General features: G+C 31.4%; 15 protein-coding genes, 2 long non-coding RNA genes and 2 pseudogenes across 31 annotated transcripts; 10 read left to right on the forward strand and 9 right to left on the reverse strand.

Annotated features, from left to right (window-relative positions):
• The first annotated feature begins 1,536 nt into the window (after positions 1-1,536).
• LOC110647665 (uncharacterized) lies at positions 1,537-2,284 on the forward strand. Its single transcript, XM_058152013.1, has 2 exons — positions 1,537-1,958; positions 2,074-2,284. The coding sequence occupies exons 1-2, from the start codon at positions 1,613-1,615 to the stop codon at positions 2,076-2,078; spliced, it is 351 nt and encodes a 116-aa protein (XP_058007996.1). The 5' UTR covers positions 1,537-1,612; the 3' UTR covers positions 2,079-2,284.
• An 8,647-nt stretch (positions 2,285-10,931) lies between these two features.
• LOC110634300 (terpene synthase 10-like) lies at positions 10,932-16,122 on the reverse strand (annotated as a pseudogene).
• A 7,696-nt stretch (positions 16,123-23,818) lies between these two features.
• LOC110634255 (protein DUF642 L-GALACTONO-1,4-LACTONE-RESPONSIVE GENE 2) lies at positions 23,819-25,492 on the forward strand. Its single transcript, XM_021783197.2, has 3 exons — positions 23,819-24,130; positions 24,321-24,818; positions 24,921-25,492. Exons 1-3 carry the CDS (start codon positions 24,052-24,054, stop codon positions 25,439-25,441), a joined length of 1,098 nt encoding a protein of 365 aa, XP_021638889.2. The 5' UTR covers positions 23,819-24,051; the 3' UTR covers positions 25,442-25,492.
• A 132-nt stretch (positions 25,493-25,624) lies between these two features.
• Positions 25,625-28,758, reverse strand: LOC110634257 (cytochrome b5 domain-containing protein RLF). Of its 3 annotated transcripts, none has more exons than XM_021783200.2 (6): positions 28,531-28,757; positions 27,956-28,072; positions 27,399-27,789; positions 26,653-26,787; positions 26,305-26,355; positions 25,625-25,953 (listed from the first exon to the last, which is right to left on the reverse strand). In XM_021783200.2, the coding sequence occupies exons 2-6, from the start codon at positions 27,986-27,988 to the stop codon at positions 25,877-25,879; spliced, it is 687 nt and encodes a 228-aa protein (XP_021638892.2). In that variant the 5' UTR covers positions 27,989-28,072; positions 28,531-28,757; the 3' UTR covers positions 25,625-25,876. The 3 variants fall into 3 exon arrangements, with proteins under 3 accessions (XP_021638892.2, XP_021638891.2, XP_021638893.2); XM_021783199.2 differs by having other exon boundaries at positions 28,507-28,757; XM_021783201.2 differs by lacking the exon at positions 25,625-25,953 and having other exon boundaries at positions 26,305-26,391; positions 28,507-28,758.
• Positions 28,759-31,513: 2,755 nt separating this feature from the next.
• On the forward strand, positions 31,514-37,231 carry LOC110634256 (cycloartenol-C-24-methyltransferase). Its single transcript, XM_058150939.1, has 14 exons — positions 31,514-31,589; positions 31,736-31,849; positions 33,685-33,751; positions 34,171-34,244; positions 34,344-34,428; positions 34,531-34,586; positions 34,989-35,043; positions 35,147-35,194; positions 35,393-35,476; positions 35,600-35,716; positions 35,794-35,877; positions 36,089-36,214; positions 36,371-36,468; positions 36,926-37,231. Exons 2-14 carry the CDS (start codon positions 31,767-31,769, stop codon positions 36,978-36,980), a joined length of 1,032 nt encoding a protein of 343 aa, XP_058006922.1. The 5' UTR covers positions 31,514-31,589; positions 31,736-31,766; the 3' UTR covers positions 36,981-37,231.
• Positions 37,232-38,879: 1,648 nt separating this feature from the next.
• LOC110634301 (uncharacterized) lies at positions 38,880-39,131 on the reverse strand. The gene has a single exon (XM_021783242.2). It carries the CDS (start codon positions 39,129-39,131, stop codon positions 38,880-38,882), a length of 252 nt encoding a protein of 83 aa, XP_021638934.2.
• A 3,653-nt stretch (positions 39,132-42,784) lies between these two features.
• LOC110634277 (pentatricopeptide repeat-containing protein At3g53170) lies at positions 42,785-47,070 on the forward strand. Of its 7 annotated transcripts, none has more exons than XR_002490953.2 (4): positions 42,785-43,338; positions 43,990-45,154; positions 45,492-45,561; positions 45,915-47,070. XR_002490953.2 is itself a non-coding variant. In XM_021783218.2 (4 exons), the coding sequence occupies exons 1-3, from the start codon at positions 43,000-43,002 to the stop codon at positions 45,554-45,556; spliced, it is 1,500 nt and encodes a 499-aa protein (XP_021638910.2). In that variant the 5' UTR covers positions 42,786-42,999; the 3' UTR covers positions 45,557-45,561; positions 45,915-47,070. The 7 variants fall into 7 exon arrangements, 3 of the variants coding, with proteins under 3 accessions (XP_021638910.2, XP_021638911.2, XP_021638909.2); XR_009150461.1 differs by having other exon boundaries at positions 46,512-47,070; XR_009150460.1 differs by having other exon boundaries at positions 42,786-43,338; positions 43,990-45,085; positions 45,492-45,620; positions 46,512-47,070.
• A 13,447-nt stretch (positions 47,071-60,517) lies between these two features.
• On the forward strand, positions 60,518-68,350 carry LOC110634286 (polyamine oxidase 1). 3 transcript variants are annotated; one of them, XM_058150940.1, is made up of 10 exons: positions 60,519-60,674; positions 60,806-61,055; positions 61,541-61,666; positions 61,820-61,881; positions 61,968-62,122; positions 63,577-63,720; positions 65,804-65,953; positions 66,807-67,061; positions 67,575-67,656; positions 67,756-68,350. In XM_058150940.1, exons 1-10 carry the CDS (start codon positions 60,623-60,625, stop codon positions 67,965-67,967), a joined length of 1,488 nt encoding a protein of 495 aa, XP_058006923.1. In that variant the 5' UTR covers positions 60,519-60,622; the 3' UTR covers positions 67,968-68,350. The 3 variants fall into 3 exon arrangements, with proteins under 3 accessions (XP_058006926.1, XP_058006927.1, XP_058006923.1); XM_058150943.1 differs by lacking the exon at positions 65,804-65,953 and having other exon boundaries at positions 60,518-60,674; XM_058150944.1 differs by lacking the exons at positions 63,577-63,720; positions 65,804-65,953 and having other exon boundaries at positions 60,518-60,674.
• Positions 68,351-73,718: 5,368 nt separating this feature from the next.
• Positions 73,719-80,932, forward strand: LOC110634305 (notchless protein homolog). Its single transcript, XM_021783243.2, has 13 exons — positions 73,719-74,033; positions 74,330-74,411; positions 74,536-74,625; positions 75,447-75,572; positions 76,048-76,175; positions 77,105-77,304; positions 77,761-77,824; positions 78,380-78,490; positions 78,973-79,110; positions 79,826-79,968; positions 80,050-80,104; positions 80,338-80,394; positions 80,481-80,932. The coding sequence occupies exons 1-13, from the start codon at positions 73,896-73,898 to the stop codon at positions 80,562-80,564; spliced, it is 1,416 nt and encodes a 471-aa protein (XP_021638935.1). The 5' UTR covers positions 73,719-73,895; the 3' UTR covers positions 80,565-80,932.
• Positions 80,933-81,799: 867 nt separating this feature from the next.
• LOC110634303 (phenylacetaldehyde reductase-like) lies at positions 81,800-82,740 on the reverse strand. The gene is made up of 3 exons (XM_058151976.1): positions 82,662-82,740; positions 82,188-82,311; positions 81,800-81,995 (listed from the first exon to the last, which is right to left on the reverse strand). The coding sequence occupies exons 1-3, from the start codon at positions 82,738-82,740 to the stop codon at positions 81,800-81,802; spliced, it is 399 nt and encodes a 132-aa protein (XP_058007959.1).
• Positions 82,741-82,856: 116 nt separating this feature from the next.
• On the reverse strand, positions 82,857-84,442 carry LOC110634304 (phenylacetaldehyde reductase-like). The gene is made up of 2 exons (XM_058150956.1): positions 84,234-84,442; positions 82,857-83,191 (listed from the first exon to the last, which is right to left on the reverse strand). Exons 1-2 carry the CDS (start codon positions 84,289-84,291, stop codon positions 83,022-83,024), a joined length of 228 nt encoding a protein of 75 aa, XP_058006939.1. The 5' UTR covers positions 84,292-84,442; the 3' UTR covers positions 82,857-83,021.
• Positions 84,443-86,417: 1,975 nt separating this feature from the next.
• LOC110634273 (notchless protein homolog) lies at positions 86,418-114,871 on the forward strand. Of its 4 annotated transcripts, XM_058150952.1 has the most exons (6): positions 86,439-86,872; positions 87,173-87,254; positions 113,216-113,400; positions 113,522-113,589; positions 113,678-113,805; positions 114,728-114,871. In XM_058150952.1, the coding sequence occupies exons 1-4, from the start codon at positions 86,735-86,737 to the stop codon at positions 113,561-113,563; spliced, it is 447 nt and encodes a 148-aa protein (XP_058006935.1). In that variant the 5' UTR covers positions 86,439-86,734; the 3' UTR covers positions 113,564-113,589; positions 113,678-113,805; positions 114,728-114,871. The 4 variants fall into 4 exon arrangements, with proteins under 4 accessions (XP_058006936.1, XP_058006934.1, XP_058006932.1 ...); XM_058150951.1 differs by having other exon boundaries at positions 86,427-86,872; positions 113,216-113,589; XM_058150949.1 differs by lacking the exon at positions 113,522-113,589 and having other exon boundaries at positions 86,437-86,872.
• On the forward strand, positions 88,958-90,462 carry LOC131168938 (uncharacterized). The gene is made up of 3 exons (XR_009150465.1): positions 88,958-90,031; positions 90,148-90,250; positions 90,427-90,462. It is a non-coding gene; the product is annotated as an uncharacterized LOC131168938 (long non-coding RNA).
• On the forward strand, positions 90,565-91,854 carry LOC110634266 (uncharacterized). Its single transcript, XM_058150955.1, has 3 exons — positions 90,565-90,705; positions 90,800-90,973; positions 91,199-91,854. Exons 1-3 carry the CDS (start codon positions 90,673-90,675, stop codon positions 91,319-91,321), a joined length of 330 nt encoding a protein of 109 aa, XP_058006938.1. The 5' UTR covers positions 90,565-90,672; the 3' UTR covers positions 91,322-91,854.
• On the reverse strand, positions 92,068-94,920 carry LOC110634272 (phenylacetaldehyde reductase-like). 2 transcript variants are annotated; one of them, XR_009150462.1, is made up of 4 exons: positions 94,663-94,824; positions 93,414-93,605; positions 92,615-92,803; positions 92,068-92,405 (listed from the first exon to the last, which is right to left on the reverse strand). XR_009150462.1 is itself a non-coding variant. In XM_058150954.1 (2 exons), the coding sequence occupies exons 1-2, from the start codon at positions 94,778-94,780 to the stop codon at positions 93,818-93,820; spliced, it is 351 nt and encodes a 116-aa protein (XP_058006937.1). In that variant the 5' UTR covers positions 94,781-94,920; the 3' UTR covers positions 93,685-93,817. The 2 variants fall into 2 exon arrangements, 1 of the variants encoding a protein (XP_058006937.1); XM_058150954.1 differs by lacking the exons at positions 92,068-92,405; positions 92,615-92,803; positions 93,414-93,605 and adding an exon at positions 93,685-94,050 and having other exon boundaries at positions 94,663-94,920.
• Positions 102,972-105,541, reverse strand: LOC110634269 (phenylacetaldehyde reductase-like; annotated as a pseudogene).
• LOC110634268 (phenylacetaldehyde reductase) lies at positions 106,042-108,103 on the reverse strand. Its single transcript, XM_058150947.1, has 6 exons — positions 107,910-108,103; positions 107,464-107,633; positions 107,040-107,231; positions 106,799-106,961; positions 106,500-106,686; positions 106,042-106,360 (listed from the first exon to the last, which is right to left on the reverse strand). The coding sequence occupies exons 1-6, from the start codon at positions 108,025-108,027 to the stop codon at positions 106,216-106,218; spliced, it is 975 nt and encodes a 324-aa protein (XP_058006930.1). The 5' UTR covers positions 108,028-108,103; the 3' UTR covers positions 106,042-106,215.
• On the reverse strand, positions 108,954-111,081 carry LOC110634267 (phenylacetaldehyde reductase). Its single transcript, XM_058150948.1, has 6 exons — positions 110,887-111,081; positions 110,431-110,600; positions 109,995-110,186; positions 109,751-109,913; positions 109,332-109,518; positions 108,954-109,189 (listed from the first exon to the last, which is right to left on the reverse strand). The coding sequence occupies exons 1-6, from the start codon at positions 111,002-111,004 to the stop codon at positions 109,045-109,047; spliced, it is 975 nt and encodes a 324-aa protein (XP_058006931.1). The 5' UTR covers positions 111,005-111,081; the 3' UTR covers positions 108,954-109,044.
• Positions 114,872-116,726: 1,855 nt separating the features above from the next.
• On the forward strand, positions 116,727-120,973 carry LOC110668569 (uncharacterized). The gene is made up of 4 exons (XR_009150463.1): positions 116,727-119,911; positions 120,292-120,429; positions 120,511-120,572; positions 120,835-120,973. It is a non-coding gene; the product is annotated as an uncharacterized LOC110668569 (long non-coding RNA).
• The last annotated feature ends 923 nt before the right edge of the window (positions 120,974-121,896 follow it).

The following is a 121,896-nucleotide window of genomic DNA, read 5'->3' on the forward strand; positions in this document are numbered from 1 at the left end:
ATATTATATTTATTATTTTTAAAATTATATTAATTTAAGTTATTTAACATATCATGTGGCAATTTTTTAAAGAAGTCAAGTGACTTACTTTTGTAAGTCATTATATATATATATATATATATATATATATATATATATATATTCTACCAATATCCCCATTCCAATGAATCATGATTAATTCTGCTCACATGGGGCTGGTCCACTAAGGGGTAAAACACTCTCAATGGGCATCGTCTTAATTTATGAGGTTCGATCACCCGACCTCGATAAAGGGATAAGAGTATCCAAACACTCACTGATTATAGATATATATATTTTAGATCCACAAAGGATGATAAAAATTTTGTGATAACTTGAATAATTGCATTACATTGAATGTTAATATGCTTGTGATGGGAAAATAATATCATAATATTTGTTTGATACAACTGTAATTTTAATTAGAATTTAAATTTGAGAGTTTACGATTCCAAAGATTCAAATACTATTAAACTAAATTCATTTAGTATGGTAGTAATGTAATAGTATTGAATTAGCATAAAACTTATGAAGTCTTGGCCTACTTAAAAATAATAATAATAATAATTTTGGCTCATGTTCATGTACAATCTAAATATGAATGTCTAGCAGAAGCACATGACTTGGATTGCTTGTTGGTAATAATATCATAGTATTTAGTTAGCATAAAACTTATGAAGTCTTGGTCTACTTAAAAACAATAATTAATTTTAATTTGGTTCATGATATGTTCAATCTAAACTGGAATGTGGGCATGACGTGAATGGTTAGTTCATGGAGGCTTCCTTGGCTCCGTCTATATAAGGAGGCAACTATTCTCTCATTTGCATCCCAAGTAAGAATCCCAAAAAATTAGGCAGAAAAACAAAAATCTTAGTTCAGAACTTGAAAATGTCTCCAGAAAAAGAGTCCACAAAAGTGACAAACGGAAATGGGTCTTCCTCTTGGTGGCCATGGTTAAAGTTCATCGTACCCTCTGTGCTATTCTTATTACTTGTTATGACAATAACAAGAGAGTGTGACACAGTGGAGTCGATGAATGAGAATAGTGAAGGAGAGAACATACAATGGCTCGTCGATTGGATGAAATCGCAAGAACCCCAGAAGAAGTTCAATCTTCGGTGCGAGAAAGAGTATGACGAGGCAAGTTCCCAGGGTTGGAAACTACGATGCACGACAGAGTCAGAAGCTGAGAATTCCAAACAATCTCAGTGGTTCTCCCTTCGATTGGATGATCCAAAAGGAGACCAAAACCAATCGGGCAATTCTCTTTGCTGTCGTCCTTGTGGACATTCCACAACACCCAAATGTCGCATTGTTATTAGCCTTAAGAGATACCTTAAAATTTACCGATGGGTATTCCCTAAAGATTCTACAGACACGGTAAACGCACTCTTCATCTTCGCTCTGAAAAATGGAATACACACACACACACACACACACACACACATATATATATACACACATATACATATATGTATGATTGTTATTTTCTTGTGATGCATTTTTGTTGTTTGATTAGGATGGAATTCCTGAGAAACATGAGAATGGAACTGTTCCTTCTGGCCTGGACTGTAAATATGAATCGGTAACTATGAGTCGTCAGTTCGAGTACGAGTTGAAACGGATGTTGCAACAAGAGCTTCGGCGACTACAAGAAAATGCTTCGTTCCAGAAATTGTCTGGACCTTGTCAAACTAAATTCAAAAGTGAATTACATGAAGACTTTAAGACTAATTTCCAGAACATATTCAGTGAAGCATTTCAGGAAGCATCAGCTCTGATAAAATCGACAGAGTCTGCAGAAGTTAAATTAGCTCATGAATCGCCTGAAGGAGAAACAACTTCCCAGGTGAAACTTACTGCTGAAGTTGAGCAAAGAGAAGAACAGGTATCATATTCAGCAACTTCTCATATGTCTTCAACTACTGTATCCAAAGGTAATTTATCATGTTTTGATGTGCAATTTGAAGATTCTTAATTATTTTAATTTATTTTGTTAACTTTCTTTATTAATTTCTTTTTTTTTTTCAATATTCATTGTAGGGGTTTCAGAATGATAATCTTTCGAGTTCTTCATGATCAATTGGCGGGCTAGACATATGGATTTGATTGTTATGAATTTTAAACAAAGAATGAGAATGATTTTGTGCTTCCATAAGGCATATTATTATGCCAAACTATCAATTTATGTAACTTTAGGAGGATTTTAATTGTAATAATTTTGGAATTTATTAGTTTCAATGTCATCTATCAATGTTTCATACGTTTCTTTCTCAATAATTACTTTAAAATTTTTATCTAGACTATGTCTACTGAAATAAGAATATTTTATCGAAAAAATCACTATTTTAAATCAGTTAAAGACAATTAAAAATTAATTTTAAATAAATTTAATATATGTTTTGATCATAATATGCCACTTTAAAACAGATAAATTTGATATGTTATGTATATGACTTATTTTGTAGATATTTTTTTATGAATAATTACAAAATTATATCAATCTAATTTAATTTTGTCAATTGAATGAATAAATTTAATTTAACATAATATATAATAATTACTTGTAACTTGGATATATTTTAATAAAGAGCTTATATTTGATTAATCCTCAACTACCATTGAAGTAGAGAGGCAAATTCAATTATTGATGGAAGAAAAGGGTGCATGAAACAACATGAAATTTATCAAGATCAAAAGCCAGATAATAATAAAGAGGGAAAACAACATGGAGATTAGGTTTATAATCTCCTTATTGATCATCGTCAAGCATATCGCTTTGTGACTAATTATAATTCTTCAACAGACTAATTAACTTGCTGAGCCATCAACACAAAGCCATTGACCAACAAAGAGCTTGTCGCAGTTGAGATTGGGATTAATGGAATCAAAGAAGGCAGTAGTCAAGTTGAACATCTGTGTAACAGAAAAACAAGTGTCTCCACTGATCACTCCATACACTGAGTCACACTCTGGTGTTGCTGTCTTTCCTGTCAATCCTACTGCTCATACGATCAACAAATACAATTACGGTAGCGAGTCATATTGCAATAATTACAGTAAATGAATGGATAAAATATACTGTTATAATAGGCACATGAAATTAAGAAACACATAATTACAGAAACACGTCATAAAAAGAAGAAAATGAAGATACAAAATTTTTTGTGATTTGATTATAAAGTCATATGCGGATAAAACACGAAAGAAAATTTTACTACTATGAAAAAGAACAAGTTACATTCATTCAAAACTCTCCGAAACTTGGCAAATTTTAAGATGCACTTAGTGCATTAAAAAATAGTGAATAAATTTGTTGCTCACATAAATTCAGTTTTTCTATGAATTATGGATGGTGAGACCTACATAAGTATGAGTAATGATGCACATGCACTTAGAGTACATAATAATTTCTTACAAACTCTAATTCCAATAGGTTTACCCCACAAATAGAATATACAATATTGCTTATAAAAAATGTAAACAATATTTATATTGATCCATATTGACTCATGCCCTCAAACATCACAAATATTTTATTTGAATCACTGCAGGCTTTTCTAGTCAGATCATAATTTAAACCCATGAAAGTGTATTGAAAATTTCATATCACATTATAACATATAGAAATTAAGTTTAATTAACAATAACCAAATAAATTAAATATAGAAAGTAAAACAAACTCAAGAAAAATTCTATGAACTCACTGCAACATGTAGTGATTCATTAAACTTAGGAGGTCATGCATACATAAATAATGCAGTTACTCAAGCAGGGAAAGATATCGAAGGGAATCTTACTGCCAAGCAATGATCGGCTTTCAGCAATGGAGGCAATGAGGAGAAAAGAGAGGATGACAACCAAGTTGATAAACATTGCTGTTTTGGTGCTTGCCTTAGCCATATCTTCCTTGATTTCTATTTATCTTTTCTCTTGCTTCTATGACTTTTATGATATATATCGAGAGCAACTCTCTTTCTGAAGAGAAATGTCCCTTAGACACTCTATTTATAGTAGAAACTCAAACAAGAAGAGACAACAACAATGATGAGCCAAGAAACTATAATATATATTAATCTCAGTTAAACAAGAGGCCGGCTAAACTGTTTGCAGCCCTATATGATTGATATATAATCAACTTTGGTTTATTTTCATACGAAATTTTCAATAAAGATTTCAGGCGGATTTCACGAGAACAAATTATTGGATCCTCATATCTAAAATCCCTATGTTAATATCTCAAATTGATTTGCGACCTGAGTAATTACTTTTTATAAAACCTTAAGCACTACTCCCCCTTAAGCTAGTTTTTGAGAGGTTAGTTAAGCTCGATCATTTTTATTAAGATGGTATCAAAATCTTCCCAACCAAACTAATGTTGAGCCCCTCATATAGTGTTTCATGCTCCAATTTTTTTGGACGGGGTATGTTAATATTCTATATTGATTTCAGATATAGATAATGTGTCCCTTATAAAACCTTGGACACTCTTCTTTCCTTCGACTAACTTTTAGAATGAGTTAGACTCAATTTGTTATAATAAGCATGCAAATCTAAGGCATACACGTAAATCTAAGGCATAAACACAAATCGCACAATCACATAGTATTGAAAAGAGAAGAAGAATAACATAGGATTTAACGTGGTTAAACTTCCACAAGCAAGACAAGAGAAAAAGTTCCACTATGATGAAAATAGCAAGATACAATCAATCAGAGCTCTTAAACCCTAACCCCAGTATATTTTCCGAATATCTCACAACTCTATAGTAAATGGTAGAATATTACAATATTTATAATTGATCTGCACTCCTAAGGAGATCAATAGTGAGCTTCGGGCCCGGGCCTATCAGCCCGTGTCCTCTGCTACCATCACAGATCTTACTTTTTATCCCAAATCGAGTCGCAATGCTAAACTTTCGGGTCGGGTCACAATTCGGATGCATAAAAAAAACATATTCAAATTTCAAGTCACAAAAATAACACAAATCCATTTTCTGAATACCTTTTTATCCCTGCAGCACTGGTTTAAGAAGTATTGAGCTTGGCCTGCAATGACCAGCCTTCAAATACAAGGCTCTTGCACAAATATACATGTCTATCTATCTATATATTTGTTCGAGTTTGTTAATTTAATTATATAATTTTTAAATTATGGATTATTTTAAAATAAAATACTAATTTTACTAATTTAATTTTAGACAAAATTCATTTTAATAGAGCAAGTCAAACGAATTAACTTTGAATCGACTCATTTAGTCATGGAATTGACACCTCAATTTTATTTATCGTCATGATTCAGATTATTTTGAAATCTATACAAAGTAAAACAACTTATGGTTATTTTAAATTAAATGAATTCAAATAAAGTTGATAGACTATTGTATAAAAATTACAACTTCCAATATGAAATTGCATCCCTTTAGAAGATTAGAAATCCAAATTAATCTCATTTGGTAATTAATGTGGAAAGGTATTTGTGATTGTAAAGCATCTTGACATTGGTGTTTGAGCTCTTATTGGAAAAAATATATTTTTTTAATTATATTAATTAAAGAGTATTGAACAATAATTTAAAATTAAATTTTATAAGTTTTAATTATAAAAATATTAAAATAATAAAATTATGTTTTATCAGTATTTAAAATAATTAAAAAATAATAATTTTATCCTCAAACTTCAATGCGAAATAGGCACTAAAATAAAAGTTTAATCTAGTAAATGATAGTTAGATTCATAAATAAATAAATAAAATATGGTTGAAAATTTATGTGAAATTGATATTAAATAATATTTTTTTATAAGAAATTCGAAAACAACTCTAAAATAAGAATTTTTTTTCCCTTTCAACCAAACATAATACTTATAATTTTAATTAATTAAAAAACTTAATAATTATTAAATTCAAATATCATATTTCGTCAATGAAAAAGTCTCACTAAGCAATAAACCAACCTGAGATATGTATTTTAATTGAAAAACAATTAACCAAACCCAATTGCGAGTGATATTTCCTTATAACTAACCTTAACTTCAATTAGCCTAAGAAAACATGCCATATTAAACTGTGGAAAATAAATTTTTGGAAAAGAAAGAAATTGTTATAATTTAAACACCTCTCTCTAAAATTCTTTTTTTATAGAAACTCTCTTAACTTCAAGCCAAGTATGAGTTGGTTATTTCTTATTGGCGACAACTTCTCCCTCCCTCCTTTAGATTTTTTTCTTCTTCTTTACTTTTCTTGTATTTGCGTTTTTATTTTTCCGTGTTTTTTTCAATAACTCTAAGATTTATTCCCTTTTGGAACGGATATTGAAAATTTGTTCTCAGATCTATTCTGGTAGCGTGGTCTGTTCCTCCATTGTATTAATGTATATTGGCTAGAACATATCTGTGTATATTATATGCATCAAGTTCCTGAAAAATAGTCTAGATATGAAAGATTCAAAGAGTTTATTTTTTCATCCAAATCAAACAATGGACCAATAACTACTTAGAAGATTTATATATTTTGTGATATCATCTTCAAGCAGAAAGATCCAATATTATTATATTAAAATATCAACAAATTTTATTATTTATGATAGTAAGTAATATGTCTGGATCATGGTGTTCTAGTGCAATATGTTTCTTGGCTCATGATTCTAGTTCCTATAGCTAGTTTTCTAACTATAGTTATATTTTAATAAATTATTCATCTTATTCAAAAAAAAAAAGTTTTTTTTGTCTAATATACACAAGTGTAGTCTTGCCTCTCGCTTAAAATTTTAATATTATTAATGACTTTGAAAAAATTTAAATACAATTTATAAACCAACAGATATATATACCTCTTAGCTATTATTCACATTCCATGTAAATTCATCAAGAAAATAATAACATGTAAATTCCATGACATTTTTTTCAAAATCATTTTATTAATATTGCATTTCCATTTTTAACAACTTTTAAAACTTGATTCACCATATATTAGTTAGTTCAAGATACAAATAACTGAGACCCATGTATTTAATAAGTGGATCTAAAAATCAATTTACGCAGACTCAGTTCCACAACATATTCAGTGATGCATTTCAGGAAGCATCATCTCTGGAAAAATCAACAGATTCTACAGAAGATAAATTAACTCATGATTTGCCTGAAAGAGAGAATTTCCCAGTTGCAGAAATGTACTACTGAAGTTCAGCAAAGAGAACAACAGGTATCATATTCAGCAACTTCTCATATGTCTTCGACTACTATATCCAAAGGTAATTTATTATGCTTTGTCGTGCAATTTGAAAATTCTTAATTGTCATCCCTTTTAATTTATTACGTAGACATGTTTTCCCGAGCCTCTCTCTAAGATAGTGCCCAAATCGTTACGCCTTTTGTGCTGGTTGGAATTTACCTGACAAGGAATTTCACTACTTTAGAACCGCTATAATTACGGTCGCCATTCACCGAGGCTTTGGCCACTGGCTTCCCTTGTCATTAGGTCACCAACTTCCTTAACCTTCCGGCAGTGGGCAGTCATCAGCCCCCTTATATGGTCTTACGACTTTGTGAAGACCAGTGTTTTTGATATACGGTCACTAGGACTCTTGTAAGTTAACTTTTTCTATTAAATTCTTTTTTTTTTTAATTTTCTTATATAGAATGATAATCTTTCGAGTTCTTCATGATCATTTGGAATTCATTTCACAAATCATTTGTTTGTAAATGTTATCCATCTTTCCATTTGTATAGTAATGTATCAGCCAATGGAATTTATGAAGATAATGCCTATAATGAGAAATATCTGCGAGGTTTTCCTTGTTCATATGCTTGATCAAATCCTCAACTACCATTGAAGTAGAGAAGCAAATTCAACTATTGATTGAGGAAAGGGTACTTCGTACAACTTGAAATTTATCAAGATCAAAAGCCAGAAAATAACAAAGAGGGAAAACAACATGGAGATTAGGTTTATAATCTCCTTATTGATCATCAACAAGCATATCCTTTTGTGACTAATTATAATGCTTCAGCAGACTAATTAACTTGCTGAGCCATCAACACAAAGCCATTGACCAACAAAGAGCTTGTCACAGTTGAGATTGGGATTAATGGAATCAAAGAAGGCAGTAGTCAAGTTGAACATCTGTGTCACAGAAAAACAAGTGTCTCCATTGATCACTCCATACACCGAGTCACATTCTGGGGCTGCTGTCTGCCCTGTCAATCCTACTGCTCATATGATCAAAATAAACACTTAGCAAGTCAATATTGCAATAATTACAGTATATGAATGAATAAAATATAGAGTTATAATTTGCACCTGAATTTAAGACACACAGTACAATAGCATACAGTAAAAAGAAATGAAGAAAATGAAAAACACATTCTATATTCACGGATAAAATATAGAAGAAAATTATACTGTAATAAAAAAGAATAAGATAATAACTCTCAAAACTCTCTCTAATTTTAGTAGGTTGATCCAAACTCTCTCAATTTGCAGAAATAAGCAAAATATACAATATAATTTGGACCCACAAAAATAAATTCAAAGTTTAAAACCACATCATAACATATGGAAAGTTTAAATTAAAATGAGTAAATTAAATTAAACACAGAAAGTGAAACAAACTCATGAAAAATTGTATAAATTCACCACATGATGTAGTGATTCAGGTCATACATATATAAATAATGCAGTTGCTAGAGCAAGAAAAGATATCAAATGGAATCTTACTGCCAAGCAACGAACGGCTTTCAGCAATGGAGGCAATAAGAAGAAAAGAGAGCATGACAACCAAGTAGAAAAACATGGTTGTTTTGGTGCTAGCCTTAGCCATATCTTCCTCGATTTCTTTTTATCTTTTCTCTTGCTTCTATGGCTTTTATGATATATATCGAGAGCAACTCTCTTTCTGAAGAGAAATTTCCCTCAGTCACTCTATTTATAGTAGGAGCTCAAACAAGAAGAGACAACACCAATGATGAGCCAAGAAACCGTAATATATATTAATCTGAGTTAAACAAGAGGCCGGCAACACTGTTTGCAGCCCTATGTGATTGATATATAATCAACTTTGGTTTATTTTCATACCGAAATTTTCAATAAAGATATAAATTTAGGCGGATTTCACTAGAATTTGGATTGGGTTCAAAATCGAATTGGTCTAATTCATGATCGGAATCGAATTAAAGCTCTATTGACTTGATTGAGATTGGTTTTCTCTTATCTTCTGAACCAATAAAAGCTCTATTGACTCGATTGAGATTGGTTTTCTCTTATCTTCTGAACCAATTAAAGCTCTATTGACTCGATTGAGATTGGTTTTCTCTATCTTTTGAACCGAATATTAACTAAATCGGTCTGATTAGATTCAAGTTATCTCGAGCTGCAAGTTACATTATTTTGAGTGGTAAAATAATTCGAGTTTCCATTATGTCCTATATAAAAATTATTTCATGTCATTTACAAATTACACAGCATCTCAAATTAAAACATTAATTTGTCAGGAATGTTAATTATTTTTTTTTTTAATTCTCAGGTTGAAATTCTAATTGGTGGGATCACTCAAAATGATTGATTTTGAATTAAGTCGTAAGGTTTGATCTTTGATTTTGTGAATAATTTAAATTCACATTATTTTAAAGTTTAAGATTACTCCATTAATTGCCATTCCATTTTTAAGAAAAGTAGATTATATATTTTTATATTATTAAAGTCGCCTCTAAAATTGAAATAAAGAATAAGAATGATTTTGTAATTCCATAAGGCACAATATTATGCTAAACTAACAATTCATGTAACTTTAGGATTATTTTGATTGCAATAATTGTGGAATGTATTAGTTTCATTGTCATCCATCAATGTTTCTTATGAAGTTTTGAGCATTGGTTTATGAAGGGAATAGCATGGCTTGCAGTGACCAGGCCTTTCAAGTACAGGGCCTGGCCTAGATATATATGCCAACCTATCCATACATTTTTTTGAATTGTGGGAGGGAGATTAAGTGCTTGTCTGGTATTGTGGTTAAAGAGCTAAAATATATATATATATATATATTGTAGATGTTATTAAAAAAATAATTTTAAAAAAATTATTATTTTAGTGTTATTATGATTAAATTTATCTAACTTAATTTTAAATATTTTTCAATCCTCTTTAAGTAATATATTTAAGCTTCATTTATTTAGCAGAAAATAACATATAAATGAAAATTTTTTTATAAAAAATATTTTCTAAAAATATATTTTTTTTATGAAAATATTTTTTATTATTTATTTGTAATATTAAATTAATGGTATATACTTATATCATACATGCATAAATATTTTCATATTTTAATAAGATTATCAAAGTTTAGAAAATATAAAATGATTTTTCCTTTTACAAGAAGAAAGTCATTTTTCTTTAAAAATAACTTAATTATTCTTGGTCATAAAAATATTTTTTATTGTTAAGTGTTGAGAAACAAATAGCAATTTTAACAATAATATCAAACAGACCCTAAGATTTTAAGCTCTAAAAAATAAACCTTTTTGCAACCACATTTTCTAATATATGCATTTTGAGTGATACACAGCTTTTTGGTCCTCTACTATCTCACCTATGTTGCTTTTTTTTTTTATTGATCCTTTAATAAACAAAGGAATAATTAGTGAATTATATAATAAAAATTGATTTCATAAAAATAATAAATTTCAAAGTGGATAAATAATGAGATTTGAAATTATGTTCTCCTTACTCATTGAATTTTCTTTATATATATAATTGAGTATGATTGAAACTCAAATTTAAGACATTACTTTATCAGAATGAATTTTTAAAAGTGAAGAAAATTTAATTAAATTGTTCTTATCACCCATGTTGCTGTTTTTAGAGGCCAAACTAGAATCTCCATCTATTATATATCTAGATTTGGATCACTTAAATGGTTACAGATAGGGAGAAGAAATCTGCATAAAGGGAATTGGTTGAACAAGCAAAGACAGAACTCTGTCCTTAGTCTCGCGGTTCTCAATCCCAAGCCCATCTCCATACTGATACATCCATTGTGCCATTCTAGCCAGGCTAATTGCTACTCCAATAAAAGTTTCTGAGAATGGAGAATCTGCAACCCTTTCTTTATTCATTTTCTTCCATGTTTCGCCAATTAAAAATCGAATGTGATCACGAGCTTTTGCTTCTGAAGCTCCAGTTTCATGCATGTAACATTGAATTGATTTTGGAACATCTCCTCTCTTTAATTCATCCTGAATGAATAATAATCAACAAGAAAAGATAATTTTAACACTAATCAACAGTGAGACATATTTCAAAAGAAAGAGGACAAAGAGGAAGGAGTGCATACTGATGATGTTCCAAGATCATCTGCAAGTCTAAGAATCATGGATGAGCTTTGAATTATATTGCAATACTCTTCCAAGCATGTCAAGGCATCATTTGTGATTGGAGATTTTACAAGAAAATAAGCATGGACTAGAATCACAGGAGCTGATATAGATATCCATGCGTTGTCGATATATTCTTGTAAACTTGGCGTATATCTACTGTGGTGCCACTTGGCCTCCACCTGGCCTACTGAAAATTTTAAAATGGGATAACAATGCAATTAGATGAACTACTATTAATACAATTTCTTTTATACTTTCAAAATTTTCAAGAATGAGAAAACTATCAGGATTTGAATTTCTTGCAATGCAAAGTAATATTTGATCACAATATTTAAAGGTTGCAAATTTTGACTACTTATCAAATTTAAAATAATCAGTAATTTGTTTCAATCTGAACTCGAATGATCAACTAAATAATTTGATTTAAAATAACTCGTTTGAATTGACTCAATCAATTCAAATTTTCATCTCAAAATTAAATGAATAATTTAAAGAAATTAATGTTTTATCTGAAATGACTTGTAAACTACAAATTAACCTAAATTTAACTCGAAATCTCTTTTTTATAGTAATTAGATGGATAAACTAAATTAATTCACAACTCAAAATGATTTAATATTGGAATTTATCTAAAACACTCACAATCTGAAATAATCCTAACTACCCAATTCAACTCATTTACACCTGATCGAATTGGGAAATTCTTAACCAGACCTGATTTATCATGGACCTAATAGATAGCCCCATCATGCATCTTTTATCTTAAGTTTATGGTAAATTAGGTTTAGGCAAGAAAAATCCATTATGTTGAGAATTGCTATTAATAAATAATCACGAAATTAGTGATCAGAGACAAATTGATGGCATGAATATTTCAGAATACTTACTGCTTTCTTCAAGTAGGGGATGATGTGAAATCCTTGTTCCTTAAGGATATCAAAAGCTATTTTATTTATTGAGTAATGGCGACAAAGGAAACATATCTTCATGTAGTCTGGAAGCTGCTCTATTGCATTAACATCCCATCTGAAATCACAATATAAAAATTATGCATGTTAATTATTGCTAATTACGATATATTCATTTTTCTATTCAAAAAATTAAATTAAATCAAAACAATATAGTTTGATTTGGTTTGAATACTTACAAGGTTGTTGTGAATAATTGTTTTATTATTAAAATAAATAGAATCAAACCATACAATAAATTATACATTTTGTATATATTTTAAATTAAATTGTTTATTTATCCTACTTATTTAATTTTATTGTAATAAAAATAAATGAAAATTCTAAATGTTTTCGATAAATATATATTAAATTATGAATTAATTAAGAAATCATATGATTATGATATTGAGAGAGAATGTGGGCGTTTCCAATCATTTAACTATAATAATAAATATATATTTAAGAGACTCGCGAATCTCATTTCTTATTATATAAATTAATTAATTAAATAAAGGCTTATTACATAAATTTCTCTGATTAATAAGAAAAGTTATAATTACATTCATGATATTTTATTTTAATATGCCCCTAATCTTTTTTTTTTCTATTGCACTCTTAATTTTTTTTTATATATATCAATAACTGCAATAAACAGTTTGAAATTTTCATCAACCGTTAAACTTTATCAATTACTATCAGCTTTTGTAACCTTAATCTCATAGAAAGATTTGATGTGAAATCAGTTATTACTTGTTTTAATTTGTTCGAAATGATTTGATGTAGTCTTATCACCATATTTAATATTTTTGTAACCTAAATCTCATAGAAAGATTTGACGTGAAATCAATTTTCTTCTCTTTGTTCAAAACGATTTGATGTAGTCTTACCACCCTATTTAATATTTTTGATACCCATTGGAGTGAATTTCAGGGTAAATTTTATTGTCCGTAATTGAATTTTATTTCATATTTTATTTTTATTGTTTAATTTTAATTTACTATTAAAAAATCTTTAAACTTTTTTTAACTCAAGTAATAGCAAGTTTTTACATTAAAAGTTTACTCTAAACTACAATATAACATTTATAAATACAATTTCAATACTTTTTAATTAAGGATAAATCTTCCACCTGTTTAGGAAGCAGATCATTGTGATGACATTAATATTTTTATATTAAGTTTAAATGATGGTTGAAACGGCTTATATGTTTTTTTAGTGTTAGAGGAAAAGAAGTAAAAGATAATTCTTTTTTTTTTAACTTAGAAATATGCTATAATAGGTTAGAAGTATTCTTGTAAAACAAAAATAAAGTTCAAAGATTTTTAAATAATAAATTAAAGTTAAGAGATGAAAGTGAAATTAGGGTAAAGTTTAAAGACAGACTATAAAAATTACCCATGAATTTCACTTATTATTATTATTATTATTATTTACAACTTCACTTATTATGTCTTTTGTTCAAGGTTAAATAAATTTAATTTAAAATTTTAGAATGTAAAAAGAGTATTTGCTTGTAAAATATATAATCTCATAAGATGTATATGAATATCTATATGTAGTTTATATATATATATATATATATATATATATATATATATATACAAGTTTAGCTTGGCTTTATTTAGTGGCTGAAAGTATGTCACTTCTTTAGCAATCTGACGTTACAGTCCTTACCCTCTCAATCCCTTATTTAAAAAAATTATATAAATTTATCCCTAAGCTAATTAGATAATGAAAAGTCTATTGCATTTTTTATATTTTATTATTTTCATATTTTTTATTTTTTTTTATTTTTAATCTATTACACTCTTAAATTTTTATTTTTGTAATTAATAGATATAATTTGTTGGCTTCCTTATTAATGAATAATTGAATAAATAATCAAACTTAATTTATTCATAAAATATATATATAGAACCCACTTACCTTTGAACAACATCAGTGAATAAATTAAGCTCATCCAAAGTGCCATACATCACAGATATCATCGATTGTTGTTATTAGTGCATTGGTCTTTGTGCTTATTCTCCTACAATAGCTGAATTGTGGCTCGAACATCACCCCAATGGTCCATAACAAGTTCTCCATTATCCTATCTCTGGCAAAGTCCAACTTTTCTCCTAAACCTGTATTCTTCCGCCACCTTTTTTTTGCAACAAGACAAACCAATATCATGAGCAGCCTCATACATTTCGGATAATTAAAGAAAACTTAGTCTATCACAACATTTCTAGACTATACATACCTTGACATGTATTTTAGATCGTCTTGATATGTTGCTTGCACATTATTGAAATCCAATCAAGCAAGTTCTTGCAAAAGAGGATTCATTCCTTGTTTTCTCTCGTATACATCTATAAACCATCTGGCCTCCAACCTTAGCATCCTCCAATGCATGACTTATTATCATGGATAAATTTTGGTCTTCGCTCTGTTCAACATACTTGTTTAGAGAAGTGGTTGTAAAATCTCTTGCAAATTTTAAGATACTTTCACCTTCTTCTGAAAGGAATGGTGCCTCATACAAAGATAGCATTCCCTCCCAATCCTCACATAGGCACATTTTGAAGTTTCCCATCTCATCTCGGAAACTATTAAAGATCTCTGCAATTCACTTTCTCAAGTTAAAATATTATTACTGATTTTGATTACGAATGTTGTGTTTGGGAAAGGATGAAAAGTGTCACAATTACTATTCTCTCTCCCTCTCCCAAATATAAGAAAAATTCTTGTTTAGATTAATTCATAAATATACAAAATGTACAAGGTAATCTATATGTTTATATTTTTTTATCTATAATAAATTAATTTTAGGGAAGAAAAATTCACAGATCAAAAGGAATATTACAAAATATGGAGCCCTTTCCCTTGTTTTTCATTTCATTCAATAAAGTTTGTTTGCTTATTATAAAAAATTAAAAAAAAAAACGCATTATTAAACTGTATTAGGTACTTGGAAAGTTATATAGTTTCTCGTCAATAAAATCAATTAACCCATCTTGGTCTATTCTAAATCACATTAAATAATGAATGATAATTAGTTATTAAAAGACTAACCCATTTTAAATACTTGGAAAGTTGGTTTATTGTCAGTACAATCAATTAGCCTATCTTGGTCTATTCTCACACTGTATTAGATTTAGATTTATTATATCGAATACAATTAATTAAAATAAAATTAAGAGGATAGTGAGAAGTTATTTACCTTGGGGTATTTTATATCCTAGTTATCTTAGGAGTCTAAATTCAAGAGCTGTAGCATACAAATTCTTCCTCATCTGTGTATTATTATAGCTATTATGGGTGTAAATGCTCATCAAGATTCTCTTTATTTCATCTTCAAAGTGGTAAGCTAATCCAAGCCTTTGCAAGGAATCAATTAGTTGGAGCTGATCCAAAGGATTCACAGCTTGCTTAAGCATCACCCTCACCTCTTCCTTCAGCTTATTGATTCGTTTTGTGTATACCTCTCCCTGAATAACAGTAATCTCGCATGTAAACGAAAAGAAAAGAAGAAGAAGAAGAAGAAGGAATGGCTATAGATATATATATACCCCAAATTCACTCTTCACTGACTGCACAAAATCATAATCCCAAATGGAAGGTTGGTAATTTGCAGATCCTCTCACAATAGTTTTCTTGTCAAGTTTTGGACAAACCATGCATCCACGAGGGCTAGAAATTTTGCCAGTTTTGGGTAATCTGAACTGAATGTGAGTTGTTGGTGGTAGTTCAGTGAAAGAGCAATTATTAGAAAATGAAGCAAATAATTGAAGGGCCATTGTGCTATCTTGATAATGTGCTTACTTTTCCAAGAGCTTCATGTCCTTATATTTGTGCAAACTCGAAAGATCTAGCGTGATGGTGAACATGCTGCAGCGCCATATGTATTACGTATCAATATATAATAGGTTAAATTGGTGAGATAAACACAGTTGGTCTCCTAGATAACATACAACACTGACTAGACAATGTACAACTACTACAAGTGTTACAAACTGTTGCGCTAAGGATTTACAATCCTTATGACGCCCCCCACAATTCTACCTGGTGAAGGATGAATTGTCAGCTTCTCACGCAAATGATGGTGTCTCATTTGTACGATGGTTTTGTTTTGTGAGGATATCAATTATCTGGTCATGCGAGGAGAGGTACTGCACTTTCAACTCTGGCTTTGCAACCTTGTCTCGCACAAAATGATATTCAACTTCTATATGCTTCATGCATGAGTGGAAGATGGGATTGGCTGATAGATAAGTCATCGCTCCTACGTTATCACACCACACTGCAGGCATTTCTTGGGGTTAATTACCAAAAAAGGTAATCAAAAACAAAATTTTATCAAAAACAGGTGAGTTTGAAATTAATTATCAAAAAGGGGTGAGTTGTGCTGAGTTGGATGGGCTGAGTGCAAGACGCTAACTATAGCGTCCGAATGAAAAGTTTGAAAGGAAAGCGTCCAGCTTTCAGCTTTCCTTTAAATAATAAAAAATTAATTAAAAAAAATTTAAATTAAATTAAATTTAAATTAAATTATAAATTTTTTATTATTATACTATTATTTATTAAAATAATATTTATATTTTTATTTAAAATATAAAAATAAAATAATTAAAAAATTAAATAAGAAGCTGAACGTTACTTATAGTAGCGTTCAGGTTTTCATTTAATTTTTTTAATTTTTTTATTATAATAATATTTTATATTTTAATTTTTTATTTAATTAAAATTTAATTTTAAATAAAAAAAATAATTTTTTATAATAAAAATATTATAATATATAATATTAATTATTATAATATTATTTATTAAAATAATATTTATATTTTATTTAAAATATTAAAAAAATTTAAACAAAAGTTGGACGCTACTTATAGTAGCGTCCAGCTTTTTTTTTTTTAAAAAAAATTTGAATAGCTTCCGTTTTTTACGATTTTTTTGAACGCTATTGTTAATAGCGTTTTGAACATTAAAACGCTACTAATACTAGCGTTTTTACGCTCTTAACTTTTCTCACCCTGATCAGGTAAATTTTTTTCATCACACCCAATTTTAGTAATTTTTGTTTCTTCCTCACCCTTGTACGGTGAATTTCCCCATTTCTTGAGACTGAATGGAAATATCGTGAAGCAGAAACTGTACCCAATTAAGTCACTTCAGTTAACACTAAATAAAATTTGCAAATTTGCTAGCTAGCAGCTCCAATACTAATTTAGCGAAAAAATGGCTCCGGGTGGGAATGTCAAAGAGGAGATGCCAAGGACAACACAGTCCGTATTGGTAATGTTACCGGAGGGAGTGCCGCAGGTGGCAGTGCGAAAGTTGGCAACGTTACCAGAGGAAATCAGTTTTTAGCACTTATTCAAGGGCTTGTTTGATTTAACTGTTAAACAGCGCAGATAGCTGTTATTATTAGTTGATAGTTGATGATAGCTGGTAGCTGATGATAGTTAATTTATGTTAAGTGTTTGATAAAACTATATTTAGCTGTTATTGTTGATGTGTGAAATGACAAGGATATTTATTATATAATTTATTTTATTATTTAAATAAATATAAAATTATAAATTTATTATATTATATTATTTATTTTATTATTAAATTAAAAATACAATTATCAAATTAATATATTATATCATTTATTATATTATTAAAATAAAAATATAATTATTAATCTATTATATTATATTATTTATTTTATTATTGAAAGAAGAAAATAATTAAATTTTTTAAAAAATAATTAAATAATTTAAAAAATATAAATAAAATAATAAAGTAATTATTATTATTGATAAAGAAAAAACTTATAATTAATTTTAAGTTTTTAGATATAAATAAATATTTTACATTTTATGTTATTAATAAAAAATATTTTAATAAAGTTGAAATGTGTTAATTAAAATGTTAAAATTATAAATGAAAAATATAAAAATATTAATAATATTAATTTTCGAGTTAAATAAAAAAAGATAATATGATCAAAATAAAAAATAAAATCAAATCAGCTATCAGCTGATAAGAAACAGCTCTAAAAATAGAGCTGATATAAACTGCAGCCGATGAATACCATATCAGCTATCCATCAACTATCAGCTTTATTTTTTAAAACTTATCAAACACTCTAGTTCACCTGTTTGGGTGTCTATCAGCTATCAGCTTCACCCAACAAATGAACCAAACACCCCTTAAATCAGTTTTGTTCGGTTAATTTGATTTGTTTCTAAATCAACCGTTGCAAGCTGAAAAAATCAATTGTATAAAAAAAATATCAAATTTAATTAATTCAGTTCAGTTAATCAGTTAGAATCAATTATTTCTCACTCACGTGGGTATGAGAAATCTCTATGAGAATCTACTGTACATCTGTCTTCCCTTTAGTTTTTCTAACTCTTCTTCTATTTTCTCTCTCCATTTTCCCAAAATAGTGTTAATATTAAGAATCTTAGAGAAGAAATTATAAATATAGATTTCATTAATAAGCTTTATCCCAAGGAGACAATTCAAAGATAAGTAATATATATAATATTAATCTATCACTATCTCCTTTTTTTAAAATTAAAATTTTATAAATTCCTTTTCATCAATTTTTATGTTTAAAACAAAAGAATTTAAACATTTTCAACTTAAAAAAAATTATTAAAAAAAAATAAAAATCAAGTATGATTATTTGAAAATTTAATTGAATTCATTTTTTACAAATAATTTTTTTTTCAAAATAAGATTATACGATTAATTCTGCATTTAATTCTAGGTTTTATTATCAATAATGCAGATTCTAGTATGACTCGCTAATTAGAAAATGTAAAATAACTAGTAAAGAATCCAAAAACATTTATCAGTATGGGTAAAATGTGCTTTATATTAAAAAAAAAATTACCAATAATATATTTTTTATACAAAAATTTATTTATTAACGAACTTTTAACTCATTCATAATATAATTATTTTTAGGACCCTGAGATATCGAGTTCAAATCTAAATTAGAATCAACTGAATTTAAAAATCATTTTGCAATTTCAAATCATAAGATACAATTTTTTATTTATAATGAGTGATATGAATTACTTGATGAAAAATAAAAATAAATCAAATTATTATGATGATGTATGTATTAAATTAAAAATTGAAAATAAATACAACAAAGTTTTTGTTGGGAAATTTTATTTTATTTTCCAATTCAAATTAAAAATGAAAGAGGGATATTCATGAAATTACAGCAGTCACTTAAGCCTCCAAATTGCTCAATTAGGGATAATCTTTAGTCTGAGAATTGAGATCTTTGGAAAGAGTATATCCAGATACCAGAATTTATGCTTGTGGAAGTTATATATCATCTGTGGGGAAATAGAATTCATGTTTCCTGTTGATGGTTGTACTTTATTCTTGTTGATGTGGAGGTTCCAACTTCCAAGCAAGCCATGATCTACAGCTTAAGAGATGTAGCAAGAGAAATGAAGGAGGTTACAAGCATGAAAACAACAAAGGACAGTTCCTGTGAATGTGGCTGGAATTACATTAGCAAGCAAGGTTGAATCAGGTTTTCTTGTTCAAGAAATTTCATTCTGCAGCAGAACCTGTCTGTGTTGTACCACCATCCATGTAAGAAATGAGCTTGTACTTTTTGTACTTTGTGGTGTAAGATAATTGGATTTACAGTGTACTTAGTTTTGAGATTATTTCGTTATCTTCCTACGCTTAATTTCATTCATTATCTTTTAATTTTGAGATTATTTTCGTTATCATCTTTTAATTTTAATTTGTATCACAAAAATATTTAAATTTTAATATGATACCACCTAAACTTCCAAAAGCTAATCGAAACATTATACATAATAAAAAAAATATATTTCTCTTTCTGTCGCTTGAAAAATGCATGTGATCAGAAAAAAAAAATTAAAAAATAAGTGATTTCATTTACGAGAGATAAAAGATAGACTGTTCTTTTCGGTTGGTAATATTTTTTATTGTGTTTAAGGCATGTTCAAATCAACTTCTAATTGATATACCTAATAAAATCTAATCAAAAGAGTTTTGAGTGGTATTAAATTGAAATTTGACTATTTTATTATATAAATTGAAGTTGAAGGACAATAATAAAATAAACCTCAAAGTTGAAGGATAACAAGTGAAATTAAGCCTTTTCATACAGGACGTGCAATCTTCTCATCAAGGTACCTCTGCTTTCAGTAATAAATGTAGTTGGAAAGAGAAATGAGAGTGCATCAGTTGTTACTTGCTGGTATAGGTAATCCAAGACCTTTAAATTGATTAAAATCAGCCTTGAAAAGGCTAATTTGATTCAATTTAATTTTGCGACAAAATTAGAATTAAAAAATATAAATTAATCATTAAATTTAATTAAAATTTAAATTAAATTAAAATCGAATCAAAATTAACTAAAATTTAAATTTAAACCCTATGATCCAGTTTCAATTTTCTTGAATCTTAAGGATAAATTTCAACAATTATCTTTAAACTTATATAGTTGTAATGCTACAGTCCTTTAACTTTAAAATGTAACATAAAATCTTCTAAACTTTTAAATTTTACACAGTAAAATTTCTCTGACTTTCAATTACTGATTTTTCAGTTATAAACTGATGTGAATAGTTTCCCATAGCGCTTGTCAATATTTCTCTCTCCTCTCTTATGCAAAGTGTAAAATTATTTTATTTACACATGAAAAATTATTTTATCTATAGAGAGAAAAATGATTCAATTTACACATAATTTGAGAGAAAAAAGAAAAACTAGTAATTGGAGATTAGTGGGATTTTACTGTACAAAATTTGAAAATTAATAAGATTTTATATTACATTTTTAAGCTGATAGGGTTTTATGTTACAACTAGATAAGTTTATGGATAATCGTCAAAATTTATCCTGAATCTTAAACCAAAACCACCAATTCCTACCCTAAATAATATGGTGGCCACCCTATGGCCAGGTCTAATTGAAGGCAGAGTTCATGCTTAACCTCAACAAAAAATTTTATAATTTAAAGGATAAAAGAAGATGATGAAGGAGAGAGAGAGAGATGGACAGCTGGGAACATTGTACTTGGACATGAAGTCAAAATTGTCCCATTGTTTATGGGTCCATTCTTTTCACCCATTCATCAGGCAAATCCCAACCACCGACAAAAGTTCTCAACCTGTAGGCCCATTGTCACATGAATATATTTTCTTTTTAATAAGAGATTGAAAGAGTGAAACTCAACCTGAAATCTATATATATAAGTGATGTTGTATTATATTAGTTTTCATAAAAAAAATAAAAATATTAAGGAGTTAATTAATATTAAAAATGAAATTATTATTCACAATATATAATTAAAAGTATTAAAAATTAATATAATATTAAAAATTCAAATTCATACTCACTCTAACTTCTGCTAAAAGAAAAGAATTGTGGGGTGGGGGTGGAGTGTGTGGGATCCTTTCTTAGCAGCAAGTGCATGTGGGTTACATAATATTACCTGGCCCTTAGCTCCACTAATGTGCACATGCATGTAGGGCATAATATCATTTTCTTAAGGTGAAATCATATAAGAAATAGGTCACAAGATGTCTGCTTTTCCACAACCAAGTGGTCCCCAAGTTTTGGAAGTCACTATTGGTCCAAAAATTAACAATTTTTGTCATAAAAATGTTTAAAAATATGAAAAATTATCTCAAAAATTATAAAATTTAAATTGAAATTTTAACTAAATGAATAACATATAAGTAAACCCATAAGATTTTATATTAAAAATTAACATTTTATTATAAATTTTTATTAGGGTTAAAAATAAAGTTTTACAATCTTACAAATGACTCCATTATTATTAAATTAAAATTTATTAATTTAAATTCTAATATATGAAATTTTTATTTCAAATTTTAATTTAAATTAAATGAAAAAATAAATTTATGCTACAAGAATAAGATATAAATATCTTCCCTTGTTAATAAAGCAAAAGTGTGACAGCAAAATTCCTTAATTATAATGAGCCCACAAGGATTAATGGTGGGGTTAACATAATTTATATCAAAAGACAAGATCTGACATATCTAGGATAAATTAATTAATTTAATCACCTACTCAAAAAATAATAATAATTTAATGAAAATCATTTCAACAAAAATTTTAAATTTTAATTTTATTTTACAAAAAATTTACCTAATCTACGATAACAAATTTTCATATTAAAAAAAAATCTCTTTTAAGTACCTTTTTATAAAAGATAAATTTTTATTCTTTTTAAAAAATATATCGTTATAATAGACTTAATATTTTTATAATAATTAAATAATAATTAAAACGATCTCTATTTTTTAAGTGTAAGAGGAAAGAAAGTAAAAAAAATATTTTTTTTATTAATTTTGAAACCTGTTATAGTAAGTTAGAAAGATTTTTATAAAATAAAATTAAAATTTAATAATTATTTTATTAAAAATTAAAATTAAGAGGCGAAAATAAAATACAAAATAAAGTTTGTGGACGAATTATAAAAATTATTTCAGATAATATAACGATATATTTTTTTCTTTTTATAAAAAGGGAGAGTGACCTTTTTAAAGTTTCTAATTTTTTATATTTGCTAAAAGTGAAATTGCGTTCAACTTTTATGCACCATATTAGTTTATTTTTTCCCATTATTCATTTATATAAAGATTTAAAAATTCATAAATAAAAAATATATTCTAATTTTAAAATATTTATTAATTTACTCAAATCGAAAATTATGGTCAAGAATCAACATTGCTTATGGCATTTGAGAGTTTTTTTTTCTTTTTTAATAATTATTTTCTTCTAAAATTATTTTATAATTATTAAGTAAGTTTTTATTGTTTGAAAATCAAATTAATTAATTAATTCACAATATTTAATTTAATGAATGACTTAATTCATTTATCTACTTTTTTATTAGTCAATTATTAAGATAGTTGTTAAAGATTTAAAATGATTTAAAACTCAGTTACACCCTTATATTTATTAAGGAAGTTTAATTTAGATTATTTTTAATTTTTTATCTAATTTAATTTAAAATTTTTAATTTAAGTTCAAGTTAAGAAAATTAAGAAATTGAACATTTTAATTTTTAGATTTAAATTAAGAAATTGAGAAATTTAGTCTCAAAATTAAGAAATTAAATTTATTAATTTTTTATTTAAATCAAGAAATAAAAAATTTAATTCATAAATTTTAATTTTGGACTGAATTGAACATAGTTCAAAATTTTGAGTTAAACTAGATAAAAAGTTAAAAATTGACTAAATTAAAATTTTTCAATAAATATAAGGACTAAATTGAACATTTTACCATTTAAAATGTATGTGAAATAAGAAATATTCTCAACCAAAATTTTTTTTTTCTAATTTCTTTTTTAAATTTGTTTTTAAATTTAAAAAAAATAAAGAAAAATATTTTACATGCATTTTCAACTTTTGAGTTGAGTAATGAAATTACACAAGTGCCACTGCCATGAATTGTGGAGATTGAAAAAAAAAAAAAGTTGTGGATTTGAGAAAACAGGGACAAGGAAGAGACAAATGGATCAGAAGAGCAATTGCTGTTGAACGTGATTTCTGCTAAGCTTTATCTGTTTTGCTCACTGATCTTCAAAACAGCCCATCTTCATTTATTCACACTCTTCGCACTTTTCTCACCATAAATTTAAAGCATTTCTTGCTCTCTCTCCATCTACCTTGTGCTCATTTCTTTTTGAGAATGGCAATGGGGATTTCCCTTTTGCTTGCTTTCTTCTTGCTCTTCAATGGGTCTGCTTTGGCTGCTAAGTATATGGAAGGTAACGCTCACATCTTTCAAGTTAAATTAAGCCTCATTTGCCTCTAGATAGTTGTGTTTAGCTTAAAAATTGTCCTTTTGTGTTGGGTTTTTGTTATTTTGTTTTCTTCTGCCTCTGTTAAGGCAAAAGCTGATCCTTTTTGCTTAACTAATCTCTTTGACCACAATTTCTGATCTTCACTTTCCTTCAGGATTCCTTAAAAATGGCAACTTTGAGCAGAAACCAAAGCCTAGTGACCTTAACAAGACAGTACTTAAAGGAAAATATGCACTACCTGGCTGGGTAACCAATGGCTTAGTGGAATACATCTCTGCTGGTCCACAACCTGGTGGGATGTACTTTGCTGTAGCTCATGGTGTTCATGCTGTGAGGCTAGGCAATGAGGCCTCAATCTCTCAAACAACACCAGTAAAACCAGGCTCTCTATATGCACTCACATTTGGTGCATCAAGAACTTGTGCCCAAGATGAGTTTTTGAGAGTCTCTGTGCCTCCTCTGTTTGGGGACCTGCCTTTGCAGACACTTTATAGCAGTAATGGTGGTGACACTTATGCTTGGGGATTTAGAGCTAAATCAAATGTTGCCAAGGTAATATTTCATAATCCTGGTGTCCAAGAAGACCCTGCTTGTGGACCACTTATTGATGCTGTTGCCATTAAGGAGCTCTTTCCTCCAAGACCCACGAGAGGTAATTGATAAAAAATCATTCCTATGTTCTGTTTTTGGTCAAGAAGATACTGATTTCAATGGTATCATCTTCAATTCTAATCTTGTTGATGATATCTTGTAGATAACTTGGTAAAGAATTCTGGCTTTGAAGAGGGTCCTCATCGATTTCTCAACTCTTCCAATGGTGTCCTCCTTCCTCCAAAACAAGAAGACCTCACATCTCCACTTCCCGGTTGGATCATTGAATCACTTAAAGCTGTGAAGTTCATTGATTCAAAGCACTTCAATGTTCCTTTTGGACTTGCTGCAGTTGAGCTTGTTGCAGGGAGGGAAAGTGCCGTTGCGCAGATCCTCAGAACAATCCCCAACAAAGTCTATAATCTCACATTCACTGTAGGAGATGCAAAAAATGGCTGCCATGGATCAATGATGGTCGAGGCATTTGCTGCTAAGAATACCTTTAAGGTTCCATTTGAGTCCCAAGGAAAAGGTAGGTTCAAGACTCTGAGCTTCAAGTTCAAAGCCATTTCAGCCAGGACAAGAATTACATTCTATAGCTCATTCTACCATACTAGGATTGATGACTTTGGATCCCTTTGTGGCCCTGTACTTGATCAAGTTAGGGTTTTCCCTGTTGCTTAGATATTGGAATATCAAATATAATGGAATTCTAGAACGGTCGTTTTATCTAAACATTTTGTAAATTTGACCGTTAAGGCATTTGCTTTGCTATCGCATCCATCTAGACCATGTCTTTTCCTTGACGTAAGATTTTCCCTTCGTGGTAGAACTAGAACCAGAGTTCTTGGACAGAGTAAAGAGATGTATTGGCAATTTCTCATGTCATACATCAGTTTATTTTGAAATACTGAACTGTGTCCATAATATCTTGGACAAAGTAAATACATAAAGAAATGACAATTGCCAGATCTAATGATGTTATTGGCCCCCAACTCAAAACAAGGGGAAAAGAAAAAGAATAATATATCACCGAGAAAACCTTATACAAGATAAAAAGGTGAATGATGGAGGCCAGTCTGCTTGGTATGAAAAATGTGAACAATGAATTTATTGGCTTCACTGGCTCTCATCCAAAGTACCCACCAGACACTTCTCCATTAAAAATTCCGCGTTCACCCAAGCATGATATTTGTCTGACATGAAGCTAAGGATTGCAACATATGCTGAGAATTTCAATAATTATAGATGACGAGAAAAAAGAAAATCTACAATTTTTTCCTTCTTTTGTTCTCTTTTGAATGAAAATAAAGAGGCAAAATCTCAAGAGTGTGGACGCTCAGACACAATACACAAGCAGGTGGTAATTCATTGATGCTCGACTCATCAAGCATTATGGTTTTCACCATGGCTAAGTTGATGATAGAACAAAAGATAACTCACCAGTCACCACCTAAATAAGCATACATTGGATCTTATAAACAGCCTCAACTATAAAGTCCATACTCCAAACAACAACCATCAAAGGTAAATCCAGAAAAGGATACTGAATAAAGAAGTACAATCTTTGCCCACAGCCTTCATTAGCATATCAACACCTGAAAACAGGAATTTCTCATATCAAACCACTAAACCTGCACACATTTTATGTCATGAGACAACTGTAACAATACTGGCAGTAGAAATTAGAATAAACAATGCCTCCATGATTAAACTATGTTTTCCTAGTTCAGTGGCGGCAGGAAACACATCTTTACTTGCCCATGCACCATTAAGCAACCCATCAAGGACCAGATACAAAAGCATACGCATGCATATGCATGACAGAAATGACCATTAACCCCCTACACATAAGATATCTGGAAAAAAGTATCAGCATAAAACTGTATTCATACCTCCAGGATGAAACTTCATGTATGGAGACAAATTATAGACATGGCCTTTTAGAACAGTCCACATGGAACCTTCACTTTGATGTTGTTTAACTTCATTCATAGAAATAAGCCTCTTATTAGACTGTCCCTTCAGTCCTGGAACACACAATTTAGAGTCATGGAGCAAATATTGAATAGTACCACTTGCCACACGGATGAAATTAATATCAATAATCTACTGGTTTACAGTGTCAAGCACTGAAACATAATTCATACACAAGGGTCAAGTAGGAAAAGATTACATGTACTCGTAAAAATTAGAAAGCACAACAAAACTTTTGAAACAAAACAAACAGGAAAGAAAACTTCAGGTGCATACTTTATTTGTAATTCTATAATTATACCCACTGACACTATTAGATGCTGTTGTAAGCATACACAAGTGACCTTTCAAACTACATACTTGGCAAATCTCTAGTTAGTTTACTAGAGTAAAAGCACAAAAGTCAGGATTGTGATCTATTAATTTTTTTCCCCTTAATAGTTGCAATAAAATGGGACGTTTACCATCATGTGCACACATGCCCATGCACAGAAACAAATAGATAGAAGCAATCACAAATGTTAACAGTATAGTGGTAAAATAAATATACATGAATCGGAAGCAAAAATAAGTTAAAACGTTCAAAATCCAGAAAAACAAAGCAAGCAGGCAGAAAACCTAAAAGCAATAATGAAAGATCATCAAGAAAACTGTAACTAAGTACCAGCAAGATCAGGATGAGTTCGAGTGAGCTTAAGCCAATCCATTTGGCTATACCCCTTTTCAAAGGGAACCTTGGCTCGAGCGGCAGGCTTCCTGGCAGAAGGTTTTTGTCCTTTTGAATTTGTAACTGAAGTTCCAACATCTAAAGATGCTACTTGTCTGGACACATCACTAGATTTTTTTAAAGATGCCCCATCAATAACATTGAAAGACAAAGAACCAACAGTTTCCTCCTTCTTGGAAGAAGCATCAATTGGCAAGCTATCTTTCCAAGTGATACCAGTACTTTGTCTTCCATTGGTGCCAGTTGAGGACTCATCTTTTATAACCACACCATCAATATCCGAAGCAAGCTTCTTCGCCTCAACACCATCTTGGGCAGTAACACCAACCTAATAAAGACAAATCCTGAATTTCAGCAGATATGATAATATGCACAAAGCATCCACTATTGACACTATCTCATGAAAACAAAGTTCACAATTGATAAAACGAATTGAACACAAGAAGATTAGGGGACTCTGGCTTCATTCTAGGTAATGTAAACATTCAACTTGCCTGGCAAAAGGTGAAATCATCGTCATTGTCCATTCCACAGTAAATATAATTCAAATTAGCTCAAGCAAACTTCCCTCTCTATTTAAACAACAATCACCTACTCTTCTGTTCCACCAGCTGTAATCAATGAACAAAATATAAATTCAATAAGCATAAGCAGACCACTTACCAAAAAAGAAAACAATCCACTATAAGAATTAGAACATGCCAAGAAAGCATAAATACCACTCAATAAAATGCAATTTCTGAAACAAGCTATAGACCAATTCTATTCCTATATATACCCATTGCTAGTCTTGCAAATTCATGGCTTTTGTCACATCATTTATCACTGCTAGAAAAGCAATTAAAAACATAAATGCAAACTTTAATCTTCTTTTCATTTTCCCTCAAATTTTATCAGCAACCAAACAAATTGCCAATACAATCACCAACCTAATTCTGCAATACTATTATCTACAGAATTCAATTAGGAGCTAATTCAAAGCCGCAGAGCAGAATCATCGAAAAGAGGGGAAAATTAAAGAAAAGAAAAGAAAATGAATTATTACATGTTGATTGGGGCTTAGCTGTACTTGCAGGTTTTGTGCGTTGCAGGCGAGATGAGAGAATCATAAGCTTGAATCGAAGAGCTCGGTAATGACGGATTGAAACTGAAAATAGGTCGATTTGTGAAGAGGATTGGGCCTTCGCCGTCGCTTTGGACCGCTTTTATGTTTTTGCGTAAGAGGCATGCGCCGCTCTTACGCGCAGCGGTGGCGCATGGGTAGTTGAAAAAATAAAATAATTATTAATTAAGGGAACCAGATACCCTCTCAATCAAAACAAAAGTTAATTTCCTTTTTTTATCCATTCCAAATTATTCGTCACTTTCATTTTTTTTAATAATTTTATTTTTATAAAAATATATTAATAATTAATTAAATTATTTTATATTATAACATTTAATAAAAATAAAGAGTAAATTTAAAAAAATAAGTTAATATTTCTTAATTTTTTAAATGTGTTAGATAATTTAAAATATATATATAAATAAAAGGGTATAGTGGAAATATTTATTAACTCCCTAACATGTTTTGTTTAATATGATATCAAAAAAATTATTAATTTTAATAATAATCTAATAACATATTTTATTTAATTTTTAATAAAATAATATAAACGAATAATATATTAGAAATGCAATAAATAAAATTTATTAGTTTAATTATATTTTCTTAATTCATACAAAAATACAATTAAATCTATTTTTGTGAGATAGAAAGAATAATAATTTTTTATTTATAAATTTTTTTTAATAAATTAAAAAAAAAAACTCATGAAACTGTTTGAATTTATTTATTTATTTTCGTTAAATGAATCTCAACCTTTAAAAACTTGTATGCCATAATTTTGTTCAGACATATATAGATTCAATTTTGAGTACCAATCCCTATTCTCTACTCATTAAATCATGCTACTGGTTCAATAGAAGAATAATCAAAATTTTATATAAATTAAAAATTCAACATAAAATTTTTTAAAAAAATAAATAAAATTTAACTCACTCTCAAAAATTAATGTGGGATCTTAACATATCTCCTAACTCTCAAAAGATATTTCTTCTTCATTAAAATTTAGATTGAGGTATTCTAATATTTTTATATATTTAAAATAATATTTCAATATATATATATATATAATCTCTCTCTTTCCCTTCATCTCCTATTTTTTTGTCTCCGTCTTTTCTTTCTCCTCACACACATATTCTGTTTCTCTCTCCATCTCCCTTGCCCTCAATCTCTCTTAATCCCTCATTGAATTCTCTTGTTTGTACACTAACAATTCCTTTAAAATAAATTATTTACAAGCAAAAAATTTAAAAGAATTCTCACACAGTTATATATGAATTATATTTCTTTTAAAATAATTTTTTTTTTAAATTATTTACTCCAAAACATGAGAATTGATAAAAAAATAAATCAATTGAATCGAATTATTATAAAATTATAATTTCTAAATAGATGAGTAAAATTTTAAAAGAATTCAACTCAACGACTTTTTTTTTGGTCACTTCTCGTATTTGAAAATTTAATAAGTAAAAAAAATATTTTTAAAAAATAAAAATTATATAAAAAAATATGATAATGTAAGAATTGAATTGAATTTTTTTTTGTAAATGATTTTTTTTCCTAAATGAAAACAATATAAATTATAATTCTTCAATCATTCCTTAATATCAACACAAAATTAAAATAAAATAAAATAAAAAATCATACCTTTTCTCTCATATGGTTAAGCACTAGGTAGCAAGAATCCGGTAGAGAAGCTATTTAAAATGCCATAACTTTAACTTCATCTTGATATTTTGGTTAGGAATCTAAAGTAGCCATGGTGTAATATTATTGTTAATTAGGCAATATAGAGACATCTCAAATATCCTAGTGATTGATAAAAGTAAATCTCATATTTGAATGCTTCTATATTTGAAGTACAAAGGGACACTAATCTGAATTCAAAGCTCGGAAGTTAAGTAGTAAATTGCCTGATAAACCACCGAGTTATGACCAGCGTTGGATGAATCGGAAAACGGCACAATATTGGTGCGCACGCCGAAAAAGAAATTCGGATCCGACCCGGATAAAATGAAACTTACTATTACTCTATCCAAATCTGAAAAATCCGAATAATGGTCCAAATCTGAACTAACAGGCAGTGAGTGAGAGGCCCACGCGAATCAACCCATGAACTTTCATGTGAAGCACAAAGAAGCATTTTTGTCGTCAAAGAAAAGAACGCACTGCTGCACTGTCTTTCCTCTTGTTAATTCTTTCTGCCGCTCCTTCCATTACATTTTGTCTCATTAATAAAATCGTATTAATTATCTAAAATATATTATATTTAATTAAATTTGTATAAATTATAATTAAACACATAAATTATTTTTTATTTTTATATTATATTATAATCAACACTATATTTTAAAAAACAAATAATAATATTTATAAATTTTAGTCGTTCTATATACTTTTATTAATTCGTCAATTTTTATAAATTTAATTGTTAATCAATGAATTAAAAAACTATTAATGAGAGAAAAAAAAGTTCATAATAACCATATTTAGCATGAAATAATAATTTATCTTGAGGTCTATTAAAGTCTTTTCATACATTATTAATGATAGAAACAAAAAAAATGAAAAAATGAAATTATTTGAGAAAATTAAAATTTAAGAATGTTTTATTTATTTTTTAAAATAAAGAAAATTATGGCGTGGAGAAGTAATTTATCCTAATTAATAATTGGGGGTAATGCTTCACTTGTGTCATTAACTTTAATTTTTTATTAAAAATTTTTAAATTGTAATTTTATTTAAAAACAATCCCTTTTAACTTATTGTGGTAATTTTTAAGTTAAAAAAAATAATAATATTACTTTTTATTTCACTGGCCATTTCAATTATAAATGTATCTATTATAAAAATATAAATATTATTATAATAATTTAATTTAAAAAAATAATAATTTATTTAAAAGTGTTAAAATTACATTTATAAAGGTAATAATATAATTTATATAATTTAGAGACAAGTCACACTTGAATACCTCTCTATCTCTCTCTTCCCTCTCTGTATCCACAGAGCATACAAAAGAGGTGACCCTTCCATTCCCTCTTAGCTCTCTTAAGCATTCTTCCTTTGTTCAATGTAATTTTTCTACTCATTATGAGGCTGAATTTTGTAGTTCTTCGATTCTGATTGTTCTTTTCTTTTTTTTTTCTTTTTTTTTTTTTGCTTTTAGATCTCGGTGAATCTGTTTCTTCAATCTCCAGATGTCGAAAGCCAGCGCATTGGATCTCGCTTCCGGTCTCGGCGGAAAGATCGATAAAAGTGATGTTCTCTCCGCCGTCGAAACGTAGATATACTCTCTCTCTCTCTCTCTCTCTCTCTCTCTCTCTCTTCATCTCTGCAATGACGCATTAATGTTTCTCAAGATTTTTTTTTGGAATGCCTCTGAATGTTGATTTTCTTTTCTTTTTTTTTTTTTTTGTAAACGCTTTAGATTGATACTAGAATTTGTTTCTCTCTCTAGAATGATGCTGAATTCTTTCATTTTCTCTCTCTGAGATTGTTGCATGTGAATCTATCTGTTTCTTTACTAGAATTCCTAGTTTGATTTTGAAGCTTAGAAAGTGTTGCATGATTCTCTCTTTAGAATTCTGCTTAATCTATCAATGCTCCTGCTTAGTTGTACTTTGATCTCTTTGTGCTCTCTCTCTCTCTCTCTCTCTCTCTCTCTCTCTCTCTCTCTCTCTCTCTCTTCCCCCTCTCTAAAATGCTTCAACTTTGCTATTTTACTATGCTTTCAATTGCTAGATTTAGTTGATTTTCTTATCTATAGACTATCAGCTTTTTCATTGTTTCTCTTCATTAAGCTGCCAGCATTCTTGTGATTAATTTTGGTTTTCTATATGAAGCTTAATTCTCTCTGAAAAGTAAAATCCTTTTAATGTATATAGTTTCACTTTTTAGCCATAATTGCGAAGAATTTCCCTTTTTCTTCATAATTTATCATTTCCAGGTGAGTTCTAATGAAACTGAATCAGTAGATGGTTACAAGACAGATTGATGAGAGAGATAATGTGGTCCCTAGCCTGTAGCGTTGACGTGTAGCTGCTTGCTTTTATAGTGACTTGGTGATGTAGTTTCATTCATGGCGCATCTACCTAGTCCAATAATATCAATGAGGTGTAAATGTAAGCGTGTAAGAAAACACTTAATTAGGTTTGACGTTTCACTCATGTCTTTTATAGTGCCAAAGAATCGGAGGTTGTTAGCCATAATTTTCACCAAAAAATAAGAAAATGTTTCAATATGGAAACTGGAAAGATGGAGAAAAATAAAACACATATGTGAGGGGTGAATGTTGGTTCCATTGAGTGTGTTATTTCTTTTTGTTGCCTGGAGAAAAGATGGTAGACTCTGTTTCAGTGGAATAAGAAATCATGAAAATATTGTGTCACGTAGATGAAGGCCATTTAATGGTATCTTTTTTTTTGTCTATTCAGAATAATCTTAGCATGCCTCTGATTTCTTGACAAACTGAGGTGAAAATTACTGTTTGTTGTTTGTAAAAAAAAAAAAATACATGTGTTGTAAGAGCAAATGAGATCATGAAAAAAAAAAGGTGTTCCTCGAATAGTTATGCTATTTATAAAGAATCCCGAAGTTAAAAATAAATTATTAATTGAAACCTTTTCAGGGATTAATTGAACCCTTGAAATATTAATCTTTAGAAAGATTTAGAAGCCTACGCAATTTTTGGTTACCTGTATTTGTATATAAACATCATTTAAAAGTGCACTTTATTGAGCTGTTGTATTTTTTCTTTACATTGACAAAGTCTTTGATTTGTCGATGCCTTGATGGAAAATGAAGAGCAAAAGACAAGAAAATACATTTTTGTTTTTGTTAAAGCCTTGGTGTAATTTGAGTTTAATGCTGATGGATTATAATGTTGGAATGCTATCATACAATATTTTGGGTGAAATCAAGTTTTTACATATTATGAATTGGTGAGAAATTGCGTGGCACAAATGATGTTGTTATCTGCCTGAATGATCATGGTCTGAATTTTACAGTACAACTTCCTAATATCTTGTGCATCCTGTGTGATGGTTTGAGTTTCCATCCTTGAATTTCCTTAAAATTTATTGAATTTGTGATAAAAATCTTTGCTTAATGATTCAGATATGAGAAGTATCATGTCTTTTATGGAGGTGCTGAGGAAGAGAGAAAAGCCAACTACACTGACATGGTAGGGGAAGATCTATGTTTATGCTATGCCTTGTACTTGTTACTGCTCAAACAAACATTTTTTTTTTTTTAGTTTGGATCGAGAGAGGACTTAATCCATGAAAATTTTTTGGGAAATTATTTCACAATCATCATTATTTTCTTTACACGATTGAATGTCCAAGTTCAAATCTTTTCAAAATACAACATCAATTAGGCAAAAATAAATAAAATAGAAGAATAACTAGGTGTCCACCTGTTTGTTTAGATGAACAGCTTTTTGTATCATTTCTATTAGGTGTGAAGAATTGAACTCCTTTTCCCTGATTAGTCAGTTCTCTATCACTGGAAATGGAAATAACCTGTTGGTTTTCTTTTGGGTGCTATCTGGATTGGCTGTCCAAAAAATAATATTTAACCGTTGCCTCATATGGATTTCAGGTTAATAAATACTATAATCTTGTTACTAGCTTTTATGAGTTTGGCTGGGGAGAGTCTTTCCATTTTGCACACAGGTATCCTTCAATCATCTTCTCCATTTCATGCTTAAGTGATGGAGTATAGTTATTTAGCAAATGCTGCTTATAAAGCTAAGCTTATATTTATTCTTCCAGATTTAAAGGGGAGTCCCTTCGGGAAAGCATTAAGCGACATGAGCACTTTCTTGCTTTACAGCTTGGCCTGAAACCTGGAAACAAGGTTTGTGTAATCTTATAGAGCATGGAGGCACTGACAACAAAGAGATCCTTCTCTTTGTAATTGGTTTGATTTGTTTACTTAATCTTATCTTTTTTATAATAGGTATTGGATGTAGGATGTGGAATTGGTGGACCACTGAGAGAAATTGCTCGATTCAGGTCAGTGGACAAACATTTTCCTTTGTCTAGTAGTGACAACTAATGCTAGGGCCTAGGATGCAAACAACATCAATCCAACTTAGAAAGCAACTTTATTTGCAGCAGGCTGAGCATTATATTAGATTTTACTTTGTGATTCCTGTTGAATACTCGACTTATAAAAGAATAATGTACTTTTGGTTACCCATTTTAAAGGAAAAGTAGTGGCTGCTGGTGTCATATTTTTTTCTAAATGGATTATACAAGTGAACAGCATTGCCTTAGAGCTGCAAGCTATTACTTGTTGTATCAGCACCCTACTGTGATTCATGCTTATTGCAATTAATATCTCTGGAGTTTCAAGATACATGCATTCAATAGAGGGCTCTTAGCATCATTAATTTCCATGGTCATTTGTTGCAGCTTGACATCTGTTACAGGGCTGAACAACAACGAATATCAGATAGCAAGAGGAAAGGTGGTTGCATATCCTTTGCATCTTCTTGATTAATCGAAGAATATTGGAATTTTTGTTACTTTTTTGAGGTGGCTTTGAATCTTTTTGGTTATGTTGTTCACAGGAACTGAATCGCATTGCAGGAATGGACAAGACCTGTGATTTTGTGAAGGTTGGTTATATTCTTGGCCAAGTTCTTTTCAATCACTCATATTTGAAAATTTTACTTTTCCCATTTCCTCTCGTTTGTGTGTTATTAATGTCTTATACATTCATTAAAATTTTAACAGGCAGATGGAATGAAATAATTTGAGACATATGATATCATTTAACAGTGAATTGTTATTGATAATCTTTCTTGATGATGCAGGCCGACTTCATGAAAATGCCATTTCCTGACAGTAGTTTTGATGCAATATATGCAATTGAAGCTACTTGCCATGCGCCAGATGCAGTATGACTATAGAAAACAAGTCTTCTAATAATTATTTATACGTATACATTTACCTGCATATGTTATATATACTATCTCCCATTTTGGGTTCTCTTTGTAATTTTTTTTTTATGTTCCAAACAGTATGGATGCTACAGTGAGATTTACAGAGTATTGAAGCCCGGACAATTTTTTGCTGCTTATGAATGGTGCATGACTGATTCTTTTGATCCCAATAACCAAGAACATCAGAAAATTAAGGTTAGATATCTTACAAGTATTAAAGATGCCTCCTGTTTCTGCTGTCCTTTTGAATTTGAAAGATTTTGAATGTGCAGGCAGAAATTGAGATCGGAGATGGTCTTCCAGACATTAGAATAACTGGGCAATGCATTGAAGCTCTCAAAAAAGCCGGTTTTGAGGTGAGACACAAGTGTCTATTCTCTCCCGTATTGTCAAAATTTAAAATACTTGTGATATCAAATAGCTGATGTAGCCTCCTTAATATCTGTTGTATACGATCAACCCTTGCTGGAGCCTGTAGTTTAGAAAGACTCATGCATTAAGACACCCTTTATATAAGATGCTAAATATATATTCAGAGCTAATAATGTATTTTATTTTTCTGTGAAGGTCATGTGGTCAAAAGATCTTGCAGAAAGCTCACCTGTCCCATGGTTCTTGCCCTTGGATAAAAATCACTTCTCTCTGAGTAGCTTCCGATTAACAGTCCCTGGAAGATTTTTCACAAGAAACATGGTAGGACATAAAATTTGCCTAGTTCTTGTAACACTTTCAACCATAGCTTTTGAAATTGACAAATCTACTGGCTACTGTATATTTCTCAAATCTCAGTAATTGTCATCTTGCAAGTAGTTAACTGTTTTTTTTTTTTTTTTTTTTTTCACTTTGCAGGTCAAGTTCCTAGAATTTGTGGGACTTGCTCCAAAGGGAAGTCAAAGGGTTCAAGATTTTCTGGAGAAGGCTGCAGAGGGATTAGTTGAAGGTGGAAGGTGAGTTTTCATTTCATCATTTTTTTTTTCTTCAATCCTTCAGTCCACCGGCTACTCCGTGCATATGCATGTCGGTGGGTGGGGGTTTACAACTCATTCTCCTCCTATTCAGTCGTAGGATATTTTTTGATTCTTCCACAAAAAGCATTCCTCTTATCTTCTCACTTAGTGTTTAGGTGGCAGCATACCGCCAGATGCACATGGTGCAGGCACCAATACAACTGACGATTTTCTGGTCTTGGCCAACATTTTAAACAAATTCCTCCAAGTTTTATGCTCAAAGGCTGTATGTTGGGTCACTCATAGGTAGCACATGAACAAAAGACTCAACAAATTAGGCTTCTCCTGCAAAAAATTGGAATCCTCTTCAATAAATTATTCATCTCCTTTTTCTTTCACCAAGTTGCTAAACTTCTTGCCAGTACCAATAACAGAATTATGCTACTATTTGTTACAGGAGGGAGATTTTCACCCCAATGTTTTTCTTTTTGGCTCAAAAACCACATTCATAGAGTCAGTGAGCTCTAATGCAAACCAATTTGCCCGCTGATTTAACGCTTAAATCTTCCTGGGCATCCTCAGTTTGTATCAGTATCCAATTTCAGTGAACTGATAGGCAGCTTCTATGTTATGTACAACGCATGTGTTCAATTTCCAGAGTTGTTTTGTACCTAGTGCTATTTGCTTGATGAAATTTCATCATATTTGTGTTCCAGTGTAGTTTCTTAACTAATCTAACATATTAGAATTTTGCCTTGCCTAATTGGCATTTTTGTCTGCATGTTCTTCCCAATCTTGTGATATTATTATTTTACATTTGTGTCCCATGTGGTGCTTGGAATTTTTTTTAACATGTTGGTGAGCTTTGATTCCCATCTGTCATTTGAAGAATGGGAATGTTGTTTTTGTAACTTTGTGCGTGGTAGTCTGTACGAAATGTTTTGGAATATTCTGTAAAAATGGAAGAGGGAAGTCTTCTTTATTTCATTCCAGAGGCCGAGGCGTGTACAGATCCTGGACTACAGTAACCCTTTGAAGATTGTTTTCTGATTAAAAATTTTACAAAAAAAAAAAAAAGAAAGAAGCTAACAAGCCGACCATAAATTTTACTGCATCATTACTGTCGTGGTAAATAATATTTTTATTAATCTAGTAATAGTGGGTAATTTTCATAATTGTATTAAAAAAAGGAAAATCTTGAAAAATGATTAAAAAATATGAAATTTAATTTTTAATATCTTAAAATAATTTATTTAGGAAATATTTTTTCATGTAGCCGCCCTCTAGAAGCCAATCCTTGAAAATTCGAAATTTGAACAAGCAGAAGAATTTGATTGAAAAATCATAAAAAAGGGGAAAAAAAATTACTGTAAGGCTAATAGTAATATCACGCACGTGAATTAGATTTTTCACAACATAATGAGGAATAAAATGAGACAAAGCTAAGGAATAAAATTAGATTTGCCAAATGTTGGGTTGGTGGAGAAAAGTCCAAATTAACTTTTTTTCTTGTTCAATTTCTAAAATAATACTTTGATAGGGAAATACTGTCTAATTTTTCTCATAACAAAAATTCTTATTGAAAAAGATATCTACATTTATTAAAAGTAAATTAAAAAAAAAAATAGTTTACCGCTGCAACTCTAAAATAAAAAATAAATTTTTGGGTTACAAAATGTAGAGAGACAGAGAGAGAGAGAATGGCAGACGTAATTTTGTTCAACAATTCAAAGCCTTAGAAGGAGTCAAAATCCTTTACGAAAAGATCCGCAGCCGAATACCTCTATTTGTGGGAGTGGGGAGTTCAACACTTTTGAGAGGTCCATGATTAACGGAATAAAATACCTAATATCTTCTTGATGATTCTTTCTCTTTTTTCAATTAATCTAACTCCAGAATTAGCTTCAGATGAACAAACCAATCATTCTTAGTTTGTGTGAGAAGAAAAGAATCAAACCTTCTTGTATAACTAATTAGCCAAGATCATAATTTCTTTTTCTAAAATATTACAAAATCATTGGTTTAATTCATATATATGTGAAGTTATAAATATGACCAAAAATCTCTACTTTCACCTAAAACAACCAAATCAAAATTAACCATGATTGACTTAATTTTAATATTGTTAAATTAAAATTTATAAATTAATCAACATGTATTAGCTTAACTTGTTTTTTGTGGTTAAAATTATATTACTCACGAGCTTTATTTGAGCCTCTACTCTCTCGCAATCTCTCTATTAAATAATAATAATGAAACAATAATTCATATTTGAGAACAATAAGAAGTTCTTTAATATAATGAAAAATAATCTCAACAAATACACTTGGAAAAAGAACCCTTTTTATTTTATTTTATTTTTTTTATTTTTTTTATTTTTTTTGTTATGTGAAAAATCCCCCCATCTTCTATTAAACTGAAAAAAGAATGAAATCTTTTGCATCCACCCCCAAGGCTGCCTTTGGGGCCAAAAAACCTACCCTGTCATCACTACAAACGTTGCCGGTACCGCTGCCATGATGGTGGTGGTCCTGGTGATGGTTGTGGTGGTCCTCGGTGTTAGCTGGAGGGTGGTAGTACATGCGAGCAGTCTGCGGGCAATGAGAGTGAAATCTTGCAGCGATTCTCACACCAACATCCAACATCTCCATATACTTCGCCATCTCTGTTTCTTTATATCTCCCCTTCTCTCCAGGATACAAACTTTCTTGGAAACTGTTTGTTTTCCAAGAAACAGAAAGAAAACGAGAAAGGAAAAGGAAAATGAAGAGTGAGAGAGAGAGAGGAAAGAATTGCTAGAAGGCGTCCCAGACGTGAGAGGCCATGAAAATGGGGGGTGAAGAGGTTTTTTAATGTTTGCTTGAGTAGAACAAAAGCTATTTATGTGGAATATATATACACGGGTGCTTTGCTCTCGCAGCTTGTCTTTCCTTTCACATATTCAATAATTTTCCTTTTTATTTGTTAGGTAAACCTATTTGCATTTTTGCCTCGATATTTTACATATTTCTTAATTCTGCCCCTATATTTTTTTGCTTTTATCTTTTCAATCCTGTTTCAAGATAAGTAATTAAGGATTTCTTTTGGTGTTTTCTATTATTACTTTATTTTTTCTTTATTTTTTTACTATTAAACTATGACTTATTAATTTATTTAATGGTAATTATTTACATAATAAGTTTTACATTGTTAAAAACAAAGTATCATGGAAGCACCCCAGCTTAATATATTTATTTTTTAAAAAATGTATCATACTTAATAAAATAATTAAATGAACAATTGAAGATCTTTTAATTTATTATTTATTATCATCTTCGAATCACAATGATTTTCGAACCCAATTTGATTCATCTCGCATTCGATCAATTTTTTAGATATTGATATTGTGAAGGGTAAGAATCCTCGTAACTTATATTGATAATAATATATTATTATTTTTTATTAAATATAATATAGTTTTATGTATTTATTTATTTTTATTATTTTTTCAATTTATAATTTATTTTTTAATAAATAAATTTATATTATATAATGGTAAATCAAAATAAAATATAAAAAAAAAAATCTAACATAGAAATCTGTCTTATCTTATACTCTAGTAGAAAAGTTTTTATCCCGACATAAATCTCTTATGAGTTAGAGATTATAAGAGTAATTTATGTCATCAATCTATTTAATACTATTTCTATTTTTAATTAATATGAAATAAATTTTTTTCTTTGATAATAATAATGTCATAGAAACTTGAAGATTATAAGAAATGGCATAGATAACATAATTCTATTTAATCAAAATTTTCATAGGAGTAAAATTCTTTTTATTTAAAAAAAAAGCTAATTTTGTGAAAGGAACTTCGATAAATATCGTATAATGGAGGTCCTAAATTGCAAAATAAATAATCTTACAATGGCAGGTGGAAAACCGCGTGATTTCTTGAAAAATGCGTGTAACGTCCAAACGTTAGGGTTGTGGTGACCGGCGACTCCGGTTGTTGGCCTATGGGGCTACTTTTATTTTCCCATTATGCCCTTAGTTTTTGTGAAAAATCACATAGTTTGGTTCCTGTGCCAGACAGCTTCAAGTATGCGGCGTTCAACTAGAAGCCTAGAAGTTTGGCATTTTGGAGATTTTAATATAAAATAAATTTAATAATTTTAAAATTAATATTTAAATAATATTTTTAAAAAAATTTTCTAATTTATTTTTCTTGCTAAAAATAAAAGTAAATTTTTGATCCAGTATTTGATATGAATTATTTCACATTCTTATTTTTTAAGTGAAATTAAATATTTAATTTTTATAAATAAAAAATATATTTATTTTAAAAGTGTTTTATTCTTTAGTAGATTGACTCAACGTAAATAGATGAATTATAATTTTTTATAGTAAAATTATATGTGAAATATAAAAAAATTAAATTAAATTAATTATATGTAAAATATAAAAAAAATTAAATTAAAATTTTAATATAAAATTATTATTATTATTATTATAAAAAAAAATAGTATTAATGGGTTGGCACCGTCCTTATATAAACCAAAAGATATAGGGATACCTTCACCACAAAATTAATTAATCAGCATATTTTGTCTTTAAGCGCAAGTTGTGATAGTCTCCGAGTTGAATGGAATGATTCCATTTTTATGGGACATTTTTTATTTATTAACACAAATTGTCAACACAAGCAATTAATGTCATACTCTCACATCATTTGACCACCAACTTTCCATTTCTTTGATTTTTTTTTTTCTCTTAAAACTCTTCAATTTAATTTATTTTTAATAAAATATTTAAGATATTTAATTTAATTATTTTTAATTTTTTATTTAATTTAATCTAAAATTTTTAATTTAAATTCAATTTAACTCAAAAATTAAAATTTTATAGACTAAATTTCTTTATTTTTTCAATGTAAATAAAAAAAATTAAGAAGCTTAATCTATTAATTTTAAGATTAAATCTATTATTTTTTTTTATTTAAGTCCAAAAATTAAGCAATTTTTTTTAATTTTTTTAATTTTTAGGTAAAATTGAGTTTAAATTAAAAATTTTAGACTAAATTAAATAAAAAAATTAAAAATAAATTAAATTAAACTTTTCAATAAATATAAGGGCTAAATTGAACTTTAAGTCATTTATTTTTTATGTTTTATCAAATCAGTCCAAAAATTTAAATTTAAATTCAATTTAACATAAAAATAAAAAAATAAATTTCTTAATTTTTAAACTTAAATTAAAAATTAAAAAAAATAAGAATTTTAATTTCTTATTTTTTTTATTTCAATAAAGAAATTTAGAATATAAATTTTAATTTTTAAATTAAATTAAATTTAAATCAAAACTTTTAAACTTTAATACTACCAAGATCACAATCGACTGGTTTCATTATATTTGAAATAAATTAAAAATTTTCGTTTAAAAAAATATTAAATTTAATTTAATATGAAATTACCCCAAAATTAAAATTAATTAAAACTCTACAGTCTAATTTTAATTACTTTAAACCTTAAATTAAAAATGTTAATTTCAATTAGGAACCGGCCACCTCTAGGCATGAGGGATATCCCTTAATAAAGAGTGTTTATTATTATTATTATTATTATTATTATTATTATCATTATTATCATTATCATCATCAAATATGAATATAAAAAAAAATCCTATTATTGACCATTTTCTCAAATAAATATATTATATTTACTAAATTTTAATTTTATATTATAAAAAAATACTGACGGTTTCAACTGTTGTTTTTATTGAAAAAATAAATAAAAAAAGAAAATATAATTTTTCAATTTTTTATTTAGATAATAAATAAAGAAAAAAATAAAAAAAAATAAAAGAAAATTATACTGCTTAATTTTTTTCATTAATTTAAAATATTTTCCCTAATTGAAAGTGAAATATATATATATATATATATATTAATTTTAATATATGAAAAGTAAATAATACCTTAAAATTTTTATTAACTATTTTATTTTTTATTTTTTTATTAAATAAATATTATTTCATATTTTTTTGTTAATTTTTTATTTTTAACATTTTAATAAAAATTTCATAATAAAAATATAATAATATAATAAAAACATTATTTAAAAATATATAATCATTTAAAATTAACTTAATTATGTAATAGTTTTTATTATTTTAACTATTAAATTTTTTTATATATTTAGAAGAAGAATATAATAGAATTTCTTGAAATATCTTACATAGATTCAAATAATTAAAAAAAATTAATTTCTCATCTGTGCCCTTCATTTATTCGCTTTAATTTATCATTTCTTCTGCGCAATCAACATCCAAACAAAGCGTTACAGGAAGGATAAGTTTACTTATTTTTTCCACCTCCCTCTGTTTTTTCCTCTATCCTAATTTCCTTCCTCCCAATTTGCTGTCGTTCTAATTTATTTCCATCCTTTGAGGGATAACGGCTAACGGTGATCTGCCACCACGATCTCAATGTATCTCCCGCCCCCTTTCTCCGGACTAAATTGAAAACAGCTTTCAAACACTCCACACAGCGCAATGCAGTCAGACTCCCTTTCTTGCAAAAACCTTTGCTGGTCATACTCCGTCTCCACTCCACCCACTACCCATTTGACAAAAATCCTCAAAGAACTTTGCTTTCACTCAGACTCACAACTTCTCACTATCCAGTCATCGAAATTGAGTTCCGACTTGGTGCCAGTGGGCATCCAGAGGCAACCAAAGAAGGACTTGTCCCGGATTCTGAGAACGGATGCTGCTATAAAGGCTATAGAACAAAAAGCCAATTCCAAGAAGTATAATAGGCTTTGGCCTAAGGCTGTTTTGGAGTCTCTTGATGACGCGATAAGGGATAACCGTTGGGAATCTGCTCTTAAGGTTTGCTGGGTGTTTAGTTGCTTGGCTTTACGTGTGTTTATTTTTTTATTTTTTTTTCTCTTTTGGGGAAGTAATTTATTGTTTTTCGCTGTTTGTGTTTGTGTCGAAGATTCTAAAGTAGTTTTGTTTCTGCCTTTTTGGGTTCTGTGCCATAATGATTTGATGGTCGTTCTGTTTTTTGGCTTCTGGGTCTTTCACGCTATGTTCCATTTCAGATAATTTGGTCGTCATCATATGGATTTCAAGATTTGCAGGGACTTTCTCTTAATTAATTTTGATGTGTTTCTGCTTCAGGCCAGTGATATAATGCTTCTTATGAAAGTCTTGATGCTTCTGTGTCTCTTTTCATTGCTGAGTTTTTGCTATAAAGATTAGACTGCCAAACTAGAGTCTGAACTAAGCTTAAAATAATGACATTGCTTTTATGATGCATAATCCAAACCAGAAAGGGGTTTAGTTTTCCATAATTATTATGTCGTTGTTAATTCAACTGCTGCATTTGTCAATTTCTTGCAAATTCTAAGAAGTTGACAGCTGCCATTTAATTTATGAGTTACGACATTTTATCTTAGATTTGGAATGTGTACATTTATTCTTGAACTTCTCAAGTCTCTAATTACTTTTGAAATGAATATGCACATCTTATTTTAGATTTTCGAGCTTCTCCGTAACCAACACTGGTATGAGCCACGATGCCGAACATACACAAAGTTATTGATGATGCTTGGAAAGTGCAGGCAACCTGAGGAGGCTTGTTTTCTTTTTGAGATCATGCAGTCTGAAGGCCTCCAACCCACTGTTGATGTTTACACTGCTCTTGTAAGTGCTTATGGAGAAAGTGGCCAACTTGACAAGGCATTTTCTATTGTTGATGATATGAAATCAGTCTCTGACTGCAAACCAGATGTGTATACATATTCTGTCCTTGTAAATTTTTGCACTAAACTCCTTCGTTTTGATCTGATTGGAAGAATTCTTGCTGAGATGTCATATCTGGGAGTTGAATGCAGCAGTGTAACATTTAACACTATTATCAACGGATATGGTAAGGCTAAAATGTTTGAAGAAATGGAGAACTCATTGACAGATATGATTGAAAGCGGCAGCTCCAGTCCAGATATTTTCACATTTAATTCTGTCATTGGAGCCTACGGGAACAATGGACAAATTGAGAAGATGGAGAAATGGTATAATGAATTTCAGCTAATGGGATTGAGCCCAGACATAAAGACATTTAATATCTTGATAAGATCATATGGGAAAGCAGGCTTGTATGAGAAGATAAAGGCTGTTATGAAATTTATGCAGAGAAGGTTCTTCTCTCCAACCGTTGTTACTTATAACATTATTATTGAGACTTTTGGAAAGGCTGGTGATATTGAGAAGATGGATGAGTACTTCAAAAGAATGAAGCATCAAGGAATGAAGCCTAATGCTGTTACATACTGTTCTCTTGTTAATGCTTACAGCAGAGCTGGGCTTATAATGAAAGTTGATTCAATTTTGAGGCAAGTCGAGAACTCTGATGTAGTAATAGATACCCCATTCTTTAATTGCATCATCAATGCCTATGGTCAGGCTGGTGATATCGAAAAGATGGCTCAGTTATTTCTGGCTATGGAGGAAAGAAAATGCAAGCCTGATAGTATCACCTTCGCAACCATGATCCAAGCCTATACTAGCCAAGGAATGACTGAAGCTGCTCAAGATTTGGAAAAGAATATGATTACAGTGAAGGAAAATTCAGGTATCTTGTGATTCGTTGTACATGCTAATAGTACTATCTGTTGGTTTCTGAGAATCTCTCCTTCAACTGGTAAGTTGTTTAAACCCTTGCTTATTATTATTATTATTTTGTCTGTTCATACTATCAACCTTGTTTTCCTAGTAGCTCAATTGTAAGTTTTGAGCAATAGAAGTATGCTATATTGCCTGCTTAGGTCTGTGAGTGTGGTTGGTAGGAGAATATCCTTACCTCTCATGCCAGTTCCTATCCTAGCTTAATTTAGTTTTCAAATACTCAGGACTGCCAAGTATTTAACCTGAAAACACTTTTTGTTTATGAATATTAATATTATTTACATAATGAATGAATTCTCATACTTCAGGCAATACTCATGGATACTCCTCGCCTGTTTATTGTGTTTACTCAGGCACACTAGCACTTGGGTTATTATGGAATAATGAAGCAACCTTTGAAAATGGACAATGCAAATGAAAGAGGTGAGAACATTGAAATAAATTTTCCTTTCTTGTGGCTACTTCTGTTGCAGCTAGCTGTTGTAAGTTGCCCACTTCTCACAAATTACTTTCATTAATGGTGTGCTGGATATTACAATAATAACCTGTCGAAAGAGTAAACAAATGGAAATAAAGGGAGGAAAGTAAAAGAAGTTAAAAACATATCCCACAATGAAAACCTTTTGATTTGTAGATAATGTAACATCTAAGTATATGCATGTGTGAACGTTGTTTGTATTAGGTGTTCATTTTATGTTGTGCTCATGTGAAAGTGGGATTTAAGAATATGAAAAAATTATTGAAAATTTTATCTACGAATTTACTATATTTTGCAGGGAAGTTCAATAAACATAATACCTCCGGCTCAAGGAAATGCTACTTTTGTGCACAGGGCGCCTATTTAATAGGAATGCCTTTGATGAATGGTGGCAAGATCCCAAAGGGCAGTAAAAAAGAAAAAATGAATAAATAAGTGATGAGGAAAGGCTTAATTACTATTGGATCTCTAGGCTAGAGATGCAGGGACAATGGAAGGACAAAATGTGATTCATGATTGGTTGAGTTAGTTTGAAGACATATTGGCCCATACATAGTGGCTTTCAACAAATCCTGGATTCTTACAATCCGACTGTTGGTTTTAATTCTTACACTTTAATCTTGGATGGGCCAGCAACAAAAAATGAGACATTTATTTGGTTTTAGTGACTGTTGGATGGGCTACGGCCTTGTCAAAGCTAAAGCCTTCCAGAAACCTGCAATCTTTCAGCTTCTTAAAATTTTGCATTTGGTTTTATGACATGCAAGTTGCATTTACTTCTTCTTCTTCTTCTTCTTCTTCTTCTTCTTCTTTCCCTCTTTTTCTTCTTCTTGCCACACATATTCATTAGAATCAGATTGTATTACGTGATTTTGCATGCACGTATTTGTAACAGGGTGAGTATTGCTTCCTTAATCAGCCTATGGTTAACTTGACAAACATGATTCATTTCTCTGAGGAGCCAACATACTGTTTGATTCCATGATACTTCCAACATGGACAGATCCAATCAGCATCTTTTGGTTCTGAGAAGCTGTATCAAGTTTTTGTCTTTCATATCCAGAGAGGGTTTTCAGAATTCAGGAGATAGGACTGGTGTCGTATATGAGGGAACTTTTGGTACGCTAGTAACAATACTATGCGCTGCTATGTATAAGCAAGGAATGAACAACTCTTTTGGTGTTATCCAACTGGTACCTGTGTGAAATGCATGGAGTTTGATGTCTCCGGTAACCATGTCTCAACGTTTCCAACATGAGATCACCTAGCATCCATGGACAAGAGGTACTTCCAAGGGACATCCTTGGTTGAAAATGTAACTAGTTTGGTGAGCTTTTTGACCTCTATTCATTTTGTACAAAGAAATGGAAAAATATGAGAGAAGCATCGGAAAAAGATGGGATTTCAGTGCAGAATGCAATAACTATATTGAATAATATTTCCCTTTTGGCAAATGTGTGCATATCATATACCCTTGAAGATTTTTGACGCAGAATAAATTGTCTGGCTAAATTGTGTTGCTTTGTGGATGGATAATTGATTAGATCAATTTCATGTTGCATATAGCTTAATAATATTAGTTCTGTTCATTTCTTTCGTCAATTGCAGTGGACTATAAAAAGTTGCTGCTTTCTGGGACGATAAAGATGGTGTAAGCAAAAACCTATTTCTGATTTCATTTTAATTTGGGAGTCGATTAATCAGGTTCTAAACAGGACTCTATACGAGAAAACTTCAGAAAGGAATTCTTTGCTATTTCCTCCTGGGATTCAAGGCGTTGATTATTTAACAAAGGTTGTTTTGTGGGCTTTGCAATTGAGAGCCTTCATTGAAGGAAAAAGAACTTAGAAATGGAGGTAAGCCCATCAGTGCCTTGAACTTACTGGGTTTCAGTGTGGAGTTTTGGATTTGATGAAATGATTTTGGATTTAAAATATTTGCTCAAATTGTTTGAATGTGGTTTGAGAATTCGAGAGTTTGGAAATTAAAATTTTATAAAAATTTAATTTGATTAATTATTTTTAATCAATTCTCATATTGAATTTTGTTTTTTTTTTTAATTAAAAAAAAATTATTTAAGAAAAACATAAATCAAGCCTTTGTGATTTGGATTAAGTTCCAATTCCAATCTACCATTCAAAAAATTTATTTGAAGTAAAAGATCTATTTTCACTGCCTCTCTCTTTTGCTCTCATTTCTATACAATTTTTGTGTTTTATGTGTTATGCGAATTTAATTTTATAATATATATATATTAAATTTATGTAATTTTTATTTTTTTATATAATAAATTTATTATTAAATTAATATTTATAAAAAATTCATGGAACTAATTTAGTTAAACTTTTCATTAATTAGTTTATTAAAATAATATTTAATTAATTTGAAATCAATTGAAGTAAAATAATCAAATTGTTATTGAAGCTACTACTATTTTTTTTTTATAATATTTTTTAACATTTGGCACACTAGAGGAAAATATATTAATAGAATATATTTTTCTAAAACTAAGTTATTTTTAAGGAAAATGATTTCTTCTCTTTCATAGATAAACTTAGATTTAATAATCTTATTAAAATGTTAAAACACTTATACATACGTGAAATAAACACATACTATTAATTTAACATTACAACTAAATAATGAAAATATTTTTATAAAAATTATTTTTGTAGGAAACATTTTTCATGAAAAACACTTTCTATATATAAGTTATTTTTTACAAAATAAATAGAGTCTCGAGTTGTGAAATCTTGAGTTTAAGTACAATCAGAGTCAAATAAAAAAATGAGTACTTTTTAAAATGTGCTAGAGAATATTAAAATAATTTAACATATTTTAATATATATTAAATAATTTATTTTAAATTATTTTTTAACATCTAAAATATTTTTTTAAAAAAATTGGCTTCTCAATCTCAACACAAAAAGATTTAAATTTCATTATATATATATATATATATATATATATATATATATATATATATATATATATATATATATATATATATATATATATATATATATATATATTGTGAAGGGAATGACTATGAGATAATACAATGGGCGGCAAAAATGCAAAAAATAAAAAAATATGAGTCAACAAAGGACAAGAGTATAAAAAGACTTTCAAGATTTGAGATCTCCAAATTTCTGTGAGATGTGGGCAAATTAAGAGATGGAATTGACATGAATACTAAAGCAGAGCAGAGACTATCTCCAATTCTCCATTAACTTGCTATTCTATTCAAATCATTCAACCTAATTAATTTTCAAAGACAACCCATCAAATAAAATCATTACATGTATGAAAAATTGTAAGCTCCCCCCACCCACTTGACCAATGCCTCCTCCAACCCCAATTGCTTAGGAAAAAGGGCTCATATCTATCCTATCCAAGGCCTTGTTTGGTAAAGCTGCATAATTTTAAATCATTAGCTTGAGTTGTGCTTGTGCCATACAATATTGGACTAGACCTTGTTCCCATTCTCACTTCATGTGGCTAATAGTTGAGCCAACTTTGGAAGCCATTCACAACCATCATTGGTGATCATTGAGAAATGAGAAGCATATCTCTATATAAGACATGAAGATATTTTCATGTGATTTAGACAAATATGTAAAGTCATTTCTTTGTGAGATTTATGTAATTATGTTTTGTGGTTCTTGTGAAAATGCCAAATTCAAATGATTTAGACAAGAATCTAACATTAGAAATTTTAATTCTCCAAAAACCACATTGCAGCTTCCATTTTTCTTTTTTGCTGTTTCCATTTTTGTGCAAAAAAATAATTAATTGATGTATTTTTTATTATTTATCAAAGAAAATAGATATTACAAATTAAAATTTTAAATATTTAATAGCGTTAGCCAAGTTGATAAGGAAAATAATATCAGGATATGATTTTATTCGAAAACACTTTAAAATTATTTATTATAGATACATTAGATTGACATAAAGGGGTGTGCTCTTAAAATCGCTTGAGGAAGAGACTTAATTTCACTATACGAAAATTGATTCAAAAAACCCCTATTTATGAATATCATTTAAAAAAAATTGTCTAACTGAACAAATATGAGCAATCTAATTTCAATTTCTCAAAACCTTTTATAATTCCTAAAATTGGATGTAAAATATCAAAAACCCAAATGCATGGAAGTAATTGTTGGGATTACATATCGGACATTGAGAAAATAGAAAAATTAAAGAGTGAATATAAGTGAATGACTTGCAATATTGATTTGATTAGTCATTTTAATTTGTCCATTTTCTTAAAATAGTATTAAAGTCGCCTCTCATAAGTGCTTCATGCTCCAAGCATGAGGTTTTTTTTAAGATCTCACGTTTATTAGAGATAGGCCCTTAAGCCTCAGATCTCACATTTTAGTTGGATGTAAAATATCAAAAACCCAAATGCATGGAAGCAATTGTTGGGATTACATATCGAACATTGAGAAAATTGAAAAATTAAAGAGTGAATATAAGTGAATAACTTGCAATATTGACTTGATTAGTCATTTTGATGTGCCCATTTTCTTGAAATGGTATTAAAGTCGCCTTTCATAAGTACTTCATACTCCAAGCATGAGGTTTTTTTTAATATCTCACATTTGTTTGAGATAGGCCCTTAAGCCTCAGATCTCATATTTGTTTAGGATAGGCCTTTAAGTCTTGGATACTCTTCTCCCTCGAGTTAGCTTTTAGGATGGGTTAAACCTGATCCATTTTTTAGCTTTGTTTTGTATGTAATCATGGATTAACCCAACATGAAAGTTTGATTTGTATTAGAATCTCTGATTTAAGTCCTTAAAACACTTACTAAATCTTTAATTTTCTTGTCAGAAAAGTTCCTATTTTTCCTATGAAATCAGCAGGAAAATAGTGTTATTCTAAAGTTGGAAAATCTCTAATTAAAGCTAAGCTTCATTGATTCTTCAATCTTTATCAACGTCCTGGTTGCTGTGATCATGGACAGAATACACTTTGTTCCCAAGAGTGGCACAGCACTTACTAGAACCAAATGCAATTATTTTATTCCTCTCATTTTCTTCCTCTCTCATAATTGCTACATTTTGTGGCATATGCTCCCTCTCTCTTTAATAATTCTCTCTCTTTTTCAAGCATCCACAATTATAGCCTCTTTGAATCCAGTAATTGGCATTTGTTGATGGGCTTAGAATCAAAGTACCAACTACTAGATAAAAGTTGGAATAGATGAGAATGTTTTGATTCCATTTTTCAGTTTTATACCTAATATATTCATCAGATTCTCCATTGAAGTAATGTGGCAACTCTGACAAGTCTCTTTCAGGAACAAGATCAATATAATCATCAAGTAAAACTGGTTAGCCTGACTTGTTTCAGTGATTAAAGGCATATTACCCACTTGACAGATCTAAATTTAAGTTCTTACTCTCCTAATCCCCCTATTAAAACAAATCATCAAAGTAGATCCTCTAAGATATGGTCGGAGTCGATTTCAATCCAAAAACAACATTTCCTTAGCCTAGAATGAGTGCACAAATTAATCACTTTCATAGTGACCTTCCCTTAATTATGCGATGTGAGAAGGATTTGTTAGTCTTCTTCTTCTATGTTCCTTCCTTTACTCCAAAGAATGTACTTTGTGGCAATTTCCATTGAATCAACCCTCTCAATGCATACAAAATTAAAGTCAATAAAGGGAGAAACATACTTGGTTAATTTTTCTGCTAATTCAAGTGTGTTTCGTCTCCTAGATAAGGGAAAAAAGACTTAGTCCCAATCAATGTATCATTGATTACGCTCAAGAAAACAAAATATAATGGCATATTTCCGACCCATTTTGGCTATTGGATGAGTTGATCATCTATCTTTTGTGAACAATGCTAAAATTCCAAGTTAAAGCCAACCCCACTTCAAAATTTTCAAGAAAATCAAAGACTTGTATGTTGCTTGATGTTGAATCAATTGGATTTAGTGTGACTAACTACTTTCATTGTAAAAACTTTTAGGTAAAGAAAAGTTAGAAAAAGTTAAATCTTCTTGATTTTTATACATTTAAAGTGTTAGTTTGCCTAATTTTCTAATAAATTAATGGTTCTTATTGATTCTTTTGTCTTGTGATTTAATTGAGTTTGATTGGAGCCGGCCAGCCATCTTTCTATATCATATGAATTGAAAAATAAAAGTGGGGCGTGGATCATTTCTACCTCAACCTTTGGCTTTTTCACTTTTTAGTTTTTCTAACATCAAATGTAAGAAATTTTTAATGGGAAACAAGGATAGAATTTGGAAAACAATCACACAATGGAAAATGACATGTACTTTTACAAATTCTTTTTTATTTTTGTGTAATTGACACCAATCATGACTTAATGTGAGACCTTACAATTCTCAATAGTATCACTGATTTAAATTCTTACTTACACCCGAATATATATACATTTAACTAATGAAAAATTAGTATATTATGACTTAAAATGATGTGTCAATGTAGATTGAATAAGCATATACATTATAAATTTTGGGCAATTTTCCTTTGACTCTTGCAAATCATGAAGTTTCTTGCATTGAAAATGCATTTTTACAAATTATTTCATTCTTTCATCAAATATATATTCTGCACAAGGCCAATATAGGAATATGTCTTTGTGGGAAACCACATACACCCTTCTCCATCACCTTGTATTCTTTCTTAAAGAAACACTTACTTTTCCCACTAGTCAATATCACATTGAAGAATTAACCTCAATGTGCTTTAATTTAGTGATACTCGAATATTTTTAACGTTATAAAATCTAGAATTTTAAGTCTTGATAATAATGGGTTTTCTTGTGTAACTTCTATTGAAGGATTCTTTCTTTTCCCCCCTCAACTTACATGTCTAGCTTTTTGATTAAAAAAAAAAAAAAACTTTTTTTTTCCTCCATTATCAAGAGTAAGACCGATTAGATATTGAAGATCAATTTCCCAGTGCCATAAAAAAGAGGGCTATTCCAAGATTTGGTTCTCTACTTAGATAAATAAAACTCCTTCAAAACCAAGAACCCTTATCATAAATCATCAGCATTTTCTTGGAAAATGCCAAGAACAATTTCTTGATCTCTTTTCTTTAAACAAGTTGTAGGTGAATTCCGATAAGCATAAACTCACAACCATCCAACCCAAGCCCCCATTATGACTCAGCATTTCAACTCCACCTATTGATTCTGCTTTTCTTTTTCCTTTTCTTTAAAAAAAAAAAAAGAAAAAAGAATTAATTTCTTGTTTTCTTCCAAACATTTCCCTTTTTCTTGTTTGTAGTAAGATGATAATAGTGAAAGACAATAAGAGACAAAAACTTTTGAGCTTGCATGTCTCATTAGTTCTCCCTTCCTTCATTGCTTCTTGTCTTGTTGTTGACACAATTACATATTTGCATTGTATTTATTCTTGTTAGGTGTGTTAAGCAAATACTCTATAATGATAGTGTGAAAATTATTTGTCAATACAATTTTTTATTTATAATTAAAAATATCAAAGAGTTAGTTTATATACATATTATAATTAAATTTCTTTGACCTATATGGCATAGCCCAATAGATATGATATCCTTGTAATAGGTTAGTGATGAATCAGTGACGGATTTGTCATTGATTTGTTATTAATGTGTTGCTTAAGTCCATTAGCGATGACATTTTCAGTGATGATCGTAATTCATCACTAATTCGTAAGTAATTTAAAAGGTTGACTTTTAGTGATAGATTGTAGTCCGTTGCTGAAACTCTTATTGCTAAAGTATTAATGATAAATTAGTGAATTATTAGCAATGAATTCATTGTTGGTCTATCACTGATCAATATTTTTGCTACGAAGTTTTGATTCATAATTAAATTTATTTCTAATATTTATGTTTTTGTTTTACTAAAGCTTCGAATTCTCATATGGTGCATCTCTTTATATTGACATAATATTTTAAAATTATTGTTTGTAAAATATTATTTAATAGAGTCAAATCAATTAAAGAATATAAACTCATATCTTTATAAGAGTTAATAGACTTATCCTACGTTGGTTGATTGGCTTGGGGTGTGTGTGTGTAAGCGTAGCAGGTGCACCGTTCAGTCAGTAATTGCCTGAACGTGTGTGTTTATACAGTAAGTCTTATACGTATATACAAATCAAAAGAAAAATTAATTCGTGTGTGAGTGAGTCAATAAGCTATTATGTTGATTGTGTGTAGCTTCTGGTCTTGAACTTATCCCATATCGGTTGATTGGCTTGGAGTGTGTGTGTATAAGTGTGACAAGTGCACCATTTAGTCAGCAATTACCTGAACTTATCTCAAATTGGTTGATTAGCTTGGGGTGTATGTGTATAAACGTGACAGGTGCACCATTTAATGAGCAATTGCCTGAACTTGTCCCAAATTGGTTAATTAGCTTGGGGTATATGCACATAAACGTGGCAGGTGCACCATTTAGTTAGCAATTGCCTGAACACGTGTACTTGTATAGTAAATCTTATACATATATACAAATAAAAAAAATTAACATTATAAAAAGTTGATAATTGTAAATTTTAGTGTAAAAGAGCTTGTGAAATAAGAAAACTTATCTCTCATCATTCCACATTTATCACATTTGGGTGAATTTGAAATGAAAAGAAAATACAATTTCTTTCATTGATAAAAATAGAAATTTATAATTTCTAGAACCAATAATATATATATGTATTAAAGGACAAATGCAGAAAAATCTAATTGGGTGCTACTTTTAGTGCATGTAAGCAATTCAGAAATGTCTTGTCCAAAAAGGAAGTCCAGAGACAGTTACTAAAGTCAATTTTGGTTTTTGGTGTGAATGATTGATAAATTGATTGAATTAATATTTTTATTTTTTAATTTAAAAAAATTAATAAAAATATAAATTATTAATTATATCCAAATTAAAAATTATAAAAATTAGTATTAATAGAAATTAATCTTAAATAAAGTTAAATAATAAAAAATTAGTATAATCAAATTCAATTAGCTTGAAATTAAAATTTAATTATTATTATATGAAAAAAAAATCAATAATGACTTAAACTTATAACTTATTGTTTAGGCTATTTATTATTTTTTCTGTTTTTTTTATTTATTATATTTAATTTTGTATAGTGATTAAAATAATAATTAAATAATTTTATTTTTATAAAAATATATTAATAATTGACTAAATTATTTTTTTATCTCACCTATATTTAATAGAAATAAAAAATAAAAATAAAAAATTAATATCTTTTAATATTTTAAATACGATAAATAATTTTAAATAATAAAAAATTTAAATATTGTATATAAAAATAAACAGGAAGTATATTTTTTATTTATTTAATTTTAATATTATTATTATTTTTAAATTAATTCTAAAAAAATACACACATACGACAAAAAAAATTTACTGTGCACATTTACGGTTACACTTATTGTTAAATTTTAATTTAATATTGTTAAATTTTAATTTAATATTGTTAAATTAAAATCTATTAATTGAGTTATTTATTGAATTAATGGAGTTAATTATTTTATTATTTCGAATCATTAAATTAGAAAAAAAAAAAAAAAGGAGAGAGAGCGCTGCGGATGTGACGTTGCAAGTTACCATCCATTGGATGGCAGGGTAGGGGCAGAAAAAGAAGATGGGACCCATGCGATATTTCACTTGACACCAGGGGACTACGTGTAAAATAGTGAGTGGTTGTTTAACCGGCAGTTTTGGAGGCTCATGTGCATGCAGCATTAGCATGCACGTTTTCCTTATTGATCACGTGCCAGGCTGCGAAGCTACAAAGAAACATAAATATTATTATTGTTTCTTATTATTAGGGTAATAATTAATATTTAATTAGTTTAATAGAATTTGAAGAAGTAATTAAAATGACAATTTAAAGGGAAAAATGGGATTGACAACTTCCATCTTCATAAAATTTTCCTCCTTTTAACTTTCGGTTGTAGCCATAATTTTCGGTTGCTAAAAGACATAAAACAAGATCTCATCATATCAATAACTTATCATGTTTCATAGATAGATAGATAGATTGATTTCTTTTAATTAACTAGGTTTTCTTTTGATATAATAAAGTGATTTTAAAACCTAAATTTTATTTATTTTTTAATTTCATATATATATATATATTGTATTAAATTTAATTGAGTTAAATGATAAATAATTTATGTTAGAATCTATTTTTGTTGTTAAAAAAAGCTATTTTAAAATACTTATTAAGAAATTTTAAATTTTAATTTATATATTTTAATTATAATAATTTAAAAATGAAATTTTCAAATTATTTTTTAATATTATTTAAAATTATGTTTTTCTACATAAAAATTGAACAATCAACCCTGCTTAAAAGGATACAAAATTATTTACCACTTATGCCAACCTCTATTGGTTGAAAATTCAACTTTATTTAATATATGGAGAGCAATCTCATTCCTACAACTAGGTTAATAAAATAATAATAATTAAACCTTAATCCAAAACTAATTGAGTTAGCTACATGGATAATCTTTTACTATTTAGTTCTTATGAATACTAAATCTACATCAATATTCAACTGGGTTAATACATACAATATTGTTAGTGCCCATTTGACATTGTTATTGAAGGATAAAAATTGTTTATCATAAAAAAATCATTTTAAATGTAATTAAAAAAATAGTTTGAAATTTTTTATTTTATTATTTTTTGTGAGAAAAAAAAAATAATTAGAAACAAACTATCTTTAGTATTCTTATAACTAATCTCTGCTTGACAGTATTAGCTGTTATAGTAACTATTAATTGTTTTTGTAACTGTTAGTTATTTTATTAGTCGTTAGCTATTAAATATTAACTATTTGTTATTAATTGTTTATATAGTGATTTAAAGCAAAAGTATTCAGTAAAAATAGTTGTTGGATTAGTTGTTAAATATAAAACTAGTGATGTCATTTTATTAAATTTAATCAAAATGCTCTCTCAATATCTAAAAGTTGGGAATTATAGTTTTTTATGAATCACTCTCTTAATTTTTAAACACTACTACAAATATTATGTCACCGAATAATGATAATGTATTGACTGTGATTAAAATACTAAACACTACTTTAAAAGTTATTACCGAACAATACCAAAAACTTATTAAATTTAATTTTAAATTATTTTTATATAAATATATTTAAAAATATATTTTTCTCAACAACAATTAATCAATAATGTCAAATAAGAATTGAAGATGTACTTAATTTTAATGAGATAAAAAAAAGGTACAAATCAACAAGAGTTTATCTATCTTCCATCATGAAAGGAAAAGTGTTTTTTTTTTTTTTTTTTTTTTTAACATTTTTGTCACATGAAATGATAAAAAAGCTTATTTCTTATCATGGATTTTGGCAAGACTTTTTACAATGAAAAATAGTGATGCCTAAGAATAGATAAACGACATTTCACATCAAGTAATTTGTCAGCTAATTTGGTGCATTTATGATGATTTTTACTATCAATGTCGTATAGCATTGATCACTAGACATACTTTGTAATATCAAATCTTTATGATTACAACTTATAAGTTCTTGAAAATGAAATTAACCAACAAAATACATTATAAGATAGATGTAATTTAATGCATAGCTGTGATGGACATATTACTTTATTATATTAATAATTTATAATTTAATGACATTAAAATTAATGGTAAAAAAAGTATATTTAATATAAATTCGAACTCATATGAAAATAATTTTAATAATAAAATTAATTAAAAAATATATATAAAGTACATAAATTTATATATAAATACTTAATCTAATTGTTGATGAGCTCGTTCTTATATAAATTTAAACTCTTTATAATCATATCAAATAAAAAAAAAAGTTCTTGTAAACTAAAAATTTTGAGAGTCTAATTTCACCATTTTTGTGCTATTAACTACATATCTTTATTCACTTTATTAGTCTTTTCTCTTGATTTGTAATCCAATATCAATTTGTCATATAAATATTTATCTCTTTCATCATATTTATTTATTAATAATTAAATATTTATTACCCTTATAAATAAAAGAGTATACATCTAAAAAATTTAAAAAAAAAAATTAGGCACTCAAACTTAAATACTTTGAAGTTTAATTTGCAAATTAAAAGTTTTTTTTTAATTAATTAAGGTTTAGTTTTGTTGAAAAAATATTAAAAGTGTGCTTTTAACATCATTCAAAAGTAGGACTTAATTTCAATGCTATAAACTTACACATAAATTAAGTAGAATATATTTTTTACTATAAATACTCAAAATAAATAGATTTTACTATTTTAGACTTGATATATTAGAAACTAAAACTTCAAATAGGCAGTAAGTGGAAATAAAAATATATTTTTCATTTAAATATTAAGATTTTTTTTAATGAGAGAAAAAAAAAGTAAGAGAAGAAAAAAAAAACAATTTTCTTATTTTGTTTAAAAAAAAGGGAAAAAAAATTAAAATTTCAATTCCTTTATTTCATAAGAAAGAAAAGAAGAAAGAAAAAAAAAAAAAAGAGAATTTGTGTAGAAAATGCTCAAATAGATATGGGAAAATGGGCTAAGTTTAATTTCACCTTAAAAATTAACTCAAGAGAAGAGATTTATTTAAATTTACATAAATATCTTATTTCAAATTAATGTAGAGTAATATATTTCCTCATGCTCACATTTAGAATATAAAATTTATAGACAAATATATTTACAAGTTATTTAATATTGAAGTAAAATAGACTCTGATACCATATAAAAAAATGAACTAAACCTAACTCCATCATAAATCTTATATACAGCACAAACACTTTATCGTGAACTAACATGATATAATAATTTTGAATTATTTTATTTGTTATTCAAATTAAGTGAAAAAAATATTATTTTTTTTTATTTTTCCTTTATATCATTTTATCCCTTAATATATATTTTTAACATAAGAAAAAAATATATTTTTTAACATAAGTAAAATAATAATATTCTTTTTTCATAAAAAATTATTTTCCTTATAAGTTCATTTATTTTTGTTTTTCCAATATCCCTTGCAACGAAACGCGTAGAGATTAGATCACGGTCTGGTCCCTGTCTGAAGCATCACAGCCCAGAATATGAGTGAGTCACAGCCTTTCAAAACCCAAATTTGAGTAAACAAAATTAAGAATATATATATATATATATATATATATATATATATATATATATATATATATGTGTGTGTTGACCTTTGAACTGCGACACCCAATTAAAAATTGCCAACCAATGTGGAAATGCATTAAAGAGATGTACTGTCTAAAATGACAGCTGTTCCCAGTTGAAACCAAGCCGCCGAATTCATTCACACGTGTGCAATTACAGAATGTCACGTGCGGCTCGCCTTTCCATTAATTGTCTTTCACGTTCTGAAAATTGACCATACGCGAAAGAGCTGTGGACTCTGCTTTTGCATTTAATGGACTTGCGAGTGAAGTAATTATTATTATTATTATTATTTTAAAATAAAATAAATGAGATAAAAATTTTTTTAAATATAACTTAAAATAAAATAGAGAGAAGGAAATTAATTTTTTTTAAAAGAATTATTTTATTTTAATAATAATAATAATAATAAACTATTGATAATGGTTGAAAAATAAATTAACATGCATATAATAATATTTTGATGATGATTGAAAATTAAATTATGGGTTACATATCATGAATAGGATCATTATCCTAATTTAGACTTTGTTCTGTCTTATCTCTTACAACTCAATATTTTACCAAAATTCAATAAAAAATGAATAAAAAAAGATTTTGTCAATTCATATGGAGAAAATAATAACATGGATGTACCCTCCTTTCCCACATATTAAATCAAATCATTATACTATAAAGGTCATTGAATATTTTTAATTTTTAAATTCTGTTTATTTTATAAAAAATAATTTATATATAATTTATATCATATATATGTAAATGCTCTCATAATTTAATAAAATTTTCAATATTTTAAAAATAAAAAATAACTTTTTTTTTGAAAATAAAAAAAATATTTTCTTTAAAATTTTATTTATTTCATATAAAATAACTTATATTTAGATTTTTTAATTTTTCGTTACAATATTAAATTAATGATATATATTTATATTATATATGTATAAATATTTTTATATTTTAATAAAATTATTAAAATTTAAAAAATAAAAAATAATTTTTTATTATTAAGATTTAAAAAATAAAAAATAACTTTTTAATTTTAAAAAAAATTATTTTCTTTAAAAAAAATTTAATTTTTTGAGAAAAATATTTTTTATTAACTCATTTTTTTAAATATTTCAAACACTAAAAAATATAAAAATATTTTTTATAAAATAAATAGGGTCTTAAAAATGACTAAGTTTTTTTTTCACTGAAAAATATTTTTTATTCATCTATTTTTTTAATATTTTAAATATTAAAAAATATGAAAAAAAATATTTTTTTAAAATAAGTTGAGCCTTAAATAAAAATATATTTTTTTATGTTTATACATAAGACTTTTCATTAATGAATCTATATTTATGTGAGTAAACCTTTTTTTTAAATAAATTAATCTAATTATAAGATTTTAAAAATATAATTTTGCTTCAAATTTAATTATAAAATATTGTGGCTTCAAAAAAATATATAAAATATTCTAAGAAAGGTAATTACTTGAACAAAATACCAATTATATCACTATCTAAAATGACATTTACACCCTTCTCAAAATAAAAAATTAAAAGACATTTACACCCTTCTCCTTGTTTAATACGCGTCAGTGAGTCAACCCCCGTCAAATTGGAGGGAGAGAGAGAGAGAGAGAGAGAGAGAGAAACGGAACCAAACTCATGCTTTTGCGTGGTTGTAGTATAGTATCCAACTTGGAAAACCACCATTAAAATAAAATTATTAAAAAAATTAAAAACTAAAAGAAAAACAACTATATAAACGGACTCCCGCGATTCCCTCCTCTCTCGCCTGCTCTTTCCTTCCCTTCAATTCCTTTCGACAATGGACTTCCCTTCTCGCTCCTCCGTCATCATCATTGGCGCTGGCATCTCCGGTATCCTTTCTCCGGTCACTCTTTCTCTCTCTGCACACACTGCCGCTTCTTACGTATATGTCTATCAATCTAATTAGCCATTAACGCCGGACTTGTTCTAATTTTCTTGTTTTGTCCTTTCTCTGTTTAAGGTTTATCTGCGGCGAAGGTGTTGGCGGAGAATGGAATAGAGGACCTGGTGATTTTAGAAGCGTCCGATCGTATTGGCGGTAGGATCCGTAAGGAAAATTTCGGTGGTGTCTCGGTGGAGCTCGGTGCTGGTTGGATCGCCGGTGTTGGTGGTAAAGAGTCCAATCCGGTTTGGGAGCTCGCAAATCAATCTGGTCTCCGTACTTGCTTCTCTGACTATAGTAATGCTCGTTATAATATCTACGATCGCAGGTATATTTTTCCGTTTTGGTATCTGAATCTTCTCTGGATTTTTTTCCTCTGTTCCTTTCGGCACCTTTTTTGCTTTTGAAAATGGCGGTGTAGTTTGTTGTTTTCTGTTTGCTTGTCAAATGGTAAAATGTTATCGGTTACATTGTTGCTTTGAAACAGACGATTTTTTTTTTTTTAATTAGAGGATTTATTTTTGAAATATAATTTATTAAGTATAATTCTTCAAATCAATGGTTTTTTTTTGTTGGAAATTTTTTTGAAAATTATTTGTATCTGCTGAGATTAATTCTCTTTATGCAATTACTGTAGTAATGATTTGAAATTGGTTTTGTTGCTTTCAAATTGTCTTGTTTTTCAATATGAAACAATTTTCAAGAACAGGAAACAGATAATTGCTGTGCAGTTAACACTGCACGTTTTGGCGCCGTATATCTGTATTGTATTGCTAAGAAAATTTTTCTTTTTCTTTTTCTTTTGGGTTGCAGCGGAAAGATATTTCCAAGTGGGGTGGCGGCGGATTCCTACAAGAAGGCGGTGGATTCAGCTATTATGAAGCTGAGGAGCCTGGAGGCAAACCATGTTGATGTTGGTGAAGTTATTGAACCGCCTGGGTAATTATTATTTTAATTCCCCCATAAAATGTCATTTTTGGCTTTTGTTATGAGAAAGTGGAGTAGAAATGAACTGGTAATGAATGTACATAATTACTTAATGGTCTTTCTTAAATCTTTACTTAATTTCTTTAATCTTTTGTTTTTGTTTAGCTCACCCAAGACACCAATAGAGCTCGCCATTGACTTCATTCTCCATGACTTTGAGATGGCAGGTCTGTTTCACAACCCAATTTACCGTTTATTGGTTAGTACTGGCTTTAAACATTGAAACTGAGTTTTTTTTTTTTTTAATATATAGAGGTAGAGCCAATATCAACATATGTTGATTTTGGAGAAAGAGAATTTCTAGTAGCAGATGAAAGAGGGTACGAGTATTTGCTATACAAAATGGCCGAGGATTTTCTATTTACCTCTGAGGGTAAAATCTTGGACGCTCGTTTGAAACTCAACAAGGTAAAGGGAAAATTATTATTTTTTTATTTCTTTTCCTTTTTGTTGGTTTGTGAATAATGGTTTACCCAATCATTAGATGGAAAAAGAAGGGACAGTTTTAAATTTTATTCATTGCGTAAGGTTATTGTTTGCTTAAAAAGATAAGCTATTACAAAAGGGATTTTTTTTTTTTTTAGAACAGTGTAAAGTATGTGAAATTTTTTTTGTATGCATGCACTGCAATCTTTTTGCTGTTGAGATTGATTGACCCACTTTTTTTACGTTGGCAGATAATGACATTTTAGAAAGATGTATGCTTTTCCTTGATCATTTTCCCAAGGAATGAACTTTTTTTCTTTTTAAATTTTTGATGGGGGTCAATTAACTCGAGGGCTTTCTTCTATTGTTTCTCTAATTGTCTACCTGATATAATATTGAAAAAAAAAATCGTCTAAGGTGTCTATAACTACGATTGGTTATGTGAAAATTATATTTACTGGACAATTGTATGGTGTTTATCTGAATAACCAAGGGTAAGACTTTTGGAGTTTGTGTTGATAATTGTCCTTCTCAAACTAATATATTCCACAAGTCATCATGCACTTTGAAAAAAAAAAGCATGAATAATATGATAAGAAAATTTAGATGAGAAACTGGTGCAATTTGTTTATAGGATTAGTCATCATGAGACTTGTGTCAACTATGTTTAAAATTTTAATTATTGTTATAGTTTTAGACTATTTGAATACTAATTAAGAAATTACCTTGTTAGATCCTTAAAAACAAGGATGGCCTCTTTGGCCATCTTCTCTTAATTTTAATCATGATAACAAATCCTAACTTTCAATGAACATTTTGATTAGAGGACCACTGCAAAGAGCCATAAATTTGACCCACCCACATGTCAGATTTCAATCATATGGCCATGAATTGAATTAATATTCACCGTCCTTTTGCCTGTTACCCCTTCATGAGCTTGTAGGCCCCTTGAGTCACCATTTTGCACTAACTTGCACAATGTTCACAATGACCTCAACCTAAGGCCAAACAGAACACTACCTAGAAGTTGAGATGTCTTATCAATTCGATATAAGAACATGAAAATAGGTAGACTTGTCCATTTCTTCATTTAATTTTTTGTTTTTGTCTTCACTTACTCCAATGGCTCTCAAAATCAGAAAAAGCAATGAGCCTCTTTCTTACAATTGCTATAATCACTGTGGTTTTTGGGAAACAACCCATGGGTAGCCACTTGGGTCTTTGTACCTCCACTCTGCACAGATTCCTCTTCAATAAATCTCTACCATTTCCATGCCAGAATACTACATTGCGCATATTTTCTTGGTTTGACTTCAAGGAATCTTGTTTGGGTAGTTGGTGTCTTGGACTTTGCTAGTTTTTACTATCTTTTAAAAGGTTTAACTTTCTGTTTTTTTTTTCAATGGGTAGTGATTTTGTACCTGGATTTGGGACAGGTTGTGAGGGAAATACAGCACTCGAGAAACGGTGTTATTGTGAAAACGGAGGATGGATCCGTCTACGAAGCTAATTACGTGATTTTGTCAGTTAGCATTGGTGTTCTCCAGAGCGACCTTATTTCTTTTAGGCCTCCCTTGCCCGTACGTCTTCTCTTCCTTTATTTATTATTTTTCTGTTAATATTTTAACCACCGTACATAGCACAATTAAGCAAAACAAAAAGTCCATAAAAATACTCATTTTATGATTTTGACACTAGCTTTATTAATCAGCATGAATAAACAATTGGTAATGACAATAAAGAATTATGCATGAAATTAGGTTAAAATTGAATGTGAAATGTGTTACTGTTGGAGACCCTGGCATCCCTCCACCAGCCACGTTCTTTTCTGTAACCGTACTTATGGCTTAACCGAAAAAGTTTTAAACACCCAAAACGAAAAGTCTTAGTGCAGTCCATTTTCGTACCAAAGGAAATAAGTGTATTCCATGATAATCCATGTGACTTGAGATTGTAGCATTAGGATTTTCCTCCTTTTGTATTTAATTTTAGTTAAATTTATTTGCTTTCTTTACATCTTCACCATTCAAAGTGACTAGCATCGTGTCCGATGCAGTGGAAAATTTGACTAGCTTTTCTTTGGTTCAATGCAGTGGAATCCGTAGGAAGAAGACCCTAGCACTGGCAAATGGGTCCCTAGGGGATAGGAATAGGATTTGCCAGATCTTTCACTTATATTTTAGGGTGTGGATGTGGCCCAGAATATAAGATATCATTAAGATAAAGAAGTCAGTAATTTATGGCTGCTAGGTCTTTTATTAAATAGTTTTTAGCTGGTTTGATGACGCCAGAGGTAGGTTTTCGAGGTGCGTTGTTGTCTTTATTGAAGGAAATACCATGGGTTGCATGGCAACCCATAGATTGGCAACCCTTAGGCTCACTGGTGGGTTGCTCTTCTTTGATGCAGTGGTTCACCACGTGTACTCTCTAGTGTTACAAGTTGAATTTTTTATATTGTCAACCAGTCAATCTCCAAGAGTAGAATCCACCTCTGTTGATTGGTGATGAGCAACGTAGATGATCGTCTTTTAAAAATTTTAATCTATATTCCCACTTTCTCTTAAGCATAATAGGGTCCAGTTAAGTGATTCAGCAAAATCTAAAAAAGTGTCAAGAAGTTGGTGAGATCCCTACATGATTGATATGATTAAAAAAAAGGGCAAGTGCCAAATTGGTAGAAATGGTAAAGACGGACCGCTGAAACAGTGCTATGCAAAATTTCTAAATCTTACAGTTGAGTATTTATTTTATAATTAATGTTGATTAACTCCTTTAATAAGGAGACTACTTTGAAGAGGAAAATGACAAAAGCTAGCATAACACAAATATAGAGAAATATTATAATTTTTAATTAATTAAGGATACTGACTAGGTGTAGCAAATTCTAATGATAACATTAGTGATCAAAGTTTTAAAGTGAATAATTTGAACTTGTGAGTATATAAAAAGATGAATAATTGAGAGGAAAGTTTTTGATAAGGGCATTTTAATTCAAAAAATATTATTATGTAAGTTTCGTGAAATTCATTTCAAATTCTATCAAATTTGATAGGAGTTGGTTTTAGTTATAGCCAATTCCTAGAAGTGAATTTTATATTTTTTTTTCCAAACCAAACACACAAATCAAATCATGGAATTCAATTGAATTTTACAAAATTTTGTAAAATGAAATTGAACCAAGCAAGCTCTTAGACAGGATAATTTGTTTGTCGAACATTTTTTGAGTTTGTTTTGATGGATTTTTTCAGTAATAAAATCATGGTTTCATCATCTTTTATTTGTGTTCTAAGATATATGGTAGTAAGATATAATGAATCCTCCAAGTGTGACTTACTAATAAATTTAGAGATTATCCTATTATAGCTAAGTTAGGATCACCAAATCCTTAGCAGTTGAAATTTTATCTATTCACATGACATTTATAATCTGCTATGGCAGATCTTCTTGGGAATGACTCAGAAAATATAAATTTTTGGTAAAACAGAAAATATGAACTTTATAATTATAAAATTAGAAGTACCTATCGATGCTCACAATTTCTTTTTAAATTTGTGGTTCCTGGACTGAGAAATCTTAGTTGGTTTGAAGTTTTTTTTATGATCGTATGATAACAGTACTTTGTTGGCTAACTTATTGACAAGACAGAGAAAATAATTGATGCAGAGGTGGAAAACAGAGGCCATTGGGAAATGTGATGTAATGGTATACACGAAGATTTTCTTCAAGTTTCCATATAAATTTTGGCCATGTGGTCCTGAAAAAGAATTCTTTATCTATGCCCACGAGCGGAGAGGATACTACACGTTTTGGCAGGTTGGTTCCTTTTTGTTGTGTAGCCAAATTTCCCATATTGCTTCAGGTGCTTCCGTTGATAACATTGCATTACTCTGTCAGTGCCAAGATTTCAATTTCCTGCTTCCTGTTTTAAGTACCATGAACTTTTGTGAATCCGTCAATTATAATAGGAACTACACGCACAATCATGACTAGTGACAAACAAAAGTCAATTTGTGATTAGGTGAATGATGTTAACACTGCAGCAGCATCTCAAAATCAGAGAAGTGTTTAGCAGTGTTTTGGGAATCATATTTGCTTTGACAGATGTATCCCAAAATGGATGGGATATTTTCTTTTAAAGTATGCAAATTCAGTCATCAGAAGAATCTTATGATCTCAAAATGCTCAAGCAGAACGCTATAATTGATTAAACATTTTGTCATTTTTTTTGAACAACCAATTAATGCTTATTTTTTATGGGGTTGACCTTCTTACTATTGTTGCTTTTGCTTTTTTATATCTGTGTTGCAACTGCTGCTTTGTATGATATGGTAACATGATTGCAAAATTGTGAAAATATTGATGACCTTTCTTGCTGGGATGGCAAACGAGAATCTCTTGCATTATTTGTTTTCTATGATTGCCCCTTTCTGATGTGTACCCGATGTTTCTGTCATTAAACATTATTGTAAAGGGACCAATTGCTTTCTCAACCATATTACTCTTATAGACAATAACACGTCTCTATCTTTTACATATTTTCACTTCAAATCTTGTTGGTGCAGTTTAACTTGATCTGCTGCAAATAAAATACAAGTGGCGTAGTCATTGTTAATCAACTTAACATATTTTATTCAATCTGGCTAATGATCTGTTGCTGTGTCATCAGCACATGGAGAATGCATACCCTGGTTCAAATGTCCTGGTTGTAACGTTGACCAATGGGGAATCGAAACGTGTCGAGACTCAATCTGACGAGGAGACATTGAAAGAAGCCATGCAAGTGCTTAGAGACATGTTTGGGCCCAACATACCCAACGCCACTGGTATTCTTGTGCCCCGCTGGTGGAACAACAGATTCCAGCGTGGCAGCTACAGCAATTACCCCATCATTTCTAATAACCACGTTCTTCAAGATATTAAGGTAACTTGTTTCACTTATTTAGTGCAATTTAATTAAATTCCAATCTGGCTGACTGTTATGTATTCTTGAGTAATTGCATAAGTGTGTATGTGTCTGTTTGTGGCTTAGATTAGGAACATACTTAGCAATAGAGAAATCCTGTTTCTTTTCCTTTTATCAAATTTCAGTACCCACAAAATTTCATGTGAAAATAACCGTGTTAGAAGTGTGAAAAGCTTAGATCAAAAAATAAAAACTGGGGAGAAAGGTAGATTTTTATTCTTATTTTTTAATCCATATCTGGGGTACACCTAAAGGTAAATCATTTTCCCATAAATGGGTTCACAACTCACCCAATTAGAACTGAACGTGGAACCTACATGTTGAAATTCTAAAGCTTTAATCATATTAGTTTTCAGCACAGGAAGACATACCTGAATGGATATCCCCACTTGAAAAGGAATTTTCACGGGTTCATTAGTTCTTTCTGATTATGTTCTAACATTATAACTGCTTGTTTGATGTTTTATTCAGGCCCCAGTAGGCCACATTTTTTTTACTGGTGAACATACTAGTGAAAGATTTAATGGTTATGTGCATGGTGGATATCTTTCAGGTGAGGATAAAATTGCTTCTTGAGAATTTATGAACACTATTCGTTGATATGGTTTCTGGTTCGTTCTTGAGCTATTTTTTTTTTCTATCAAATTAATAGGTATTGATACAAGTAAATCTCTATTGGAAGAAATGAGAGAAGAAAAGGAAAGAAAATGTGAGAGTCAAGCATTTTTGCTAGAGCCCTTGCTAGCATTGACAGGATCATTAACACTTACACAAACAGAAACAGTTTCAAATCTACACAAATGTGATATTCCCACACAACTATATCTTAGTGGCAAGCTTGGCATTCCCGAGGCGATATTATGACTATATGGACCACTGAATGATTCCGGCTTTAATTATGATGTTGATGATGAAAATGTGATCGATGAGAGAGATGGCCAGAGGGCTTTGGACTCAAATTCAGTTCAGACCCTTAATGCCATTCAGAAGGTAGGATGAAGACGGAAGAACAAGAAGCAAGAAAATGGCCAAGGCATGCATTGGAGGCAATGGATATGTCCTCACAGCGATGATGCTAAGCCTTAAAGATTTGTCGCGCCAGTTCTGAATTTTGGATGGAATTGATTTAGGTATATGTAATCATGTTTCATTGGAGAAAGAAATGAGAGAGAGAAAGTGCAGAGGTATACTTTGCATTCTAATTGTAATGTTTACTTATATATATATAACTTTAATCCATTCTTATCTGGTTTATCCAATTACTCCTATTGATTGATTTACCCTAATTGACAATGATTTGGTCAGTCTGAATTGGGCTGATTTTAGTTTTCAATTTTATGTTTAATTCCGGTCCCTCCTTTGACATCTGTAATGAACCCACCAAATCATGCTTTTAGATAAATGAACCCATCATAGGTTAACCAAAATATTTTTAATTCAAGGTGTTAGAAATAGCAAGAGCAACTACTTTGGCCTTCAATGGATAACGCTCTGTGCTTGCTTGCTATATGTTTGAGAATGGGACTTTGAACACTTGGACTTAAATATGATGAGAATGGATATAATGTGATTTGAGCAAAGCATCTCAAGAATCAAGATGTTTGAAAACTCAACATCAAAGCAAAATCTATGGATGAGATTTATAAATATAACTAACAAGAGACCTTATAAATATATATATTTAATTTGCAGAAAAGGGAAAATATCAAAGAAAAGAAATCTACTACAGAAAAGGGCAAATATCAAATAAAAGAAATCTACATATTAAATTTGACTTATGGTAATTAACAAGCATTACATAGAGACTTTGTATTCATGTCCAACAAGTATTGCAAAAAAATCAAATGTGTGGAAAGTAATGCACCTCTATTTGTTAGCAAAAATCAAATCTTGATACATTATCTCAAGCCCATTCTGGCTCGATTCGTTGTAATTGTTTATCAAAAATCAAGCAATTGTGACCACCTCAAACATCCTGATAGTTGAAAGTGAAATGAATTAGTAATGCCTTGGAGAGAATATTGAATTTAAAGCTGTGTATATGGGAAGGAAACAATCTTTGCAAAACACCTTTAGTTGCTGATTCTTGAACTGACAATGAGGACCTTTTAGAATCCAAATGATCGAGCAAATCCTCTATAGCTTCGTTTCTTGAACTTGAGGTAATAGTAGTAGGATCAGCGTTGTGGTGAATGTGGAAGTGAAAAGAAATAGAGAAATAAGATTAGACATGGTAGCTTTGTGAGGAGGAAGATAGATGATAGAATGATAAAAGGCCTAGTTTTGAAGTGACTTCCATTTCAATAAAAGATTTTTCTTGTTTGGATTTGGTCTACTATGAAGCAAGACACATATATGAGACCTATTTATTAAATATATAGGTCTAACATAATGATGAGATGTTTCGAATGAGCCTAAGATTACGCTTGGGTTCTAGGTCATTATTGATGATTTAAGTTATAGAGGTGAGTAAACCGGGATCAGACTAGGTAATTTTAGTTCTAGCCTGTTTTAGTTCCTAGTAGAGTGTGGTGTAGTTGTAGTTTGATTTAAAGGCAGTTTAGATTCCTATTTTTGACAGTTTCGGTTCAATTCAAAAATGATTTAGTTCACGCGATGCCTTCTAAAGCTATAATTTTTTTTTTAAAAAAATGGTTTGAATTAAATCAAAACCAACTATTCGAATTGTCAATTTTGGTCTAATTCTTAATTAAAACCTTAGGAGAGAGACTCCAATAATCGGGTTGAGGGTTGGTTTCAGCTCACTAAATTGTTGACCTGGGCTAAGAAGATATGAAGTCAAACTTTCAAAGGCAGGACGCTGCAATACGAACATGGGATTTGTACAAATGAATGATATTGTTTAGTGTCACAGCTGGGAAAAACAAGGAAAAAACAAGGAAAAAACAAAGGAATCTTTAAGCCACGATTCGTAGCAATCCAACGGCACAGAGAACGACAGGTAAGCATTAAGCACTGCTTTGACATTTGTATGTTTAATTCCTGTCCCTCCTTTGACATCTGTAATGAACCCACCAAATCATGCTTTTAGATAAATGAACCCATCATAGGTTAACCAAAATTTTTTTTTTTTCAAGGTGTTAGAAATAGCAAGAGCAACTGCTTTGGCCTTCAATGGATAACGCTCTGTGCTTGCTTGCTATATGTTTGAGAATGGGACTTTGAACACTTGGACCTAAATATGATGAGAATGGATATAATGTGATTTGAGCAAAGCATCTCAAGAATCAAGATGTTTGAAAACTCAACATCAAAGCAAAATCTATGGATGACATTTATAACTATAACTAACAAGAGACCTTATAAATATATATATATATATATTTAATCTGCAGAAAAAGGCAAATATCAAAGAAAAGAAATCTACATATTAAATTTGACTTATGGTAATTAACAAGCATTACATAGAGACTTTATATTCATGTCCAACAAGTATTGCAAAAAAATCAAATGTGTGGAAAGCAATGCACCTCTATTTGTTAGCAAAAATCAAATCTTGATACATTATCTCAAGCCCATTCTGGCTTGATTCGTTGTAATTGTTTATCAAAAAGCAAGCAATTGTGACCACCACAAACATCCTGATAGTTGAAAGTGAAATGAATTAGTAATGCCTTGGAGAGAATATTGAATTTAAAGCTGTGTATATGGGAAGGAAACAATCTTTGCAAAACACCTTCAGTTGCTGATTCTTGAACTGACAATGAGGACCTTTTAGAATCCAAATGATCAAGCAAATCCTCTATAGCTTCGTTTCTTGAACTTGAGGTAATAGTAGTAGGATCAGCATTGTGGTGAATGTGGAAGTGAAAAGAAGTAGAGAAATGAGATTAGACATGGTAGCTTTGTGAGGAGGAAGATAGATGATAGAATGATCAAAGGCCTAGTTTTGAAGTGACTTCCATTTCAATAAAAGATTTTTCTTGTTTGGATTTGGTCTACTATGAAGCAAGACACATATATGAGACTTATTTATTAAATATATAGGTCTAACATAATGATGAGATGTTTCGAATGAGCCTAAGATTACGCCAGGGTTCTAGGTCATTATTGATGATTTAAGGTATAGAGGTGAGTAAACCGGGATCAGACTAGGTAATTTTAGTTCTAGCCTGTTTTAGTTCCTAGTAGAGTGTGGCGTAGTTGCAGTTTGATTTAAAGGCAGTTTAGATTCCTATTTTTGACAGTTTCGGTTCAATTCAAAAATGATTTAGTTCATGCGATGCCTTCTAAATCTATAATTTTTTTTTAAAAAAAATTAGTTTGAATCAAATCAAAACCAACTATTCGAATTGTCAATTTTGGTCTAACTCTTAATCAAAACCTCAGGAGAGAGACTCCAATAATCGGATTGAGGGTTGGTTTCAGCTCACTAAATTGTTGACCTGGGCTAAGAAGATATGAAGTCAAACTTTCAAAGGCAGAACGCTGCAATACGAACATGGGATTTGTACAAATGAATGATATTGTTTAGTGTCACAGCTGGGAAAAACAAGGAAAAAACAAAGGAATCTTTAAGCCACGATTCGTAGCAATCCAACGGCATAGAGAATGACAGGTAAGCATTAAGCACTGCTTTGACATTTGTATGTTTAATTCCGGTCCCTCCTTTGACATCTGTAATGAACCCACCAAATCATGCTTTTAGATAAATGAACCCATCATAGGTTAACCAAAATATTTTTTACTCAAGGTGTTAGAAATAGCAAGAGCAACTACTTTGGCCTTCAATGGATAAAGCTCTGTGCTTGCTTGCTATATGTTTGAGAATGAGACTTTGAACACTTGGACCTAAATATGATGAGAATGGATATAATGTGATTTGAGCAAAGCATCTCAAGAATCAAGATGTTTGAAAACTCAACATCAAAGCAAAATCTATGGATGAGATTTATAATTAGAACTAACAAGAGACCTTATCAATACATATTTAATCTGCAGAAAAAGGGCAAATATCAAAGAAAAGAAATCTACATTTTAAATTTGACTTATGATAATTAACAAGCATTACATAGAGACTTTGTATTCATGTCCAATAAGTATTGCAACAAAATCAAACGTGTGGAAAGCAATGCACCTTTATTTGTCAGCAAAAATCAAATCTTGATACATTATCTCAAGCCCATTTTGGCTTGATTCGTTGTAATTGTTTATTAAAAAGCAAGCAACTGTGACCACCATAAACATCCTGATAGTTGAAAGTGAAATGAATTAGCAATACCTTGGAGAAAATCTTGAATTTAAAGCTGTGGATATGGGAAGGAAACAATCTTTGCAAAACACCTTTAGTTGCTGATTCTTGAACTGACAGGGAGGACCTTTTAGAATCCAAATGATTGAGCAAATCCTCTACAGCTTCATTTTTGAACTTGAGGTAATAATAGTAGGATCAGCGTTGTGGTGAATATGGAAGTGAAAAAAAGCAGAGAAATGAGATTAGACATGGTAGCTTTGGGCAGAGAAAGACAGATGATAGAATGATCAAAGGCCTAGTTTTGAGGTGACTTCCATTTCAAGAAAGGATTTTCTTGTTTGGATTTGGTCTATTATGTATCAAGACACATATATGAGACCTATTTATTAAATATATAGGTCTAACATAATGATGAAATGTTTTGAATGAACCTAAGATTATGCCTGGGTTCAGGGTCATTATTGATGATTTAAGTTATAGAGTGAGTAAACTGGGATCAGACTAGGTAGTTTTAGTTCTAGCCTGTTTTAGTTCATAGTAGAGTGTGGTGTAGTTGCAGTTTGATTTAAAGGCAATTTAGATTCCTATTTTTGACAGTTTCGGTTCAATTCAAAAATGATTTAGTTCATGCGATGCCTTCTAAAGCTATAATTTAAAAAAAAAAAAAATTGGTTTGAATCAAATCAAAACCAACAATTCGAATGATCAATTTTGGTCTAATTCTCAATCAAAACCTCAAGAGAAAGACTCGAATAGTCGGGTTGAGAGTTGGTTTTAGCTCACTGAGTTGTTAACCTAGGCTAAGAAGATATGAGGTCAAACTTTTAAAGGCAGGACGTTGTAATATGAACATGGGATTTGTACAAATGAATGATATTGTTTAGCATTACAGCTAGGAAAAATAAGGAAAAAACAAAGGAATCTTTAAGCCACGATTCGTAGCAATCCAACGGCATAGAGAATGATAGGTAAGCATTAAGCACAGTCCCTTACACTCTGTTTGGATATGGGCAAAAGGGAGAGAAAAGAAATAAATAAGGAAAAATAAATTGGGATTAACACTTTTCCTTATTTGAAAATGAAAGGAAAATAAGGAGAGAAGGAAAAATAACCATCATTTTCCTCTTGTTATTTTTTTTTCAATTTGGAGAGAAAAAATAAAAGTGTGAAATTATATATCAAAATTATAATATTATATTTTTAATTTTTTTTTAAATATATAGAATAAAATTATAAATTTATCATATTTTTCTTTCTTTTCTTTCATTTTTCTTCATTTCTATTAAACAAAAAGCAAACAAAATAACAAATGAAAAATATTTTTTTTATCTTCGGCTCTTTTCCCCCCCCTCCCCCTCCCCCCGCCCTCCCCCTGCTAAATAATTTCCCAAACAGAGTGTTAAAAACCCAAACTTTTTAAACCTCCCAAAACCCTAAGTCTTTATTCAATATTCAATCATCTGCAAATATCACAGAGCCAAAAACCCAAAACCTCACCCAATTCCAATATTGAAACTCTCGCTACAATACATATAAATATACACTTATAGGTCCTTAATTTCAGAGCAATTAAAAAAATGGATGTGGAAACGGTGAATAACGTGATGTGCCAATTCACCGACCGGGAAGGGACGGCTCTGGGAGCTCCTTTGTTTCTTCCACAGAATGCCGGTCCTCAACAGCTTCAACAAATCGTCAATAAGCTCCTCAACAATGTAAGTTTCTAAATTCCTGTTGTTTTATGTATCAGTGTGATATTGGGTCCTTTTGGTTGCTGAGAAATTGATTGGAAAAGGATTATAATAATTGTTTGTTAAACATCTGTAATTATGAAATGAATAATAATCGGGTTTGTTTTTGGAAAAGTAAAGTTAAATTCTTTACGGGTGTTTTGAATACTTAGAAGGGAGTATTTTGGGCTAACATAAATAACAATGCATTACTGCTAAAAAGGAAGAGAATAAGAAAACCTGAGACACTGCTGCTGAATTCTGCATTTTTGTGGGTTCAGGAAGAGAAGTTGCCATATTCTTTCTACATATCAGACCAGGAGCTTCTTGTTCCACTTGAAACTTACTTACAGAAAAATAAAGGTCAGTGAGGTTACAAAGAAGGGAAAAGAGTAACATTTCAATATGCAAAACATAATCTTTCTTTTTGTAGGCTTCAGGTGACTTTTTTTTTTGGTTGATTTATGGGCTCAAAATTTTTTTTCAGTTTCTGTGGAGAAGGTACTTTCCATTGTTTATCAACCACAAGCTGTTTTCCGAATCCGTCCAGTTAATCGTTGTTCAGCAACTATTGCTGGTATGACATTGCTTTTCTTCTTGTACTGACATTGTACTTGCATTTACATTAGAACTGTTGTGCAACAGCCTCTGCATTTATGACATCATAAATATTTGCTGTATATTCAAGTTTGATGATAGTTCAGTGCTTAAAACTAACTGATGATACCTTGTCAGCCAGGCTTACTGAACTGTTCATAGCCTTTTGGTATTTGAACGTGCTGTAATTGCACGGTTGAATAAAATGTTAGAAAGTTGGCTTTATTTTTTTGGCATTAAGGGTTTGTGATTAGGGTTGAAGGATGCTTGTGCTGGCTGTTCACTATATGGGATGCTCCAGAATTGATATACTAGTACAATTAAAGCTTGGAAGTCATTGGAATAAAGATTTCTCTTAATTTATTTTTGAATTCCGAAGTTTTTCAATCATATACATGTTAATATGAGACCTTTGGTTTGTCTTTCATTTCCTGTCTATAGAAAAGAAATTATCTTTGTAATGTCAAAAATATATGCTGAGGGAAATATTTGACAAGTTTGATCAGAACTTCTCTTGATTGATTGTAAGCTCCTAATATGTGAATTTCATTCAAAGTTGGAAGATGAAAAGATACTTTCCAAGCAAATGGATTAGTTGTGCAGCAGATGATTCACTGTTCAAGTCATGGTATCTTTCTGCACATGGTTGCTTGTGGCTTTGGTGTTAAAGGAATGCTTTTGTCCTGTTTGTAAATGAGTAGCATGGGCCAAGTTTATTAGTTTCTTTAGGTTGATTCAACAGCATTCATTTTAGTATTATTCACTTGTTTTCTCAGATGTGGTGTTGTTTTGTGACTGCAGGTCATGCAGAAGCTGTACTTTCAGTTGCTTTTAGTCCTGATGGGCGGCATTTGGCAAGTGGCTCTGGAGATACCACTGTTCGTTTGTGGGATCTTAATACCCAAACACCAATGTTTACATGTACAGGTAAGAATTATTGAACACCTTACTTTCCTTGCCTAGTTAAGGTTGCTGCCTAAAAACATCCACACGCACATGGAAAGACACATTTCAAGAAAAGCATTTGGATATTTGAAACATGTTTTTTGAGCTATTATAGCAGCCAGAGTAAGTTTACACTTGGATATCTGATTGATCATCTTAACAAATGAAGATGATCCCCTTTTCTTAATGTTTTGACTGGATAAGTTTGCTGATTGTTGCGCTTTGCATGCTTGGCAAAGGTAATCTGCTTTGATCTGTGCATGTGCGCTCGTGTAGTGATAATTGATGTGTCTCCTGTCAGGGTTAGCATCTAAATTGAGTTCAGATGGTCACGCACATGTAGTGATAATTGATGTGTCTTCTGTTAGGGTTAGCATCTAAATTGAGTTTAGATGGTCACCCCTTTTCATTAATCATCATATTTTTTGTATTAACCCAAGATTATTCCTTAATTCAGGACACAAGAATTGGGTTCTGTGTATTGCATGGTCGCCAGATGGTAAACATCTTGTGAGTGGGAGCAAGGCTGGAGAGCTTCAGTGTTGGGATCCTCAGACAGGAAAGCCATCAGGCAATCCACTTGTGGTAAGGTCTCTATACTTAAATGACTGATCGCTGATATCTAACTTTATAGTTAATTTGCTGTTTTTCTTGCTGTTGATGTATTCTTAAACTAAGTTATCCCACCTCGGGTTGCATACGCTCCTTTGGATTGTTCCTTGTTCTCATGGGTTTTGCTGGGTGCTAAATCTCTTCCTGACAAGACCGTGTTCCCTTATATATGAGCATATCTTTTTATATTTATATAATAGTGAGGGGTGAAAGGGTGAGTCTTGATGCAATTAAGGTTGCTTCCCTGTAACCTAGAGATCACTGGTTCATAATATGGAAGTAACCTCCTTTCAGTGCAAGAGGAAAGTTGCATATATCGGAGCCTCCTCAAAACCCATAGTGGGGGAAGTTGTCTGCATTGAGACTCCATTTATCCTTCATTGTTGTACATTTTATTGTAATTATTCATGGCTGAACTGAACCTTTGAACCTTTATTGTTGTGGAGAATATTTGATATTTATATTCTATTCTTGACTAATTACAATACAAGGGCATTCTGTTTTGAAAAATAAATAAATATTTCCTCTAGTCTTGTTGTTATTAGTTGTAAGTTTCCCTTTTATAGTTGAAGATAAGTTCAGTGTATATAGCTCTCTTTATCCTTTGAAAGTCTGTCGTATTAGAAATTTGCTTCTTCCATTGTTTGTGAAATGAAATGATTGATTAAGTGCCAATTTTTTTTTTTGGGCAACTATATATAGTAATTCATTTACTTTGACTAAATTTCTTAGCAAAAACTAATTCTGATTCTACAAAATTGCATCAATCTCTTGTTCCTCTCAAAGATTTTTGAAATTAACACTGTTCAAATTGTCATAACATATTTTATTCGATCTTTTAATTGATGTGCTGCCTAAAATAAAATCTAGATGCTAATAATATTTGGATTTCCTTGTCTTAGGGCCACAAAAAATGGATTACCGGCATCTCTTGGGAGCCAGTCCACTTGAATGCACCATGTCGTCGGTTTGTTAGTGCAAGCAAAGATGGTGATGCACGCATATGGGATGTTTCATTAAGGAAATGTGTTATGTGTCTCACTGGTCATACACTTGCAATAACTTGTGTGAAATGGGGTGGAGATGGAGTAATTTATACTGGGTACACATTTTCTTCATTCTCCGTATTATAATGAAATATAATAGATAACCACCATTACTTTTTTTTTTTCCCCTTTCTTTAAGTGAAGCACCATTTCTTATTCCTTCATAAGAAATTTAAAAATTGTGAACAACCTTTTTAGGCTAATCCTTGCCAAATAACTCCTGGTTTACTGTAACACATGATTATACTTAATTAGGAATTTTTAGTGTTAATTTCATGGTCTCTTGATGTTGCATTTGTTTTTCATTTAATCTTTTGAGTGAAATACTTTCAAACTTGGGCTGGACAAAGCCTCAATACCTGCACATATTTCTCTATGGGTTTAAATTCTTTTCAAACTTTAATTCTCTCTCCTGGACATCTTAAATTTTTACTCAGACAGTCAAGTATTACTATGGCTCAACCATTCTTTAGCCATATTTGTTACTCATATCTTTTTCTTTACTTTGGTAGCTCCCAAGATTGTACCATCAAAGTCTGGGAGACTTCACAGGGGAAGTTAATTCGGGAATTGAAGGTAATTCTAGATACCAACCGGTATCAGTCTTTCTCAAGTTTGTTTCTCTCTTCACCAGACTACAAAATTGCTACTAAATATGTGTTGATATCATTGTCACATTACCTACATTTCACCTATGTCTAAGTGCTGGTCTTATAATTTAAGTTCATCAGAAAACGTTCAAGGTTTAGTCTTGTTATTTCTTGGTCTTCCCATCTTCCTCCTGTGGCTTCTTTAAGGTGTATATTTGGTTCTTCTGCGCCTTCTTGATCGTCAACCATGTGTGAAGTTTGATTGTAATGGTAGTATGATCGTGGGCATGTTTCTTTGAGCTGTTCTGCTGCCTTATCAATTTTTGTTTCTTTCTAGAAGAAACTTGTTTTGTTTTTCCAATAGTAATTATAATGACCCTTTTGCTTATCACTTCCTATGTAGTTGGTGTCTGGTGATGTTATAGTATTTTATGATAGTTTCAGTTTACAAAGTTGTTGATTTGTATTGTGATATAGCCTTTTCCATCTAGTTTTGGCTTTCTTTATGACCTTCTCCTTGTATATTTTGTGCTTGTTCTAGGGTCATGGGCATTGGGTAAACTCCCTGGCTTTGAGCACTGAATATGTTCTTCGTGCTGGAGCTTTTGACCATACTGGCAACACATATTCTTCGCCAGAGGAAATGAAAAAGGTAATTGATGTTATTTGCTTCATAGCATCATTATTAGTCCTTAAAATATCTTCTTTTCTATTTTTTCTGCTTGGTGGTTGGTGCCACATGCATTCATCAATTTTAAGACTGATAATGTTAAGCATAGAAGAAACTTTATCCAAATCAATGTTGTTGATTTGTCCTGGCAATTGAAGCAAATTGTAAATCTATCTAGTTGTGAGTATGTTCATTAGACTTTAAGGGGTCAGAATTCCCCTTGTTCTTCTTGGTTAATTTATGTGCCATTAGTCTTATAGCTTAATTTATCTTCCTATCCCTGTGATATGAGGTTTTATTTAGGTTTCAGCTGAGTGGTTGAGATTTATAATGGGATTTTAGCATTTAAGAAATACTTTATTGCAGTTTACTTCCTACTGGACTAAACTATTTTTCTTTGTTTCCATTCCATCTATATGGAATTAATTATATTCCACTGCACAACAAATATAAAATATTTGCAGGTTGCTCTAGAAAGATACAACAAAATGAAAGGCAATGGCCCTGAGAGATTAGTTTCAGGTTCTGATGATTTTACTATGTTTCTCTGGGAACCTGCTGTTAGCAAACACCCCAAAACTCGCATGACAGGTCATCAACAGGTATATGAAGTATATGATTGCATTCTGTTCTGGTTGCAATTGTAGTTTGTTGATGGTACTTTATTGGGAGTGCAATGTAAAGAATCTAAAACTTTATCCAGTCATGCAGAGCTCCTGTTCCATTACTTGTACCTTAGTCCTCTTTTTAGCATTTTAACCCATTATATTGCAGCCATCTCTCTTCTACCCCCAGTCTTTCTTCTATGTGTGTGTGTGTGTGTGTGTGTGTGTGTGTGTGTGTGTGTGTGAGTGAGTTTGTGTGTATCTTGTGTGTCTGTCTGTCTCTTTCTGAGAGGCCTACATAATTATTGAACATTTCCCATGTGTTTTTTGGTTGATACCTGCTCCCACTACACTGAACGATTGTGTGTAGGGCTTGAAGGTGCTGATCCCCTATTCATATTCCGCAGATTTTAAATTATTGTTTCAACTCTCAGCTTTTCTGTCCACATGACCTTGATATTTCTTCCTGTTGGAGAAGCATGTTGTCTCTCTCTCTTGCCACTGTGTTACGACTTGCTTGCTTATTGAGTCTCGGTGAAAATGCAGATCATGAACATAGTTGCATACCATAACTTACAAGGGCCTTAACATAGATACTCTTTAGAATTTATTATCTTTATATATGATAAGTACAACTTTCATAGTTAGCACATGTCATCGTTTTATTACCTTGGGTTAAAAGTGTTGAACGGCTTCTTCTTGGTTGCTACAGCTTGTAAATCATGTTTACTTCTCACCTGATGGGCAATGGGTGGCTAGTGCCTCATTTGATAGGTCAGTCAAGTTATGGAATGGTGTTACTGGAAATTTCGTTGCTGCTTTTCGAGGACATGTTGGGCCTGTTTATCAAATCAGGTTTGAGTTGTTCTGATGGTTTTTGTTTTTCTGTACCTATACTTTATAGGGTGAATCTTAATGTTGCTTGATGTTCTACAGCTGGTCAGCTGACAGTAGGCTTCTTTTAAGTGGAAGCAAGGACTGCACGCTGAAGGTACACTGTAATTACCGTTAGCCTTTTATTGAGTTGTTCAGTGTTCCAACAGGATCACTGGGCAATAAATGGCATTCTCTCTCAAAGTTCTCTCTTCAGTTCCCTTCTTCTCCCTCCCACACACACCCACACTCCACCACCCCCTCTCTTCTTCCTCCTTTTTTTCCCCAAGCTTCAGTTTCCTATTTAATTTTATTGAATTACGTAGATCATGAATTTCTTTAATTTTCCAGGTTTGGGATATAAGGACACAGAAGTTAAAACAAGACCTTCCAGGCCATGCTGATGAGGTACGCTTCCGGCTAAGACCTGTGTGCTGTTAGACTTGATTGTAAATTTGTAACTGATCTTTGAATTCTGATTTTATTGTGGAAAGGTATATGCTGTTGATTGGAGTCTGGATGGCGAGAAGGTAGCTTCTGGAGGCAAGGATAGGGTAGTGAAGTTATGGATGGGCTAGACCTAGCAGAGGAGTATATGGTAGAAATTTCAAACCTAATAATAGTTGGCAGTTTCAATGGACAGCAAATGATGTGATGATATCTTGACACTGAGCAGTGGGCAGAACAGCATGATAAAAGAAAACTGAAAGAAATGTCTATAGAATGGTCAGTGGAAGAAGCAAGCAAGCCTATTTTCACTGTAATTTTGCCATCGTTGTTTGTGGTGTTTGCAGATTGCAAATTAGGAATCTAGGGCCATAAACCATGTCAGTGATTTAACAAATAACAAACAGAAGTTAAAACAGGCATCTTTTATTTCTAGCAAATATTGGAAAATCAGTCTTTCTGCTGTCATAAATGGAAAAGTCCATTATTTATTTTTCAATTTCCCCACTTGTTTTTGCATTACTTCAGTAGCAGATACAATCTAAATCAGATGCTGAGGAAGCCCTTCTCCTTCAAGCTTTCAAAAGTGTCTCTAAGAGTCACTTCCAAAGGAATGATGCTGATTCCTAGAGTTTTTGTCTTATTCTGTGATACGATGTACTTTAGCAAGGCCATGTCGTTATTTTAGTCACATCTGCAACAATCTGATGCGCAGAGAAGTTACCATTAGGAAAAAGCTATCTAAAAGGAATATTTCAATAATTATTATAGTTGGAAATATTATTGATGCTAGTCTTTTACTAGTCCATTCAAAGATAGATTATCCACATTATTGGGATTAGACCTGGCCAAGGGCTGGTTTGGCCCGTGTATTGGATCAGAACAATTTAGGTCTATGGTTTTAGGCCTTGAACTGGTTCTGAACTTGGGTTAGGAGCCGGTTACGGGCCCTACCCCTGAATCAAACCGATGAAATTCAAAAGAATATTTTTTTCCCTAAAATTTATATAGTTTATATCTGAGCTTTTTTAATCTTTTTACATTAAAAATTAAATAAATTATATTTAAAAATTTATTATAGTTTGATAATATTTAGTGCGGAATTGAAATCGTCTTGAAACCATTTCAAACAGAAATTGGGCCGAACTGTGAGATTGGCAGATCCAATGGTTCCGGCTTGAAATTAGATCAGAACCGGTCTGTGGCCGGGTCTAATTGGGACTATGATTTTGCAAGAGCTTTGCTTTGATATTTGATTGTTTGCTCACTGTGGTTCTTAAGAAATATCTCACAATTGTTATATGCTAGTTGTTAGGGAAGACCACATGGATGGTGTAACATATAAATCTCCGAATTACAAAATTACTCACTCTTCAGTAAGTTGCAATGTGGGGTGATGCTTATGAATAATCTTTAAAAGCTCAGAGAAGTGGAGATCATCTGCAACTAAGCAATATCTGCCACTACCTGAAGGAATCTCGAGGGCTTGAACATGTGTAACAGCAACATCTCGAACATCAATTGACCTATAATATGCATCAGGGTATGTTTTTGCTCTTGCACTCAAAAGATTAACAGATTGTATTAGAAGAAATTAAGCAAAACGGAGGAAAATAAGTCGTGTAGCCAATCCAGGATTGACTGGGATTGAAAATGAGTTGCGTTGGTAAGTGTTTTTACTTTGTTTCTTACATCTTCTATCAGATTTATTTACTACGTCTTCTATCAGATTTGTTTACTACATCTTCTATCACATCATTTCCAAGAGAAACATGCTTATAATCCAAGATAGTTGTGGAAAAATATCATTTACAAAGTTGAGAATCATCTCCACAGTTTCATTTAGAGTTGGTTGTAAGAGAGTATCAATCACATATCCTGCATGTAACCAAGTTAATTGAATTCTCTTTTACAAATCTCCAAGTTGCCTCCTCTGCTAAGGTTTTTGCAAGCATATACCAAAACTGGAAAGAAATGAAATAATGTTGCGTTGGCATACAAGAAGTGAAGAACAATGGAGAAAACAACTGAGAAGCATGAAGATGGTTATTTCCTCTATCTTTTCTTTTTCGGTTCATTTGGCTTTTACTGAGACTTGGGGTTGAAACCTTACAGCTCTGAAGACAACCACTAAGCTTAAGCTCACTGTTTATTTTCCTCTCTTTTACATCACTGCATCTGATAGTGAAATTGCAGAAGTAAAAAAGCAAATTAGCACATAAACACACCTTCAATTTCTTGCAAACTTGAAATCCAAGTCTCATCAACCACCACATCAGGAGTCACAGGCTTTCCACTAAATGCCATTGTTGCCAGAGAAAATGTTATAATCACTCTCTTTACAGACTGAACTTTTGTGCATGATTTAAGAACATTAAGTTTTCCTTTGACGGCTGGATCAATTAGCTCTTCCTGAAATGCAGAAAGAAATGGAAATATTTATTAAATGAATAGTTTACAAGGAAATGAATGAAATGCATTAGTCTTCAGACCAGATTAGCTAATTACCTAGCATAAGCCAGTAAAGTTTGATGAATGCTTTAACATATCAAGAGGATTTAAGGAGATGAAAGGGATGAGAGAGGAACCTAAGGATCAGTAATTGAAAATATTGCAGGTGATGCTGTATGGAAAACTCGTTCACACCCATCAATTACAGCATCAAAAGACCCTTCTTCCAGTAAATTTGCTTTGAACAAATGAAGTCTTTCCTTTGCCCCATCAAGTGCAAGCAAGTGATCTGTTTTCTTTGGATCACCTATGTCACATTTAAATAGAATTGACTATGTGAGTGAGATTTTAGGGAGAAAAGTTCAGCACTAGTTACATTTTTGAAGTCTTTTGATCAAATTATATTTATCTGCACTAAATTTTTAAAGTCATCTTTGATTGAACAAAAAAAAAAAAAAGTAATGTGATCTCTCATATTTCACTTTTTCACTTTTTCCTGGTTAGAAAAATTGATAAGTTCAACTCATATTTCACATTTTCATGGTTAATAAAGTTTGTTTATCAAGTTTCTCTGATACTTCAGTTTCTTTTTTGTCATACCTCAATTCAATTCACAAGCAACATTTTGATCTTTTTTGAGGCCTTGTGAAATCATGTTCATATGCTAGATGAAAAATTATTTCTTAGACTGCATCCATCATATAAGATATATAGTGGATCCACTTATTTTACATATGGATTAAGTTCATATTTTAAGTTTATGATGAATTAAATCTAAATAAAAAAATTTGAACTTAACACCACATGCAACAAAAACCAATAACCATGGAATTGGAAAATAAAAAATTCATAAATTGTTAAAAATTTCTTAATAAAACTTTCAAAAGGGCTATAAAATCATGAGACCCAATTGGATTTTTCTTGTTTAGGGTGGATAATACAAGATATAAGATATGTGGTGAGATCTAACTCAACTTTACATATCCATAATGACCGAAGTCTACCTATATATTACTTTAAAAATCTATGCCTTACCTTAACAAACAATAACTTATTTCTCAGATCAAAACAAGAAAACCTAAATAATAATTGAGATTTTAATTACATTGGGATGAAAAATTAGAATCAAACTAGAATATTAAAGCTCAAAATTAAGCAGAAAAGCCACAAACATCAAGTGACCTTACCACCTTGAGCTCCAATGAGAGGACCAAGAAGAAAAGACAGGAAAAAGACACAGAAATTTTACCTTGCTAAGAAAGCTAAATCAGACCCAAAATTTAAAAACTCGAACATTAAACTCAAAATGGATACACTACGAAGCTAAAAGATAGGAGAGGAAAACTCACTCGAATCACGAACAGTGGCCTTAACTATGTAGCCTCGTTCAAGTAAGAGCTTAACCATCAATGAAGCTATGTAACTTGAAGCTCCTGTTACACACACCACTTTTCCTTCTAACCAGCCATGAAGCTATGTAACCTGAAGCTCCTGTTACACACACCACTTTTCCTTCTCCTCTACTCATGATCTTGCTCTCTCTCTCCCTCTCTCTCTCTTTCTCTCTCTCTTTGTCTCTGAGAATTTGGAAGACATACGCATATATAGGCACGGAAAATTATTACCAGCAGGATGGATGGCATTGAACGCTTGGAGTTTTATGTGAGCAATGATCAAAAAGCAGATAAAATTTAACAAAATTACTTTCTGCTGCTCGCACTTTAGATTAAACAACATTTTAGTTGATTACTTTTATTTATTGTTTTTTAACAATTAATTGGAATTTAAACTCTCAAAATTTCACAATTTTAAAATATAATTCTGATACTGCTAAAGTAAAACTCATTAATTCATCAATTTTAAAAGTTAATTAACTTTGAAATTCAAGTGCTTGTCTTATAATATATGAAATTAATAATTTTAATTTTAATATTTTTTTTTTCAAATTTTCTTTTGTATTAAAAGGGGATAATATTATTTAAAATAAAATCTCAAAACTAAAGTATATGATATTTTAGCAGAAATTGTAATATATAGAAAATCTTTTAACTCGCTTTTGAAAAGGCAATGATGTAATTGTAAAAGAAAAAGGAGAGGATATAATTATTAAGTGTGTATTTTTCCAAATTTTAACATTTTTTTAAGTATACAGTTTTTTACAATTGGATCGGAAGTAGTATTCAAGTAAAATTCTCTCAACAATCACGGCTCTAAAATTTAAACCTTTAATCTTGTAGGTAAAATTTATCGAACAAATACCATGACACTGATTTAGCTACTCAATGAATTTTTTTTTTCATGTCTGACTATAATGCTAAAAAAAAGGGAAATTAATTTTTAGTGTTTGGGCTATGGTAGAAAAATACTAATTTTCTTTTAGTTTATAATATTTTTTTTCATTAATACGAGAAAAAAATATAAAAATGATAAAATTTGATAACAGTTACAAACTGCCATTAATTTTTAATCTGCAGAGCATATATCAAAGAAAAGAAATCTACATATTAATATAGACTATGGGAATTAACAAGCATTACATAGAGACTTTGTATTCATGTGCAACAAGTATTACAAAAAATCAAAAGCATGGACAGCAATGCACCTCTTTTTGGCAGCAAGAATCAAACCTTGATACATTATCTCAGCTCCATTTGGCTTGATTTGTTGTAATTGTTTATCAAAAAGCAAGCAACTATAACCACCACAAACGTCCTGATAGTTGAAAGTGAAATGAATTAGCAATACTTTAGAGAGAAATCTTGAATTCAATGCTGTGTGTCCACAATTGCTGATTCTTAAACTGACAGGAAGGACCTTTTAGAATTCAAATGATTGAGCAAATCCTCTGCAGCTTCGTTTCTTGAATTTGAGATAATAGTAGTAGTATTAGTATAGTGGTGAAAGTGGAAGTGAAAAGAGGCAAAGAAATGAGATTAGACATGGTGGCTCTGTGCCGAGGAAAGTAGATAATAGAGTGATCAAAGGCTCAGTTTTGAAGTGACTTCAATTTCAAAAAATGATTTTTCTTGCTTGGATTATATATATAAGATTTATTTATTAAATATATAATCATATATATTTGCATTTTGAATTTATAAACGAGTCTATGCAGAAACTTCCTTTCAAGAAAAATATTAGAAATGATAAAATATTTTTGATAAACTTAAGATTACGCTTAGATTCTGAGCTATTATTGATTATTCAAGTTCTAGAGAGGGAGTAAACCAGAATCATACTAGATAATTTTAGTTATAATCTGTTTTAATTTTCAGTATAAGGTGGTGCAGTTTCAGTTTAATTTAAATGTAGTTTAAATTTTTACTCTTGACAATTTCAGTTTAATTCAAAAATAATTTAATTCATGTGATACCTTCTAAAACTATATTAAAAAAAAAAATAATTTGATTTATGCGAATTGTGAATTTCGGCTGATTCTAAAATCTAAATCAAAGCCTTAGGAGAGAGGTCCTTAGTTGACTCCAATAATCCGGCTCAGGGGCTGGTCCAGTTCGCTGAAGTCAAACTTTCAAACGCAGGCGGAGACATGGTTTTTGTACAGATGAACGATGTCGTTTAGCTTCACGGCCGGGAAAGACAAAGAAAAAACAAAAGAATCTTTAAGCCACGATTCGTAGCGATCCAACGGCGCAGAGAACATGTAAGCACTAAGCACAGTCCCCAAAAACTCAAACCTTTTAAACCCTCGAAAAACCCCAACTCCTTATTCAATCATCTGCAAATATCACAGAGCCAAAAACCCAAAACCTCCCCCAATTCCAATATTGAAACTTTCCCGACAATGCATATAAATATACACTGATAGGTCCTCAATTTCAGAGCAATTAGAAAAATGGATGTGGAAACGGTGAATAACGTGATATGTCAATTCACCTACCGGGAAGGGACGGCTTTGGAAGCTCCGTTGTATCTTCCACAGAATGCCGGTCCTCAAATGCTTCAACAAATCGTCAATGAGCTTCTCAACAATGTAAGTTTCTAAATTCCTGTTGTTCTATGTATCAGCGTGATACTGGGTCCTTTTGGTCGCTGAGAAATTGATGGTAAAAGGAATATAATAATTGGTTGTTGAACATCTGTAATTATGGAATGAATAATTAATAGGGTTTGTTATTGGCAAAGTAAAGTTAAATTCTTGATGGGTTTTTTAAAAACTTAAAAGAGAGTAGTATTTTGGGCTAGCATAAATAACAATGCATTACTGCTAAAAAGGAAGAGAATAAGAAAACCTGAGACACTGCTGCTGAATTCTGCATTTTTGTTCGTTCAGGAAGAGAAGTTGCCATATTCTTTCCACATATCAGACCAGGAGCTTCTTGTTCCACTTGAAACTTACTTACAGAAAAATAAAGGTCAGTGATGTTACAAAAAGGGAAAAGAGTAAAATTTCAATATGCAAAACATAATCTTTCTATTTTAAGGCTTCAGGTGAGTTTTTTTTCTTTTTGGTTGATTTATGGGCTCAAAAATTTTTTTCAGTTTCTGTGGAGAAGGTACTTTCCATTGTTTGTCAACCACAAGCTGTTTTTTGAATCCGTCAAGTTATTCGTTGTTCAGCAACTATTGCTGCTATGACATTGGTTTTATTCTCGTACTGACATTGTAGTTGCATTTACATTAGAACTGTTGTACAACAGCCTCTGCATTTATGACATCATAACTGTTTGCGGTATATTCAAGTTTGATGATAGTTCTGTACTTAAAACTAACTGATGATATCTTGTCAGCCAGGATTACTGAACTGCTCATTGTCTTTTGGTATTTGAACACACTTTAATTGCACGGTTGAATAAAATGCAAGAAAGTTGGCTTTATTTTTTTTGGCATTAAGGGTTTGTGATTAGGGTTTAAGGATGCTTGTGCTGGCTGTTCGCTATAAGGGATGCTCCAGAGTTGATATACTAGTACAATTAAAGCTAAGAAGTTATTAGAATAAGGATTTCTCTTAATTTATTTTTGAATTCTGAAGTTTTTCAATCATATACATGTTAATATGAGACCTATGGTTTGTCTTTCATTTCCTGTCTATAGAAAAGAAATTATCTTTATAACGTAAAAAATATATGCCGAGGGAAATATTTGACAAGTTTGATCAGAACTACTCTTGATTGATGGTAAACTCCTAATATGTGAATTTCATTCAAAGTTGGAAGATGAAAAGATACTTTCCAAGCAAATGGATTAGTTGTGCAGCAGATGATTTGCTGTTCCAGTCATGGTACCTTTCTGCACATGGTTGCTTTTGGCTTTGGTGCTAAAGGAATGCGTTTGTCCTATTTGTAAATGAGTAGCATGGGCCAAGTTTATTAGTTTCTTTGGGTTGATTCAACAGCATTCATTTTAGTATTACTCATTTGTTTTCTTAGATGTGGTGTTGTTTTGTGACCGCAGGTCACGCAGAAGCTGTACTTTCAGTTGCTTTTAGTCCTGATGGGCGGCATTTGGCAAGTGGCTCTGGAGATACCACTGTTCGTCTGTGGGATCTTAATACCCAAACACCGATGTTTACGTGTACAGGTAATACTTTCCTTGCCTAGTTAAGGTTACTCCTTAAAACATCCACATGCACACAGAAAGACACATTTCAAGAAAAGCATTTGGATATTTGAAACATGTTTTTTGATCTATTATAGCGGCCAGGGTAAGTTTTCCAATTGATTCACTTGGATCTCTGATTGCTTATCTTAACATATGAAGATGATCTCCTGTTCTTAATGTTTTGACTGGATACGTTTGCTGATTGTTGCACTCTACAGGCTTGGCAAAGGGAATCTGCTTTGATCTGTGCATGCACGCACATGTAGTGATAATTGATGTGTCTCCTGTCAGAGTTAGCATCTAAATTGAGTTTAGATGGTCACCCCTTTTCATTAATCATCATATTTTTTGTATTGACCCAAGATTATTCCTTAATTAAGGGCACAAGAATTGGGTTCTTTGTATTGCATGGTCACCGGATGGTAGACGTCTTGTGAGTGGGAGCAAGGCTGGAGAGCTTCAATGTTGGGATCCTCAGACAGGAAAGCCATCAGGCAATGCACTTGTGGTAAGTCTGTATACTTAAATGACTGATCACTAATATCTAACTTTATAGTTAATTACTGTTTTTCTTGCTGTTGATGTATTCTTAAATTGAGTTATCCCACCTCGGGTTGCATATGCTCCTTTGGATTGTTCTTTGTTCTCATGGGTATTGCTGGGTGCTAAATCTCTTCCTGACAAGACCATGTTCCCTTATATGCGAGCATATCTTCTTATATTTATATAATAGTCAGGGGTGAAAAGGTGAGTCTTGGTGCAATTAAGGTTGCTCCCCTGTAACCTAGAGATCATTCGGAGCCTCCTCAAAACCCATAGTGAGGGAATTTGTCAGCTTTGAGACTCCATTTATTCTTCATTGTTGTACATTTTATTGTAATTATTCATGGCTGAACTGAAGTTTTGAACCTTTATGATTGTGGAGAATCTTTAATAGTTATATTCTATTCTTGACTAATTACAATACAAGGGCATTCTGTTTTGAAAAATAAATAAATATTCCCCATAGTCTTGTTGTTATTAGTTATAAGTTTCCCTTTTAAAGTTGAAGATAATTTCAGTGTATATAGCTCTCTTTATCTAGTGAAAGTCTGTCGCATTAGAAATTTGCTTCTTCCATTGTTTGTGAAATGTAATGATTGATTAAGTACCATTTTTTTTTTCTGGGCAACTATAACTAGTAATTCGTTTACTTTGACTAAATTTCTTAGCAAAAACTAATTCTGATTCTACAAATTTGCATCAAAATTGCATCAATCTCTTGTTCCTCTCAAAGATTTTTGAAATCTTCACTGTTCAAATTGTCATAACATATTTTATTTGATCTTTTAATTGATGTTCTGCCTAAAATAAAATCTAGATACTAATAATATTTGGATTTCCTTGTCTTAGGCCACAAAAAATGGATTACCGGCATCTCTTGGGAACCAGTCCACTTGAATGCTCCTTGTCGTCGGTTTGTTAGTGCTAGCGGAGATGGTGATGCACGCATATGGGATGTTTCGTTAAGGAAATGTGTTATCTGTCTCACTGGTCATACACGTGCAATAACTTGTGCGAAATGGGGTGGAGTTGTTGTAATTTATACTGGGTACACATTTTTCTTCATTCTCCGTATGAATTAGCTTATTGTCTTTCATGACTGGGGCAAGAGTTAAATTTTGTTCTTATTGTTACCAATTTTTTGTTCCTTTCTCATTCTCCTAGAATGTTTTGCTTTAAGCTTCTAAACTCTAGGATGGGAATTCATTGTGATGAAGGCCATTGTCATCTACTCAATTTCTCTTTCACATTCATCATTCCTTTGCAGGTAAAATCAACAGCATTTCTTAATTATTTGGTGTTTATTCAAATTTTTGTACTGCTAAATGCAGAGGTTGAAAGACCACTTGTTCTGAAAACAAAGTGAGATTCAACAGCATATTTCTTCCAGACAAGAAACATCAAAAACCCATAGTTTTACTTTCATTTAATATGGATTTTCAGGAAAAATTGGAGTATCCAGAAGTTCTTCCAAAATATGTAAAGCATTTGTCCCAAATTGAAGCCTTATTTATCTTAAACCTTATTTTCTATCCAAGAGTAAATTTCTGCATGCATACGTTCTTGAGGAGTGGGATATAAATTCTGAATCATTTTGACTGGACTTCACTTTCTCCGAACACTGGCTCATCAAGTATGAGGAATCATAGGGATGCTGTTGAAATTCTAAAATAGGAAAGTGGAGAGCAAATGCAAAGGGCTGCTGAATTAATGCATTGGCAGGTCATGCTACTATCTATCTTATTCTTTTTTGTATGTAATTCTGCCTTCATTTTCTTTTCGTGGATATAAAGGATTAATTTGATTCAATGTGCAGAAGTTATTAGAACAAACATTAAAAACCAAAACAATGTCATGGCAGCAATTACTTGATTGGCTTGACAGAATTCGCATGCGCAGAACCACAATTAATGGGTTGGGCCTTCCACACAAGAATTTCCACACATTGGATTACAACTTCGGAGTCTTCCGCCAGAAGATTCATAAAAAGGTATGTCTCCTTCTCGAAAAAACATTTAAAAGATCTAGAGTGAAACTTCTAACTCAGATTATGTGTGCAGTGGTTGGGCAGTAAAAACATAATGTAAGCACTCTACTTCAATTCTGTGTTCAAAAACAAGCAATGCAATGAGTAGTAAGCATTCATATATGAAATTCTCCTAATTATTGCTTGCAATGTAAATTTGTCACTTAATAATAGTTCTGGCTTGAACAGATGCCAAAATATCATCAATGTCAAAACCCTCCATCCAGCAGTCATCTTCATAACTTCACTGGCGGCAAAGATGACAGAGATGCACTAGCCTATGCAGGTTGTGTCCTCAGCATCCCGGAGTAAAGCTCACAGGGATAAGATTCCTGCTTGATGACAATTCAGAAAACATCTCTGAAAAGCTGGCAGTTATAGAATAAATCTTGTTGAGCTGGAAGCAGAAATGAAACATGTTGTATTAGAGTGGTTCTCTGCAGCTATAATTTCCCAAGTTGTGTGTTCCATTTTTGGTGGTTTTGGACTTCACAAATGCAACATGTTGGTCTTGCAACTGTCCCAGATTTTTTTCACTTAACACATAAGCCATAGGTTGGGTGTTCCATGGGGTTGATCTGTTGATCAAGGTCTTAGTTTGGCTTACTTTGTTAAGTTTTTCCTGGATTTCTCTAATAAAATCTGACTTATCCGAAAAAGAAATGAAGCTGGACGATGAGAGTTTTGCTCACTTCTTTGAAAAACATGTTTCAGGGTTTAGTTTCTCACTCAAGACTTCTGTTTTGATCATCCAACATGCAATACACAGAGTTGTGAATACCGCATTTTTGTTTATAATTTCTCTGATATTAAATAGTTTGCTTAATATGGTATTCATTTGTTCATTCAGCGCAAATAACAGAAAATTTTCCCTTGTATAAATTACAGGAACTAGCAGTAATTGAAATATCCAAAATCTGAATGGCTGGCCTTCGTAAAATCAGAACAAGCAATTGTAATTCTGTCAAATCTTTCTGCTGTGCAGATAGGGACGAATTTGACCAAACTTGATAGAAAATCACTGACTTAAAATGATCTTCATCTACCAGTCAAACAAGTGACACATGAAATATTATTTATTTTACACAATATATACAAACATTAATATTTATTTTTAAATGTGTTGGTCCACTTATTTCAAATGAAGACAATCTTGAAGAGCAACAATTTCTTGCTGCAGTAGGGAGCTAAAGACAATGAAGCCGAAAGTTCAATGTAATATTTTCCTTGCTTTCCATCCAACAGCCAAAATCAAATGCTAAGGAAGCCCTTCTTCTTCAAGCTTTTAATAGTGTCCTTCAAACTCACCTCCAAAGGAATGGAGTCAATACCCAAAGTTTTCGCTTTTTCCTTTGATATCCCATACTTTGTTAAGTAATTCAATCCAGGGCCACTCCTGCCATGGACAAACAAAATAAGACCCTTAACTGTCGGAATTGGCAGATGTTTATGATGAGTCATTAAGGGTTCATATCCATTTTAGAATGAACTTCAGATCATATTCCATGATCCTTACTGAAGTCTCATAATTATAAAACTTGCTCATCAATATAGCTAGTCCAACATAAGCATTATTCAAGATTGCAAAAAAATAAAAAACAATACTTTTCTGGAAGTTGCAATGTAGGATAATGTTGATGCACAATCTTCCAGAACCTCAGAGAAGTGAAGATCTCTCTCAATTAAACAATATCTGCCACTAAGCTGAAGGAATCTCCAAAGCTTGAATATGTGCATATGCAACATCTCTTACATCAACATATCTATAATATGCATCAGGATACTCTTGAGCTCCTGCAATTAAAAAAAAAAAAAAATCGATCAATTGCTCCCCAAGAAATCATGTAAAATTGTGTGGTTAAATTAAGGCAAAACTTTTAAGCTATTTGGTAATCATATGGACATGTCATCATATGAGAGTCCAGAAATTTGTCAAGGTGAAGCCAACATTAAATACTTAAAATTTACATGGAAGATAGCTTATATTTATCATAAATAGTTGCTGGAGCATACTATTTATGAGGTTCAAAAGCATCCCCACAGAGTGATTAATAGTTGGCTGCAAAAGAGGACCAAGGACAAACAAGGGATTTATTGTTACCAAATCCATCCCGTTGTCTTTTGCAAATTACCAAGCAGCCTGCTCAGCCAACGTTTTTCCAAGTTGATACCAAAGGTGGAGAAACAAAAGGCCAAATTATCTCATAAACAAAATACTAATTAAGGTATCAAATTCAAGTCGATTTAAGTGTATAACTCACAAGATCCAATTGGGACGGATAAATTGAGAAGTAATCAAGATTGATGTGCTCAAGGGCAGACCGTGATGGTCATATCCCTTTTTCATCTTCTTTTAAGTTACTAATTTCAGGGATAATGAGGACAGTTATAATAGTAGACGAACCTTCCGTTCCACACAAACAGCTGGGTTAGAAAACCAAGTCTCATCAACAATTACATCAGGGGCGAGAGTTTTTCCACTGTAAGGAACAGCGGCAAATGAAGATGTTACAATCACTCTCTTGATAGAAGGCACTTTCACACAAGATCTAAGAACATTAAGTGTTCCCTTCACTGCAGGATCAACCAGTTCTACCTGATACATAGAAATAGTCTACTATGAACAGTTATATCTTATACGACACTAAGCCTATCAAGCAGTAATTATGTCAACATAATCAAATGAAGAAGATATTTAGAAATAAAGAAACATATAGTGCATGAATTACAAGAGAGAATCAGAGAAAATGCAATGCCAAATCAATAGAACAGTAAGCAATTGCAACTTTGGTGCCAAAAGGAAGAAAACTATTGACATATCAAGATCAATTGGAATGAGGTAGTGAAAATGTTGTTGGAGGTGATGGACCTAGGGTCGGCATTGGCTTTAAGAGATACAGGGGAGGCTGTGTGGAAAACAGCTTCATACCCATCAACTGCAGCATCAAAAGATCCTTCTTCCAATAAATCAGCTTTGAGCAAGTGAAGTCTTTCCTTGGCTCCCTCAAGAGCAAGCAAGTGTGCTGTTTTCTTCAGATCATCTGAGGTACAGAATACAGATTCAAAGAGCTGAAGAATGAATCCAATGACAACACTGAATGTTCTATTGAAAAAAACAATATAACAAGCAAACTAATTTAAGATTTCACATCAGTTCAGTAAAATTTCACTCATATATCTCCCTCCTTATTGATTGGTACTAATTTCATCCGTTTGTTTATAATAAAGATACATGAAAAATTAAGTCATGTGGCTACTTAACCAAAATGAGGGCTGACTCAATTCATTCTTTAACAAGCAAATTGCAGGATGATATAAAATTGTCAATAATCAACAATACCACAACCAGCGTAAAATTTTGTCACATCTTATGATATGGAATCAACAATACCACAACAAAAATGCTAGGAGCAATTAAATTCCCCTGAGATTTTATTACTTGGAAAAAGAAATTAAGTCAAACCCAGAACTAAAACATAAAAAATTACATCCACAGCCGCACAGGCACAACCAGAGTCAGTGTAAAATAAAACCCAGAAACCAGAATTTGAAAGCTGAACCTCATTCAAAGAAACTAAGGTTCATAAATGACCCAACTGAGCTTGTAATAGGCAAAAAAAAAAAAAAAAACAGAAAGGTTGGGAGACATTTACTTGGGTCACGAACAGTGGCTTTGACAGTGTAGCCTCTTTGAAGCAAGAATTTGATTAGCCAGGATGCTATGTAACCAGACCCTACTGTCACACAGACCACCTTTCCTTCTCCACTCATTTTCTCTCGGTGAATTAGCTCTAAAAGGTGGAGTCCTTGCGAGGAGAAAAAAAAATTGGAAAAGGAAAGGAAGTAAGATTATGCTTTTTCTCCTTCTGACAAGAGGTAAGTGTTGGATCTTAGAAGCCCTGACTTATGGAGTTATCATACGGTGGGATCGTGATTCCGTGCAAATATATGACATGAGAAATCAATCATGAGAAGGGCAATTAAATATAAATTATCTTAAAAGAATTATTTTTAATATATAAATAAAATTAAATTTTATGAAATTTATTATAATTTAATTATTATTTATTTAAATTAATTTAATAAAATATGTTTATTTTTGTTTTAATTAAAATTATTATTTAGAGAATATCAACTTATAAATAATATTGATATTTAGAAATCAAATAATAATTTATCTTGTAATATATCAGAATAAAATTTCATTTTTTTACTTGACATTTTTCAGGTATTATATATTATAATATTTATACGTAATTATATATGTATGTATAAATTTTTTTTATATATTTTAATAAAATTATTAATATTTAAAAAATAACTTTATTTTTTGAAAGAAAGAAGTTTTTTTTTTTAAAATAACTTAATTTTTTTAATTCAGAAAGTATTTTTCATTATTCATTTCTTAAGCATCTCAAATAAGAAAAACTTTTTCTAATGAAAAAAATTCAAAAAATAAAAAAATTTAAATTTTATCTCATATAAAATTATATAGTTAAAAAAAGTGATTTGCATGTTATTTTTATAAAAAGATAAATCCAATGTGGATTTATTTTTTATTTTATTTTATTTTTTTGAGTAAAGAGAGTAGAAAAATGAGAATTCAAACTTACATCGTTCAACTATTAATCAAAGGTTAAGTTTTATATTTTATTTATTAATTATATGTTGAGATAATAAAAAAATTACTTTTATATATGTTTTTTTAAATTTAATTTGAATAATTTACTTTTAAGTAAATTAAACATGTAAATTTAATATGATGACAAATGATGATGTTTGATGCCATTTAAAAGAATGAAACAAAGATTATAATATAGATATATTTAAATATTAAAGACCATAGAATTAAAGATATAAACCATTAACCAAATGTGTATTTAAAAAAAAATGGGAAGCTTTTTTATTTTCATAAAAACTAATAATGCCAAATCCTTATTTGACAAATAATTTTAGTTTGGTAAAATGTTCAATTTAGTCTCTATATTTATTGGAGAAGTTCAATTTAGCTCATTTTCAATTTTTTATTCAAATTAGTATAAAAGTTTTAATTTAAACTTAATTTAGTCTAAAAATTAAAATTTATGAATTAAATTTCTTGATTTCTTAATTTAAATAAAAAATTAAGAAGTTTAATATTTTAATTTTGGGGTTAAATTTTTTGGTTTCTTGATTTAAGCCTAAAAATTAGAAGCTTAAAATTTTTTTTTTTTTAAGTTAAATTGGATAAAAAATTAAAATGAGTTAAATTAAACTTTTTTGAAGTGTAATTAAATTTTAAGCCATTTTAGTCATTAGATTTTTTGTGTTTGCTAACTAAATTATGAAATTGTTAAAATATACTAATTCTTTATTTTATTTAGCTATATCAAACACGAAATTGCATTCCAAATAAAATTGGATATATCCTTGAAATGGATTTCTTTAAATGGATTTCTTAATTTATCTAATATCTGTATGATAAGAATCACTTATTAAATACTTGAATCTCACATATTTATATTTATAATAAATTATGTCACGACCCAACCTATGGGCCGGACCGGCACTAGGACCTGGGCCAGCTTAAAGCCCCCGAGGCCCGTAGTAAGCCTAACTATTCCTCAAATCCATAACCAGGCCCACAATTTAGACCCAATATGCATATATGATAATTTAAATTAAACTGTTATAATTTCATTTTGGGCCAACTTAGCCCATAACTTTTCAGAAAACTAAAATCAGGGGAGCCCAGCTCAACCCTATTACCTCATTTATAACCATTTAAAACTCATAAAAAAATTTTCTTTTCATTTATTAATAAGAAAACTTGAATTCATACAGTCTCTGATAGGCTTAATGCTACTACTAGCACATGCGGAGTCCTAAATTACAAATTTAGAGAATAATAATACAATTAAGTAATCTTTTCATAACCAGAGAGGAAAGGGACAGTTATTCGAAAAATGTCTCCTCCAAAATGTGGTGAACAGGAGTGAGCGTTCGACTCGAGAGTAAAATATCAATTTTAACCATAATCTCTATAACTATCTAAAACTAATGCACCTGTAGAGTGAAATGCAACATCAACATCATTTTCACATCATAACATCAAAAGGTAATTTGGAGCACTCACACACCGTAGTATCAATCATAACATATGGGAGCCGATCCCTATTCTCTTAAATCCAACCCGTGCCAATTACTCAAGCTCGGACTTCCACTTAATAACCAAATCGAGGGTCCATTACTCAAGCCGTGACTACCCCTCGAAGGATCGGGTCCATTACTCAAGCCGTGACTACCCGTCCTATCCATAGTCCACACCACATCACACGCACGCCAACGCACGCACTCCAAATTACCACAACAACATCCATGGCACATCAACAATTATGAATGCAACATAAATCGTGCCTAGAGTTTAACTACATAAATATATGCATATAAGTGATGCATGGGCATGCTTGAACATATAATAATATCGAAATTACAATTAAAATTAATATTCTACTCACGAACTATTGTGGATGCAGGAAAATAGTTGATCTCGATCACCTAATAATTAAATTATAAATTTATTAGTACTAACTCAAAATAAAACTCTAAAGAGGCAATATTCATAATCCAAGAGGCTCAAATAACACTTCTAAATTCTCAATTTCCACAATCACATCTCATTAATATCACATGGCCCCTCCCGCCTCCAAATCGACTATACTCAAAATTTTAAAAATTACGTTTTAGTCCATATAATTGACATTTTTCAAAAATCCACTCAAACAAGCTCTAAAAATTCTAAAATTTTGCCCAGCTTACATTAATAATATTATAAGGATAAAGCAAAATGAATTTTAATTTTCTAATCACCCATTAATATTTTATTCAAGAATTTTACTCGATTCCATAAGTTTCCAACAACTAACATAATCATAATTCAACCCAATTAATTATTCACATATTTAAACCTCCATCCTCAAGCTTCAACCAATTATATAAAATTTAATTATCTTAATTTCAATTAATCTTATATGCCCACATGCTAAAAATATAACTAAAATCCATCCATATTTCTCAAAAATATTCTAAGATCACCCAAAAATTCAACTAACACCATAGAACATCTCCAAATAATTTTACTTTCATCATATATTTTTCTTAGAATTTTTCTCCAATTTTTCCTGTTTAAGAAACAATTTATACTCCAAGAAATAATAAAAATTGTCTTAAGTTTATCTGTGTCTCAAAAATTCCAAAAATTTATGAGGAAGCCTCTGGAAGTTGAACCATCTCCATAGCTCACCGCCAGCCCCACGGTGGCGGCCGCCGGTCACCGGCGACATTTTCCGGATCTGATCATACCACCATGTTCCTCTCCTCTTCCTCAGTCCATATGTGGTCTCGGATCGTCGATCCAACGGTCGGATCGTCGTAGATCCAAAAGCTTGAAAAACCGAAACTTCTCTCCTCCATATCTCACTCATCCGACCTCCATTTGCTTCAAAATTGGTGTCAAAAGAAAGCTCGGAACAAGCTTTCCAACGCCACCGAATCGCCTCGATCGGACGTGGGAAAGCCGCGTTTCTCTCTCCTCTCCCTCTCTTGCCGCCGTTTCTGGTGGTCTTGGTGGTCGCCGGAGGGTCGCCGGCCGGTGGGGAGCTGCTTGGGACGTCGCCGGCCGGTCACCGGAGAAAGGAAGAAGAAGAAGAGAGGGAAGGAAAGGAAGAGAAGAGAAAATGGGGGGGGGGGGGGGGGTTCCTCCTCCCGTTTTTGATTTTGAATTTTTTTTTTTCTTTTTTTTAAAAGAAAAGTTGGCTGTGACAGTGGGAAACCCACTGCCACACGCCAAAAATCCCATCAGCAATTTTTTTTTTTTTTTTTTTTTATATGGGTTGTTACAAATTAAGTTTGTTGGGGCTGTGCACGATTCTCAGTTTCGAACAAAACCGATGAACCGTACCAAACTAAATGTATTTATACTTTGGTTCGATTTTAGTTTTTCACTAAGAATTGAACAGGAATCATAACAAAACTAAATTGAAACCATACTGAATCAGAATCAAATATATATATATATATATATATATATATATATATATATATATATATATATATATATATATATATTTATAATTACGAACTAAATATAACCTATTATCATATTTTATTTCTCTATATTTTTTTAATAATTTTAATAATAAATACATTAAATTACCTAATTCTTAATTATAAATATACTTTTATATTATATATATGTTAATTCATATTTATATTTATATTTTATAATGAAATATTATATAATTAATAAATAGTTAAAATGTATATTATATGATATGCTATTATATTATATAATATATTTAATTCTAAATTGTATATGCACTTTTTAGTTAAAAATTATATAATTTAGAAATAATTAAAACACGTGTTATATGATAAATTATGTATTAATAATCCAATTCAAAACTTAGATATTAATTTAAATATGACATTTTTTAAGAAAATAATTATATAAAATTGTTTCAAGAACTGATAACTAAATTGGAATTGAAGAACCGAGAATCATACAAAAATTGAAACTGAAACAATAAAGAACCGACCCAGCTCAACTCAACTAAACCTTTATCTCAAAAATTTGGGGTCGGTTATATGGATTCGCTTTCTCCACTCTAAACGATTTTGGGTTAAATTCTCAGAAATTTGTAATGCTTCTAGGTCATGTTGTACTACTCTCCTCCAAGTCAATTTAGGTCTACCCCTTTTTTTCTTTCTATCCTCTAACCTAATGTGCTCTACTTGTCTAACTGGAGCCTCCGTATGTCTACGCTTCACATGACCAAACCACCTCAATCTCCCTTCTCTCAACTTATCCTCAATTGGTACCACTCCTACCTTTTCTCTAATATTCTCATTACGGATTTTATCTAGTCTAATATGGCTACTCATCCACCTTAACATTCTCATCTCTGCAACTCTTATCTTAGATGCATACAGTCCTTCAATGCCCAACACTCACTACCATATAACATAGCTGGTCATATGGCTATACGGTAAAATTTTCCTTTCAACTTATTGAGGATCTTGCGATCACATAAAACTCCCGTGGCATGTCTCCACTTCAACCATCCGGCTTTAATCCTATTATTAACATCCTCCTCACATCCCCTATCTACTTGAAGGACTGAGCCGAGATATTTAAAGTGATTACTTTGGGACAGTACCACTCAATCCAAACTAACTCCTTCCCTATTGCCAGTTTGGCTTTCACTGAACTTGCAATGCATGTATTCTGTCTTCGTTCTACTTAACTTAAAACCCTTTGACTCTAGAGTACTTCTCCAAAGTTCTAGCTTTCTATTGACTCCTTCTCGCGTTTCATCTATCAGAACAATATCATCTGCAAATATCATGCACCAAGGAATACTTTCTTATATATGTTTCGTCAATTCATCTAAAACTAATGTAAAAAGGTAAGGGCTTATAGCTGATCCTTGGTGTAATCCAATTGAGATCGAAAAATCTCTTGTGTCCCCTCCCACTGTGCGCATAATAGTACTTGCTCCTTCATACATACCTTTCAACACTTGTATGTACCTAATAGATACCCTCTTTTATTCTAACACACTCAATAGGACATCTCTTGGAACACTATCATAAGCCTTCTCCAAATCAATAAAAACCATTTGTAGATCTTTCTTCACATCTCTATATTTCTCCATCAAGCTTTTAATGAGAAAGATCGCTTCCATAGTTGAACGACCAGGCATGAAGCCAAATTGATTGAGAGAGATAGAAGTGTCATGACATAGCCGATGCTCCACAACTCTCTCCCACAACTTCATAATATGGCTCATGAGTTTAATTCTCCTATAGTTCGAGCAACTCTGTATGTCTCCCTTATTTTTAAAAATAGGAACTAAAATACTCCTCCTTCATTCATCAGGCATTTTCTTTGAGTTTAGAATCTTATTAAATAATTTAGTTAACCATGCCACTCCCATATCTCCCAAACACTTCCACACTTCAATTGGTATTCCATCGGGTCCACAGACTTTACTTACTTTCATTCTCTTAAGTGCTTCCTTTACTTCTAAAGATCTAATCCTTCTAGTATAATTCACATTCTTTTCTATCATTCTATAGTCTATATTCGCGCTATTACCATTTTGACTATTATTAAAGAGATCATTAAAATAATTTCTCCATCTTTCTTTAATGTCCTCATCTTTCACCAACACATTTCCTTCTTTATCCTTAATGCACCTAACTTGATTGAGATCTTGACATTTCCTTTCTCTCCTCCTTGCTAATATATAAATATCTTTCTCCCCTTCTTTAGTTCTAAGTTTCTCATATAACTTTTCAAAGGCCTGTGCTCTTGCTTGACTAACTGCCTTTTTTACCTCTTTCTTTGCTATCTTGTACTGTTCATATGCCTCATTATTATCATATTTAGGTAATTTCTTATACCATTCTCTTTTTCTCTTCACTGCCTTTTGTACTTCCTCATTCCACCACCATCTCTCTTTTAAGGGTGGTCCATGTCCTTTAGACTCTCCAAGTACTTTTCTAGCTACTTCTCTAATTTTTTATGCCATCTGTATCCACATATCATTGGCCTCCATATTCAGCTTCCATGCTTCGGACTCGAAAATCTCATTTTTAAACTTTACTTGCTTTACTCCTTTGAACTCCCACCACTTTGTTCGAGCTACACTATTTCTTCTGACCTTACTTGAATTATTCCTAAGCTTGACATCCAAGACCACTAACCGATGTTGACTTGTTAAAGCCTCTCTTGGAATGACCTTGCAATCCTTGCATAGAGCTCTATTTGTCTTCCTGGTTAAGAGGAAGTCGATTTGGCTTCTATGTTGTCCACTTTTGAAAGTCACTAAATGTGACTCTCTTTTTATAAAGTAGGTATTTGCTACTATTAGGTCGTATGCCATAGCAAAATCCAGGATACTTTTTCCCTCCTCATTTCGACTCCCAAAACCAAAACCTCCATGAACATTCTCATAGCCTTGTCTATCACTTCCTACATGTCCATTCAAATCTCCACCAATGAAAATATTCTCTTCATTTGGTATGCTTTGTATTAAATCATCCATATCTTCCCAAAACCTTTGTTTACTCTCACTATCTAGTCCTATTTGTGGGGCATAAGCACTAAATACATTTATTGTTTTTCCTTCTAGTACTAGTTTTACTAGTATAATTCTATCTCCTACTATTTTCACAGCTATTACAGCGTCTTTCAATGTCCTGTCTATGATTATGCCCACTCCGTTCTTATTTCTCTCCTTTCCGGTAAACCACAGTTTGTACCCTGAATTACCCACTTCTGTGCTTTTTTCTCCTACCCATTTAGTCTCCTAAATGCAAGCAATATTCACCATTCTCCTTTCCAAGGTATCCACAAGCTCCATTAATTTTCCTGTAAGTGATCCAACATTCCAAGTACCAACCCTGATCCTCCTCGTATCCTGTTCCTTCCTAATTGGTCTCCTTTTATGATATCTTCTATTATTTTCTATGTCTATCTTGTGTTCTGTTCCACTATCTGTTCTACTGTCTATCCTATGGACTAACTTCTTTACACACACCCGTCCATGATGTGGGAACCCTTGCTCACTTAACACCACACCCGGGCATCGGAATGGCGCGTCGCTTTCGGTGAATGCCCTACACCCTTGCATATTTCTCACTACACCCGGGCTCCGATGTAGCGCGTCGTTAGTAGAAGATGCCTCAACATTTATATCATTTGAATCCATATCATAAGGTGCGATAAAATTTTTACGCTGGTTGTCACCTACCTACCGCAACCCTCCTCCTTTATTCGGGCTTGGGACCGGCTAAGCGCAAACTACTTAGGCGGAGTTAAAGAACCGACCCAGAATTGTACCAAAATTTTAGTTTGATTTCGATTTCCAGGCAAACTCTGAATCGAATTGGAACCGCACACCATTGGGTCTACACATATTTCCAAATTCATAATTCAAGCCATAAATGGTGGTATAAATCATATTTCACCACAAAGTACAAACCTTTCCAATGCAAAACCTATATCAAATTCACCACAATCAATACACATTTCATCAAATTGGACTTCTTGAATATCATAATCCTTGTGGCAATGAAAAAGAACATAACAGAAATGCAGACAGAATTCCTTTGCATTTATCTGCATCACTTCTCCTCTAATATAGCATGAATCAAACACCAAGAAAGCTCTTCTCTTTCAGGCATTCAATGGTGTACGCAACACTCACCACCAAGGGAATGAAGTTGATGCCTAAACTTTTAGCTTTCTCCTTTGAAACCTCATATTTCAATGCGAAAGGCTTGTCATCTTCACATCTATTAAGCAAGAAAATCATGAACAGCAATTTCTAGAATTGTGAAATCCTGTATCACTCACCAGAAAAACTTACTTCTCAGGAAGATGCAGAGTAGGGTATTGCTTAGGGACGATCTTCAACAACTCAGAGCAATGTACAACTCTTTCGACTAAACAATATCTGCCATTAGCAGAAGGTTGTTCAAAAGCTTGAATATGTGCAGATGCAACATCTCTAACGTCAACAAATCTGTAAATTTCATTAGGAAATGTTTCTCCTGCATGCAGAAACCCACAATTCATATAGAATGGACTTGTTAGAGATCATTATATTTAATGATAAAAGATTGAGGAAGAGTCTACCATTTATGTAGTTCAGAATAACCTCCATAGTGACATTTAGAGTTGGCTGTAAGAAAGGACCTATCACAAACCCAGTATGTATTGTGACCATGCCAATTCCAACTTCTTTTGCAAATTTCCAAGCAGCCTTTCAGCTATGGTTTTTGCATACAGATACCAATGCTGGAAAACCAAGTAATGGATTAAAAACCATAAAAGGTATTATATTAACGGTTTAAATGAAGTTCTGATAATGACCAATGTGAATATATAGCTTGCAGACGCAGTGATAAGAGCATTGAAAAACCAGGCAATATATGCTTACCCTTATTGACTCACAATAGGTAGGATCTGAAAACCAAGTCTCATCAATTACCACATCAGGAGTCAGAGGCTTTCCATTGAACATAACTGATGCCATTGAAGATGTTATGATCACTCTCTTGAGAGAAGGGACTTTTGCACATTACCTGAGAGCGTTTAGTGTTCCCTTCACTGCAGGATCAATAAGTTCTGCCTGAAAATATACACCAAATCAGGAAATAGCTCCTTATTTTTTGTAGAATTACAAGTTCAATTTCAATTGTCCTTGAGATTACCTGGGGATCAGTTTGTATAAAATAGAGGGCAAGCTATGTGAAATACACCTGCACATCCATCAGCAGAATCAAAAGACCTTTCTTCCAGTAAATTTGCTTTGAACAAGTAAAGTCTCTCTTTAGCTTCATCGAGTGCTCGGAGGTGTTCGGTTTGCTTTGGATCGTCTATGTCATATATATAATCAGAATTAAAAGAGCGAAAAAATGGATTTAGTTTAGGAATAAAATTGTCAAATTTTTTAAGTTGGTTAAGATAGCTTAGCATAAGCTCATAATGAAACCAAGAAACTCCTAGTAGCTGGCTATTAGGGGGCAACTTGGAAATTAAACTTTGAATTGAACTATGCCAAGAAAACTACAGTCAGTCTCCAAGAGCACAAACCAGTGGTGAAAACTTGATTTTGACTCACTGAGATGGGGTGAGAGAAGAACAATAAAACAATCACACCCAGAACCTAAAATTTGAAGATTTTAAGCAGAAGCCAGAAAAATATCATTCTTACTTGATCACACTGAGATAAAAGAAATAAAATCAGAATAAACAAGAATGAGATAGATACTAACTTAGGTCAAGAACAGTGGCTTTTACTATATATCCATGTTGGAGTAATAACTTGACCAGCCATGATGCTATGTTACCGGAACGCCTGTTACACATACTACTTTTCCTTCTCTACTCATTCTCTTCTTCTTTCTCCTAAAGTAACATAAAACATCATTTTCTTATAGGCAGGAACATGAACAGCTAGAAAAGTTGCCACTGACCCAATGATCAAGTGTCCGCCTAATAATACAGGAAATTAATTAAAAAAATTCAAACTTTGACTTATAAATCCCTTAAGAAAATTTTTGAACTAACAAAAAAAATCATATAAGAGCTAAGGACACTAATAATTTGGCTTTCAGATAAGCAATGAGTTAATGGTAGTCGCTTTCATCATTACAGAATTATAATGAAGTTGCTTAGTTGGTCCCCCAATCAAACATGTCAGATGATGGTGATTCTGTTTGTCATATAGTCATCTAGATTATATAATAGGTAATATTTTTTTTTTCTTTTAATTATTCATTTCCTGTTTAATGCCATGGAAATATAGACAAAAGTACAGATGAACAAATGTATACAATTCAAGAATTTGATAAGAGAAGATGCTCTAACCTTGGACTGGATAATCCCAAAAAGCTTGAATATGTCTAAATGCAGCATCTTTAACATCAACAAATCTGAAAACTTTCATTTGGGATTATTCTCCTCCATAGTATAAACCTCCATAGTATAAACCTACAATTTCTCATAGAATGGACTAGTTAGAAGCTAGAAATGTTAGAATAGAGATCATTATTTTTAATGAGAAATGACTGAGAAGGGTTACCATTTATGCAGTACAGAATCACCTTCACACTAACATTACCAGGTCAAGAACTCATCAAAAGTAATTTTTATAATTTTAGTAATTTTCAAGGTAAGAAAGAAAAAAAAAAGGAATCCGACTAATTAAAGTAAACTGGTCAGATCTAATTTCCAGTTGACCAATTAATTTGTCTACTTCGTTCATTTTTTTTTCAGTAGTAGACTAATCCTTGTTAGGCCCACTTTTGTGTCCAAGATCTCGTTACAGGTCTGTTAACAGTAAAATTTGATTCAAAAGCAAAAGCTTTTGCTTTGTCTCGATTCTTTTCTCGATCTATTATTGTTGAAAAACATGAGCTTGTTAAAAGGGAGCTCTAACCTTAGACTCGTTGGAGAAGAGATATTCCAGATCTCAATGTAATTGGAAATAATTCTGCTTAATTTTATTAATTCAAGTGACTCCTTTCATTATACTAGAAAGGAAATATTAATTACAACATAACTAAGAAGGGAAAAATAATAATTAAAATATATTTATTGAGGTCTACCTTCCAATTCCTTATTTATTTGTCTCCTTCAGTTCTCCAAGTATTCAGACATTAAGAAAGCCTTTATCCTTCAAGCTTTCAATGGTGTCTACAACACTCACATCCAAAGGAATGAAGTCAATACCCAAAGCTTTTGCTTTCTCCTTTGATACCTCATATTTTGGTATAAAAGGCTTGTCATCTTGACATCTGCAAAAAAGGAAGAAAAACCCACAAGTGTTTCTCAGAATTCTTGAGATCAATCAGATAAACCGCAATTACAGAACAACAAAGCTTGGAAACAATGCTAAACATTTCATCGTTTTTTAGAGAAACAACATTAACTTACTTTTCAGGAATGTGCAGAGTTGGGTAATGTTTGTGAACAATCTTCAAAAACTCAGAGAAGTGCACAACTGTTCCAACTAAACAGTATCTGCCACTAGCTGAAGCCAATTCAAAAGCTCCAACATGTGCATTGGCAACATCTCTAACATCAACAAATTTGCAATTATCATTTGGAAATGTTTGAGCTCCTGCACGTTGAAAATCCCAGCTACCCCATCAGAAGAAATCATATGCAGAATCTAGTTATAAGGCTAGAAAACAAACATTGTATGCTTGAATTTTACAGGGAATAATAAATACCATTGATGCACTGTGCAAACATCTCCACACTAGGAGAAAGAGTGGGCTGCAACAGAGGACCAATCACAAACCCTGGATGTATGGTAACCAAGTCAATCCCGTTCTCCTTTGCAAATCTCCAAGCAGCCTCCTCAGCAAAGATTTTTGAAATAACATACCAAAGCTGCAAGAACCAATACAAAAATAGATTAACCTGTAAATAAAAATTGCAACAGAAATGTGAAGTACCATATATTCATACCTTCTTTGACTCGCAGAACGCAAGATCCGAAAGCCAAGTCTCATCAACCACAACATCAGGGGTTAGAGGTTTTCCTGTGTAAGAAACTGATGCCATGGAAGATGTTACAACCACTCTATTGATGGAAGGAACTTTTGCACATGACTTGAGCACATTTAGTGTTCCCTTTACTGCAGGATCTATCAAATCTGCCTGAAATATGAAGAATTTAAAAAGAAAAAAAAAACCTGTGAAATTAGATTATAAGAAAGATATGCAGACCAAATACGTGGGGCAAGCATCCCTTGTTTGCATAATAAATTACACAAATTTGAACTCAGATGGGACTTGAGTCTTATAGCTCAAGCCATAGAATTTACGCATATAAGAGATTCCCAGAAAGCTATGGAGAGAAAAAATTGATTAGAATTAGCATCAACTTTACCTGAGGTTCATTTGTTGAAAGAATAACAGGCGAAGCTGTGTGAAATACACCTTCACATCCATCAACTACTGCATCAAAAGATCCTTCTTCCAGCAAGTTTGCTTTGTATAATTGAAGTCTTTCTTTGGCTCCATCAAGTGAACGTAAGTTTTCTGTTTTCTTAAGGTCATCTATGACATTTACAAACAGAATTCAGTACATTCAAATAGAAAATCCAACAAAAGCAATATATGGATAAATGCAGGAGACAAATCATTCGGTAATAACGCTCTCCTTCCATTTGAAGAATTTTCATATCTTCATTTGTGCCTTGACATCAAAGCAATAAAACCCATGTCCTAAAATTTAAAGATTATGCAGAAAACCATGCATAGAAATCACAATAAAACCGAAACCAGGGGGAGACAAAAAAAAAAAAAAAAAAAAAGGAAAAAAGAGATACTAACTAGGGTCACGAACAGTGGCTTTAACTGAATACCCTCGCTCAAGCAAGAACTTAACCATCCAGGATGCTAAGTAACCAGACGCTCCTGTTACGCACACAACTTTTCCTTCTCCACTCATTTGCTATTTTTTCAAAGAGAAAATTTATCAAATAGATTCTTCTCTTAGATGAATATATATAACTTGCAATTTTGGAGTCAGAATTACTTATATTTTGGGGTTCTTTGCATAAGCAGTTAGCTCAACATATTGCAGCTATTGTCATTGCTTACGTCAACATATCAAATCCAAAAGGAGTTCTGGCAAAGATGACCTCTAATTTTTAATTCATTCTGTTTCAGACAGTGATGATTTTGTTTCCATTGTCTGCTTTAACTTGACAAAAAAAAAATATATCTGCCTTGACATCCCCTCAACTGGTCAGAACTCAGAATTAATTTATAATTTAACTAATTAATTTGTCTAATTAGTTCATCTTTTTTATTTATTGAATTGAAATTCATTAATAAATCAACCTAATTTTTAAAATGTTAAAAAAAAATTAACCCATAAAATAAAATAAACTCTATTTGTTTTGCAGGATATAATATATATATATATATGAAAAATATTTTTTATAAGAATTATTTTCTAAAAAAATATTTTTTAAATGATAAACTAATGATATATACCTTCACAGTATAATAAAATTGTTAAAATTTATAAAATAATGTCTTAAAAAATATTTAATTTTCTCTTGGGAGAACATAAACCAATTTTAAAATTTCACCAGGCTTTTGCAAGGGTAATGGGTCTGTGCCTATTCATTTGAGGGGTTCATACGGCATCCATTCCAAATTGATATGTCGTTTTGTTACCGGTTATATTGTTGTGAAAAACAGGTTGGATGATTTCAGATTGTAGTAAATTTTTAGAACTATTAAGTCCTGACTTCGTATTCTAATCAAAACTCTAACGAAAAATGACATATCCTCCATGGACAAAAATCATATATATATATATATATATATATATATATATATATATATATATAGTTGCTCAGAAAATTAAGACAAGGCGAAGCTTTGGATACAAGTTATTTAATTGAGGTCTGCCTTCCATTTCCATATTTATTTGTCTCCGTAAGTTCTCAATTATTCAGACATTAAGAAAGCCTTTCTCCTTCAAGCTTTCAATGGCGTCTACAACACTCAGTTCCAAAGGAATGAAGTCAATGCCCAAAGCTTTTGCTTTCTCCTTGGATACCTCATGTTTTGGAGCAAAAGACTTGTCATCTTGACATCTGCAGAAAAAAAAAAAAAATCTTAAATTTTTTCTCAGAATTCTCGATATCAGTAAGATAAACTGCCATTATAGAACAAAAAAGCCCAGAAACAATAATAAACATTTCATCTTTTTTTTTTAATAGAAACAGCAATACATACTTTTCAGGAATGTGCGGAGTTGGGTAATGTTTGTGAACAATCTTCAAAAACTCAGAGAAGTGCACAACTGTTTCAACTAAACAATATCTGCCACTGGCTGAAGCCAATTCAAAAGCTTCAATATGTGCATTGGCAACATCTCTAACATCAACAAGATACCAATTATCATATAAATATGTTTGAGCTCCTGCACATTGAAAATCCCAGCTTACCCATCAGAAGAAATCATATACAGAATATAGTTACAGGGAAATTCATGTCAAGATTTAATCTATCATGAATCCAAGACACACTATATGAGGTGAGACCAACATATAGAATAGATGGGATTCACATTTTTATGTTTTGGATTGGATCCACAATAAACCAAGTCTAGAAAACAAACATTATGCTTGAATTTTACAAGGAATAGTGAATACCTTTGGCGTATTGTGCAAACACCTCCATACTAGTACTAAGAGTGGGCTGCAAGAGAGGGCCAATCACAACCCCTGGATGTATGGTAACCAAGTCAATTCCATTCTCTTTTGCAAATCTCCAAGCAGCCTCCTCTGCTAAGATTTTTGAAACAGGATACCAAAGCTGCGAAGAACCAAAAACGAAAACAGTTCAACCAATAAACAAAAAATTGCAACAGAAATGTGAATTACCATGTATTCTTACCTTCCTTGACTCACAAAATGCAGAATCTGAAAACCAAGTCTCGTCAACAACATCATCAGGATTCAAAGGTTTTTCTCTGTATAAAACTGATGCCATTGAAGATGTTACAACCACTCTCTTGAGAGAAGGAACCTTTGCACATGACTTTAGCACATTTAGTGTTCCCTTTACTGCAGGATCAATCAAATCTGACTGAAATATGAAGAATTAGGAAAAAAAAAAATAAAGACGACCCTGTGAAATTAGATCACAAGAAAGATTTGCAAACCAAATATGTTGTGAAAGCGCACATCCCGTGTTTGAACAATAAATTATGCAAATTTGAACTCGTATGAGGCTTCAAGTATCATAGCTCAAGCCTTAGAATTGACGCATATAAGAGATTCCTAGAAAACTATTGAGAGGAAAAATTGATTAGAATTAGCATCAACTTCACCTGAGGTTCATTGGTTGAAAGAATGACAGGAGAAGCTGTATGAAATACACCTTCACATCCATCAACTACTGCATCGAAAGATCCTTCTTCCAGTAAGTTTGCTTTGTACAAGTGAAGTCTTTCTTTGGCTCCATCAAGTGCACGTAAGCTTTCTGTTTTCTTAGGATCATCTATGACATTTATAAGCAGAATTCAGTACATTCAAAGGGAAAATCCAACAAAAACAATATATGGATAGATGCAGGAGACTAATATTCGGTAATGAAGCTCTCCTGCCATTTAAAGAAAGTTCATCCACCAGAGAAGGAAAGGGTGTCTTAATTTATGCCTTGACATAAAAGCAATCAAACCCGGGTCCTAAAATATAAAGATTATGCAGATAACCAAGCATAAAGATCACAATAAAAGAAAAAACAGAGAAAAAAAAAATACGAAAGAAAAGAAAGAGAGACTAACTAGTGTCACGAACAGTGGCTTTAACTGTATAGCCTCGCTCAAGTAAGAACTTAACCAGCCAGGAAGCTATGTAACCAGATCCTCCTGTGACGCACACCGGTTTTCCTTCCCCACTCATTCTCTATTTTTACAAAGAAAAAATTCTATCAGTCGTGGAGTCAGCAGTCAGCAATTACCTATATTCTGCGGTTCTTGCATAAGCAGTTAGCTCCACATATTGTAGCTATTGTCATTGCTTACGTCCAAAATAAAAAGACTTTGACTTCTTGAACGACCATATCCAAAGGAGTTCTGGTAAAGATGGCCTCTAATTTTTAATTCATACTGTTACAGATAGTGATAATTTTGTTTGCCAGGTCTGCCTTGACAAGGTCAGATCTAATTTCTAGTTTAACTAATTAATTTATCTAGTTAGTTCATTTTTTTTTTTATTTGACTTGGCCGAGGCTCAAACTCTATTAATAAATTAATTCGTTTAATTAATTCAGCTAATTTTGATTTATTTGATTTTTCACCCATAATTGAATTTGAGGCTTTTTATATACTTCTGGAAATAATTTCATTACCATTAAATTGAAATTCATTGATAATCCAACTTAACTTTTAAAATGCTGAAAAAAGGATTGACCCATGGAGTAAAATGTATTAAATTCCCCACATTGTTTGAAAACAAAAAACCACATGACCCGCTTGTTAAAATTAATTATACCAAAAAAATATCAAGAATAAATTATGTGCCCTCCATTGACCGAACGGAATTGTTTATTGCACTGGGTTTCTGCATTTTGATTGGTTTTTAAGAATTTGCAATTTGGGGGGATTAATGGATTGATGAGTTTGTTGAGGATTTGTGATTTAGGATTGTATCTTCCACAGAATGCCGGTCCTCAGCAGCTTCAAACAAATCGTCAATAAGCTTCTCAACAATGTAAGTTTCTAAATTCCTGTTGTTTTATGTATCAGTGTGATACTGGGTCCTTTTGGTTGCTGTGAAATTGATGGGAAAAGGAATATAATAATTGGTTGTTGAACATCTGTAATTATGGAATGAATAATTAATAGGGTTTGTTATTGGAAAAGTAAAGTTAAATTCTTGATGGGTGTTTTAAATACTTAAAAGAGAGTATTTTGGACTAACATAAATAACTATGCATTACTGCTAAAGAGGGAGAAAATAAGAAAACTTGAGACCCTGCTGCTGAATTCTGCATTTTTGTTGGTTCGCGAAGAGAAGTTGCCATATTCTTTCTACATATCAGACCAGGAGCTTCTTCTTCCGCTTGAAACTTACTTACTGAAAAATAAATGTTAGTGAGGTTACAAGGAAAGGAAAAGAGTAAATATAATCTTTTTTTTTTTTTTTGATTTATGGGCTCTTTTTTTTTTTTTTTTTTTTTTTTTTAAGTTTCTATGGGAAGGTACTTTCCATTGTTTATCAACCACAAGCTGTTTTCCTAATCCGTCCAGTTAATCGTTGTTCAGCAACTATTTCTGGTATGACATTGGTTTTCTTCTTGGACTGACAGTACTTGCATTTACATTAGGACAGATGTACAACAGCCTCTGCATTTATGACATCATAACCGTTTGCGGTATATGCAAGTTTGATGATAGTTCAGTACTTAAAATTAACTGATGATACCTTGTCAGCCAGGCTTACTGAATTGTTCATTGCCTTTTGTTATTTGAACATGCTGTAATTGCACGGTTGAATAAACTGTTAGAAAGTTGGCTTTATTTATTTATTTATTTATTTTTTGGCATTAAGGGTTTGTGATTAGGGTTTAAGGATGCTAGTACTGGCTGTTCACAATAAGGGATGCTCCAGAATTTATATGCTAGTAAAATTAAAGCTAAGAAGTCACTAGAATAAGGATTTCTCTTAATTTATTTTTGAATTCTGAAGTTTTCCGATCATATACATGTTAATATGAGACCTTCGGTTTGTCTCTCATTTACTGTCTATAGAAAAATAAGTATCTTTATAATGTAAAATAATATACACTGAGGGAAATATTTGACAAGTTTGATCAGAACTTTTCTTGATTGATGTTAAGCTCCTAATATGTGAATTTCATTCAAAGTTGGAAGATGAAAAGATACTTTCCAAGCAAATGGATTAGTTGTGCAGAAGATGATTCAATGTTCAATTCATGGTACCTTTCTGTACATGGTTGCTTGTGGATTTGGTGTTAAAGGAATGCTTTTGTTCTATTTATAAATGAGTAGCATGGGCCAAGTTTGTTAGTTTCTTTAGGTTGATTCAGCAGCATGCATTTTAGTATTATTCACTTGTTTTCTTAGATGTGGTGTTGTTTTGTGATTGCAGCTCGCGCAGAAGCTGTACTTTCACTTGCTTTTAGTCCTGATGGGCGGCATTTGGCAAGTGGCTCTGGAGATACCACTGTTCGTCTGTGGGATCTTAATAACCAAACACCAACACACACACAGAGAAAGACACAGTTCAAGAAAAGCAATTTGAAATATGTTTTTAGAGCTGTTATAGCAGCCAGAGTAAGTTTTCCAATTGTTACACTTGGATCTCTGATTGATCATCTTAACAAATGAAGATGATCTCCTGTTCTTAATGTTTTGACTGGATACGTTTGTTGATTGTTGCACTCTGCGTGCTTAGCAAAGGGAATCTGCTTTGATCTGTGAATGCGCGCATGTGTAGTGATAATAGATGTGTCTCCTGTCAGGGTTAGCATCTAAATTGAGTTTAAATGGTCACCCCTTTTCATTGATCATCATATTTTTTGTAGTAACCCTAGCTTATTCCTTAATTCAGGACACAAGAATTAGTTTCTTTGTATTGCACGGTCACCGGATGGTAAACATCTTGTGAGTGGGAGCAAGGCTGGAGAGCTTCAATGTTGGGATCCTCAGACAGGAAAGCCATCTGGCAATCCACTTGTGGTAAAGTCTTTATTCACTAATATCTAACTTTATAGTTAATTGCTGTTTTTCTTGCCATTGATGTATTCGTAAACTGAGTTACCCCACCTCAGGTTGCATATGGTTCTTTGAATTGTTCCTTGTTCTCATGGGTTTTGTTGGGTGCTAAATCTCTTCCTGACAAGACCGTGTTCCCTTATATATGAGCATATCTTGTTATATTTATATAATAGTTGGGGGTGAAAGGGTGAGTCTTGGTGCAATTAAGGTTGCTCCCCTGTCACCTAGAGATCACTGGTTCATAATATAGAAGTAACCTCCTTTAAGTGCAAGAGGAAAGTTGCATATACCTGAGCCTCCTCAAAACCCATAGTGGGGGAAGTTGTCTGCATTGAGACTCCATTTATTCTACATTGTTGTACATTTTATTGTAATTATTCTTGGATGAACTGAAGTTTTGAACCTTTATTATTGTGGAAAATCTTTAATAGTTGCCTTCTATTCTTGACTAATTACAATACAAGGGCATTCTGTTTTGAAAAATAAATAAATATTCCCTATAGTCTTGTTGTTATTAGTTGTAAGTCTCCCTTTTAAAGTTGATCAAAAGATAAGTTCAGTCTATATAGCTCTCTTTATCTTGTGAAAGTCTGTTGTATTAGAAATTTGCTTCTTCCATTGTTTGTGAAATGTAATGATTGATTGAGTGCTATTTTTTTTCTTTTTTGTGTAACTATAAATGGTAATTCCTTTACTCTGACAAAATATCTTAGCAAAAACTATTTCTGATTCTACAACACTGCATCAATCTTTTGTTCCTCTCAAAGATTTTTGAAATTAACACTATTCAAATTGTCATAACATATTTTATTCAATCTTTTAATTGATGTGCTGCCTAAAATAAAATCTAGATACTAATAGTATTTTGATTTCCTTGTCTTAGGGCCACAAAAAATGGATTACTGGCATCTCTTGGGAACCAGTCCTCTTGAATGCCCCAAGTTGTCGGTTTGTCAGTGCTAGCAAAGATGATGATGCACGCATATGGGATCTTTCAATGTGTTATCTGTCTCACTGGTCATACACTTGCATTAACTTGTGTGAAATGGGTTGGAGATGGAGTAATTTATACTGGGTACATATTTTTCTTCATTCTCAGTATTATAATGAAATATGATAGATAACCGCCATTACTTTTTTTTTTCCTTTTTTAAGTGAAGCACCATTTCTTATTCCTTCATAAGAAACTTAAAAATTGTGGACAACCTTTTTAGGTTAATCCTTACCAAACAACTCCTGGTTTACTGTAACACATGATTATACTTGATTAGGAATTTTTAGTGTTAATTTCATGGTCTCTTGAGTCTTGATGTTGCATTTGTTTTTCATTTGATCTTTTGAGTGAAATACTTTCAAAATTGGGCTAGACAAAGCCTGAATGACTACACAAATTTCTCTGTGGGTTTAAATTCTTTTCAAACTTTAATTATCTATCCCGGACATCTTAAATTTGTACTCAAACAGTCAAGTATTACTATGGCTCAACCATACTTTATCCATATTTGTTATATCTTTTTGTCTACTTTGGCAGGTCCCAAGATTGTACCATCAAAGTCTAGGAGACTTTACAAGGGAAGTTAATTCGGGAATTGAAGGTAATTGTAGATACCAACCGCTATCAGTCTTTCTCATGTTTGTTGCTCTCTTTGCCCGACTGTACAAAATTGCTACTAAATATGTGTTGATATCATTGTCACATTACCTACATTTCATCCATGTCTAAGTGCTGGTCTTATAATTTAATTTCATCAGAAAACGTCCGAGGTTTAGTCTTGTTATTTCTTGGTCTTCCCATCTTTCCCTGTGGCTTCTTTAAGGTGTATATTTGTTTCTTCTGCACCTTCATGATCGTCAACAACATGTGAAGTTTGATTATAATGATAATATAATAGTGGAGTGTTTCTTTGAGCTGTTCTGCTGCATGTTCAATTTTTGTTCTTTCCAAAAGATTTTTTTTTCCTCCAATAGTAATTATAATGACCTTTTTGCTTATCACTCCCTATGTAGTTGGTGTTTGGTGATGATATAGTATTTTATGATAGTTTCAGGTTATAAAGTTGTTGATTTGTATTGCGATATAGCCTTTTCCCTCTGGTTTTGGCTTTCTTTATGACCTTCTCCTTGTATATTTCATGCTTGTTCTAGGGTCATGGGCATTGGGTAAACTCCCTGGCTTTGAGCACTGAATATGTCCTTCGTAGGGGAGCTTTTGACCATACTGGCAAAACATATTCTTCGCCAGACGAAATGAAAAGGTAATTGATGTTATTTGCTTCATAGCATCATTATTAGTCCTTAAAACCGTTCTTTTCTATTTTTTTCTGCTTGGTAGTTGGTACCACATGCATTCATCAATTTTAAGACTAATAATGTGAAGCATAGAAGAAACTTTCTGCAAATTAATGTTGTTGATTTGTCCAAGCAATTGAAGCAAATTGTAAATCTATCTAGTTATGAGTATTTTCATTAGACTTTAGGGGGTCAGGATTCCCCTTGTTCTTCTTGGTTAATTTATCTGCCATTAGTCTTCTAGCTTAATTTATCTCCCTATATCTATGATATAAGGTTTTATTTAGGTTTCAGCTGAGCGGCTGAGATTTATAGTGGGATTTTAGCATTTAAGAAATACTTTATTGCAATGTAGTTCCTACCAGGCAAAACTATTTTTCTTTGTTTCCATTCCATCTATATGGAATTAATTATATTTCATTGTACGACAAAATATAAAATATTTGCAGGTTGCTCTGGAAAGATACAACAAAATGAAAGGCAATGGCCCTGAGAGATTAGTTTCAGGTTTTGATCATTTTACTTTGTTTCTCTGGGAACTTGCTGTTAGCAAACACCCCATAACTTGCATGACAGGTCATCAACAGGTATATGAAGTATATGATTGCATTATGTTCTAGTTGCAATTGTAGTTTATTGATGGTGCTTTATTAGAAGTGCAAGGTAAAGAATCTAAATCTTTATCCAGTCATTGCAGAGATCCCGTTCCATTACTCGTACCTTGGTCCTCTTTTTAGCATTTTAACCCATTACATGCAGGAAACAGGATAGGAGCTTGTGGATACCTTGGAAAGGAGAATGGTGAATACTGTTTGCATTCAGGAGACTAAATGGGTAGGAGAGAAAAGTAAGAAAGTGGGTAATTAAAGGTACAAACTGTGGTTTACCGAAAAGGAGAGAAGGAAGAACGGAGTGGGCATAATCATAGAAAGGACATTGAAAGACGCAGTAATAGCTGTGAAAAGAGTAGGAGATAGTATGATACTAGTAAAGCTAGTACTAGAAGAAGAAATAATAAATGTAGTTAGTGCTTATGCCCCACAAATAGGACTAGACAGTGAGAGTAAAAAAAAGTTTTGGGAAGATATGTTTGATTTAATGCAAAGCATACCGAATGAAGAGAATGTTTTCATTGGTGGAGATTTGAATGGACATGTAGGAAGTGATAGACAAGGTTATGAGAATATTCATGGAGGTTTTGGTTTTGGCAGTAGAAATGAGGAGGGAAAAAGCATCCTGAATTTTGCTATGGCATACGACCTAGTACTAGTAAATACCTACTTTATAAAAAGAGTCACATTTAGTGACTTTCAAAAGTGGGTAACATAAAAGTCAAATCGACTTCCTCTTAACCAGGAAGACAAATAGAGCTTTATGCAAGGATTACAAGGTCATTCCAGGAGAGGCTTTAACAAGTCAACATCGGTTGGTGGTCTTGGATGTCAAGTTTAGGAACAATTCAAGTAAAATCAAAAGAAATAGTGTAGCTCAAACAAAGTGGTGGGAGTTCAAAGGAGTAAAGCAAGTGAAGTTCAAAAATGAGCTTCTCGAGTCCGAAGTATGGAAGCTGGATATGGAGGCCAATTAAAAGGGGGTACAGATGGCATCAAAGATTAGAGAAGTAGCTAAAAAAGTACTTGGAGAGTCTAAAGGACATGGACCACCCTCAAAAGAGAGATGGTAGTAGAATGAGGAAGTACAAAAGGCAATGAAGAGAAAAAGGAAATGGTATAAGAAATTACCTAAATGTGATAATAATGAGGCATATGAAAAGTACAAGATAGCAAAGAAAGAGGCAAAAAAGGTAGCTAGTCAAGCAAGAGCACAGGCATTTAAAAAATTATATGAGAAACTTGGAACTAAAGAAGGAGAGAAAGATATTTATAGATTAGCAAGGAGGAGAGAAAGAAAATGTCAAGATCTCAATCAAGATAGGTACTTTAAGGATAAAGAAGGAAAAGTGTTGGTGAAAGATGAGGACATTAAAGAAAGATGGAGAAATTATTTTAATGATCTCTTTAATAATAGTCAAAATGGTAATAGCGTGAATATAGACTTTAGAACAATAGAAAAGAATGTGAATTATACTAGAAGGATTAGATCTTTAGAAGTAAAGAAAGCACTTAAGATAATGAAAGTGGGTAAAGCCTGTGGACCCGATGAAATACCAATTAAAGTATGGAAGTGTTTGGGAGATATGAGAGTGGCATGGTTAACTAAATTATTTAATAAGATTCTAAACTCAAAGAAAATGCCTGATGAATGGAGGAGTATTTTAGTACCTATTTTTAAAAATAAGGGAGACATACAGAGTTGCTCAAACTATAGGGAAATTAAACTGAGCCATCCTATGAAGTTGTGAGAGAAAGTTGTGGAGTATCGACTATGTCATGATACTTCTATCTCTCTCAATCAATTTGGTTTCATGCCTGGTCGTTCAACTATGGAAGTGATCTTTCTCATTAGAAACTTAATGGAGAAATATAGAGATGTGAAAAAAGATCTACATATGGTTTTTATTGATTTAGAGAAGGCTTATGATAGTGTTCCAAGAGATGTCTTATGGAATGTGTTAAAACAAAAGATGGTATCTATTAGGTACATACAAGTGTTGAAAGATATGTATGAAAGAACAATTACTATTGTGCGTACAGTGGGAGGGGACACAAGAGATTTTCCGATCTCAATTGGAATACACCAAGGATCAGCCATAAGCCCTTACCTTTTTACATTAGTTTTAGATGAATTGACGAAACATATACAAGAGAGTATTCCTTAGTGCATGATGTTTGCGGATGATATTGTTCTGATAGATGAGACACAAGAAGGAGTCAATAGAAAGTTAGAGTTTTGGAGAAGTACTCTAGGGTTTTAAGTTAAGTAGAATGAAGACAGAATACATGCATTGCAAGTTCAGTGAAGGCCAAACTGGTGATAGGGAAGGAGTTAGTTTGAATGGAGTGGTACTGTCCCAAAGTAATCACTTTAAATATCTAGACTCAGTCCTTCAAGTAGATGGGGGATGTGAGGAGGATGTTAGTCATAGAATTAAAGCCGGATGGTTGAAGTGGAAATGTGCCACGGGAGTTTTATGTGATCGCAAGATTCCCAATAAGTTGAAAGGAAAATTTTACCGTACAGCCATACGACCGGCTATGTTATATGGTAGTGAGTGTTGAGTACTGAAAGAGTCGTATGCGCCTAAGATAAGAGTTGCAGAGATGAGAATGTTAAGGTGGATGAGTGGCCATACTAGACTAGATAAAGTCTGTAATGAGAGTATTAGAGAAAAGGTAGGAGTGGTGCCAATTGAAGATGAGTTGAGAGAAGGGAGATTGAGGTGATTTTGTCATGTGAAACGTAGACATACGGAGGATCCAGTTAGACAAGTAGAGCACGTTAGGTTGGAGAATAGAAAGAAAAAAAGGGGTAGACCTAAATTGGCTTGGAGGAGAGTAGTACAACATGATCTAGAAGCATTACACATTTTTGAGGATTTAACCCAAAATCGTTTAGAGTGGAGAAAGCGAATCCATATAGTCGACTCCAAATATTTGGGATAAAGGCTTAGTTGAGTTGAATTGAGTTTAACCCATTATATGCAGCCATCTCTCTTCCACCCCAGTCTTTCTTCTCTCTCTCTCTCTCTCTCTCTCTCTCTCTCTCTCTCTCTCTCTCTCTCTCTCTGAGAGGCCTACATAATTATTGAACATGTCCCATGTGTTTTTTGGGTGATACCTGCTCCCACTACACTGAACGATTGTGTGAGGGCTTGAAGGTGCTGATCCCCTATTCCTGTTCTACAGATTTTAAATTATTGTTTCAACTCTCAGCTTTTCTGTCCACATGACCTTGATATTTCTTCATGTTGGAGAAGCATGTTGTCTCTCTCTCTCTCTCTCTCTCTCTCTCTCTCTCTCTCTCTCTCTCTCTCTCTCTCTTTTGCCACTGTATTACGACTTGCTTGCTTATTGAATCTCTGTGAAAATGCATATCATGAACATAGTTGCATACCATAACTGACAAGGGCCTTAACATAGATGCTCTTAGAATTTATTATCTTTATATTTGATAAGTACAACTTTCATAGTTAGCACATATCATTGTTTTAATTCTTGGAGTTAAAAGTGTTGAATGGCTTCTTGTTGGTTGCTGCAGCTTGTAAATCATGTTTACTTCTCACCTGATGGGCAATGGGTGGCTAGTGCCTCATTTGATAGGTCAGTCATGTAATGGTGTTACTGGAAAATTCGTAAATGCTTTTCGGAGACATGTTGGGCCTGTTTAGCAAATCAAGTTTGGGTTGTTCTGATGGTTTTTGTTTTTCTGTACCTATACTTTATAGCATAAATCTTAATGTTGCTTGATGTTCCACAGCTGGTCAGCTTACAATAGGCTTGTTTCAAGTGGAAGCAAAGACTCCATACTGAAGGAATACTGTAATTACCGTTAGCCCTTTATTGAGTTATTCAGTTTTCCGACAGGATCATTGGGTGATAAATGGCATTCTGTTTCAAAGTTTTCTTTCTTCAGTTTCCTATTTAATTTTAATGAATTACGTGATCATGTTTTTCGAAAGTTGTAAGAATGTCATTGAATGCAATTGAAAAAACCTTCTCACTAGGATATCATGTATGCACCTTTAGTTCCAAGTGTGATGATCTCTCTGTTTCTAACGTTAAAATTTCTTTAATTTTCCAGGTTTGGGATATAAGGACACAGAAGTTAAAACAATACCTTCCAGGCCATGCTGATGAGCGCTTCCTGCCAAGACTTGTGTGCTGTTAGACTTGATTGTAACTGATATTTGAGTTTTGATTTTATTGTGGAAAGGTATATGCTGTGTAACACCCTCCCGGTAGCAACTCTGTACATTCTACTGTTCCGGTGACCGGTGTCGGTCCGGACAGCTAGAACGTCCGAAAAAATATTTAAACTAAAGTCAGGAACTATAATTAACTCAAATATTAATAAGAAAAATTTAGTAAAAATTTTAGAAATAAAATACAACCGAGTTAAACGAGCCGGTGCCCAAGCGATGGGTAAACCAGAGGAAAGTTGCGGTTCTCGCAACTAGGAGCCCTAGACCCGGGTAAAAATTCATAAAATAATTATTGGGACTCCAGAGAACGATCATTGAGGTTCCTATGGCATTAGAATGCCAAGAAAATATTTAGAAAAATTTTTCAGTCGGTACAGACAATTTTGACCCGTTAAGCCAAACGGAAGGCATTTTGGTCATTTTGCCTTCAGAGGTGATTTTTGGCCGTCTTGTCCAGTTGAGTAAATAATTATTATGACATAAAATATGAATAAACATTAATGAAAATTAAATTGAAAATGAGTAGTGATGAAAAGAAAAGAAAAATGAAATAAAAAGCAAATTACGACATAATGTGATGTCATATAAAAGCTATAACCAATCATAATTAAACAACCAATTAACTAACAAATAAAAGAGATAAATGAAGACCAAAACAATTAAAAAAACTAGCTGCCATCTTCATCCTCCCAATCCAGTCGAAATTTTGCCCTAGCCAAACCTCCATTGATTTTGCAACCAAAGCTCCCTTTCTCCCTTTGTTACACCACTAAACCCTAAACCCCTTTCATTAAAACTTGACCATATCTCTTGGGGAAGTGTTTGGCAGCCTAGAAAAGGAAGGAAAGTGAAGTTAAGCTTGGGGAAAATTCTGCCACTTAAAGGTTAGTGCACCTATCTACTTAAAACTCTTATTTTCCATGATTAGGGACTTGAAATCA

Source organism: Hevea brasiliensis, chromosome 8 (assembly GCF_030052815.1).
Source record: "Hevea brasiliensis isolate MT/VB/25A 57/8 chromosome 8, ASM3005281v1, whole genome shotgun sequence".
Lineage (NCBI taxonomy): Eukaryota > Viridiplantae > Streptophyta > Magnoliopsida > Malpighiales > Euphorbiaceae > Hevea > Hevea brasiliensis.

Bases quoted from the DNA above. Each gene is read 5' to 3' on its own strand.
- LOC110634301 (XM_021783242.2), bottom strand. From the start codon at position 39,131: ATGGCGAAGTATATGGAGATGTTGGATGTTGGTGTGAGAATCGCTGCA.
- LOC110634273 (XM_058150949.1), top strand. From the start codon at position 86,735: ATGGATGTGGAAACGGTGAATAACGTGATATGTCAATTCACCTACCGG. The intron at 86,873-87,172 runs GTAAGTTTCTAA...TTGTTCGTTCAG, and splicing joins TCAATGAGCTTCTCAACAAT to GAAGAGAAGTTGCCATATTC. The intron at 87,255-113,215 runs GTCAGTGATGTT...TTGTGATTGCAG, and splicing joins TTACTTACAGAAAAATAAAG to CTCGCGCAGAAGCTGTACTT.
- LOC110634304 (XM_058150956.1), bottom strand. From the start codon at position 84,291: ATGGTTAAGCTCTTACTTGAACGAGGCTACATAGTTAAGGCCACTGTT. The intron at 83,192-84,233 runs GTGAGTTTTCCT...AATGTGACATAG, and splicing joins GGCCACTGTTCGTGATTCGA to GTGATCCAAAGAAAACAGAT.
- LOC110634305 (XM_021783243.2), top strand. From the start codon at position 73,896: ATGGATGTGGAAACGGTGAATAACGTGATGTGCCAATTCACCGACCGG. The intron at 74,034-74,329 runs GTAAGTTTCTAA...TTGTGGGTTCAG, and splicing joins TCAATAAGCTCCTCAACAAT to GAAGAGAAGTTGCCATATTC. The intron at 77,305-77,760 runs GTACACATTTTC...TTACTTTGGTAG, and splicing joins GATGGAGTAATTTATACTGG to CTCCCAAGATTGTACCATCA.
- LOC110634303 (XM_058151976.1), bottom strand. From the start codon at position 82,740: ATGGCATTTAGTGGAAAGCCTGTGACTCCTGATGTGGTGGTTGATGAG. The intron at 82,312-82,661 runs GTGTGTTTATGT...GGTTACATGCAG, and splicing joins AAGTTTGCAAGAAATTGAAG to GATATGTGATTGATACTCTC. The intron at 81,996-82,187 runs GTGATAGAAGAT...TAATCTTTTGAG, and splicing joins ATGTTTCTCTTGGAAATGAT to TGCAAGAGCAAAAACATACC.
- LOC110634255 (XM_021783197.2), top strand. From the start codon at position 24,052: ATGGCAATGGGGATTTCCCTTTTGCTTGCTTTCTTCTTGCTCTTCAAT. The intron at 24,131-24,320 runs GTAACGCTCACA...ACTTTCCTTCAG, and splicing joins GGCTGCTAAGTATATGGAAG to GATTCCTTAAAAATGGCAAC. The intron at 24,819-24,920 runs GTAATTGATAAA...GATATCTTGTAG, and splicing joins TCCTCCAAGACCCACGAGAG to ATAACTTGGTAAAGAATTCT.
- LOC110647665 (XM_058152013.1), top strand. From the start codon at position 1,613: ATGAGTCGTCAGTTCGAGTACGAGTTGAAACGGATGTTGCAACAAGAG.
- LOC110634268 (XM_058150947.1), bottom strand. From the start codon at position 108,027: ATGAGTGGAGAAGGAAAAGTTGTGTGCGTAACAGGAGCGTCTGGTTAC. The intron at 107,634-107,909 runs GTTAGTATCTCT...TAAATGTCATAG, and splicing joins AGCCACTGTTCGTGACCCTA to ATGACCTTAAGAAAACAGAA. The intron at 107,232-107,463 runs GTAAAGTTGATG...TTCATATTTCAG, and splicing joins TTTCAACAAATGAACCTCAG to GCAGATTTGATAGATCCTGC.
- LOC110634266 (XM_058150955.1), top strand. From the start codon at position 90,673: ATGCAAAGGGCTGCTGAATTAATGCATTGGCAG. The intron at 90,706-90,799 runs GTCATGCTACTA...TTCAATGTGCAG, and splicing joins CTGAATTAATGCATTGGCAG to AAGTTATTAGAACAAACATT. The intron at 90,974-91,198 runs GTATGTCTCCTT...TGGCTTGAACAG, and splicing joins GCCAGAAGATTCATAAAAAG to ATGCCAAAATATCATCAATG.
- LOC110634272 (XM_058150954.1), bottom strand. From the start codon at position 94,780: ATGAGTGGAGAAGGAAAGGTGGTCTGTGTGACAGTAGGGTCTGGTTAC. The intron at 94,051-94,662 runs GTAAATGTCTCC...TCTGTACCTCAG, and splicing joins AGCCACTGTTCGTGACCCAA to ATGATCTGAAGAAAACAGCA.
- LOC110634257 (XM_021783200.2), bottom strand. From the start codon at position 27,988: ATGGACAATGACGATGATTTCACCTTTTGCCAG. The intron at 27,790-27,955 runs GCAAGTTGAATG...TGTCTTTATTAG, and splicing joins ATGATTTCACCTTTTGCCAG to GTTGGTGTTACTGCCCAAGA. The intron at 25,954-26,304 runs GTATCCTTTTCT...GCTTCATGTCAG, and splicing joins AGATTGTACTTCTTTATTCA to ACAAATATCATGCTTGGGTG.
- LOC110634286 (XM_058150940.1), top strand. From the start codon at position 60,623: ATGGACTTCCCTTCTCGCTCCTCCGTCATCATCATTGGCGCTGGCATC. The intron at 60,675-60,805 runs GTATCCTTTCTC...TCTCTGTTTAAG, and splicing joins CATTGGCGCTGGCATCTCCG to GTTTATCTGCGGCGAAGGTG. The intron at 63,721-65,803 runs GTACGTCTTCTC...TAATTGATGCAG, and splicing joins CTTTTAGGCCTCCCTTGCCC to AGGTGGAAAACAGAGGCCAT.
- LOC110634256 (XM_058150939.1), top strand. From the start codon at position 31,767: ATGTCGAAAGCCAGCGCATTGGATCTCGCTTCCGGTCTCGGCGGAAAG. The intron at 31,850-33,684 runs GTAGATATACTC...TTAATGATTCAG, and splicing joins GTTCTCTCCGCCGTCGAAAC to ATATGAGAAGTATCATGTCT. The intron at 35,878-36,088 runs GTGAGACACAAG...TTTTCTGTGAAG, and splicing joins TCAAAAAAGCCGGTTTTGAG to GTCATGTGGTCAAAAGATCT.
- LOC110634277 (XM_021783217.2), top strand. From the start codon at position 43,000: ATGCAGTCAGACTCCCTTTCTTGCAAAAACCTTTGCTGGTCATACTCC. The intron at 43,339-43,989 runs GTTTGCTGGGTG...ATCTTATTTTAG, and splicing joins GTTGGGAATCTGCTCTTAAG to ATTTTCGAGCTTCTCCGTAA. The intron at 45,086-45,491 runs GTATCTTGTGAT...GTGTTTACTCAG, and splicing joins TACAGTGAAGGAAAATTCAG to GCACACTAGCACTTGGGTTA.
- LOC110634267 (XM_058150948.1), bottom strand. From the start codon at position 111,004: ATGAGTGGGGAAGGAAAACCGGTGTGCGTCACAGGAGGATCTGGTTAC. The intron at 109,519-109,750 runs GTATTCACTATT...TTCAATGTGCAG, and splicing joins GTTTGCACAATACGCCAAAG to GAGCTCAAACATATTTATAT. The intron at 109,190-109,331 runs GTATGTATTGCT...TTTTTTCTGCAG, and splicing joins ACTCCGCACATTCCTGAAAA to ATGTCAAGATGACAAGTCTT.